The sequence below is a fragment of the Fundulus heteroclitus genome, chromosome 3, assembly GCF_011125445.2.
Source record: "Fundulus heteroclitus isolate FHET01 chromosome 3, MU-UCD_Fhet_4.1, whole genome shotgun sequence".
In the NCBI taxonomy this organism is placed as follows: domain Eukaryota; kingdom Metazoa; phylum Chordata; class Actinopteri; order Cyprinodontiformes; family Fundulidae; genus Fundulus; species Fundulus heteroclitus.
The window spans coordinates 10277418-10421596 of record NC_046363.1 but is presented as its reverse complement, the minus strand read 5'-3'; the positions used below and the strand labels follow the sequence as shown (position 1 = coordinate 10421596).

The 144179-nt window shown below is 39.0% G+C and overlaps 2 protein-coding genes across 2 annotated transcripts; one reads left to right on the top strand and one right to left on the bottom strand.

The window, feature by feature from the left end:
- The first annotated feature begins 25719 nt into the window (after positions 1-25719).
- Positions 25720-53060, top strand: LOC105933371 (galanin receptor type 1). Its single transcript, XM_012872863.3, has 3 exons — positions 25720-27334; positions 27430-27495; positions 51210-53060. The coding sequence occupies exons 1-3, from the start codon at positions 26666-26668 to the stop codon at positions 51528-51530; spliced, it is 1056 nt and encodes a 351-aa protein (XP_012728317.2). The 5' UTR covers positions 25720-26665; the 3' UTR covers positions 51531-53060.
- An 18621-nt stretch (positions 53061-71681) lies between these two features.
- depdc1b (DEP domain containing 1B) lies at positions 71682-94962 on the bottom strand. Its single transcript, XM_012872870.3, has 11 exons — positions 94801-94962; positions 91679-91944; positions 90707-90851; positions 90120-90247; positions 89900-90030; positions 89748-89795; positions 88730-88870; positions 88437-88603; positions 85732-85908; positions 76376-76558; positions 71682-75327 (listed from the first exon to the last, which is right to left on the bottom strand). Exons 1-11 carry the CDS (start codon positions 94846-94848, stop codon positions 75163-75165), a joined length of 1599 nt encoding a protein of 532 aa, XP_012728324.2. The 5' UTR covers positions 94849-94962; the 3' UTR covers positions 71682-75162.
- Positions 94963-144179: the final 49217 nt, after the last annotated feature.

Sequence of the window (144179 nt, the reverse complement as noted above, 5' to 3'; positions counted from 1 at the left end):
TCCAGCGTAACCAAAACAATGTCACAAAACAACCACCAGAGGGAGGTCTATGGATTTACAAAAAAACGTATCTAGCGTAACTTAGAAAAGGCAGAACAGTCATCTTTGCTTGTTTTATACTTCTCCTCCTCTATACTCCTACTTAATTCATTGCTTAATTTTATTTCTGTTGAGCTTTTTATTTATCTGCATTGAGCTTCAATTCTTTGAGTTTAAAAGGCCACCCTGCCATCACTCTCTTTAGCTCCCTACAGATTCTTTAAGTTACCACTCAGGCTGGGGTATTCTAAAATGCCATCATCAGCCAGAAAAAACACATTGTTCAAATATTTTATTTATAAATATTGATATATTTTACATATGAATAATATATATATATCAATATTTTTCTTTAAATCTAAATCATCCATGGGAATAAATAACATTGAGCCTGACTAATAATTTTGTTACAGTGAAATATGTGGTATATATACACCGTGCTTGAATTGTGATACTCATGCCATTGTATTTTCCCGCATGATATAGCAGGCGATCACACTGATGATACCATATTAGCTGACTTGAAAGGCTGTGCTGACAGATTATTTACTTCAACCTGTGTAGCTTCATACACCATATAAACACAAGGCTGATGATTAAAGCTATGAGGATTGAATTATTGTTGCTTCTGAGTATAGTAAATACATTTGATCAAGCAAGAAAGAAAGCAGGTTATGTTTTGTCTCATAATTAACATAATAAAGCCATTTCCTGTGAACTCTTGTGTTCATGTTACAATTATGCTGAAGGTCCATTGGGTTTTAACCTGACAACAGCCAGCTGCATGTATCGCTCCGCCTAGCTCCACTCACATACATCTGGGACCTCTCCATAGGAATTGCCTTTACTGAAGGCTGGGCCTTATCAAAACTCCTTGCATATGATTGGATAAGCCACTTGTCTGTCATCTTTATCGACGTGCTATTTCAACCACTCACACCGAAGCTAACCCGTGACGCTGATGAGACCGACGCAGGAAAAAAAAACCTTTTTTTTATTTTTTTATGTGTTTGCAGCTCTAGTGCAGGGTTTCCCGCAGCGCTATCTTGGCGAGGCGGCCGCGGAAAACGTGTCGTTCCTCCCCCCCCGCTCCGCGAGCCGGTCCGCGGAAAACGTGTCGTCCACCCCACCACCCCACCCGCCGCTCCGCGAGTCGGTCCGCCTCGCATAAGCAAATTCCTGCGGGAAACACTGTAGTGGCACACCTTTTATTGACAGTGAGCTGACAGGAAGAGGGGGGAACACAGGCGGCAAAGCGCCGCGGGTCGGAGTCGATCCCGCACCGACCGCGTCGAGGACTAAAGGCCTCCCAATATGGTTTGCGCTAACCGCTAACCGCTCCGGGGACGCGTCCGCGTTGCGCGTCCGCGGACGCGCCCCGGAAAACCAAACTTGCCAAATCCGGTCGGGAGAAGGGCGAAAACATGGTTTCCACCAACAAAAGCCTTCAGAGGCGTTCTCTGATGTTCTTTTAATGAAACAATATCAGATAGATTGGACAACACGGAAGAAATAGCAGCATCAATGCTAACGCTTGCTTCCTCGATGCGAGCCGCCATTGTTGTTGGAATCTCACGGTGGCTTCTCCACTACGTCACATCAATGAAACACCCGCCCTGCGTCCTGATTGGCCAGACCAAAAATTTGGTTGGGGAAATCACTTTCAATGAGCGATGTCCCAGATGTATGTGAGTGGAGCTAGGCGGAGCGATACATGCAGCTGGCTGTTGTCAGGTTAATTGGGTTTACCTTATTAAAAAAATCCCTATTTCTTTCACTGTTTGGATGGATGTTTTGCTTTTGCTAGCATGCCATACTCAATATGCATGAGCAAATTTGTGTGAAAGTTAAGAGAACCACATTAAGATTTAATTTATTAAAATTTACTGTATGATAAATTCTAGGTGAGGGATCATCTACTCCAGTCCTCAAGGGCTGAGGTCTTGCAGCTTTATGTCTCTGCTTCGACACACCTTACTCAACTGCATACAGCTGAGGTAATCCGGCCATTTGATTCAGGTGTGTCGAATCAGGGTCACATCTAAAGGTTCCAGGCCCTTGAGGACTGGAGTTGACGATTTTTATCCTAGGTTACAGAGAAAACATACATAGCCGACATATATAGGACTTTCTTTCAGTAATGTTTATTCATTTTACTTGAATTTTATGTATTATACAATCGATATAAAATACACACACACCTGTTATGATCCTAAGGTGTTTTAAGCTAGGTGATTTAATTTGATTGTGTTTTGATCAATTCCTTGGTTTGTTATTTAGGTCTTGCCTTATTAATAGTTAATGCTCTGTTCTGTGTTCAGTTTCTTTGGGTGCATTCACACCAGCCACATTTGGTCCGCTTTAAACTGACCAGAGTTTGTTTCCTCCCTTGTTCCAGAGCTTTTCAGCAGGTATGAATACACCTGAGCAAACCATGGTCTGGACCAACCAACCGCACCCAGAACCCACTTTTTGAGGTAATCTCAGTCCACTTCCAAATTGACTCTGGTGTGGTTTGCTTCAGAAAATATATGTGTAACAAGCCACAGTAGCAGTAACTTTGTGATGTGAGACTTAGCTTGCAGGACGTATTCTCCAATGCCATTCTAAAATCAGAATTAAAATGTGCCAAAAACCTGCGTTGAATGAGCTGCTCTCACCACTCAGTGATCTACCAGCTGTAATAATTGCACAAATATGCAAAACAGAGGTGCTGCACACGGTATTTCCATGGTCTGTGGAACGCAGTTCTTTGACATGTCCTGCCCTTGTCATCCTGTCAAATGGGACAATGATCATGAAACATGTGGCTTTATTTACAAGCTACAGTTAATTCACAAAAAAAAAATGACAAAAAAAACTATGTGAAAGCAAACATCACCAAACGCAAAAAATAAGTATGCTTTTGGTCCGGAATAAAGGACTTTCCAGGTGTGAATACACACAGGAAAGTGTGTATTCACAGTGTGTAATTAATCTTATGTGCTTTGTTCATTTTAGAATCACTCTGTTCCCTTGATTGTTTCTTTGTGTTCCTGATCACTTCATTCGCTGTTAATGGGGCATTCCTCAAATTACATCAAATTACTAAATTTGGAACCAGCTGTGTAGTCAGACAAGCTGTGCAGAGTGGTGAAGCAGACAGCTCTGTCCCGAATATTGCATCAGCAAATATAATGGTAACAACAAAACACTGCTGCTTAAGTCTCTGCTGGAGTGACTCTTGATATGGACATCAAGACCATATGAAAGGATTTTTTTTTCAATACCTTTCCTAAACCCCAAAAGAAAGCTGAGAAATGTCATTGTTGAATGAGCGTGTAAGTGTGTGTGTGTGTGTGTGTGTGTGTGGGGGGGGGGGGGGGGGGAGGGGTTACAGTTTACTACATTCTGCTACACTTCGTTGGCGGTAAGGGTCCAACAGCATAACATCCAAACCCAATACCAGCGACTGCAACATATGCTCAGGTATGTGTATTTTGCTTTTTCTGAGAGGAATAAAAAAACAAACAAACAAAAAAAACAAGAGACAATCCACACTCCCCTGCTCCTCAACAAATACACAAACAAGCAGACAGCTGTGACGGACTTAGGAAGGTGGACTTTTGGTTCCAGCTGACAGACATGCAACAATCTAATTACACAAAGCAAATATTATTTTCATGAGACATCAGCAAATGACCACAGAGCCGTTTAATTTCTGAGAACTGGTTATTGAGGGATCGATCGAGTTGAAGCAGACGTGGTTTGTCATTAGCCAAACGTCCTCAATCTGTTCAAACAAGCACAATCTGATGTGTTAAATCTTCAGTTTTAACCCACTAACTGAATGATAATGTAACAACCCTCTTCTTTTTCTCCCTAACAAAAATAAAACATCTCTGTTTTCAGGTCTCTACGTGTCAACCAACTTATCAGTGTTTCAATGCTGTGCTTCTCGATTGAAGCATGTTGAAATGAAGCTCCTGGGACATCCTCTTCTCCCAATATTACTGGTGTTGCAAATGTTGCCATTTCTCAGTTTGTAATTTGCTTGTCCGACCATTTGGAAACTGGAGTTGATTTCTGGGGGGTGGAGCTAATCGGACTCATTAGAGAAATTACTTATTAGTCAGTCTCCCCATAAACATTATATACAGTACGCAGACGCCGTATTGGACGCTGCCGGCCGCTAAGCCAATGTGCCTATAGGGCGGCCATCTTGGGTCAGACCACAGATCAGACAGCTGCTGTCAGAATGAATAGGAGGCAGCTCAGATCTCATTCTAATCATGTGTTCACAATGCTCATAACCTTTCAGTTAGATTACACATATTTATTCAGAACCAAAACAATTTAAACTGAAGTCAAACTGGATGAGACATATACACGCAGTTAGATATTTTGCAGTTACATATTAATATAATAAACACACACAAATTATACACACCTCTCTCTCTCTCTCTCTCTCTCTCTCTCTCTCTATATATATATATATATATATATATATATATATATATATATATATATATATATATATATATATATATATATATATATATATATATATATATATATATTTTTTTTTTTTTTTTTTTTTTTTTCCATAGACTGTTCATCGCAAACCCTTTTATCATAATCCAGATCCAACAGGGTAGCTCCCTACTTCATGAGTAAATACATCTACAAATGGCATTTTAAACTGTACAAAAAACAGATACTCATCAGTGACCATCTGCCACTTTTTATGAGTATGTGATGACAATAGCACTGATCTACATAGAAGAAATACTATATACAGGCAAGTGAGAGCAGAAGTGCCAATAACAGCATTGAAAAAGGATATAATACAAACCGCAATGTGGGAAAATAAATCAACAAAAAACTGAATAATGCATCTTAGAATCAAAGAGATTACTAAATCATAGCACAAATGCTATGCTAACACTGGGGCCCCTCAGGGCCACCTCTCTCCCTTCCTCTTCACCCTTTTCACCTCAGACTTCAACTACTGCATTGAGTCCTGCCACCTTCAGAAGTTTTTTGATGACTCAACAGAGCAGGGTTTACAAGTTGGGTGCACTGAAAACGTTGTAAAAGAGTGAATATAGGTCATTGGTGGGCAACTTTGTCACTTGGAGTGAGCTGAACCATCTGCAGCTCAACGTGATAAAGACTAAGGAGCTGATAGTGGATCTGAGGGGGGCAAAAACACCTGTGACCCCTGTTTCCATCCAGACGGCCCCTGTAGACACTGTGAAGGAGTATAAGTACCTGAGAGTGTACTTTAACAATAAGCTGGACTGGACTAGAAACACTGAGGCGGTCTACAAAAAGGGCCAAAGCCGACTCTTTTTCCTGAGGAGGCTGAGGTCTTTTACCATCTGTGGGATGATGCTGAGGATGTTTTATGAGTCTGTTGTTGCCAGTGCGATCTTCTTTGCGGTCACATGCTGGGGCAGTGGGCTGAGGGTTGCTGACAACAACAGACTGAACAAACTGATCAGGAGGGCCGGTGATGTTGTGGGGGAGGAACTGGACACTCTGACGACCGTGGCAGAGAGGAGGATGCTGTCCAGACTTCAGTCCATCTTGGAAAATGTCTCACATCCTCTCTACAACACACTGGCCCAGCAGAGGAGCTCCTTCAGCAGAAGACTCCTCTTACCTAGATGCACCACAGAGCGCCACAGGAAATCATTCCTGCCTGTGGTCATCAATCCCTACAATGCCTCCCTCAGAGAGTCAGGCGGCACCCCCCCTCTGTAATTCTGACTCAAAATCGTTGACATTTATTCATTCTTTTGCACTCTTTTGCACATTGTCATTATTCACTATATTTTAGATCTGTAAATATTAAAGTATTTCTCATTCTGATTCTGATTCTCTCCATGATTTACGGATGTTGGATGTTAAAGCTATAGGCCTATCACTCCCTGGTTTTGTCTCATCTTTCCCTGGTTTTCTAACTGGAATTGTCACTGCCTGTTTCCAGCTTAGTGGTGATTCCCCATGCCCCAATACTCTGTTGTACAATCCTAATAAAATATTTTAGATAATTCACTTAACATACTTAGCATTGGATAACAAACCTGATCTTTTCCTGATGATCATTTGTATTTTTTAAGTGCTTGGATCATCTCTGTCATGGTACACGGCATATTCAAGGAATCATTTGTATCTTCTGATTGCTACAATATCTCCTTGTTCTCTAAAATTGTCTTTTTCCTCCTTTTTTCCCTTTCACACAAATATCTTCAGAACTATGAATTTTAAGAAATGTATTTCTGCCTTCTCTACATTTTTCTATTGCTGTCACTTCTCCTTCATTTAGAATTGCGTACCCATAATTTCTTTTAATACCATTCATCCTATTAGTCATAGACCATACCTTAGAAATGTATTTTTCCCTCCCTACAGAAATACAAAAACTCCTCCAATAATCTCTCTTTGAATGTTTAATAGTTCTTCTTACAATTGCTTGTAGTTTCTTGTATTCAATAAAGTTCTGAACATTTTGATTTTCAATAATTTAAAAGCTTCATTTCATTTATTCATTACTTTACTATGCTCTTTTGTCTACAAACACACACTCTACCTGTCCCTGTTTCCTCTTTTCTTTCTTCCTTTCTTATAGTTTGGTTAGTTGCTTGCAAAATAGCATTAAATGCATTAAAATTAAAATCAACATTACTATTTATATCTAGTCTTTTACTTTTCATCACTAATCCATCCAAAGGTTTCACAATCTGCTGACCTAAAACACCATTTCTGAATCCTATTTCCATTATTTATTTCTCATAAATAACTCAATAACTCAATTTTGTTCAACATAGAGAAATGGTCCCTTCCTGTAGTTGTATCTTTGATTACTTGCCAAGAACAAACAGCTGCTAGCGAATCTGAAACTTATGTAAGGTCAATTGTGACAGTACCATTCTCCATAATATTGATTCTAGTTCCACTACCACCATTTAAACACACAATTTTTTTTTATTTCCAATACTTCTTCCATTACTTCCCCCATTTCTGTCATTATGATTACTCTACAAAGTACTATAGCCATTGAAGCCAAATTACCTTTCCCTCCAAAAACTTCAGAAGTTACTCTAGTAAATCTATTTAACTTTTTTTGCATGGGTTATAAAAATTTACAATTTTGAAATTACCTTTGTAAGTCCAAATTTAATTGACAATATATTCTAATTCTTTCCTTCTCATCTGCTCCACACATCCCTTGATGCACACACCTGTCATTAACCACACCTCTCCACAGTATATAGGCTCACTGGTTTTCTTAGTTCTTTGGTTTCTTTCACTGACTTAATTGCTCTCCATCCTTGCCTGCTCTTCATACCAACATTGTAACTTGTTTATTTTTTTAATTAAAAGCTGATCGCTTCACTGCGCTGCATTTGGGTGCTTCCTAAACCAAAACATGGATGGGGTTCTGTCATGATTAGATTTCAATGAACAGGAAAAATGTTTAAAGGCAACAACGCAACAACAAAAGCAAATTGCATTAGAAAATGTTGAGTGATATTAAAACACGGAAGAAGGTATCATACAACATAACACATAAATAATATAACATTCACTAGGTCAACAGAAGAAGAAAACTTATTATATAGCTCACAAAATATGAATATTACCCTCAAGATGGCATTATGTAATGCAAGTAGATTTCAGCAGTTTGTATTGGTTGCTGTGTCTGACCTTTGAATAAAACAAACTGAGATTACGTATATCGGGTCTAATATGAACACAAATCGCTGCTGAGACATGTGTGCTCTCTATTTCTCATGCTGGCTGGTCAATGTGTTTATTGTGTTTGCTGGAAAGCAAAGCACAGCGAGTGCAGAGATGCACTCGTGGGCCTTGAGAGACTGACACAAGCAGAAAGTAATGTATTATTCTGCCCTGACCCGTCCTCACCTTCATCTCTCAGCTCCACTTATTGAGCGAAGCTTGATAAAGCTGTAACTGTTCCTATTTTCAACATAGTCTGAGTCCAATGGGAAGTGAACAGAAACTTGGCATGTCAGAACAGGAGCAGAGAGGCAAATTATGGCCAGAGAGCAACACCGTGCCACTTTGGCATGGAAAGAATTGTAGTTCGCAAGAAAATATTTTTTTCAACCACGACCTCTTAATGTAAAAACATATTATTTGGAAACATATTTCAAATCCCCCTTTTTGCTGGGGAAAAAACAACAACGTTAGAACAAACCTGGTTGAAAAAAATGGTATCTGACATTCAAAGGCTGTGCAGCAATTTGTTGTGTAAGTACCCTTTCTTGGTAATTACAGTAGAGGTGTTTTGCAATATCTACCCTTGCGCTGGGCGTTTTTAAAGAAAAAATGTACTCAAAAAATCTGCAAAAAAGTTAAACACCAATTCCTGTGAGTGATTTGTTCTGAGGGTAAAACTGGATTTATAGTGTTTGCTTCAGTTAAAGGCAAGCATAAAAGGGCAATGTTTTACATTCTTGAAAGTTAAAAGGGGGAAAAAAATTCAAGTAACACAGTGCCATTTCTCAAAGCTTATAAGATTTCTCATTTCTCTAAGCTATCACAATTTATAATCTGTACTGCTCATCATTAAGCTGCCCAGCAGGCTACTTTTTATATGGTTGGTTTCAGTCTGAAAATAGCCCAAGATACATCACAAAGCTATTGAATGCTATGTAGATCTCGCTGTGAAGTTTGACTTAAACCTAAGTTTTAAAGACTTACAATCTGTTTGGGGTGAAATTGTGAATAATAATCGTACTGTGTTTTTGTATCTAAAAGCAACCAAATTGTGTCAAATTAACTAAGAAGCCCTTTAGCCATTGACCACCTTGCAGCTTGTTTTTGCTGCTTCAATGATCAAAAACTGTTTAATACAAAGTTAGTGTATGAGCTGTTTGTTACATACCAGTATTCATGTCAGTTCTGTCAGGTTTGAGCGAGATTGATCAGGACCAAAACGCAGACAAGAGCAGAGAAGCCGCATGATGAATTATGAGTATATGAAAGTGAATAAACAAGGACAACAGAAAATCAGGAACATAGGGAGGAAAACAGAACAGGAAAGGTAGACAGAGGTCCTGACAACTAGAAACGGCTAAGCGGAGACAGGAAGAGCACAGGTGAAGCAAATTACACAGGTGAAATGAGTTGAGGGCAATTAAACAGGAGAGAGAGGAGAGAAGAGAGCTATCAGGGCAGAGGGAATCTGAATCTAACAGGGAAACATGGGAATGGCTAGACATGAAGACATTTCTTAACAGAGGCAAAACAAGCAGAAAATAAGGATCTAACACATTTATTGAAATAATAAAGAATAGAAGCTAGCTACACAGGATCTGAATCTAACAGATACCAGAATACATATTAATTTATTAAACATACATATTTTGCATGTGAGTCAGTGGAAACCAGGGGTCCGTTCTTCGTTCGTCGCTAACTCAGTTAGCTGGATTTGATTGTTGACGATTTGGCATGACCTTGGATCATTTGGTTCTTCGAAAGACATCCTGCACTTGTTGTCATAGCAACATGTGCGCCAGCTTGAGCCTGCTCGAGAGCAGGCTTATTTCATGTAAACAAGATTAGATCGCAACTGTATGAGCGGAGGAGATAGGGAAGTCTGTCGTAGCCATGTCCATTTTTACGACAGCAACCTGTTGCGGAAGGTGCAAGAATAGTTTTTCGAATTAATCGCGTATTGCGCAATTGACAGGATCCTTTAGCGCAGCGCGACAGTGTAATTGTAGAGAGCTTTCTCTTGGTGGCTGTTATAAACAGACAAACACATCATTTAACAGTCGCTTTTAAAGAGGAAAACGTGGTGTTAGAGTCATAAATAGAAAATATTTAAGTTATTTGTATGATGGTTTGCTTTTTATTTTTATCATATTCAGAGATTTGTTCAGGCCATTTTATTGTGAAGTTTAGTTTTACTTTGAAAGGCTTGCTTCCTTTTGAGCCGTATATTGTATTAGAAAAAAACTATGAATGGATTATCTTGACACGGAGCAATACAGTTTTACTGTGTAAACTGTGTATGACTTGGAAAAGGAAAAACTTAATTTCTTACAGTTAAATTAATTTTTTGTTAAAATTTCCAGTTTGCACGCGTCCTTTACTTCCAGTGTCTAAGGAATGACACCGGATATTTGGATCTCTTGACATAACCAGTCCCTTTTTAAAATAAAGTATAATAATTAAAGGCTACCATTTTGTAGAATATTCTTGTACTTCACTTTTACTTGTTCCCTATGTTCTAGTGGGTCCCGTGGAGGCTCTGATATAAAAGAACAAAGTAAATATGAAATTATTAAAATGCAAAAATACATACCGTAGAAAGTGATAGAAACAACTACCATGGACAGTATTTACGCATTAATTTGTCTGCTACTTTTTGCCAGCCCTCTCTCCTGGCTTTAGCAGACTTTGAGGTGTTCCCTGTTGTTGTAATTAATGACTCAAATTCGGCATAACCTTCCATTAAAAGCTCGTGTTCTGCTTGGGAGAAAAACTGTGGGCGTTCTTTGGCCATGCTGAACAGCCAATAGCAGCGCTGCTGATCAATGTTTCTACTATCGATACATTTCCCCTTTTAAACAAACGCATGAACGCGCAGTTATCTCAGATAACTCAATCCAGCCATACTAATCATAAACAACAGGTGTGTTCGAAGAACCCAATTAGCCGGATCATGATTAGCCGGATGAAATCATCTCGGATGTCTCATTTGATCTTGGATGTTTCAAGCAACGTACCAAGAACGGACCCCTGGCAAGGCAGGTTTGTTTATTTACCACTTCTCAGTAACAAGATGATTGAAAGGGCTTTACATGAACAGAAAAACACATTACAGACATAGAAAAAGAAACATTACATTAAGAAAGGAATAAGCTAAATAAATAATTGACAATAATTTTTTCATACATTAACAAACATACAGAAATACTTGTTTCTAATCATAATAAGAAATAAGCTCAAGTATATTCTTGGGGATTTCTAAAGTAATTTTCTCGAACTTTTCTAAATCTACAAATAGAATAACTTATTTTGTTTCATTGTTTCACTGGAACGAGCTTAATCACTAAAAATTCAATTCACCTGTATTTGGCAAAACAACCAATATAAAATAGTAGGAATCCTGTATTTAACCAGGTTAAAAAAACTCATTGAGATCAAAACTTCTTTACCAAGAGTGACCTGGCCAAGCCGGCAGCATACTACACACATACTATATTGTTTGAAAATGTTCCCACTTTTTATTCATGGTTATTCAATGTCTTTCCTATTATTTATGTATCCTCAATAAAAGTTACATTACTAGAGATGCACCTTTAACCCTTCTGGCCACTTAAACAAATTAATTTCCCTCTATGGAGATGATTAAGTTTATCTTATCTACATAATAATAGCAGTTTTATTGTAAAAGTTTATGTTCTCATTTCCTCCATTGTGTAGGTGGATAAGCCAATCAGGTCTCTCTGTTTTCACCATCTTCCCTGCTTAAGATGCTCTTAGGCTCACTAAAGGTCCTCCTCACAACTACCAACCTTTTTTCACTTCAGTAGCTCTCTTAAGGCCTAGTATGCTGTGTGAATACATTTTATCTTACCAAGGTGAAATTCCAATAACAATCTTGGAATTCCTTCAATTCTAAGATTTATCCTAAAATGACATCACTATGGGGTATTTGAGTCGCAGGATTCTTTGTGAATACGGGCACAGGTGCTTGAGAAGGCCATTCAAGTACAGAAACGTTGCTGTCATCTTCAAGAAGCCAATTTAAGAGGATTTAAGCCGTGTGGCAAGGTACAGTACCCTGGAGGAGGTACTCATCAAAAGATGGGTACACTGGTCACATAAATGTACGCACATGGTCAACTTTATTTTTTCACATGATAGGTTGTAAAAAGTGGTTGAGCCACTGTTTCCATTCGCATTAAACCATTCTTCCCATTTTCCTCTGAACTCAAGCATCATCAAAGACTTTACCTTCACAAACTCTGTTCGTTCCATTTTTCAGTCCATTCTCCATTTTCTCTGTATGATGCCACGTGATTGGATGATTTACCGTCTGGATTTTTTTTTTTTTTTTATTTGTGTACTTAGTGTATGAGGCATCTAGAAAAGCAATCCATGAGTGCCATTTACTCAAAGGCACTTACCTTGATGTGGCATTGAAACGCAACGCAAATATGTAAAAATATGAAAGGGTAACAGCTTTACGTTATAGACGGTTAAAGTTAAATATTTCCCTGCTAAATAGTTAGGAGTAATATTTTTGAACTGAAGCTGAAATGATAAGTACATTTATATTGAATTAAGTAATTATTTGAAATAACATTTTTTAATGAAATCTTTAATATCAACTATGTTAGCTCTAATGTAATATATTCAACATAGTAAAGTGCTCATATGAGTTATTGATTATTGATAGTTGGACAAATTAAGTGGTTTAAGATTGTGGTTATTGGGAAACAGTGCCTGGTGTTTTTTATTTCATCATTATTGGTTCTGTTCTTTAAAAAATGATCAATCAAACAGACAAATAAAAACTAAACAAATGAGTTGTTCAAATGCTACAGTCCAAAACTGCTTTCTGTCAGCTCTTGTCAAACCGCTTGGTTTATATTGTTCCACTGAGCCTATTTGTGGAGATAAATGTTTTCAGAGTGCCATTTCAGTTTGTTTTCAGTGAACTGTGCCATGATATGCTCAGTGAAACAGTTTTCCCATCACAGTGGACAATAAGTCAATAGTGCACATATGAAGTTTTCATCAAGAGCTCAGCTTGAAGTTGAACTTTACCCTGGTACTCTGCTGGGATACTTCTTGGAGAGCTCTGGTAAAAAAAAAAAAAAACAGTCTGCATCTTCCCTGCTGTTTGTCTGGAACAGTTAGCAGGGTTTCCAGAAACATCTATAAAAAAAAATTGTTTTTTGCATGTTTTCAACAACATGATTTATAAAAAAAAAATATGGCACTGTTCAGGAAGTAACATTGGCGCTGTCTGTCATATCTCTTTATGCTGAAGCGGCAGTGGGACTTGACAGATGGTGTGTGTGTGTGTGTGTGTGTGTGTGTGTGTGTGTGTGTGTGTGTGTGTGTGTGTGTGTGTGTGTGTGTGTGTGTGTGTGTGTGAGAGAATCTGGACAAGTATGTAGAGACCTGAGGAAGTCATTGTAGCTCATTGGTAAAACACAATGTCCATCCACCAAGCTGTGTTCAGTCTCCATGATAACCATCAGGGATATAATAGAATCTCACAACAATAAAACACAGTATTTCTCATCAGTCATTATTTGCTATGGAGTGGGTTTCAGCATGTGACTTCATACATTGAAGTAAGTGTCAGCTTACAGATACAATCGGTGGAGTATTGGGGCAGAGATGAGTGGCTGAGATCTTGTGAGAGCTGTGCATAAGTAAAAATGTATATGAAATACAAAAAAAAAATAGAACAAGTCAATAATTGAAAATTAAACCAAGTAAGGTTTAAATATTAACAATTGTCTCATATGTCACAATAAAACAAACTGGACCAGGAGACCTTGACCAGCCTTGAGAGCTACCTGGAGTGTTTTGACAGCATCGTAATGGAGAAGCCGAAAAGTTCCACAACGATGAACACCATCAACAACACGCTCCCGTTTGAGTTCAACCAGCGCTGCTTCCACATCATGTCCAGACTGTAATGATCGGAGGCAGGAGACCCAGAATTCAGCCAGACCAGCAGAGGTTCAGTTCAGGTTTTTCTTTTATTAACCAAAAGTCAAACAGGGAAAAAAACAAAAAGACCTTCAAACCAAAAGACGGCACAATAATAAACAGACTCACGGGGCAGGCAACGCAGGAACAGACAGAACAGGACAGCACAGGTTTCTGGAGACAAGGTGGTCAAAATCCAAAAGCAAACCATACAGAAACTTGCAGGAGGAGGAGTTATGGATGTAAAGACTCATCCATAACTCAACAAGACGACCTGGCACTGATGTCTGGTCTCAACAGTTTATATGGAGGAGGAAGCAGGTGAAACCGGTCAGAGATGATTGCAGCAGGGGTGGAGTAAGGCAGGTGTGCAGAGTGAGTAATTAGACCAGACATCAGTGCAGAGGATCAAAACAAGAAATAAATCAGAAACCAAAGCTAAAAAGCTGACAGGACAAGTGGACAGAAACTACACCAAACTTCCTAAGAAACATAATGACCCTGAAGTACAAACCTAACACAGAAGATAAAGCTAAGACTAAAACTGATGACAAAACAGGATAAACTAACAATAAATAAGAACCCAGACAAGACAAAACTCAAAGCAACCAGAGGACCTAAGGCAGGAGAGCAAAATACCTCAAACATAAAACCAGAACAGAAACCAGAATATTATACAGACAGGAGCTACAGCAGCGTCCTTAAATCCATCGATAAGAAGCTAACTAGCGTGGATGACCGTCTCGCCTTGGTAGAAGCTCTACACTAAGAATTTCAAGCCCTGAGAGAGTCGCTGGACTACAGCCAGGAGCAGCTAGCTTCCGTCACAGCCGAGAACGAATCGCTGAGGGGGGAAGTCAGGAAGCTCACCTAGGGGATAGAAAATAGGAAGATGAAGGAATTCATTCTGGACATTCAATCACAAAGTATGACAGACAACCTCGTCTTTGCCGGCATACTGGAGCAGCAAGAGGAGGATGCCGAGGAAACGGTCTGACATATCAGATGCTGTAATACTTCCTTTTGCTGCCAGTGATCATGCTCCTGTTTCTTTAACCTTAATGAATAAAAAAGTAACCCCACAAAACAAAAGCTGGAGTACAATAATACATCATTGCTTAAGGATGAAGAATTTATCAAATATTTTAAAGAGTGGGTTTCATACTTGGAGTACAATGATTTACCAGGGATATCAGCATCTATCCTCTGGGAGGCAGGGGAAGCAGTGATGAGAGGTAAAATAATTTCATTCTCAGCTCATTACAAGAAGATAGAAAACAAAAAGATCCAGGAAATAGAGGAAAAAATGTGGTTACTAGAAACCTCCCGGGAAGAGGAAAACCTGGACAACATTTGTAAAGCAAAATTAGAATTAAACAAATACATTGAAAAGCAAAAACAATTTTTATTTCAAAGACTTCAAATAGAAATATTTGAACATGTCAATAAGTCAGGAAACTTTTTAGATAATTAGCTAAAAATAAATAAAGAAAGAATATATATTTGTGGTTACAGACAAACTGGTAATACATTATGATCCTGAAAGTATAAACAACACCCTCCGGGATTTCTACAAATCCTTATACACATCGCAGATAAACCCATTAGATAATGACATCACGTAATTTCTGGATAAAATAACACTTCCTAAACTATCAGATAGTCAATGACCCTGGATAGTCAAACAATGATCCTGGATTTACCGCTGACAACAGTCGAAATTCAGGAAGCTCTAAAAAGCAGGCCCAATAAAAGGCTCCTGGTCCAGATGGATTCCCAGCTGAGATTCCCAGCTATAGTCTCATATCCCTTAACGATGATACTAAAATAATCTGTAAAGCACTTGCAAAACAATTAGATAAAGTTACTGATCTCATATTACACCCTGATCATAATGGTTTCATTAAAGGAAGGCAGTCATCCACAAATGCACACAAATTACTTAATTTAATAGATTATTCCTATAGTAAAAATATTGAATCTATCATGTCTGTAGACGCAGAAAAAGCATTTGATAGAGTTGGACATTTTTATTTGCTACTCTACATAAATTTGGTTTTGCAACTTTTTTATAAATTGGTTGAAAATTTTATTCTGCTTCCCAACAGCATGTGTCAGGACAAATAACCAAACATCTTCCAGCTTTTGTCTCCAGAGGGGCACTAGGCAAAGATGCCTGCTTTCCCCCTCACTGTTTGTTATTTTTATTGAACCATTAGCAGCAACAATTATACAAACTAATGTTGTTAAAGGTATAAAATGCATAAAAATAGAACATAAAATTAGTGTTTATGCAGATGATGTATTACTCTATCTCCAGCACTCAAACACCTTTCTCTCTCAAGTAATTAGATTACTAGAATCTTTCTCAAAAGTCTCAGATTACTCTATAAATTAGTCTAAATCTACTGTACTGCCAATTAACTGCTCTTTACAGAACCCCCTAGATTTGCAAGTGTAGTCGGGGAGTATTAAATATTTGGGTATTACTGTGTCATCTAAATTAGACTTAGACAAACTTTATTGTCATTTTGTATGCACAGAGTTCATACAAAACGAAATTGCATTCCATACAGCTTACAACAATCTAATGAGATTGCATTTGAAATAAAATAACATTCCAATATAGAGTGCAGCAGTGATAAGAATGTGCCGTGCAGGAGGAAAGCAGTTTTTTAAAAAAAGGGTTCAGAAGAATGTAACCATATTTGCAGTGCAAAGATAATGGTGTAAAAATGCAGTAAACATTCAGTTGTGTACTTTCAAAGGTAAATTGATTAGAAAAGTTAAGTAACGTTGGCAGTGCAAAATAATGATGCGAAATGGCCATAAAATTCAGTTCTGTGCATGTGTGATGCAGAGTCTAGTTTAGAGTTCAACATTTCAACAGTCTGATGGCAACGGGGAAAAAGACCTGCAGCGGATGCTGCGAAACCTCTTCCCAGAGGGCAGCAGGGAGAACAGTCCATGGTGGGGGTGTAAGGGGTCACTGATGATGTTACGGGCGCGGGACATGCAGCACTGGGATGAAGGAAAGAGGAGCCCCGATGATCCTCTCTGCTGTCCTCACCACTCTCCTCACGTTCCTGCAGTCAGAGGCGCTGCAACCCCCACACCACAGAGACAGCTGGTCACAATGCTCTCTATGGTGCTTCTGTAGAAGGTCTTGAGGATGGCCGGGGGCAGGTGCTCTTCTCATCCTGTGCCCTCTTGACCAGTGACTTAGTGTTCACAGACCAGATGAGGTTGCACCCCCAGGAATTTAGTGCTGCTGACCACCTCCACAGCTGAGCTGTTGATGAGCAGTGGAGCTTGATGAGGTCGGTTCTTCCTCAAGTCGACGATGATCTCCTTCGTCTTCTCCACGTTCAGGATCAGGCGATTGTTTCTGCACCAGCCCACCAGCTGCTCCACCTCCTCTTTGTAGTCCCGGTCGTCGTTGTCTCTGATGAGGCCCACCACCGTCGTGTCGTCTGCAAACTTCACAATGTGATTGGTGTTGAACCTGGTGACGCAGTTGTGTGTCATCAGAGTGAACAGCAGGGGGCTCAGGACGCAGCCCTGGGGGGAGCCCGTGCTGAGGGTGATGACATCAGAGGTGTTCTGTCCGACCTGGACTGACTGAGGTCTGTTGGTGAGGAAGTCTAGCAGCCAGTTGCAAAGGGGTGTGCTGAAGCCCAGATGTTCCAGTTTTCCTACCAAATGCTGTGGGATCTATCAGCTTAAAGACGCTACAGAAGACTAAAGATAGAGGGGGACTAGATCTGCCTAACTTCTATCCCTACTACTTAGCAAATAGGCTACAATGCATATCTAAATGGATAAAACATAATCCCTTAGATGAGCCCTAGCTAGATACAGAACAGAATATTTAATAATACCAATATTTCTGATTTGCCTTTTATTGGCTCAAATATAAAATGGCATACATACTTTAAAATATCAGCATCAGCTCTTCTCTGATAGCATGGTGGGAGTTTCTTAAAATGACGGAGTCATCACATATCCCATGCAGCCGTACACCCATCTGGCATAATCCTGACATCCTACAAAATAATAATATGATAAACTTTCCATACTGGAAGAATAAAGTTATTGAATACCTGGAACATATATTTGAAGGAACTGAGTTTATCACATTTGATAAATTAAATATACAATATGGTATTAATAAAAATTAATTCTTATGATATCAACAAATTAAATCTATAATTAAAAATAAACTTAAGCATATTACAGGCGGTTTAGAAATTCCAATAAATATATTAGAGTTCCTGGATCTAAACCCCCCCAAAACTACTGTCTAAATTATACAGGACACTGTCTAAACTAGATGATTCAATATCTCTTCCTATTATAAAATGGGAAGAGGATTTATTAGCCAGCATTGAACAAAACATCTGGGCTCAGATATGTCTAAGAACTTTCAAAATGACTACAAACCCAAATTTACAACAAATACAATACAAAATCCTTCACAGAGTACACTACACAAGTCAAAGATTGTTCAAGATGGGTTTTGCACAATCTAATATCAGTTCACAGTGCACAGTTACTTGATTGTATTGTATCTGTAATTTTTTATCGGCTGGTTGTGCTGTTCTTTTTATATCTCTCTTTGCAGGTGAAGAAGCAGACTGAGGATGTTTTATCGTTCTCTCCCTTTTCTTTCCTCTTTCACCTTTTCTCCTTTATTTTCTCTTCTCCCTTCTTGTTTCAGTGCCCATTTAACATAAAACATTCCCCGCATAAATTATAATAAAGCTTTTTGCATGTATAAATCAAGTGGAGCACTATGGCGAAAAAAAAAGTAAGGGTCAGCTATTGTGAGCCCTAGATGTGAAGGTGAGTGTTTAAGACTTATGCAAAATATGAAGTAATTCACTAGTTGTGGTCATGTTGTGTTGACTCAGCTAACACAGACAATTTGTTGCGCTGGCTGAAGACACTTGGCTTCATAAGCATTAATGATGCTGTTACCAGGCTTAAACTGTTTATATTAAAGGATTGTAGGGACTAACAGCCTAACATTGGTAAAAATGCAAAAGTTTTCATTTGCTTCAGAAATACCAACTGGTGCTAAAATGAGAGATTTTTAACTACCTGGAGCAAAATCAATCATATGGATCAGCCACTGGTATTTAAAGTTATTTCAGATGAAACATGAACAAGATAATTATATGTTGAGTACCTGGATCAATCTATGAAGACACATTGGCAGTTTAATTTTTTAATTTTTAAATTTTTCTTGGAAACAGGGTAAAGTTTGTAAAATTACACAAACATATGTTCTTCAGTATGGGAATTAATAAAAAAAATAAGAATTCAACACTTGATCAGACAGCCTAAAACCCTTTTTTTTTAATTTTTGTTTTTATTTTTTCTATTGTTGGAAACATTTTTAGTTTTCTAAAAAAAAAATGGAAAGATATTGCTTTGTTCTCATGAACTGTTTATCCAATATCACCTCATCTTGTGACCTCTAATCCCCTAGAAACAGACTGACACACTGGCTCATGGATGAAAATACTCATCTGGGAACACTTATAGATTTGCTGGAGGTCTAAACAGATGTGTTCTAAGTCAAGTTTGTTTGGGGAAAATATTAAATCAAGGAGGAATCTTTGCAAAGTATTGCCAGTTCTTAGTTTCCTTAACACAGTTTGTGTTTATACAGTTTTGTTTTTTGCATTCCATATTCCTGGTATTTTGGTGTCTCTTTATTCATTTCCCTAGCAACTGCGGTTTCAAATGTTGTTTAAATGGTTACAAGGAACGAGGGTACCTTCTGCACACAGCCAAAGTCAGCAAACCTTCAATCTAATTTGAACCTGACTTCTGGGATGATATTTGCCCTATGGCAATCCTCCAAGGACATTTATTTAACAAGTATGTTATAAATAGGAAAACATATTTTCATTTATGTCTTTCAATTCAAAAATAGTGCACATTAAATATAGCAATACTGATATTATTGATGTTACAACAATAATCGCCCACTATACCTTTAAAGTTTAAATGTCTTTTATGCTGAACCGAAACAGCTATCCCCCCAAACATCCAGCGCTGGGCATGTTTGTCATGCACCGTGTGTGCATGCAGAATCCTTTTGTCAGAGTGACAGTCTTTGGTTCTTGGTTAGTGTCAGTCTTTTTGTGTTTAGCTTTTGTGATCCCCTCCCCTCCTCCAGTTGGCATGCATTACCAATAACTGATGAAGCTGTCATTTTATTCTAAAGGAATATCTGCTTCAGAACACATACCAAGAAAATCCTCAGTAAACTCACACCTCACTTCCAGTGATTTAGGTAAATGTTCACTGGCTTGCACCACCGTGCTTCTTCTCTGTTTCTGGTGTGACTGACTGTCAGTGACCATCATATGTATCCTTACACTCCTAGTTAATCATATGCTGACAGGACTAACACAGAGTGGCTGGAGGCCCTGCTCCTCACAGTACTGAGATTGGCAGGAGGGGCAGTGAGATGGATGGAAGAGGAGGACCTGAGGGAATGTGAGTGTGTGGTGACATGAAGGAGTTCTGAAAGATAAGAGGGAGTGAGGTGAAAGGAGAGGGTTCTGGTGATAATCCGAGCTGCTGCATTTTGAAGGAGTTGTAGTTTATGGATAGTTTATGTGGGCGACCATCCAGGAGCATTTTGCAGCAATCAAGATGTGAAATAACTTGACTATTGACACGAATGGCAGCTGTGTGAGGGGTATGAGGGAAGGATGAAGTCGGTTAATATTTCTGAGATGAAATAAAGCAGTATGTGATGTTAAAAATATAAGACTGGAAAGAAAGTGTACTGTCAAGGACGACACCCACGCTCTTTACCTAGAAGGACGGAAAAATTAATAAGTTAGCAATATTATTAGCAAAACTGTTGAATTTATGTATAGAATGGGTGGCAATAAGGAGGTCTTCAGTTTTATTGTCATTTAGTTTCAAGCAATTAGAGGAAAACCAGGACTTCATTTCCAGGAGACAAACGGAAAGGGAGGAGGGGTATTGGTGGTGGATGCTTGGAAAGAATATAGAGTTGGGTGTCATCAGCATAACAAATTATGTTTGTTATATTTTCTGAAAATGTGATCAAGTGCAAGGAGATTTGATAAATAAAAGGGGGCCAACTGAAGTACTGATACTTGGGGTACACCTGATGAAACAGAGGAGTGTTGGGAAGAAAATGAACCCAGATACTGAAAGCGGTTTGAAGGGTAGATGAACTAGAGAAGAGTGTTTGAAATGCCAACTGAGATTAGTCAGTCAGTGGGAATGGTGTGGAAAATGGTGTCAAAGGCTGTGCTTATGTCCAACAGGATGAGGATAGAAAAAGCCCTTTCTCAGCTGCGAGTAGGAAGTCATTTGTAATTTTCAGTACTGTGAAGAGGTCTAAGACCCTCTGCATATTCATCAAATAAGATGTTTTCAGGGCTTATAGTTGTTGTGTAGAACAGATTTGTTTCCAGATTTAAGTCCTAGTTAATCTGAGGTGCCACCCCGCTTGAGCGGCAAAGGGGAGTGCTCATAAAGCTCAATTGCTAATTCCTCTTAGAAGAAAGGTGAGAAACATAGGTTTAGAGCGCTAGTAATTCCTAAAAAGGTCAAGCCTTGCGTAAAACGCTAGTAACTCCTAAAGAGTGGTCAAGCAGGCGACTTGGAGCTTTGGATCTGGTCCGGTACAGCTCTGGGCGAGCTAACGTGCTGATACCTTCCATCCGTCTCCAGCGGCCTTAAATTCTCCTCCTAAATGCCGTGGGTGGAAAACACCTGGGGCTGGCGTCCACCTGTCGCACCCTGCTGGAGAAAGGTAAGAACAACACCACACCTCCACAGCGCAGAACCGCATACCTGACATAGCTAAATGGATTTATTTGAGGGAAACAATGGTTGAAATTACTTCCTTCCCATGTGTACCATGTCTGAAAAGGTCATCAGTGGAAAATCTCCTTTATATACAAATGTCCTTATCAGAGCTTTGGATACAACCATCTAAGGAAGCCAATGAATTATGGACTAAAACCATGAGGATGGATGAAACAGAAATATACCCAATGGCTACAGAGAACAAAAGACTGTTTGAAAAAAAAAAGGGTCAGCCTAATGAAAAGTACAGCTCTCCAACTGTCAAGCAAGGGTGTAGATCTACCTGTCGACTTGGTATTTCAGTATTTCAGGCTGTGGGGAAAGGATTCATTGAAGGATTGGATTCAATATAAGAAAACAGAACACAGTTACATAGGTAGACCTAAATAGGAGAATAAATGAGAAAGATCATTTCTGCTGAAGAAAGCTTGAACTGAAATACACAGACTGTAGACAAATCAGAAAACGGGATTCCTCGTTCATTTTCTGTATCTAATTATTTCTGTTGAGGTTTCAGCGGGGGGGTTGGGCATGTCCCGCCAGTGTGATTGTGAAAGGTACGGTTTACCATTGACAAGTCATGGGGACAAACAATGAAGAATACATGCATCCATTAAGGGTTACTCTCAACTTAGAATCACTGTATTTGGACTCTGTGAGAAAGTTGAATACCCAAGAGAAAACCCACACAGGCTGTTGGAAAACATGAAGATAGCAGACGAAAAGACCCCAGCTGAGATTCACTACAAACTCGTTCAGAGTCTGTTGTAAATTTGAATTCATGCCCCTTGAATCTTTTCATATTTTGTCATGCTACAACAACAAACTTCAAAGTATTTTATCCAGATACAATATAATCAAATAACACAAAATAGTTCACAACTCTTAAGTGGATAGAAAACAATACATGATTCTCAACATTTTTTAAAATTAAAAATCTGAAAGGTGTTGCATGCTTTTGTATTGAGCCCCTGTTAGTTAGAACGTAGTAAAAACCCCTTTCCCTACAGTTTCAGTCCATTCGGGATCTCTTTTAATCTGATATTCATAGAAAAATTGTCACCAACTGCCCTCAGAAGTCAGCTATTTATAGTGCACAGATATTCATTCATTCAAGACTTGCAGCTGTAAATGCAGTAAAAATTCTGGTTCTGAAAATACCAAAACTGGTGGACTGAATTAATGTCTTTCTTTTCTGATTTTTATTTTTTGAAATCTTCAAATTCTATATATTATTATTATTTTCTGTTTAACTCTGAGCTATCACATAAAACTCCACAATGTGAAAATGTTCTGTTGGACTGAATGCTTTTGTAAGTGAATGAGGCTATCGGGTGAGTTTGTCAGAACCTAAAATGTTTGGATGGATGAAAAAAATAAGCAATAACACCCCAAACTGAAATTGTTACTTTTTCTTATTACAGACATTTAACAGGAAATCTGTTTCTTGCCTTTAGTGGGGAAAATGTGCCAGTTTTGTATGTATTATATCTCAGGTTAAGCCCACCCAATTACAAAAAAAATAATAATTATTGAATGTTTTGAATATTTTTATGCTAAAATAATCTCTATACACTTTTGACTGTATTTCATGTATGATCAATAATTCAGCATAAGTAACATAACACCCAATGGATCAATTAGTGTATGACATACTCAACATTATATTTTCTAAAGGCACTCTATTAACCGAGTGTAGTAATAAAGAATTAAGATTTTTGTAGTTTAGATTTTTAATCCTATAAAAAGTGGTTTAAAACTATGGGCTAACTTCATAGAAAATCCTTTTAAGCAAAAATTATTTGAAATCATCTGATTGTTTTTATTTTTTTACTTAGTAAGAGATGTCTTCTTTTTTCATTAAATATATCTTTAATGATTATTTAATCTTTGTCCTATAAAAGTACAATTTATAGATCAAGCTTCTTTGTGAGTATTCTGTTTACTGAATGTTTTAAGGTGTTTTTGTTTTATACTTCGAACGCCTCCTGTTGTCAGCACCTGGAGGCCTTGCTGTTATGCAGAGCTCTCTTATGCATTTTTCATTCTTCAGATTTAATCACTCAGTTTCTGCTATATACCTGCTGGATTCCCTTTGGTGTTGCATTAAAAGTACAGCACCTTTGCATAAATGTTCGTCATACTTCGTTAACTATTTCACAGCTCTGTACTTTTATTTTGTGGAAAAGTTTTGAGATGGAATAACACAAAGTAGAACACAACTGTTAAATTGAAAAAAAAAGACATATTGTTTTTTTTTATGTGGCATTTTCTTTTATAAATAAGAGGGGGAAAAACACATGTTGTGCCTCTATTTTCAGATCTCCTAAATTTCTAGACCCCCAGATGATGCTTAGCCAATTGTCTGGTGAAATCACCTAATTGGTAAACCAAGTCCTCGTGTAATGTAATTTAATCTGCCTCAGAGATTTGTTAGTAAACGTTGGTGGACAAGAGGCATGAAGACCACTGCAATGCACACGGCAGGTCATAACAAATATCCCAGGCTTCAGGGACAGTATGGAGTGCTGTTCAATCCATCATCTGTAAATGGATAGCACTGGACAGAACCTTAACTGTTATGAATGCTCTCCTTGGCCAGTGAAACCGAAGAGGATCGGCCAAGAGACACATTGTAACTGTGGCAGAGGTACAGATATCAGCAGGAGAATCTATTGATGGGAGAACTAGTTGTGTACTCCACAAAAGTGGCCAGTGTTGGTGAGGAGCTAGAAGAAAGCCATTGTTGAAAGAAATCAATTGACACCTGTCCCCAAACTTTCAAACTTTCTGGCCCATGTGAGAAACACACTTTATGGTGAAAAACTAACAGCACACGTCCGCCTACACCAATGATCCTCACTGAGGAACATGTTGGCGCCGGCATCACGCTGTGGGGATGATTTAGGGACAAGGCAGCTGGTCAGAGTCAATGAGACTACAGACAGAACTAAATACAAAGAAATCCTTGCTGGTACATGGGCCAAAATTGTCAAGTCAAAGGAACTCAAGGGCCAAAAAAAATTAAGTTTTTTTTAAACCCAAAAAAAATTCTGTAATTTTTTTATACCTGCTCCACAAAATATAATTTTAAATAAGTCTGATTTTTTTGTAGGAAATGAATGTGTAAATTTTTGTAAATCCAAAATTAAAAAAGGGTTTTGCTCATTTGTTGTATTAAATGAAGGTTATCCAGTTTGCTAATTATTTTCAATAATTTAATTTTACTTAATACATTTTACTTGATTTTACTTTCTTTTATAAGAACAGTATTTGGATCAGTTGTTCTTTGAAAACACTTGCTGTAATTAGCTAATTTAATAAGTGAATTCAAAGCAGATTTTACTACACCAAAGTCTGCATTCCAGTAATTAAATGTCATTGTATAGATGTCACTATGAAATCAAAGAAATGCCAAAAATGTGTTTATTGAAAGATAAATACTTTGTGTTGTACTTGGAATTTTCAATTGTAGGATTTAAACTTTTCTGCAATACGTTTGCCCTAATTAAAAACTAAAATCTTCCATCTGCATCAGACACCTGTGCTGGTGGACAAAATCTTTCTTGAAATGCAATTGGTGGGGCACACAACATCAGCACAGGAACCACAAATGGCCTATGGGCCGCACTTTGGACACCCCTGCTGTAGAGGCTGCAAAAGATTCTGGACTGGGGTGAAGGTTCACCTTCCATCAGGGCAAAGACCCAAAACATTCAGTCACAGCTACAATGGAATTGCTTAGATCAGGGTATACGCATGGCCCAATCAAAGTCTAGATCTAAATCTGATTAAGGCTCTGTGGTAAGACTTAAAAAACTTATGTTCGCAGATACTCTTAATCAAACCTGTCTGAGCTTGAGCCTTATTGTAAAGACGAGTGGGTAAAAATGTCACTGTCTCAATGTGGAAACCTGTTACACTCAAAATAGTGAACCAGGACATTTGTCCCCTTCATGTTGACATTTAACTTTCAGTTAACACATGTTTGTTCGTTTAAATTGATTGTTTTCTAGTAAACATTACAATTTTTTTGTGTGTTAACTAAAAATGAAATGTTAACATGAAGTGGACAACTGAACTGGTTCACCTTTTTGAGTGTAGAGACAATTCCCAAAAGACAAGCTGCAAAAGTTTTAATTCGATGGGAGGTTGAATACACTAAATATTTCAATAAAATACATGAACTTAATTAGTTACAAAGCATGAAAAGTGTGTTAGTTTTTCTTCCACTTTAGCACATTTTAAAGTACTTTGATTAAAAAAGAATTTTTACTCAAAAAAGTGAGCCACAGTTTGTGTTAAATGATTCAGGTTAATTCACGTTGATAGCTTAATTTCCAGTAAACAGAGCATGAGTGATTTTACAAAAGCTGTGGGGCATGTTTTCTTTTCTTTTCTTCCTTTTCATTATGAAGGCAGTAAAGCTTCACTAAGTCGTTTGTGGCCCAACTTTTGAATCACATTATTGTAAAAGTTTTTTGTTTTGTTTTTTTGCGCTCAAGGCATAACATCTTCTGTGCCTCTTGCGCCTGGGTCTGCCTGAGAAAATGACAATGACCGCTGGGATCTAAATTATACACGGATTGATTCAGAAATGAGAAGAATAAATTGCATTAAAACAAGTATGTCTTCTTCTTTCTTTTCTGCCCCCTCCCCAGCGCCTGCCTAGTCCCTTCACCAGCATTTCATGGTTGGTGGTATAGGCGCTGACGCTGATGGCCCAGCCCAGCCCCCCTAATTTAAAACGAAGAGACCAGGTCCAGATGCTGGGAATCGGGAGACAGACTGAAGCGGCGCGATCGGAGCGCGCAGACGAGTCCGGTGCGCAACAGGAGACGGAGGCTCTCCAAGGTGCAGCCGGCGGCAGCAGATGGTTGATGCTGCACAGAAAACTGCTCAGCCGTGGAATATCGCTTTATTTACCTGCGACTTTTAAAGTTCTGTTCAAAAGTAAAGCGCAGGGTTTGATTTGAAGTGGAGAAACACAGCAGAAGCGCTCATGGAGACGCATCTGGAGCCGGTGGCGTGAAGGAGGGAGGGGAAAACAAAATCTATCATGAACTTGTCAGAGTCCGTGTGGCTCCCGGGAGAGCCGTGGAACCTCACCATGCTGGAAGAGGATGAGGAGAAGACGCGTTTATTCGGGATCGGCATGGATAACCTCGTCACGCTGTTGGTGTTTTTGGTGATCTTCACATTAGGCGTTGTGGGGAACTCAATGGTAATAACCGTGCTCGCCCGGAGCAAGCCCGGCAAACCGCGCAGCACCACCAACATCTTCATCCTCAACCTGAGCATCGCCGACCTCTCCTACCTGCTCTTCTGCATCCCCTTCCAGTCCACCATCTACATGATGAACACCTGGGTTCTGGGCGCCTTCATCTGCAAATTCATCCACTACTTCTTCACCGTGTCCATGCTGGTGAGCATCTTCACGCTGTCTGCCATGTCCGTGGACCGGTACATCGCCATCGTGCACTCCAGAAAGTCGTCCTCGATCCGCGTGGCGAGGCACGCTCTGATCGGCGTGGTGGTGATCTGGATCCTCTCCCTGGCCATGGCAGCGCCCATCATGCACTACCAGAACATCTTCCACGGGGGGAATAACGCAACTTTCTGCTGGGAAGTGTGGCCGGATCAGAACCAGAAGAAGGTCTACGTGGTGTGCACGTTTGTTTTTGGTTATATCTTGCCCCTGCTGCTGATTTCCTTCTGTTACGCAAAGGTAAAGAAAGCTGCTCAGGGGTCAGTCAGTTTGCATAAAAAAAACTATTGACCAACCAAAAGCAGTATATTTAGTGTCTCCTTTCTTGTTTACAGGTGATAAATCACTTGCACAAAAAACTAAGAAATATGTCCAAAAAGTCGGAGGCTTCAAAGAAAAAGGTAAGTAGCCTATTAAATGAGTTTATTTGAGTATATTTTGGGATTTATTAGCAGCCCACCTCCTCCTCCTGCTCGTTTTTGATAAGAGAGACATGGCTGTCTGCCCAGGGGGTGATACAGCCTGGGGGGTGTGGCACCATGAACATTATAAAAAGATAAGTCACTAAGTTGTTTGGACCACTTTTCAGAATCAGAATCAGACATACTTTAATAATCCCAGGGGGAAATAGTTGTTTCAGTACAATCCTGGTGCTATTTTCCTATGTCCATTTACTGAAACATCCCCCTACCCCCTAGTGTTGCTCACAGTAAAGGAAACCTAAAGGAAATATGGCAGTACAGCAATGCAGACTTTATTTTTTTTAGTGGTTAACAGAGATGGTTTGAAACACTTTAAATATTGTGAAGGTTTTGAAATCATATTGTGAAGAAACACAAAAATAACGTTCAGATGGAGGTGTCTGCCTAGGGAAGCATTCATGCAGGAACCACCACAGTCCTCCACTACAGCAAGCCGCTCCAAACAGTGAATACATTTCAGGAAACAAATTAATGAGTTTGTTACTTGGTGCTCAAAGTAATTTCTGTGCACTGGGTTAATTATAACCTCATACAGTGGCTGTTCCTGTTTTAATTGTGCCCTGGGTGAGCTCCTCCACTTATCACCCCACATACACCCACCACTATGTAGATAGATAGATAGATAGATAGATAGATAGATAGATAGATAGATAGATAGATAGATAGATAGATAGATAGATAGATAGATAGATAGATAGATAGATAGATAGATAGATAGATAGATAAGCATTTATTGACAATGAATGGACATATATTGTCTTGAAAAAGTATTCACCCTCCTTGACATTTTACCTTTTTTACATTCCAACCTGCAGATTAAATGTTTTTTTAGTCTTAGTCAATGCAAATAAAATAGTCTAAGTTGGTAAAGTGCAACGAGAGATATGCATGTTAAAAAGAAGAATGAAAAATACCTTAAAAATGGCATATGACAATTTATATCCACCTCCTTTAGTATGAAGCTCCTACAAAATTGCAACCAATTATCTTCAAAAGTCACTTAATTAATGAAGTCCACCTGTGTGCAATTACATGATCTGTCAGTATAAGCAGAACTTTTCCGAAAGTCCTCCGAGGCTGCATCACCATTAAGCAAGAGGCATCACACCATGGAGACAAAAGAAATCAAGGACAATGTTGTTGAGAAGTACAAGTCAGGGTGGGGTTGTAAAAAAAAAAAGTCTAAATCTTTGATGTTCCCCCACAGCACCATCCAATTCATCATCTTTAAATGGTGCAACAACAAACTTACCAAGAAAGGTCTGCCAAACCAGAACTCACAGACCTACACTCCATAGAGCTGGGCTTTATGGAAGAATGGCCAGAAAATAGTCATTAAATAAGAAGACATGGTTTGAGTTTGCCAAAAGGTACACAGGCTACTCCCTAAATGGATGGAGGAAGGTGTTCTGGTCAAATGAGTCTGAAATGTATCCTTTCAGCAAACAATTAAGACGCTATGTCAGATGCAAACCCAACATATTCCACCCATCACTCCAAGAGCACTATCCTCACAGTAAAACATGGTCATGGCAGCATCATGCTGGGGGGATGTTTTTCAGTAGCAGGGACTGGAAAACTGATTGGAGCTGAGGGAAGGATGGCTGGTGCTAAATGCAGGGGTATTCATGAACAAAACAGTCTGCTTGTGATTTGAGACTTGGACGGAGGTTCACTTTCCAGCAAGACAATGACCCGGAGTATACTGCTAAAGCAACGGTTTAGGGATAAACATATAAACGTCTTGGGAAGGCCAAGTCAAAGTCCAGACCTCAATCCAATTGAGAATCTGTGGTTAGATTTGAAGATCTCTGTTCACAAGCTAAAACCATCCAACGTGAAGGGGACTAGAGCAGTTTTGACTTGAGGAATGGACAAAAATCCCAGTGGAGAGATGTGGTCAGCTCAGAGAGACTGATCTGCAAGAGGTGCCTCTATAAAGTACTGCCTTTTAGGGGGGTGTATACACTGATCTCTATTATACACTGGATTGCTGATTTGCCCGAAAAACTGAAGTCACTTGCCGCCATCTTGCTACTCCCTCACATAATCCCATAGGATTTGGTTGCAACAACAAGCAGTTTTCTGGCTGTGTGAAAACGTTTCACAGGTAATTCTGCAGTCAGTGGATGTACTAACACTATCAACTACTAGGAAATTAGGTGCTGAAATATTTTACATGTTATTCATATTGAATATATATACATATGTATATATAAATATTTGTGCATGTATATATGTATATGTATATGTATATATATATATATATAAATATGTAAATATATGTTTTTGTATATTGTTATTTATATATTTAGAAATGTTATATATATATATATATATATATATATATATATATATATATATATATATATATATATATATATATAACATGCAAAATATTTCAGCACATGACTTTCTCTGTACTTGATAGTTTTAGAACATAACATAAAAGTATATGACATTTAACATTTTAAAAGTTTTAAGCCCCCCCTGAACATGAGAAAATCCTCGTTATTCGATGCTGTAGCTCACATATTCCCTAGTTACTGGGGGAAAATAGGGAGTACCAATATGGCGGCTGGTGGCTTCACAGCGACTCGCTCTAACAGTGGGCTATTAGCACTCCAGTGTATACTAGAGATCAGTGCGTGTATAGTTACTGTATGCACTCTGACGTTTTCTGTTATTTTGCCCAATGTATTGCTTGTTTCACAATAGAAATATCATATATCTTTAAAGAAGCAATAACCAGCATTGTACAACTAGGTGCTGTGTTGAGGACTGTCTGTAGACCAAAACAAGATGTGTATCAAACCACGCCTCTCTCTACCTTCACCCCAGCTGCAACCTGCCCCCCCCCCTTTCCCCTCCCCTTCTCACCCACCCCTCCATATGTGCATATTTGCAAAGTATATATATACAAAGTGAAACAACATCATCTTTCGCTAAAACATGTCTAGTGAAGAATTAAGTGACTCATAACTTTGTAATGCTGTTAGCAAGAAAATGTTTCGATCTGCTGGACGTGCTATTCACCATTTTTCCATTTTGCCATTTTTTCTTCTACGCTACGCTGCTCTGGCGGTGGGGATGGGCAGGGATGGGATAAGCCCCTTTAGTGGCAGATGGTCACACGGACGTACACGACGGATAGCTTCATAAATCTCAAATTGTGTATTAAAGATATTCTGTTAAAGATTTTCTGAGTGTAGCACAAACCAGTGTGACCAGTAAATTTGTTACATGTGAAGCTGACCCCCCCCCCTCCCTCCCCTCTCCAAATAATCAAACACAGATGCTAAGACAATGATTGAGTGGATCTTTATTAGTATTGATTATGATGAAAGAACAGGATTTAATACCAGCACATCAATCAATATCTCCACACTTCCGTGGAGATGGCTTGAATAAAAGTGGGTGTCAGAGTTAATTGCCCTGTGGAAACTGTACAGTTCTGGGCTGCCCGGCACATACTTAGAGAGCTACAGATATGTCTCTGTGAGATTCTGTAATCATTGGCAATTTTCATTTGGGATGACATGGCCTTCTACCCCAGGTGCACTGGTACAGTCTGTTGGGTGACATGTGTAATAATAATAAAAATAATAATAATAAAAAAAATGTCACTTGCACACCTAATCAGTTCATTATAGCTCCAGGTCAATTTGCTTCTTTGCCAATTTGCACTTCTATCTACCACCCATCCACTGCTTTCCGCTTCTGTTTTTTACTAGATAAAAAACCCATTTTGTACCCATGCACCTAAATGCTATTTATGGAAATAAACCTTCATAAAAAAATTACACATTTTTGTTATAATTTAAATCAATATCAGAGAATGTTCTAAAAATGTTGTCTTACATGTTATTTCCATGTGTTTTGTTGACCATCCTGGTTTGGGCTGGTTCACACATGAGAAATATGAAGCCCCGAATAAAAAAACAGAAATAACTGTGAACTCCTAAAGAATATATATAGTGTTATAACTTTATTTCCTTAATGTGGACTTTAAGTAGACTGTAGAACTGTAACTTAAAGGTATTGTGGCAATTTTCCTGAAATGTAGGTAAGAAACTGCCCATGTGCAAGACCATCTTACCAGCTCTTCTGCTTCTCAGGGGGATCATGTGAAAGAATTTCCCAAATACACTTTGGTCTTGTTTTTTTTATTATGATGCCTTCTTCTTCTTCTCATAAACTTGTAAGACAGTTTGCTTCTTGTGACTCTTGGCCATTTTCAACGTATACGTGAGAGCAGCGGAACAACAATGAACGCCTAACACAGAAGCTAACTGGTTACATAAACACTAGCTAGCAAGTGGAAACTAACAAGGAACGAGCACGCACACTGGTGTTAGGCGAGCGCATCACAATGATTGAGACAACCAATAGATAAGAGGATCCACCCAGAACTTGAAGCCAAAAAAAGTATTTCACGGTCCTCTAGATGCCTAGAAATTGATCCATTGTTTCTTCAAAACATTTGTTGCAGATTGCAATTGCATTTCGTGCCTAAAAAAGGAAAAAAAAATGAAATAAAACCACAATGGTATAAAAGGGGCAAAATGTCCAGCGCCTGTTTTCTTTAGCTTTAATTGCATGTCAAGTCCATGGGAACGAGTACCCCCTGTAGTGTGCTCAGAATAAGAATAATTGTAAGAAGATTCCATGTGCACCACACAGGTGGTTGATGATGCCAAAGATTGATTGGTGGTTGGAAGATTTGGTGCCAGAGCAAAGGAGTATTCCTGCAGATGTTTGTTAGGAGTCTGAATTGCATGCAGATGTTAAAATTGTACATACTTGTTCTAGCCATTACCCTAATCCCAACAAAAGTTTGTTGAAACACAATCAAATATTGGGGGGAGGGTTGTGTGTTTGGTTGTCATAGCAGAAGGGGCTCTCTTAAAAGCATAATATACCACGCCCGCTACTGGTAGTACTTTTACACCTCTAAACATACAATCCTGCAAAGGAAATAACTTTTTGTTTTTTTTAGAGCTCAAAAAGGGAGTATAATTGCGGATTTGCTTCCTGTTAGCTGTCCCACGCCCTCATTATTCATGGTGGAGGTCATTACTGTAGCTCCACCGAGGGTCAGTTATCTGCCATTGGCTGCTTGACTGCTGATCTATTTCTCGGATGGCCGTTCGCTTCACAGCTCTTTGGCGTAACAGCACACATCTGGTAGCCAACCAGTGCCATCAATCCGGGGTTTGCAGACTTCAAAAGTGCCTCGAGAGGGGGAGTTGATGAGAATGTAAATGTGCTTTGATATGATTGCATACTTCTTTGCAAACATGCTTTACTTGCATGAGGCTCAAAATAACAGGGAGGCGAGGTAGGAATGTCAGATATTCTTGTGATTTACGGTGCTCATTGAGTGCAGAGCAGAGAGAATGCACAGAGGGAATATTAGAAGGCTTTGAGATAAATAGTTGGCATCGGTGCATTAAAGCTCAACTGTAATAAATACATTTCTGAGATGAGATGTGGTGTTAGAGCGTTGTCTGTGTCAGCGGGGGACTGTTTCCACAAAGTATCAACAGCAGAGGATATTTATACACTGTCAAATTGGGCTGTTCCTCCTTTTAAAGCTATATTTTATGCAGTTGTAGCCTCTTCAAACAAAATGTGTCTCCCAAAATGTGCTTCTTGTTTTTGTCCTGTGTGTTATTCTAGAAGAATAATGCGCAGTAAGGCATCACAGACTCTTTGGAGAATCAATGAAAAACGAATCATGAACATGCAGGAAGCAAACAAATCAGATGTTGTCTTTTAGCCATTTGTATCATTTAAAGTGTGCCTGCAGGTGGGTTTTTTGGGGGAATCAGATATTAGTCACAGATTCGTTTCACTCTTTAAGCCTTTCCAGATAGATGTTCCTCATGGTTAGAAAGCCAACTCGCGAAAACTCCCAAGTGGCAGATTTTGTGTAAAACTGGGCAAAAAAGTGCTGCAGGGAAAACTCTTCCCAGGGAAAACAAACTGCCGTATTTATGAAGTCAAAGGTCCAGTGATGACTCAAAGTCAGATCTCACTCTAGCTAATAACCTTCACTGACTTTGTGTTGCGCCCTTCAAACAGCCAGTGGTTGAAAAAAAAAAAGGAAGTAAAGTGAGCCTTGCTTTTGACAGCAACACACTGGGGTGACTCTGGGTGAATAATCAGCATTATGGTTCATCTCCTGTGTAAATGTGATCTGATCCTTTTAGTAAGTTTTAGATATCAAAGCAGTTGGTTTGTTTCTTATTAAAATTAAACATATATCTGAAGTACAACAGGCCAAAATTGCAGTTTAATAGGATTAGTGATGATGAAGAAGAAATCCCTTTATGTAAAAGCTTTGAACACAGTTTATATCTACATATGTGTGAGCCTTCTCCCAAGTAGGCGTCTTTGGCTCAGTTTTTGGATCTTTGGTAGAGTAGTCACCTTGCAATCGGAATGTTGTAGGTTCCCCCTGTCACATGAGAATGTGCCCCTGGGCAAGGCACTTAATTCCAAGTTGCCTACTGAGCTGTGTATTAGTGTTGGTACATCCGTGAGTGCAATTTGATGAATGTGGCTATGGCATAAAATAATTCACGTATGTCAATAAACTTTGAATAAATATAATAAAAAGTTTCACTTTTGTCAAACTGTGTTTTAAACAATATGATCAGTGTAGGATTATCCATTTTAGGTTTAACTATGCTAAGTATTTTGGATTTTAAGCAAGAGATTATCAAATGCATTCCAGATTCCTTAAAATACACCTTAAAATAGCCATTTAGATTAGTGCAGAGTAGTCTAAGACACAGCTATCAATGTCACCATTATTAACCAACATTGATATTCACAATGCTTACAAAATCCCTATCACTCTAATACAGTTTTTTTTTCTTCTACTCAGCACCCAAAATGCTGCTGAACAAACAAATAGGGCCACTCAAGAACTACTGGTTCTACTTCAAAATAAAAGCCAAAAATAAACATGCAGGTTAAAGGTCTACTTTATTTCCTAGTGTTAATTCACCAGATGAAGTCACATGTTCGCAGCAACTGGATAAGTAGCCACAAGAAAGACTTTATTTTCACAAATATTGTGGTGTTTTAATATCACAAGATGTTACACCCCTAGAGGGCACTAAATCCTGCTTACTGCTACTTTATTGTACTATATGTAGGTGCTGACAGAAGATGGCTACCAGAGGAACTGTCACCTTTGCTTTTTATAGAACCAAATGAAATAGAACCCACGGAGGGCAAATGGGTATTACGGCCTATTCCACGTCATCTGCACCTTCATCCCACATGCAGATTGAGTTTTTGTGACTAAAACTGATTAGAATATACGTATGGACTTGATATTCAGTGATAATTAAAAACAATGAGCACTCTGCCCTTTATCTCTCTCCTCTGTGCTAGAAACTAAATTAACCTATCCTAACCTTTTTTTCTTTATTTGTCCTCACTTCCCAAAGTACATCCAGTATGAGCTGGATAGCTTAATAACTGAGAGGACAGGCAAAACTGTCAGAGAAAATAAATTACAATTGTTTTGGGAGAATGTTCATGCTGCTAAGCTTCTACTTTTGAGTTTTGATGTGTTTAATGTAAATCATATCGCCTCCTGTTGGAACGGTACAGGTATTACATTTGTTTTCAATGCAATCATACAGACAGATGCAGATTATTTCAAAATGGAAAAGAAAAATATTTTAAAATATGTGGAGCAATGTAGCTGCAGGAGGAAAACTATGTTGTGATTAAATATAATAAATTTACTTTTTTCACTCTCCGCTGCCATGGTGCTTGAAATATCATCATATTGTAGAGACCATGATAGGTTTAAAAAAATAATATTAAGTTATTAAGATTTAATAGCAACATTGAGCAAAAAAAGATAACTTTAGAAGCAAAATCAGATCCTGCAATCTTGTACTTCCTGCTCTTTAAAGCTTTTTCCAAAAAGAACTATTCCTTTTGTTCCAATTTTTTTTTTGTTTTATGAAAAACTCACCCTGACACAGGGTGTGTGCTGTTACTTATCCATCAGAGATGGCTTTTATGTTTTCCTTTCATCTGCTGTATTAAAGTGTGACTTTACATGTCAAAAAAGCAAAAGAATTAAATCAAAGACAAATGAAATTGTTTACATGGGAAGTTGAGGGGCGAAATAATTTAACCAATCATTTTTATGGATGGAAAAAGTCTCGTCAGCTCACGGTGAGCTCTGTGAAGCCTAATGTGAACGACAGCTGGAAAGAACAAGGTCTTTCCCAGTGCTGTTTGGATAACCACACATCAAAGAGACACAGAAATGGTGTGTTAGTGAGAGACTAAAACCCTTCCGACAGTTCAGACATAATTACCTAGGTGAACTATAATGTTTTATTGCTGTCTCTGTGTTGTATCAGAGGGCTCAACAAACAGCCGGGATCAGCAGCACTCGGTGCTTGTTTTTCAGCGACCCAGACTTCCAGATGGAGCACACAGATGGGTATGGATAATGAGGAAATTAATATTTGGCCAAGTTAGCCCGAAATTGTCTAGTAGTATCTGTAAAACGAGAGGGGGACAGCTGAGACTTCAGAGGCCATACTTCATCGCTCTCCTAAGCTGAGTGTTATTATCCCTTATGAATGTATCAAGTAGCTTCTCAGTGAATCGTAAAGTAGCTTGAAGCAGATGTTGCGGTTCAAAACAACATATGAAGCTTCAAAATAAGCTTAACACATTATGTTGCTAAACATTTCTGAAAATTCATCATTTTAATGTCATTTGCCATAATAAAACAAGCACTGGATTCAGTTTTTAACTTAAATTGTTAGAATACAATGCTGAACGCTAACAGGCTGATATATTCTACCATATGAAGATATTTCCTTCTAAGGTAAACACCTCCCTTTTTTTTGGCAGCTCGTCCTCAACTGCGCATGTGGGACACTTAGGTTGTTTGAATTCAGTTCACACAGGAGATCACATACAAATCGCAATATATTTGGCAACGTGAACGACCACGCAAAAAAAAATCAGATTTCACAAAAAAAATCAGAATTGAGCATTAAGGCCTGCAGTGTGAACGTAGTCTAAGTCACTTTTTCAACACTTTCCAGTATCAGTCAGCTGCTTTTGGCAACAGGTGAAATGCTTGTTTGTTTGTTTTTTTACTAAGGGATGACGTTATTAGCAAACTAACTCTTGGTTCCCAGAGAGCAAAGGTGAAGATAGTAATGTGTTGTAGATTATCCAAGCAAACCATGTATAAAGTTGGCAGTACTTCCTGATCTTTCAAGTTTCGGCTTCCAACCTTTTCAAATTTATTCCCATTTCAGCCTCAAACTTCAATGGAGCGTATAGAGATCTTTTGCTTCAGCCAATCACAAAGTAGCTCATAATTGTAAAGTGGAAGGAAATGATGCATTTTTAAAATAAATGAAAATCGTATGCAATGTTGTCACGTGCGTTTATATTCCGTCCTTCTGAGTCAATATCAGCTGTACACATCCAGAGACTGAATATTTTGCCAAGTTGTCTTTGGAAAATAGCTTAAAATAAGTTTGATTGGATGGACATTGTCAGACTTTTCAGTCAGACTTAGGCCTGGACTCTGACCAGGGTACGGTTTGACTTAGCCTGTGTGCGCTTTGTTCAAGCTTAGCTCTGGCAGTATGTTTACAGCTGTCGTCCTGCTGAAAGGTGGTCTCTAATCCCGGTCTTAAACCTTTTGCCGCCTTTAAACGGTTTTCTTCATCCTGTATCATGTATTTTTATAAATGATATTTTGGTTCCATCTGACCAGAGCATGTTCTTCCACAAGTGTGCAGTGTCCCCTATATAGTTTGTGGACAACAGCAAACATGACTTCTAATAGCGTTCTTGCTACCACTCTTAAATAAAGACCAGATTTGATCTACTATGTGTTCTATCAACATATTTTCCCATCTGAGCTGTGGCTCTCAGCAGCTCTGACAGAGTTATCAAGGGCCGCTTTGATCAAAGCTCTTCAATTCCGATTCATCAGTTATGATAAACTATTCCCATTTTCATGCTATGGATTGATCATCCCTCTGTGAGATCTTTGAAGCTTGTAGTTTTTTTTTTACTAACCCTGCTTTATACTCCTCAACAACTTTGTCCCTGACCTATCTAATGGATGATTTGCTAAAAAGACGAAGAACACGTAGAATTTTCCTTACAATACAAATACTTTTTCAAGACACTGTACCTGCAAATGCCTCTCTGGAAGTGAATGTTTAGATGTTTTAAAAGCTTATAAAGTGTTGTTTTGGTCTCAGCTTCTGTTTTTCAAAGATTTGTGCAAACATCTATTTTATTATAAAGATTTAATATTTGACCTGACTCAGTAAAAGGTAGACTTCACACTCAAACGCTTTCTCCTCTCCTAAGTACTGCAACCAGCTTTGACATACTTCTTGAGGGTGAACTATCTGACTCTGCCTCAGCGTGAGACCCTCTACCTTCTTCCTTCTAGTTGACCTTTACAAGAGTGCCTTCATATACTGACTTGATATAACTTGCTCATTGCAAATTCCACCCAAGACTGTGGCATTTTTGGTTAGCCTTTTTCACAATGCAATGGCGTTACTTAGATCAAGTGACACTTAGAAAATCAAATCGCCACTTCTCTGTGTTAGAAAATGCTGTGCCGAGACGATTAGAAAAACCCCACAGCGTAAAACATTGTTCTTGTACACGTTTAAAACGGTTTCAAAGAGAAGACATAGACGGAGACAACATTTTTGATCATTTATGTCAGGCTCAATACCAGCTTATTTAGATCACCAACTTCCATAGATGTTTCTTTGTCTGACTTGGTTCAACCTTTGTGCCAGAATCAGTAACATATGTTTGAAACTAAGGCTACATTCAAAATGCAGCGAAATGCAACACAAATCCGCTGTTTTTGGCCTTATGTGACCTATATCCATCTTTTTCATGCCAGTGTGAACGGCCCAATTCTGATCTTTTCACCCTCCAAAAAATCTGATCTGTGTCACTTCCATATGTGGTACTAATTTGGATACGTATCAGTGTCCGCAGTCTGAATGGCCATGTCGTATTTTATCCATCTTTCATGTCGCTCTCCTGTCTCTCACTACACGTTTACACAATTAAAAGCTGTGCTGCTTTTTTCTTACGTTATTTGGTCTTTCTATGATGTGGTCTTAATATTGTCGGCTCCCATGGCGCATTGGCTTTTTAATAATAACAAAGAGAAATGCCAGCCTGTATTTGCATCTTTTTTTCTTTTTGAGATTGTTTTTGAACCAAACTTTATTGAACACTTCCAGAAACAATTACATTCATCATTACTTCTGCAAACAGTGCGCTGCTCTGTGACTTCTCCTTCTGTTATCTGCTGCATGTGGGTCCCTTTGCGGTTTATTCAGACAGAGTTCTGATGCCGGGCGCATTTAATAATAGTATGAACGGCTACCTCAAAAAAATCAGATTTGAGCAAAAAATATGAATTGAGCATCAGGACCTGCAGTGCGAATGCAGAATATTGTTTCTGAAAGGCTTTCTGCTTTGGTATATTTTTACTCAAAAGTCAGGTTTCTTGAGTTCATATTTAAATATGCCAAAAAGTAGCCCAACAATACAAATTCTGTATCCAATCCTGCCACGAAACATATTGAAGGTTGCTGGAATAAAGATGTAAAAGTGTTATAAAGCTATGATTTTAACAATCTACAAGGCAAAGCAAGTTTATTTGTATTGCTCATTTAAGTAATAACACAATTTAAAGTGCTGTTCATGAACAGAACACAGAAAAAAAAGAGTACATTGCAGTGAAAAAGTAGTAGTAGATCAGGATAGGTTGGTCTACAAACTAATCTAATGATGTTTCAGTTTAAATTAAACATTAACATTTAAAGGCAACACTAAACAAATACGTTTTCAACCTTGATTTAAAGTAAGTCTGGGCTTCAGCACTTTTACAGTCTTCTGAGAGTTTGTTCCAGATAAGTGGAGCATAATAACTAATAATAATAATAATAATAACTAAATGCTGCTTCTCCATGTTTGGTTCTGGTTCTGGGTAAGCATAGTAGACTTGGCCAAAAGAAAAAGCTAAAATATACTAGATATTTTGAGTTATTTTACAATTTGTTACATACTTCTATATACTTTGAGTCATGTATCCTCGTAGAACGGTGTGCCCTGCATGGATAAGCAGGTATAGAAAATGGAGGATGGCTGGATGGATTAGGAGTATGTAGAAAGGAGCCTGATAAAATAATAATATGACAGCATGTTGCATGTTTCGGACATTCTCCACGAGTTTCATAAAAGTGAAAGCAACTTCAAAGACTGCTGAGCATGCGTTTAATTCACTGATTACTTCCCAAGCAGAGACATTTTATTCTGTCTGGGTAATTCTGGATGATTAAAGAGGGGTGTAAATTTTGTTTTACTATGTTACAGCACTCTGCACCGTAAAGGAACATAACAATGGTTGTTCCACCTCCACAGCATGTCTGGAACTGGTAGTAGAGTTCCTGCAAACATCCCAAGGACACAAATGTTTCTTACAGAGTTATATTGGTAAGGGAATCGGTAATTTATACATTACTCTATTTTCACAATAATCAGTGGAACATGATTGTTCTTTATAGAGCTGGTGGGTTCGGGCCTCACTGGTATGGAGGACCAAGTCTTCCAGATCTAAAAATAAATATAGAAATAAATAAATGCTCAATAAATAAATAAGCATACAATTAATTGCCACCAAATTAATAAATGTAGGTAGAAATTAAATTATACAGTGAGACATAAATGTATATATCTCTTTTAATTAGCTTATTCTTTTATTCGCCTTTGTAATAATTACCTTATTTATTTATTGTGCGTTATAATCTTCAACTTTATTTATTAATTACTTATATTTTTTAAGTATTTATTTTTGTGCATGTTATAATATTTTTGTCTGTTTTATTCTTCCATTGTATTTTTTTACCCTATATATTTCTGTGATGCTATTTATTTCTGCCTGTCGCTTTTACATTTCTGCCTGTCCTTTTTACATTTCTGTATGCATTTCTGCCTCATTATGCAAATGAGGAGGGGCTGTGTCTTAAGGGCTCAACTTCTTCCCATTGGTTGGTTAGCATTTTACTGCATCGGTCAAATCTACATGGCTTTTCCCCGCACTAAAGCATTGTTAAGTAATGTCAAACTTAGCAGTCAGACGTTCAGTGTCCGACCTCTTAAGGGAAGCTGCTAATAGACTGGAAGAGTTAGAACGCTGTACATTTGGGATTTGAATGTTTTTCTGTGGTTTCAGATTCGGTTTTTCCAGATCAGTAACTCATAGGCGGATGATTTCTTCTACAAAACAGACACCTCTCCGCAACCACAGCAAGGCAGCCACTGAGCTACAACCATAGTTTCCTCAGAACGAGTCTCCCATCGCGCTGGGTGAATTACATTGGACCCTATGCAGAGCTCGCTTGATAAGAAAATACTGTAGTTGATTATAAAAGTCCCGTTGACTCCACGGAGTCAACAGGATCTAGCTCATGGTTGATCCGGTTGAGGGGCTCCGATTTCGGCCAGCGTCTCTCAGCTGCTCCCTCCTCCCACACGCGTGGTGCATTTAGGGACCGCCAAAAAACCTTTGAACCAAGCACTCTTGAGAAACAAAAATCAATAAATTCCGTATTTTGTGACCACCTATAACAAAACTAATATAAAATCATGCCACTAAATAACATCTGTAAGGCACCCTTGTTTTTATTCCATTTTAAGCTATTTTCAATTTTTAAGATTTATTCAAAGACAATAGTTGGCTGAAGTAGTAGAACAATTTCACAAAGAATTTGAGTGAGTGGGTCACATGACCTGGAAGCTATTGAAGAAAAGTCCAAATTTTTGTCTTGAAAATTGAAAATAGCTTAAAAATTAATAAAAACAAGTGTGCCTTACAGATTTTTATCTATTGGCATCAATTTATATTACTTTATCTTAGCTGGTCACAAGATAATACATTTATTGATTTTTATTTCTCAAGAGAGCTTGGTTCAAAAGTTTTTTGACGGTCTCTAACTGCACCACCGCGTGTGGGAGGAGGGAGCAGCTGAGAGACGCTGGCCGAAGTCGGAGTCCCTCAACCGGATTAACCATGAGCTAGATCCCGCTGACTGCGCGGACCTGTAATGTCCAATATCCAAATTCAAACCAACTTCACTGCGGTGCTGGATCATGCATAAAGACGCAGCGTGAACCCCAAGTGTTGCAGCTGATGGGGAAATGTTGGATCGGCTTGATGAAACTCCGCCTCCTTCACAAATTAGACCAACATGGATAGAATAATGATAATATGTAGTGCTTTTTATTGCCTGGATGTGAATCTGATAATTCATATTGTGCCTTTTATAATCAACTACAGTATTTTCTTATCAAGCGAGCTCTGCATAGGGTCCAATGTAATTCACCCAGCGCGATGGGAGACTCGTTTTGAGGAAACTATGGTTGTAGCTCAGTGGCTGCCTTGCTGTGGTTGCGGAGAGGTGTCTGTTTTGTAAAAAAAATCATCCGCCGATGAGTTACTGATCTGGAAAAACCGAATCTGAAACCTCAGAAAAACATTCAAATCCCAAATGTACAGCGTTCTAATTCTTCCGGTCTATTAACAGCGTTCCTTAAGAGGTTGGACACTGAACGTCTGACTGCTGAGTTTGACATTACTAAACAATTCTTTAGTGCGGGGAAAAGCCATGTAGATTTGACTGACGCAGTAAAATGCTAACCAACCAATGGGAAGAAGTTGAGCCCTTAAGACACCCCCCCTCCTCATTTGCATAATGAGGCAGAAATGCATACAGAAATGTAAAAAGGACAGGCAGAAATGTAAAAGCGACAGGCAGAAATAAATAGCATCACAGAAATATATAGGGTAAAAAAATACAAAGGAAGAATAAAACAGACAAAAATATTATAACATGCACAAAAATAAATACTTAAAAAATATAAGTAATTAATAAATAAAGTTGAAGATTATAACGCACAATAAATAAATAAGGTAATTATTACAAAGGCGAATAAAAGAATAAGCTAATTAAAAGAGATATATACATTTATGTCTCACTGTATAATTTAATTTCTACCTACATTTATTAATTTGGTGGCAATTAATTGTATGCTTATTTATTTATTGAGCATTTATTTATTTCTATATTTATTTTTAGATCTGGAAGACTTGGTCCTCCATACACTGGCCCCAAATGCAGAGACGCCACAGTAACAGTGTAAAGCAGAAGGGAAAATAAAATATAATTTTAATAAAATAAGGTCTTATTAATATTTTTTGCTGTAGAAACCTTTTGAACAATTGATTCTCAATGTTGTGTTTACCCCCAGTGAATATTTTTCTTATGCGGTTACACAACCAAACAACGTTTCGGACTCACAAGATGGCCAACAAATGGACTGAGGGCCTGATGAGGTCACATCCTGTTAGGGTGCGGCTAACAAAGAATATATTAGCTTTTAGATTTACCTGGTGTAATGGATCCATGGGTTAGCATGTTTTCAGGACTGTGCAGGCATATTTTATGCAGTTTAGTGTGAACAGATGAAGGGTAAATGCAGATAACCACAGTGAGCTCACGCTACTAAGCTATCGGTGGTTAAACATTCAATTCATTTGCTACTTAAAAAGCACAACGCAAAAACAAATTGTGTAGCATGAAGGCTCAGTGGCATGGTAGAAGCCTATTAAATTAAACTCCACACAGAGCAAAACACAATAATTCAATTCAATTTCAATTCAATTTTATTTATATAGCGCCAAATCATGAAACATGTCATCTCAAGGCACTTTACAAAGTCAAGTTCAATCATATTATACAGATTGGGTCAGATTATACAGATTGGTCAAAAATTTCCTATATAAGGAAACCAGTTGATTGCATCAAAGTCCCGACAAGCAACATTCACTCCTGGGGAACCGTAGAGCCACAAAAAGAGTCATCTGCATTGTACATGGCTTTGCTGCAATCCCTCATACTGAGCAAGCATGAAGCGACAGTGGGAAGAAAAACCACCCATTAACGGGAAAAAAAAAACCTCCGGCAGAACCGGGCTCAGTATGAACAATAAATAACCAATTTTAAAATTGTTAAAATCTCAGACACAACCTAGTCTGATTTTTGGCCAAGGAGAGTCAGCGGTTACTCAGACAGCTGACTATACTTTTTTTGTGTATAGTCAAAGCAAAGAAAGAACCTTTTGTGAGACCATGACATTCTTTGCTAATGTTTCTCAACATAAGCAAAGCAATGCATATGGAGTGTATATTAACTACACAAGCAGTTTAAAATGGGAGCTATTACAGAATAGCAGGCTGAGCATAATGCTGCACCCTGTGTCGTAGTTATATGAAACTTGTGGCTGCCTGTTTCTCTGAGATATGCTTTATCTCTAGGCTGTAGGAGGTAACGAATGACGTTATTTTCATTCTCTTACATCAGACTCCCCTTTATTAAATATGATCTGCCCTTAAATCCTAAGATCCTAGCCTAAAGCTTCAACTTTTTTCAAGGCTGACATATTGGGACCCAAAATTCATGACATTCTTCATATGATGTGTCTCATGTGCTTACTTATTGGACTATTAAACCAGACATAAAAGGTTGTTTTGAACATTGCCCTAAGGTTTTTTTTCCCCCTTAAATACCAGGCTGTCTCTTGGCTTTTCATTGACATGCATTTGTTATGACATAAAAAATGAACCTTTTTAGTAGTTGTCAAGCTCTCAGAGAACTAATCAACTGTCAATTAAATCCATCTTTTTACAACTCTAGAAAAAAGAAGAGGATGCAGGTAGTGGGTAGATTTGAATTAGCATTTCTCAGTTTTAGCCTTGAGCTTTTATGACAGCCATACAACTTCTAGCATTTACCACTTGTCCTTTTAAATGAAATTGTTTATGTCTTCGTCTCCTCTAATTATGAATGTATGACGTTATTGTCGGTGCATTGAGATGTGTGTAAAAGCAACTACTAAACCTGCAAGCAGGAGACTTTAAAAACTCTCTGCATTTCTCCTTGACTTGCTTGTTGGATATTTTAGTAACTAGCTTTTGTGAATACATTAACATAAATACAGTCAGTGTGGGCTTTTGATATGGCTGATGTTGTGGCTCACCTCCCAGGGTGGCACAGTCTGTAAGAATACTCTGCAAACACCCGAGAAGGAAAAGGAACTCAGTCATTTCCTCCTGGAAAAAAGATTTATCTCGTTGCTTTGCTTGCCAGTTAAAAGAGAAATTGGCACCCCCTCAGTCTTCTGCATGGCTTCAGCACCGTGACAATATGAGGTGGTACACGACCTCTGACTACAGATGTTGCAGTTTATATCTATGTCACAGCCTCTAATTAAAGCGCTACTTTGCTGTTATTTTCAAGGAACTTGAAATATCTTTGGTAATATCCTGTTCTGAAAATACTTTGACTGGAGTTTTTTAGCTGTAGGAAAAAGAAAATAGCTTTAGTGACTCATGGGTAACACAATTTTATATATATATATATATATATATATATATATATATATATATATATATATATATATATATATATATATATATATATATATATATATATATCCATCCATCCATATCCATCCATACAATAAAAAATATCTGAAGGGTATTTAGGAAAAAAAATAAAAACCTAGCATGAACAAACTGGCAACTAAAATGTAAAAAGATAAGATAGAAAACTCCTTTAGTGTCCCGCAATAGGGACATTTGGGTGTGACAGTGGCAAAAACACATAGATGGAGTTACACACCCAATCAGTAATGAAAACCAAGCTAATCTAAAGTTAGTTCTAAAGGTACAGAGAATAAACATATCAGAGAGGTGAAAATAAAATTATAGTAAAATAAAAACAGAGGTAGTGTGGCACAATTATTGATAATATGGTATATTGAGATAAAAATGAAATATTCAAGTTAAACATAGGAAATGTAGCAGTGTTGCGTAAATACAACAGCCGATTTATAACGTTATAAGAACGATATACAATATACATCATTGTACAAGCAACATCCACAGTAACTAAAACACATGCTAATGGACATTAGCATCAGAGACAGTGTAAATGACTCATGATCTCTCATTGGTCAGAACCTGTGCAACCGTTAGTATGTTGTAAACACTTACCGAGTTTGTTGTGAGCAGCAGAGATTATAAAGCCTAACAGCATCCCAGGACAGAGCTGGCCTTCCTCCTGAGTTTATCCAGCCTCATCCTCTCAGCTACAGATAAGCTGCTGCTCCAACAGACCACACCAAAGAGGATGGCTGATGACACCACACAGAGTCAAAGAAGGTCTTCATGAGCACCCTTTGCACTTCTAAAGATTTTTAAGGAAACTGAGAAATTATGTTCAAAGTACCACCTGACTGTCAAATTAAATCGAGAAAATCAATCTTTCTTTCTGAAGAAGGTGCACGCATCGTTTTGAGTTATAAATTTATAGGCTGACTTAAAGGGATGTTTGGAGAGGAAAGACGGAGAATAAACTGTCTGGCACCTTTTTATCAGCTGAGGAACATTTGGCCTCCATGATAAGTGATAAAAGCAGCCTTATTTTTTATCTCAAATCAGACCCTGGTGTCAGATCTCTCTAGGAAACAAATTTTGACCTCAGTTGGTGCAATTGCAATAATTCTGTTTGTGACGCTGCCAGTGCCGACTATCCACATACCCAGCTGTGCATCAGGTTAAGGTCTCTGTCTTCCCTGGCACTGGCCTCTAAATATTTGGTGGGTTCTTTACTGCGACTTTGGAATGAATCCACTCTTAAGAGCCGTCTTGATGGACTTGCAGGATTGGAACACAGGTGCATAAAGCCAAAACTAACACAAAGCTTGATAGAACTGTATAGATTAGACAGTGAATAAACTAAAAAGTCATGTCGAATAAAGAAAAAACTACCAGATTTTGGTACAGGTGGCTTTGACTTCTCTTTTTTACTCTGATTGCCTCTCCTCTTGCTGTGCTGCTTCTGTGTCTCTGCATCATTCAGCCCGTCATTCTCTCTTATCTCTCTTCATTGTCTGATCCAGCGTTGGGCGCACAAAGGAGGCAGCAACCAGGGAATTTGGGGAAGCATGTCACATCACATTACATAGGCATTAAGAAATAAATGTTATTATTGTTTAGTTTTCCTGGGAGACAGCGACCCAAAATAAAGCGATAAGAAATGACGGGAAGCAGAGGCGAAGGACTGAGACATGCGCTGAAATATAAGCAAGGACAGACAATAAAAGATTTATTTCAAAAGCTTACAGAGCAAAAGAGAGGGAAAAAAACTTGTTTATCTGGCCGATTTGCTTGGTATTCATAATCACCTTTATTGTCATTGCAACTTTGTATATTCTAATGAAATGTTTGCTCTGCATTTAACTCACCCCTTAGGGAGCAGGGGGCTGCCACTGTACGTTGCCTAGGGAGCATCCTGGGGCTCAGGGACCCAGAGTGGCAGTCTGCTGGATTTTAAACGGGGAACTTGCACCCTTCCGAGGACGCAAGCGCCGTGCTCTAAATGCATTCAGCCACCACACCGCTGAGGTGGTGGCCCCCTCAATTTACTTTAAAGACTATGTTAGTCATTGAAATGCATCTAAATAAAAATATTCTTAAATATTCTAAACAGGTTTAGGCAGCTACTCACAATCTGCAGAATAAAATATTTCAGCTGAAAGTAAAGCCATGCTAAAAGGCCTAAATAGAATTAAAGGTGAAAAAACCCAGTACCCGTATAGTACTGGTAGAATGACCCGGGAACTTTATTTGGTACTCAGATGTTTGAACGTCTGTCATTTAGGCATCTAGACGGGGTGAAGATGACCTGCTTCAGCCGAGCATCAGAGTGGGGAAGAAAGCGGGTTTGAGTGACTTTGACTGCCACCATGGTTGTTGGTACCACGGGTCTAAGGCTACGTTCACACTGCAGGTCTTAACGCTCAATTCCGATTTTTTTGTGAAATCAGATGTTTTTGCGTGGTCGTTCACATTTCCAAATATATGCGACTTGTATGTGATCTCCTGTGTGAACTGAATGCGTTCAACCGAAGTGTCCCGCATGCGCACTCGAGGACGCCATGACGTCACACGTAGCAAGCGTCCTCAGTGTTTGCGGAAGTAAACATGGATTATAATGCTGCCGCACATTTTGCGATCATTCATTTATTTTTTAACCACAGCTTTCCGTCCATTGACTGCTCTCCTCATTGTAGTCCGCTATGGGTGTCGTTTTTCTTCCCGCTTCTGCATAGCAGGACGCAGAATAGTGACGTTTGTCGAGTATCGGTGACGTACAGGTCGGATAAATGCGACCCGGCCGTACAGACACAGGTCGCATTTGAAATGATCAGATACGTATCGGATTCAGGACCACATATCCAAGTGGCCTGGGTCGCATTAGAAAAAATCTGATCTGTGTTGTTCAGACTGTCATGAAAAGATCAGATCCAGGTCACGTATGGGCAAAAAAATCGGAATTGGGTCACTTCAGGCTGCAGTGTGAACGTAGCCCAAGTATTCCAAAGACTACCTGGATTTTCACACAGTTTAGAGAAAACGGTCCAAAAAACACAGAACACTGAGTGAGCCACATCTGTGTGGAGAAAAATGCCCTTTTTTATGTCAGGAGTAAAATGAAAAAGGTCAAACTGCTTTGCGATGATGGAAAGGGAATATTAGCTTGAATAACCACTTTCTAAAGCCAAGGCGAGCAGTACTGCTGCACACAAGATACCTAAACCTGACTTACACTCCTGCTACACTCATGTGGAATTATAGACCATTTTTACCATTATTTTCTCTACGCCAACAACTATGGTTTACCCCCTATTCCCCATGCAGGAGGACTGCATATCTGGATCTGCGGAAGATCACCACATCATTTACTATCAATATGATAGTAAATGATGTGGTGCTGGTCAGTGAAGAGTTAAATGATGTGTTGAAGCTGGGTGATCAGAAGAAACCCACAGAGGGGTCTGCTCCCCTGCAGCTTTAAAATCCATCTTTTATTGTTTGGCTAACTGTTACGGCTTGATTGTCCACCGGTAGCTGTGTTACGGCCTCATTACAAAGCAGCAGTGCCACAGTCACTAGCTGCTGGCATGTAGGGCAGGAAAGTTGTTTTTCTCAAAGTCTGCAGACCCAAACAGAGCTAACAAGAGAAAGAAGAAACAAAATTTAGATTCCTGCCTTTATATTGTTGCAAGGCTTTGAGGGAAAGCTGGATCGCCGGCTCTGTGCACATCAAACAAAAAAAGGGCCTTGAAGAAAACAGTTCAATACACCTGAGGAATATGATTAGAGTATTTTCTCTTGTAACTTTCCCTCTGTTGTAAATGATAATGACTACAAAGAACATATTTATGTATCCAACATCTCATCAGTCACAGTCAATATGTTATTTCTTTTATCCACCAAAAATCATTCTTGGGGTATTTTCCTTATCACTTAATTTAAAGATATATTTTTTTACAAGAATCACAATATTGATGTTTCAGTTTAAATCAAATAATTACGGCATATTTGAACTATAGAAGCAAATATGATCTTATTAGCAATCACACTGTTTTCTGTGCTTGAATACAAATATGGAACAAGACAAGACATGAAAATCTAAGGGTTAAAGTAAAATATCTCTGGAATGAACATTTCAAAAGACCAAACTAATAGCCATCCCTGGAGCAACACAATAGAACTGAAAAGAAGATTCTTCCCTTTGATCCAAAACCAAACCCTTGTGTCGAATCTTTCTTCGAGCTGTATTTGGACCTGATACCCCTCTCTCTGACTCTGCCCTGTGGGGAATATCTTGACACGCAGCTGTTGTTCAGCCCGGGAGGCCACCTACAACCTGCCCAGTGGTTCCTCTCCTGGTACCGGCTATGAACAAATTGGTGGTTTCTCTCTGGATTCTTAACTGTGTACTGTGTAATTTGTACCGTGAACAAAAATAATTAAAACAGTCAATCATTGTCCTGCTGCACAACCCGGGTGGGCTCGACCTTAATGGTCACAAACAATAAGAGAACAGAACCAATGCATTTTGTCACATCATCATCTTGAAGTAATAAAGCAGTCCCTATTGTGATGTTACTTCTCTGATATGTCGTGTTTTACACCAGCTGTAACAGGTTACACACCTTGCAATGAGTTTACGGCCTTAAAGGATCATCATGATCATTTTTTGTGGAATGTGAAACAGGTCTTTGTGTTCTTCGTGGTCAGCTGTGGCTTTGGCCTCGGAACGTTCTTATGGAGGCAGTTTTCCCCAGGATGTTCGTTTTTGTAATATAGTTGTAACATTGACTTCAACTGAAGCAACTTTGGCATGCAGTGTCTTTGCTTAGGTTCTAGTTTGTTCTGTAACCTTCTGGATGAGTTGTTGGTGTGCTCATGAAGTTACATTGGTAGGCTGGAGCAGTTCTGGGAAGGTTCAACGCTGTTACACATTTTCTCTAAGTTTGGATATCGGCTTTCCCTGAGATTTAAATAGGTCCCAAAGCCTCAGACATGCCTCTTTAAAACACTTTGCAGACTGATAAATGTCAAGGTCTTAGTATTTAATCTGTTTTAGAATTTCATCAGACCGGGTCCGGATGTGTTGCCTTTTGAGATCTTTTAGCCTCGTGTGTGTTGTCCAAAAGGTTCTGCATTAGTGATTTTGTGAATTTACAGGTCTAGCAGTGGTCAGGTCTGATTGACACCAGTAAAAATTGAAACAAATAATGTGTAACAACTGCAGAATCCTACCCATTGCATGTTTCTGCATTCTAAAGCACATCTGCATGTAGGCCTTCAATAGGCTCGGTCAGAGGAGTGCAACATGTTGAACGTATGTGAAATGTCAGATTCTCAATGGTTCATCTCAATATACTGCAGGATATTTTGAGTCTTAAAAATGTTTGTTGTTAGAGGTGGGCGATATGGTCTTTAAATTGTATCACATTATGTTGTGGTACCGTTGTGACACAGTTGTGATAACGAAAAAAGTGATGATAAAACACTATTACCAGCTTCTTGTGGTCTTTTTAGGTAACCCGGTGGCAGTGACTTCATTATAACCCCATAAATATAAATACTGTCCTTAAAGTCACACTTATTAATGTAACGTATATTAAAACAAAATTCTAAATAAGTTTCATCAGGCCGCAAGTTGCACAAAAAATATTTTTATCACTAAACTGCACACAGGAACGGCATTTAATCATGTTTTTGAATTTATTGACATTTATTGATGCTCTGAAGATACCAACAGCGTAGAAAATAACAATACCGGCAGTTTTGCCGATTTTCAGACATTACTAATTGAAATTTATCGTTGTCAAGATAAAACCACATTCTCATCATAATAAGAAATTTTCACAATAACAATAAAATGGTACGACAAAATGCCAGCCCTAGTTGTTGTATCTTACAAAAAAGTATTGGCTTGATATTGCAAAGTAGCACCAGATAACATTTTGCAACCTGTGAAAAGGCTGTTTTATTCCCAAACAGACTCTGAGCTGAAATAAAAACTGTAAATATCATTATTTACCTGAGAGCCCTTACAAATTCTCTCTCTTCTTCCTGTATGTTCTCCCAGACTGCTCAGACAGTGCTGGTGGTGGTGGTGGTGTTCTGCCTGTCCTGGCTCCCACATCACGTTGTGCATCTCTGGGTGGAGTTCGGCACCTTTCCACTGACCCAGGCCTCCTTCGTGTTCCGAGTGGCCGCACACTGTCTGGCGTACAGCAACTCCTCGGTGAATCCTGTCATCTACGCCTTCTTGTCGGAGAACTTCAGGAAGGCGTACAAGCAAGTCTTTAAATGCCAGATTGGCAGCGGTGACTGCCCGCTCAACGACATAAAGGAGATCCGCAGCAAGGCAGACACTCCACCCTCGACTAACTGCACCAATGTTTGATTGCTTGTGCCTGGTTGCATGAACACGTTTTGAGCCAAGACACCGCAACTCACTACGAGACGGATTGACTAAATCATCAGACATGAGCTGGTTTGTATTATAATCAGGGTCGGTATTGCTGATTGTTTCACAAGTGTGAGTCCTTGCACCTGGACTGAAGTGTAGCGAGCTAGAAGGATCTCAGTCTGCTCACAAGAAGAGTGTGCAATGTCTAAAACTCTAGTGATTCATCACGACAGATAATTAAATGTCACATCATGATGTATTTATATTGGTATAACATTCAACTATGAGGTTATTTAACCCTCTGACTTATTAGGTATCAATGTATCTCGTACAACTTTGCTTTACACCAACTTGAGGCATAACCACCTGCTGCTGTGGAACAAGTTTTGAGTGTCTTTATTGTGTCTGAAGAACAAATGGTCTTTTTTTTTCCTTTTGTACTTTCATGCCATTTGTAGAACTGTTATAATTTATGGTTGGAGTCTTGTTGAGTTAAAAGTTCATATGTATCATAATGGGGCAATAGAGACACTGTTCTGGAAAGCTGGTGTGCATGTTTAAGACGTCAGAATAACTCTGTTTCTTAAAAAAAAAAAAAAAAAAAAAAGGAAAAACAACAGGAATTGCAGAATTCAGGAATCTGAAATAGTAAAAGCTTCATCTGTCACAAAGAAGTTTCCATGCATGTTGTTTTCTTCAGGTTGTATATTAAATATAGTTGCTAATCGGAATCACACAGTGGCAATAACTGAATTACTGAATACTAAGATCAAGTTCATTACATCCACATTAATGTAAGGTGACATTTTCTATTAAACAGCTCTATACTTATGTTATTAAACAAAATAAGCAACTTTGGTTATATCCTACTTATACATCGGCATGCTATGCACTAGGCATGCACTAGTTATCCATCTCAAGGTATTGCACAGTTTTTCGAAATCACCAAAGATTTGCATCAAAGGTTAAACTAGGCGATTAAAGTCCCTTTAACAGAACGGCAGTGAGAATTATGCTGTGAGAGGAGTTCTCTTGGACTGTATGAAGACAGCGCTATGTCCTTACCTGTTTCAGCACACTGTCGATCACTGCTCGACATTTACTTTGTTTACAAAAAAAAGACTGCAGGTAGTTTGGAAAATTAATGCAGGAAAAAAAAAAGATAATGTTAAAGTAGCAATAAGCGAAATTTCACCACTAGGTGGGGTCTTGAGCACTGTCTGTAGACGAAAACTAGCCATGCAGCTGTCTACCTCCAAAATCTAAGCACCAGGTGTCTCATTTATAAAGCTTGCGTAAACACAGAAATGAGCTTAAAATGGGCGTACGTCACTTTCCACGCAAAAGTCTACCAAAAAACTTGATTGGAAAATGTGCAGCCCTCATGATAGCTCTGACGCTTGTGCACGTTCATTTTGGAGATAGGGTAAATTGGTGATGCAGATGGTAAAGTGGCGAACTGCAGCCAAACTGCTTGATGGTTTCTCTCAGACGTTCAATTTCACTCCATATCAGACTTTAATCACAGATCAAATCACAGATCAGAGCATTCAAAACAACAGTTTTATTCATTCCTGCTCTGATGACACTCAAGAACACATATGGGACATTTCAGATAAATAAAAAATGCCCTTAAGACATCTTAATTCTTAAATAAAAGTGCACGACATTTTCTCTGGGTTTTCTACCATCATATTCCTCTCTCCAAAGATCACCAGGGTGACGTGTACCACATATTAACAGATCATTGTCACTAGGGCTCAATCCGGATACCCTTATTGAGAAAGGACTCTTTAGCCAAAGCAGAAGTGAGCAGTCTGTAAGGAAGGAGGTAGGGAAAGTAGCCTGTATGCTCCTTCCCGCAGCTAGTTTTGCCTAGGAACCCCACAACGTCCCTTACCCCATTTAGGTATCCTGCAGTTCTTTGGGTGACATGACTTATCAGCACAGCCCCTTCATGGAAATCCAAGAAAATGTTAGGAGAGACGAGAGGGAAGGCTGTAGGCTCGGATTTGACTCGCATCTCCCATGTGCATTTCCGTCACATAATGACATCGGAGTTAACAGCTGTCCGAAATCGGCACAGCAGTCCGAAGCTCCTTTCCTCTACACAATAGAGTTCATACTGTTGACCCCATGAAACATCAAGGAACAGGAGCTAGGAGCAGGACCTGAAAGTAATTATTAAGGGTATTCGGAGAGAGCCAAGGTATGCGGCAATCACTTTAATTGCTGTAAACAGTCAAATATACTCATGCGTAATGCTGCTTGGTGGATGCATTGGCACTGTTGGAAGACCGTGCACATGGGAGAATTGAGGAAACGTGGCAAACGTTCAGGTACAGCTGTGATCTATAAAGGAAACTTGTGTGCTGGTGTGCGTGTGCATGGTTTTAGAAATCTGAATATATTTGGTGTACGCCATTTTTATTTCTTGGCATATAGTACACTTTTGGTATGGATTCCACGCAAAGTTTTATGAATGAGACCCCTCATCCGTCTCAGTTTGACATTTTTTGTAAAAAAAAAATGCCCTGAATAATCATGGTGGGCAGCTCACAAGCCCACCGAGCTGCATTAAACAATGCTAACTGTGTTAGCTGGGCTACCGGCTACTCGCCTCACAACAGTAATGCCTGGCCCACTGCATGTCAACTCCAACAATTCACCTACATGACACAGTTGTAGCATTATATTGAATCAAACTAACATAGCAACAGAAGTCTAACAAGACTAACACCAACAAAAACAAACAATGGACTTCATGCTGTTACTCACCTGTCCGGAGGAGAAAAGCTAGCTTTGAGTCAAACTGGAGCTGCTTCTGCTCGAAATGCTTTCCATCTTGGAAATGCAAAGCCTACGTTAATCCTTGTTTCACCTCTTTCCGTATGTGACGACTTCTTTACCAAAGACCTTTGTGGTAATAACGGGTCCTGTCATCTTAAGCCTGGCTTTGTAAACAAGAGACTGGTGAACAACACAGAGTGATAGTGTGTGATGTCACACTATATCCCATCTAAAAAGATACCATTTGTTCTTCACATCACTATTCTTTTTAGTTCTGTCTAAAATAATGAAATTTCGCTTATTGATCCTTTAACTCGTGACTGAAGTATAACTTAGTTTTTTATTTTCTTTAGAAAGAGCTAATTAGTCTTCTGAATCAGTGATCATTTCATTAATCAGTTAACATCTAGAAAAAATAAGTACTGAAACTAAATGTCTGAAATCCAAGCAGAAGAAAATATGCTGAATCACAGACATGTGCACCCAAGTTAAGCTATGTGGCTAATGAACAGGATTTAAGAATGCTACATTTTTAATCCATGAATCCACACTTTACTAATCTATAAAAATTAAGACCATCTTAACGCAGGTAACATCAGTGTAAATCCTCAGAGCACAATGTGTCGTTACAGTGGCACAGAGCTCTAAAGGCTCATCCCAGAAGAGAAAATTGTTGCCAGGAAAGTGGAAGTGCACCATCTTACCTAACGTGCCACTGTGCTGATCCAGAAGAATCAACATGGAGGTTTTATGTTTTTCTGTGTTTTTAAAAGGCACATAGGCACAGTGCTTGTAACTGCAAAGTATTTGTACAGATATTGTTGAAAAAAATCTGGTTGTACATATTTGAAACACTGAATATGATATTTATATATTTGCAAATGTCCTGACTTGTACTTTGCTTTGCTGCTATTTGGTCAGTTTTCAGGCTGTGTTGCCCGAGAAGCTCCTCTGGACAAACCACACCTCTTGTTTTGCACCTTTCCTGGTATCACTGTCAAAACACAAAAACAGATTTTTGTCGAGACAAAACTAATGTCTCCTTTGACCAAGGCTTTAAAAGGATATAGTTTTACCTCATTGCAGTAAAACAACAGACTGCATAACATGACCTTGTTGAGTGAAAACCGCAGTATACCACAATGTTGGATGTTTCCATCCTTTATAATGATATCTTTAAACATTATTAAAGTGTGACCCAAAAAAGATCCAAAGTGTTGGTATAAATGTTCAGACAGAGGTTACACAGATTTTGTTTTTCACGGCAGTGGATTTGAAAACGGCTAAAAAATTAAATCTGCATCCTATTCATCCCTGATGGAGTCAAAGGTTGTTTCCCAGAGAGCAGAGGAGATGTTGTTGAGGACAATGCTTTATGTAGAGCTGACTCTGCAGATGTCACGGCTGTAGACACAAGGAGTTTTTTATTTATTTTTTATTGAACCTGTAACTGACAATAAAATCCTCGAGGGCTGTGCTTTGGGGGTTGTGTTGTTGGCACATATATTTATTTGAACTGAGGCTAACTCAATGACTGCATTTAAATTATGCATTACAGCAACATCAATTTTCTTTCAAACCTGCAGACAGACACAACACATTTCACAAATTGGTTCTTGGAGTGTGAAAAATAATATTGATAAAATGTAATTGAGGATCAACAATAGGATGTTAAAACAGTTAACAACTTAATTGTTGGAAAACCATGTTGCAACCATTTCAATGCATTGTATTGAGAGTTTATATTGATAGACAAACACATTCAAGCTTAATCAGTGGAGAAGTAGAATGAAAAAGATTTTAAAAAAAATTCAACTAAAGCACTTTGTGGCAGGAAACCAACACTGCACATCATCCAAACAGACCATCCGCTAGGTAAAGCATAGTGGTGGCACCGTCAGGCTGTGGGGATGCTGTTCTTCAAGGACAAGGAAGCTGATCTAAATAATGGGAGGATGCTAAATACTGTCCCAAAAGAAAACCATTTGGCATCTGCAAAAGATTTTAGACTGGTGGCATAGGTGCACCTTCCAGCTGGAAAACAGCCCTAAACAACGCTACAATGAAATGCTTTAGATCAAAGCATATTCAAGTGTTAGAATGGGTTAAAATCCAGACTTAAACCCAGCTGTGAGTCTCCCGCAACACTTAAAAATTGTTGTTCAGAGATTCTTCATCTAATATGACTGAGCTATTTGTTTGCAGAGAATGGTAAACCATAATTCCTGTACCTGTGATGTGCGAAGCGCGTGTTGTATGATCTATTGACTCGGGAAGTTGAATACGAATGAATGCTGCACTTTTCAGACTTGTATTTGTAAGAAGTTGGAAAATGGTGTGTCATTAGTTTTGGTCTATCAGATAAAATTCCAATAGTTTGGTAGTAATGTGAGAAAATGTGAAAGAGTGACCTGTAGCAAAGCACTGCTTGCCTTCAGAACTCACTCAACATACACTTCTTTGAAGACAGACAATTGGTGTTCTGCTTTGATTTCATGCAAGGTACAGATTTAACACTTTTGATTTATTCATTTTTGACACAATAATGCCAATCTGTTCAGTGCTTTTGGTTTACGGAGCTTGTTGTGGTGTGATTTTAACTGTTCTGCTGTGATGTAAAAAGATAAACAAGAATATGGAAAAAAATACATTTTCTTGTCGTCTTTCAATCTTTTTTTTTTTCCTGCTGGACTGTGATTCAATGCTTTTGCCTGGATTATGTTTCATGTAGTGGCATATTATGAAATGATATTAAACTGTATTTACCTCAAGAGATCTATCCATTTCATGAAGAAAAATGTTTTTTATTGCATTTTCTAAATTCTTGTGTGTTGTCACAAATGTTATTCTCACGCCTTGCTACGGTTTTTGCTTCTATAAAAAGAGCTTCCCCACAACCTCATTTTTACCACAAATCAACCATCACTTATTTCACTGCCAAAAGAAAGAACGGATCTGTTTTGGTTCCCACCATGCCTCAATGTTTTATTTTTTTTTATTTCCTGAAAAGATATGAGGGGCCTGAAAACATTTATTGCCAGTCGGATCAAAACAGTGATTGTAGATAAAGTCCAAGTTGAAGATTAAAGCCTTATTTAGTTGCACGTCCATCATCATTGTCTACATATTTTGGGTAAGGAGAGAAACATTACACTAGATGTAACCGCTGGTTGAAAACATGTTTTTTTTTAATACACTGAAAGTATGTCATACTGGAATCGTTGGTTTTAACAATGTTAGTTGATCCCAACAGACGTATTGCAATTAACACATAAACGGCTGTTTCAGAGGAGAAGGGCTGTGAGTGTGCTATGATTGAAGAGCTGGAATAAAGTGCTACCTTCCTGCTCCAGGGACCAGGGCTCGGATCTAATCGTTCCTTTCTTGTTAGAGTTTAAGAGCAAGGTCAAGGATGAAAGAGAGAAGCATTCACACAACGTAATCTTCTGATGAATGTCAGTATAGAAGTCATAAAGAGTTCAGGTAAGGCCAAATAACTAATTTCTATCAGATATATGACGACATCTGTTTTGTCTGGTAGGACAAAATGTGAGAAGGACACTTACAGAGGTCTTTATAGTGTAAAACAGCTTACAGGGAAATGTTCTTTAGTGCCAAAGGTATTAGAATGCTTGCCTTTACATGCACATGAATGTCACTGACATATTGTGAGGATTAAGAGTGAGTTTACGGGAATGTTTGCCATTTTTTTTCCTGGAGGGCATTTGCTAGGTCAGGTGGTGATGTTGATGGCCTGTCTTGAGGTGTCTCCTCTAACTCATCCCAAAGGTCCTCTGCTGGGTCATTGTCAGGATGCTCCATACAGAGTTCACTCATCCATTACCTCACTGAGATTGCTTTTTGTACTTTAGTACAACCATGTTGAAGCTGGCAGAGGAACTACCAAACTCACTCGACAGAAGCCAAAAAGGGCAGTTGTTATAGAGTTATGTTACCATTTCCTTTCAGTTAGCAAATCAAAAATGGTGTTTGTTGGGTTAAATAAAAAAATCTTCTGGTAAACATTACATCATTGTTAACATAAAGTGGACAACTGCCCTGGTTCATGGGCTGTTTCTGAATAAAGATTGTCCCAAATGTTTTTATTTACTGCAGCTCATTTCACTAGAACTAAAGGGTCAAGTTCAACACCTGAACAAACACTCTCACAGCATTATCCAATCAGTACAATGAAACCATGTTCTCCAGGTAACTTTAAAACCCTGATTTGTAATCTTATCCAACAGTCTCATAAATAAAACCAAGCCGATATTAATTACTGAGGATTATTTATTGCCGTTTGTGTTTGGGTGGGAATTTACCATCTGGTATTTGTTTGGGCAGGTGACAGTGATAGTGATGCAGTGCAGAAACAGTTTGTCACTAAATGTTTAATCAACTTTTTTTTTCAAAAAAGAAAAAAAGCTACAATTAGGATGCCAAACCTTTTCTAGTTAGTGTTTTAAGGAATAGGCTTCCTTGATTCTTCTGCTACGAGTTGTTAAGCTACGTTCACATCGAACACGATCAAGGCAAATGGAGTTAGTGATTAATATGTTATTTCTACGTTAAGACACGTTCAGGAGCAAATTAACAGTCCGTGATGCAAACGAGGCATTTTGGCCAATGCAAATGGCATGAATCTGGTGAACAGAGCAAAATAAAACTGCCAGTAAAGCAAAGCTAAAATTTTGATTGAGTTAAAAAATCAGAACTTTTCTGTCAATTTGCGTTGTGTCAAGGGTGCTCTTTGTCCATTTATTGAAGCACAAAAATGTTCCTTATGTGTTACATATTTAGACAGTACAGTAACGCTGCATTTCTATTGAGCAATGATGGATTTACTGACCGAAGATGCCTGTAGTTCGTGTCGCAGAGGGATCTGTCCCCTGATGCAGGGCAGCAGCTCCTCATACTGGGCCCTGGACAGACGAAAGCACCACTGGAAGCGACCATCATCCAGGTTCAGCTATAGGGGGTGGTACTCGCCTAACTGAGAGAATCTCTGGAGGATCTGTTGGACCCAGGGGCGCCGACACTGTTGTTCAGCTTTCCACATAAAACACAGCACCGTGACTCACTTGGTAAAGTCCATCTCCGCCACAGTAAGTTGAACAGACAAGAGGAACTTGCAAGCGGATAGACAGTCCTCCTTTTGGATGACACGGCGAAGCAAGCTTGGGGAAACCTGACACCGTACTGACACTGCGGATTGTTTTTGAGAAAGAGGCGAAATGTCAAGCAACCAACGGCGTAGGCGAACATTTGTCTTGTTAGTGCTTGGTGTCAAAATACCATTCAACACAGGCAGTAGTTTACTCTTAAATACAAAAACTGCTACATCTCAAACAGAGGTATAAATGCCAAATCCTCTAATGTCTACTGCCAAGCAAAGGCATAAACGGGTGAAGATGGAGGATGCAGAACGTAAAGCCAGAGAGAAGAGAGACAGAATGAAGGCACCCGGTGTGAAGATGGAGTAGTTGGTCATTTGGTAAGTGGCAACATTAGTGAAACAGGGAGGCAGGCAGGGGCTGTGGGAAAACAACAAGGGCTAAACATTTTAGTCAGCATCATCAAAATGCCAACTCTAAACCCACATAGTGAGTAGCACATAGAAATAATGTGTAATGAACATACCAAATACCATTTGTTGAAACCAAAATGAATAGTACATTTTTCCTCCCTTTGGAAAATGTATATACAGGTTCCCAAATGTGTATAGAAGCAGTCTGCATGCCTAGACCTGAATCCAACGACTTGGAGAGGTGTCTCAACACTTAACAAAATAAAATGTCTAAAATAAAGGTTTTTACTGTAATGCCTTAGGCGAAATACCTCACAGTAATAATTTCACAGTTTTAAAATCCCTTTTATGACACAGTGTTTACGGTCACCAGAGTAGAAGAACAAAACCATTTTTTTATTAAGGCTGAGCTGTATACAATGCAATATATTAAAGTATAATGAGACAGGGAACATTAGGTTATTAGTACAGTATGATAACATGTTCAAGAACATAAAGGAATCATTGCTCTGACAATTTACGCATTGAAGAATCTCGACATAGATTTGTATGTTACTGCCTTATTATGCTTTTTTTCCATGTCACTTGTAGTTGACATGGAAAAAAACAAAACACCTACAAGAAGATTCAGAAGATTTTGCAGTTTTCCCAGTGAAGTCATCTGCAGATGCCAGGCTTTAGCATGCTCAAAACCTTTTGCAGATCTTCCTAAATTCCACATATAAGTTTGAATCAAACAAGGACTCTGTGGAGGGAGCCAACGATTAGGGTGATGGCAGCCTAAAAGATTCAGAGCTTATCACCAAAGATAAATAATCAAAACACCAGTAGAAACATCCAAAAGTAAATATAATGGAAGCAATTATGAGAAGGGTTTGATTGCTGTTATGCCGCTAAAGATTTTTCAAATATCTAAATCGTTTTTGACATGCCATGGTTTATTAAAATCTATTTGAAAAGCTGAGAAGTATTTTTCAATTAATTAACTATGTCTGATTATCTTCTGAGATATTTCCCGGTTTTATTTTTAAAAAAATTAAATAAACTTTATAGTTATATGAAAATAATTTTAAATCTAAATCTGCCAGGGGCATGATTTATTTTGGATTTAACTGCACGTCTCCCAAGCCATCCGCACATACATAGGAGACTGACAACATCATACATAAGAAGATTGATCCAATTAATTACAATTAAACTAGGGTCTATGACCTAGCAAATAGTTTTCCTTTCCTCTTCATTTCTGCATTTCACTTTTTAAATACATGTGTCACATGACCATAAGATGTCAGATTTTGTCAGTCTTAAACATGCTTTGTCATCTGCGGTACAAAAGCATAAAAAGGAAAAGGCACCAGAAAGACTTCAGCCAAGGGTCATACACTGACATTCAGCCAATCGTGTTTTCAGCTGCAAAGCACGGTATCGTCAGTCTGCATTCTTGTTCACAACAAAGGCTGCACACTCTGTAGTAAACTGATAGTGTTTGTTGTCAAAAAGGAAAGAAACATCACATTGTTTTGGCTATGCTGCAAAGCATTACAAGGTGGCTGCCAAGAAAGAAAAAGATCTAAGCTGCTGCATTATGGAGGAAAAAGCGGACAAGGAGAACTGAGGACGTCTGTCTGCAGCAGATTTATGAGCAGTCTGTACTCCGACAGGTAAATAAAGTTTTGCCAGACTTATCACTAATCCATTAACCTGAGTATGACCACTTACCTTCTGGCAGAAGATGCACCTTTTACAAAATGCTAATTAAACAGTTCTAAATTTCATTTCTCCCCTCTAAATCTGTCTCCAGGATGCACCCCCGACCGGCCCTTGTTGCACCCAACATTAAAACACCGTCTAACTCTGCAACCTTGAGTTGGGCCATCTTTTCTGTTGTCTGTGCATGTCTTTTTGTTGCTCCTCCTGAAGGAAGTTATCAAGACAGTGCTTGGTATGAAAATAAACTTCCCTGAGATGAAAAGGTATATTCCATCCCATGGCACTATATCATATGGTATTCTGTAATGTTCTAGCATTATCCTGAAGTTGAGCTTCTAAAGTTTGAGCAGTGATGATAACGCTTTACGGTGTGCCATAAAGAGACCTAAAGTTTATTGGTGTCATTTTCAAGACCTCCACAGTTCTCCCCAGCATATTTAGTTTATGAGTGCGAGTGGAAGTTTTAACAATCATAAATAATTTATGAGTTTACTTGCTTTTAAAGGACTGACAACTTTAAATTATGAGGAAGCCCACAACCTTGGATGAGAGGCGATCAAACATGAGTTTTCTCTGCACGCTTCACCATGACTCAGAACTCATGCTCACCTTCCCTTTTCCCAGTGGCGGCTGGTGGTGATAATTGTAGGGTGGGCTAACAGATAATTATTTATATGTAATAAAATGCTGCAGGCAGGATTCCAGCAACAGAAGTCTAAGCGTTATGCTGACGGCCATGACAGCAAAACGCCATGACAACCTTTTTGTTTAGAGTTGCCTCTGAAAGTTAATTTTCTATTTAAACTGTTGTGGTGAGCTGGAACATCACCACGTTAAGTTTGTAGTCCAACTTATCTTGACCTACTGCTATTATTCCACTTCAATGTGCTTTAGTCTGTGTGTTGTCTTTCATGTTCTCTTCACGCCACGGACCGCGGAACCGGTAGGGCCGGTACTTTTGATGATCAAACATGTAAAATAATATATATAAATAAATTAAATTATTCAATAGCTATTTTTTCAAATGCACAGTAGTCTATGGCAGCAGCATCATTCTCCAATGAGAAAGCAATAAATCATCCCATCTAAAAATGTATTGGCTGATTGTGTCATGTGATGTAAACAAAAGTTTTCCCACACAATTGCAAGCCACCTCTGCGCTGCTTATGACTGCCGCTACTTCGTTTGCTTGGTTAGCTTAGTTAGCTTCGTTAGCTTAGTTAACTGTGTCCACTACAAGTGCTGAGAGGTGTTTCTCGTCCCTCCGTCGTATCAAGAACTATCTGAGATCTACAATGACCCAGAAAAGACTAAATAGCTTGATGTGCACACACACGGGGATCTTTTGACCACAGTGGATGCTTTGAGGATAGCCAGGGACTTCATCCAGCATAATGACAGACGGAGACACTTTTTCTGGAATATTTAGAGCGGGGGTGAGTTTGACTTTTCTTTTTAATGTATTTTTATTCTGTAAATATTGTGTTAGCTGTAATATAATGATTGTAAGTGGAAATAAATCCGGGGCGTGTGTGCTGGAACGTCAGAAAAAAAGTTCAATAAAGATTCGGTGCTGATTTTAATTATAACATGGCAGACACTTTTATCATGCTCAGGGACCACAGCCTATGAGAAAGCAATAAATTCTGGTGTCTAAAAATGGATTGGCTTGTCTTGTGTCATGTGACGCAAATCAGTTGCGTGATTAAGAGGATGCTGATGTTTTATGTGTATGCGGGCGCGTGCGTATGTGATGGGTAGTGGTATTGTGAGTATTGCCTGATGGGTCCGACCAATTTGAAATGCGTTCCGCGGTTCATGCTTCACGCTCAGCACTTTGAATTTTCTCGTTACTCAAATGTGCTATACAAATCCACATGCCTTGCCTTCCTGTTTTTTAATGATGCAGTGAGCATTTAGATTTAACGGAATAATGCTTTATAATCCAAACCTGCTTTAAAGTTACCCACGACTTTTTCCCTGCTCTTCTAGCTGAGTCTCGGGTTCTTAATGATGCTGTTTGTTTGCTACTGTTGTCTAACAAATCTCTTAGGACATTGCAGTGTGGTTTCTCTCCGGCGTCCTGCCAAACTCCAAAAACATGCGTGCTGGGTCAACAGCCCTTTAAGTTGAGTGTGTGAATACGTTTTTGTTCGTCCCTTGTGTCTCTGTGTTGCCCTGTGTGGCGAATCTCGCCTCTCGTCCAGTGACGGCGGTGGATGGGGATAATATCAACGGATTGGATACGCATGCCGTCTGGATGCGGGAGAATGCTATATGAAAATCGGACCATACTAGGTTTGTCCTACATCACCTGCAGACATCACAGGGATTATGACAGGCTGAGAAGCTTTCTGCGAATGCTGCGAGTTATTCCTCAGTGCTGTGTACCCCAGTGGAAGAAAACCGCTTCAGACAGCTAAGTAAGCCTAGGTTTGCTGCCTGAGCACATGGGCGAATGTCATTATTATACCAGCTTAAGTGTAACAGACACAAGGGTGAGTGAAATACACCTCTTACAAAACAAAAAAGTCTATGATTTGAAAAAGCTTCTAGGCAGCTATGACAGCTCTGGTGCACTTCTGAGATAAAAAAAAAATACATAGTGAGAAGATAATGTAAATGATTCAGAAGTATCCTTTCATGAAAACTAATAAACTGCCTTTACCAGAAAGAGACACTCACCAAGGAATACATAAAGTACACATCCACTGCATAATACCCCATTTTTTTTCTTGCTGAGGGAAAAAAAAAAATTATTTCTAATTTTACAATGACACCTTGAGCTCAGCAAAGGCTTCATCCACTTCATCTCACAAGAGGAGAGAGCAAAAAAAAAAGAAAGAAAGAAAGGAAAAAAGAACCACTCTCAGTGCAAGTGGCAGAAAAAACACAGCACTCTTTCACTGGCTTACCAAAAAACAAAGATGTTGCTCAATCTGCCGAGGTACAGACAGTGCAGCCCCATTTTCCCTAAATTGGCTGTTACCTAATTGACGTTAATGGGGGGGGGGGGGGGGGGGGGTGAGGTTGTTCCAGAGAGAATGAACAGCGGTGCAGCCTGCAGAGGAAATGTTAAAACAGGGAGCCAGACTGAAAATGTTGCTCTTTAGGATAAAGCGGGATCGCAGTGGTTTGTCTAATCTCTGAATATATAAGTATCATCATAGTTGCTTCCTTTAACACTTTTAGATTTCTACAGAAGTACTTCTGGACCATTGAGTGTAAATGTCTGAGTCAGGCTTAAATGATTAGTGTAAATTAATTTCAGAATGAAGATAAATGAATAAAAACGCCATGGCGGCAGAACACGAGTGAGGTGATGAGTGGGTGAGTCAGGCAGGTACACGAAGGCAGGTGAACAGAGGTGACCAGAGGTGACTGTAATTACCGGCAGCAGCTGATCTGGCGGGAGACTGAGGTGTGGACAGAGCCGATTGGGCGGTGGCAGGGGACTGATGGCTGAGGGGAGTGGAAACTAATTAGTCCAGAACAAAGCAAACAAAAGCCAAAATCACGACAGAGAGGATGTTGTTTGATCGGCCTACAATGCAACCACCTGATTAGGGTGAAAAGAGAAATGTTAAGATAATAAAATGATGCTGTATTTCACTGGTAATGTTTGTGGGTCAAAGTAATGGCTTCAATCTTAGAGTGTGTTCACTGAGGATAGTTAGCACAAGGTAATGCTTCATATGCTCAACATTCACACTATGACCAAATTTATGATAAAGTCAGTATGACAGTCTATACAGAGGATTTAATTAGTCAGTTAAAGCCCATTTTAAAGATGAAAAAATGTTTCATTTATGATGATTTTAGATGCTGGATCAAACTAACATTCATTGAGAGTAGTACAATGAAGCACTTAATAACAGTGTTGCATTACATCAGGAAGGTCCTGGGATCACATGCTGGCCTGGGCCTTACTTTCTACAATTTTCCCTTGCATGTGTTGCCCTGATTTGGGTACTCTACCTTCCTCCCACTATCTGAAACCATGCATGGTGGGAATCATTTATACGGTCTCTCAGATGTAAATTATTTTTTTTGCTACTATGGGTTTTGCTTGTACAATCATGCATATTGCATATTTTTCTCCCTTCGTTGTGCAAATTGGCTGCTGTATTTTTTTTCTTCGGTTTAACGGAATATTGAATTTCTTATCTGATTATCATTAGTCTTTCAGATGCAAAGGTACACTTGCACATGCCTTGGCTACTCCGAGACGCTGTTGTACAATCATGCATATTGCATATTTTTCTCACGTCGTTGTGCAAATCAGCTGCTGTGTTTTTTTCCCCCTCTCTCTTTAACGGAATATAGAATTTCTCACCTGATTATCATTAGTCTCTCAGATTCCACGGTATACTTTTACACACCTTGACTACTCCGGGATGTGGCTGTACAATCGCTCATATTGCATTTTCATTTTTCTCACACCATTGTGTAAATTAGCTCCTGTCTAACTTGAATATTTATTATTTTTTGACCTGAACATGCCATGTTATTATATTATCAATAATTGTGCGATACTTACTTTGGTTTTATTTTTTTCTTTACTTTTATTTTAGCCCTTTTAATCAGTTCATTCTCTGTTGCTTTATATTTAAATTTAGACTAGATTAGCTGGTTTTTCATCACTGATTTAGTATGTAACTGTGTGTTTTTACCACTGTCACACGTGAATGTCCCGATTGTGGGACAACAAAGTAGTCTCCTATTCTTATTCTTATAATATTTGCATTTCTGTCCTACGTGTCGGTGTTGCTTGACACAGGCATTCTTCGGAGACCTTTGGATAAATTTTACTCTTTAATATCGGTAAAATAATGTTGACACAGACAAATAATGTCATAGTGCAAACTGCTGACACTGTTATTTTATTTATTTTGATACAAGAAGGTGCCTTATTGATCTGTATGACCGACCCTGAAACTTTTCCTAATATCTTTAAAACGACCGCGGCACAAATTGAAATGTTTTAATACTGAACAACCCAGCCTACACATGTGAATCCACTCTCTTGTGGCCCACTGACTGATGGGGCCCCCTGTGACCCTGCAAAGACAAAGTAAGCAAAGTGGATGGATGAAGAAAAAACATTATCCTAAATGACACCTCTTTTCCACTATAATTACAAATAAAAAATGACACGTTATTCACTTGATGTCATTCTTGGGGTTGAAAACCTAACCCAGTGTGCCGAGTCAAACCGGCAACCCAACCCAGTTGTGTTAATTCAATCCAGGCATGAATCAGTTAAACAGGGCTGGGTCAGCATCCTAGCCCAAACTCAGTATTTTTTTTTTTACCAAATTATTAGAGTTTAGTTATGATTGCATGCATGATGGGTTGTTCTTTATCTTTGTTGGGCATCTTTGTAGTGAACCAGCGAACCAGTGTAGCCTGCCCTTCGTCTGGCCTCAAATAAAGGCACCAGCTCCTGCCATGACACTGACCAACATTGTGTGGGTATAGAAATGCAAATGTACCAATTTTCATTTGCATTTCTTAAATCCAAATGTTTTGAGACAAAAGGATTGCAAGATTCAAAAGATAACCCTTGAGCTGTAAAAGTGTGTTTCTGCTGTGGGCGCCCTAGTTCAGGAGAGAAAGTCTAAGAAAACAACCTTGGTAAAGATGTGGTACTTTAAAGATGACCATAAACCATCAGGGCATATTCATGCACAGCATAAAACTATTTCCTTTTATGATGTTCCAAAAAATCTTTTGAACTACATTGTGTCAGTTTTACATTCCTTAAGCATAGTTTGTCTTTTCTTTGTTGTGTCTTGATTAACCTTGGAAGAATTGTCAAAGTTACTGTAGTTCTGTTTATAACAGGGGGCACATTCGTATTCGGTAGATATGTAAAACCGTGCGCTCATGCACCACTCTGGTTGACGCACACATGATTAACGGCAACACCAGGTTCGCTGCGTCTTTACAAAACAGGTTAACACCATGCTGGGAATGTTTGTGCTCTGGTAATTATGAGGGATACAGGAGGAGTTAAGACAGAGGTAGCACACAGTGGGTCAAAATCAGAATCAATTAGAACGAGTGCTTTCCTTGATTCAGGAAAAATGTTCAGGTCACAGCAGGTCAGTTCTGGCTTTTTGCAGGAGAGTCAGTTAACGAGCTGTACTCTCTGTGGGGAAGAGCGAGGATTTATTATTTATGTGTGGGGTAATGTCCTTACATTATACCGATAATTTGTCATATTTTTGTGGGTTCATTTTGGATTTCTTTTTTTTTGTTTTTCTTTTAAAAGTCAATATAAATGATTTTGAGAAAAAATATTTTTACCCTAACAGATTTCTTCTGGTTTTTCTTTTTTTAATCATAATATTAATATATGCCAATCAGGCGTTTTACATTGAGGCACGACAGTACATTTGGTGGGTTAGGCTCTTCTGGGGAGGTTTGCTGCTGTTTTGTCCTCACAAGTCTAAAAGTACAGTGACGGCCATGATAGTCAGCTGATGACATACTCAACGTTAATCAAGACCAGCGTTCAATAGGCTACATCTATGAGGTGAAACATAAAGCTGAGATATGCAGGAACTGATTTAGTGAGCAGATGGAGCTCATTTTAAGGCAATAAAACTAAAACGCCAATATCATAAATTATTCCAGAGATCATTCCAGGACACAGTCTGAAATATTGCTCTATAAAGATACACATAATAAGACGCTGGATATAATTTGGAGTTGAGTATGAGTATCATACACAAGTATTATAAAACCTTTCTCTCTTTAGCTTTCATTTCAGTGAATGCACCCTTTTCACTTTTTAACTATCTAATCTAAGAGTTTATTTTTGAAAAGGACAAGATCATCAGCTTCTCTTTCTATTGGGGTCCTGCAGGAATCCAACTGGCATGTAAAGGAAAAGCTTCTGGCCAAAGCATGAGAGCTAGAGTTGGACACAAAACCTGTCTTGATTCTGCCCATTGTTGGGTTCCCAGTAATCTGCCTTCTGGGATGCACTCACTCACACAGTTTTATTTAAAAGTAAGAAAGGTGCTGGAATACAGCTATTGTTGCATCTAGTGGTGGTGGCAAATCCATCAACCTAATCTACCGTATTAGCCTCAGCCATGAAATATTTCTGCACTTGACAAAAGGATAACTTATACATATTTTTTTTTTCCTTTCACTTTCCTGTGTTGACTTCGAGGTCGCTGTGATCTAGCAAGATGCAGGCTAGGCAGAGACCTAGCGGAGTGAAAAACCAATTACCACCACAACACATCTGTTCCCAGAAAAGCATTAGGGTAACAGCATGGTCTTTCCCAACTGGAGAGCGTGGTCTGAGTCACAGAAGCATTCTACCTAAAAATGTTTCCTGGGTACATGCAACCTTCGTAGCTTTATAACACATCTGAGTGCAGAGGAGAAAGAAATCATTTAAATTTATTTTTCTCTCCTCATGCAATGAAAAAAAAAAAAAAAAATCATTCCCCGGTGGGACTCCAGTGGTAACTGAGAGTGAAAGATGCAAAAGAGAGAGGAAAAGCATACTTAAGCATTACTGCAAATAGTGGGGCAAGCTGTCTCTAAAAAAATGCAATTATTCAGTAATGTCTAGTAAAATTGCATTCCCAAATAGGGGAATGCATTAAAAAAAGGACTGATATCATGAATGTCAGCGGTTTAAAAGGTCTCATTCGTCTCAGCATCCAAGGCAGCTTCTCGAGTATGTTCGAGTGAGTTTGCAAAAGATTGCCTCCCAGTACCGTTTAGGAAACAAATGTGTTGAGTGGCTCTGAATACAATTCTGGGCAGGAACTGAGGCCGGTATTACAGTCTTGATATTTGAAAGCAAATCGCCTGATTTGTATTCGGGTCAGGCTTTGCAGTCATGGCTACAAAGGCTAAAGAGGTCCCTGATGATGGAGTTAATTCCCACTCCTTCACTCCGCTGCTGAGAAATCAACTAATTCCCATCACCCTGAATGGAGCACTTACAGTACTATCTGTGGACAAATATCCAAGATATTAATGCACTGATGAAGCCTGAGGTGTAATAAAGACTACAGACCATGTACCGCTATTCATTAGCTATGGTTTCAAAAGCATCTCTTTAGAATGACTTCCAGAGTCATTAGTCTCCAATATTGCCTCTTTAACTGCAAGCACCCACCATTACCCCAAAATGTAGGTAATCCAAGGTCCTTTTGCTTATTAGGTATGGGAAGTGTGTGCTGCTTTTGCTATTTGTCAATTTTTTATTATTATTTTGCAAGGAGGTGGCTAATAAACTGTTAGAGGTTCTTCCAGGTCCTCGGATGGGATCGTCTGTACACACTGCATTAGACGCATACCTGACCGCGGCATATGATGCTGAGGAGTGATGCGTTTCTTAATGGAAATAAACACGGGGTTCATCGGTGAGCACGCTCTCCTTCAGAGGAGCTGAAAGCTTTCTAATCAATACCCGAAGCACATTTCTCAACAATCCCTTTTGATTGACTCGTGCTCACAGTGAGGCATGCAAATTTGCCAAGATGATTGTTATATCTCGCATGGACACGGGGAAGGCACATCAACACTATGGAGAACTAAATCTAGTTTTCAGTAGCCACTAACTCTAAATGAAACTATTCAGTTGGAGTCAGTCATATATTGCTTACAGTATTACCTTTCGTACAAAAATAATCCATCTGAAAACCCTAAGGTGTTGATCCGCTGATCTGCAATGCCTACAAGGAAGCTCAAATAGAGACAAATATTTTCTCATAAAAAATGAAAATCAATATCCACAGAGCTAGCTTAACTGGGTCACAGCCAGCCTGAATGGTGCCTTGTATTTGTGAAATCTTGTGCTTTGGAGATACGTGGATAGAATAAAGCCGAGTTCTTTCATTTGGATTTCTTTCCGTCTCACAACTAAAAGTTAAAAGTTTACTGCTTGCTATGTTAGAACTTTCAAGAACCTTTAACTTAGCCAAGTGACGACTTAAGCTATGAGAGCCCTCAAACCATGTCCAGTCTGTTTTCGAAACAGGGGTTTAAATCCAGTCTGCCACAAGGAAAGATGAATGACTGGCTGACCATCTAGGGATGAAAGTTCAATACGCTTCAGTCTGGAGTGCCTGAGTGAAGAAGAAGCACATTTTAACCCAACATGCACACACACACACACACACACACACACACACACACACACACACCCACACAGTTCATGGCAAGTCTCCTTGTCTCTATACAAGCTGACTTGTTCTGGTCTGCTGAGGCTGCTGTGCCATTTAGGGCAAGTAAATATACAGGATGCCTCATCGCTGTTAGCAGTACGCACCGTACAAACATACATACACACATTACTGCATGTAGGTATGGGTTTCAAAGACTTAACTTAAAAGTCAAGGTTTGAAACTTTGGATTTTGCTTTTATTATTAGATATTATTAAATACTAGAATTTGCTCATATGTTTCTAGCTTTGTCTGCCTGAATAGATTTCTAAAAATAACATCCAATACCAGACATTCGAACTGCCACTCAGTAATTGATTTTTTTCCCCCTCTTAATATTTTGATGGCTGTTATTTCCTCCTAGCCAAGTGTTATTATTTTTGACTTAACTCTACTCTTACTTGAGTAGTGTTTGGAAACGATTGAATCATTTGAGGAGCCCTTGTGCAAAATTCGTAGCAGTGCAGCAGACGGCGTCATGTAAGATGTCTCTAGTCCGAGTGTCGGCTTTCAAACATGTTCAAACAAAATGTGGTGGCAGCTTGCCGATACTGAAGCATCACTACGTACACCATTAAAACAAAAAGCCAATTACCAACACCATGAAGTATTTCTCCCACTAATATTCCCAGCTAGCGACCCACATTTTATTAAACTTTAAAAGATGTTTAGGAATTGCCGGTGTAGAATGAAGAGATTAAATAAAATTGTACATTGCTGTGACCCCCATTTCCATTAAATGTTTCACAATATCGTTAAATCTTTCACCGTCTACCCATTAGTACAAATGTATCCTGTGCATCAGTGACAAATTAGCTGAGCTAATCAGAACAGTAATAGATCAGACGTTGTCCTGGTGGTAGAGTTTGTATCATCCATCAAAATTAACAATTACATTCAAAATAAAGACAGTGCTGTAATATAAAAGAATTGCATTTTATTAGGAAAATTAGCAATGCAAATCATTTTGATCCAGTGGGTTTTTTATCACGCTGAGCAGCAATTCAAGTGTAACAGTTAATCCAGCATTAAAGAGTATTAATGAAAACACATACTAACATTTATAAAAACATTTCAAGTCTGAAATTAAGTGAAGGACAGCAGATAGATTAAAACAGTAACTGCATTTAAGATCGCGTGAAAAATAATATAAAGTATTTGACGCTGAAATACGTACCATTCAAGGAACTAACACTTATATACAGAACAAAACCATCAGGTTAAAACATGAAATGAGGTCTCTACAGTGCAGTTATACAAAAACTTTTTAAAAAAAGAAGAAATGTCAATTAATGATATGCAAACTACACATGCGCATCTAGACAGTGTAAGTCTATTCCACAGCCACACAGTATCAGTCAACATTTAATCCAATGATGGTTGTGCAGGGATGTCCTGATACTGCCTTCCCTTTCTCCAGAACCGTTTGATATGTTCATTTACATACACAAGGTAAAGAATTACAGCATTGAAAATTAGTACTCAATTAAGCTGCCTAAATTCAAACATTGCTATTATTACAACAAAACTCTTACATAAAAAACATTTCTGCCTTATCTTGAGTCGTGCTCATTAAAAGCAGAGCCCAATTAAATCCACTTAATTAAAAATGCATCAGAATATCTGACATGTAACAGAAAATCATCTTCGTGAAGCTTTAGGTCCTCACGTGCTTAATATTCATTTAGGTGCTATAATCAACTCCTAATAACCTTTTAATACATTTAAAATGTCTCTCAATAAGCAGTTATATTGATGCATCTTTTTTGATCTAGAAGACTGACATATTTGCATATTTTTATACAATGTATTCATTTTAAGGTTACTAGTTACTCTTTAGGGCTATTAGATCAGTTTACCAAGACTTCCAAGATTCTTAAAAGGCAAACAAACTTTCATGTTTTTTTCTTTAAGATTTTAATGTAAGATAACCTTTAAAGTATATGGAAGTATCAAATGTATGCCCAACAGTCTTTCCTTCGTTTTTCCAAGCAGGTAAGTCATTTTAAGTAACTTAGCCTTGGAGGCTGTTGCCAAACGTGGCTGCCGTTCAACAACAGAGACACACAGTGTGACTTTCTATTGATGTGACTCTCAACTGAATTGACCTTTCCTTAGATAGGAAATTTTGTTGACCAATCTGTCTGGATGATTTGATTTAATTTGACTTCGTAATGTGACTTAAGATGACATGTGTTATGAACTGGTGCTATATAAATAACATTGAACTAAATTGATGGGAATATATCAAATGGATGTGTGGATGTCTTGTTGGCAACACAGAAAATATTGAGAGAGAACTCCCCAAATAATAAAAAAGGGGAATCGTGGCTTTAAAGGAAGCTGAAGAACAAGAACACATCTCAGTGTCGTGCCCCAATGAGGCGACCGTGGGTGTTGTTTGAAGGCAGGAAGTTTCTCCGGTTAGTAAATGTGTTGTTTTTCTGTGGCTTTTACTCATCTCCTTTGAGTGCAAAACATCTCCTACAGGTCTCTGTTAACTCAATCATTAACCTTTCTCTCTAAATGTTCCTCTTTTTTTCCCATGTTAATCAGCTTCAGTGACTTTTTTTTTTCTTCCCCTCAGTTGATTCCAACAGATTGTACATCAGCTTTTTGACTCCTGTTTCAACCATCACAAGTGTAACATTGGCTTCAAGTCAATCTTAAGAGCTAAACAACATTTCATGCAAAATCTAACTGTAGACTAACCTTGCATGCAAGCTGAATTCTCTCAGTATATTTGTGTTCACTAACGCGAGAATCCATCTTGTTCCGCTCCCACCTCAACGGTTTGAAACTGTCCCAAAACGGGTCAACTAATAACACGTTAACAGTAGTTAACAGTTAGGGATGCAACTAACGATTATTTATAGTCGACTAATTTATCTTTTTTTCCGATTAGTCGATTAATCATGCTTTTTTTGTTGATCTTTATTATCACTTCAGTTCCATGTAAAAATATTTTGACTCACCTGTTCTTGTCTACACACCTTTGAACGTCTCTTTATTGCCTCTTGTTACCACTATCCTTTATTAGCTTTATAAATGATCCTACAGAAATGATTGGTTTTAAATTTAAATGACTTAGTTTATTTTTCAATATATCTATATTTCGATGCATGAATTTTTGCGTTGACAATCTTTCATTATCGACATTGTGGATAAAGTCGACTAATCGTCAACTAAGCTGAACCAACATAAACATGGCAGCGCAGGAGGACGCACGTGTAGCTGCTGCTACCACATCTGTTTTGTAAGAATCCTAAATTGGCATGAGTGTCACTATCCAAATAAGCGTGCCTTGACCAGAGTAATTTATGGTTTCTCATGACGCTTGCTGCTTACGACATTTTCATTTGATACCGTGAATGGCTAAAGCCAACCTTTGGTAGGCAGGTAACTAGGTGTTGCTTCACCCGATCGCATCAGAAGGTTCTCCTAAATGTCCCGCCTTTCCCTAAACAGATTCCATGGCAGAAGCCTCAGATTGATAGTGTGCAGAACGTAGAGTGCTACACATTATCAATCTGACTGGCTAGGTTAACTGTAAATGTCTTACGGAAGACTATCTCCAGTGGTCATTGGGCGAGATGCATGGTACACCCTGGACAGGTCACCACTCCACCACAGGGCAGCTTAGTAATAATGAAGTACTGAAAAATAACCAGCAAATACATGAATGCTGCTAACATTTCTACAGTAAAAGCGAATGAAGGCTGACCGGCTACTTCTAAATCCTAGAGTAGGTTGCTGGTGTGTTAGGTCTCAAAGCCATTGATTTAAGGCAATCTCCTGACTTCCTCCTCTTAACTCGACAAATATCGATAGAAATCTTCCTTTTATGAACATCAAAGCTTAAGAGTTTACCATCACTACTTTTGTTTTCGGTAGCTTGTGTGATATACATCAATGCCTGGGTTTCACATTTCATATGCAATGTCATCACTCTTGGGTAACTTTTGATGCTCAGCGCTCCCTTTCCATCATTTTACATACCTTGACATAAAAATCTGAATATGACCACCAAGAGCTGCAGCATTGAGCAGGAAGGTAAAGGTTGTAAATAATTATGATATATGCCCTTAAAAAAAGATCTGTTCGCCCATCCATATGAGCTACATTAAGTGTTCATAGAAAAGTTCAATAAGTGCCAGTGTTCATCTGCTAATTTAGATTAAGTGGACGCTGAGGGTCCCTTATGATTATTTAACTGTAATTAAATCATTGAACATATTTGCCCTTAAGTTCAACAGAACCACAGAAACAGACCTGTTCTGTAAAATGAAACTATAGTGGTTAATACAGTGTCTAAACTGTGGCCAGTCCACCATTAGACCTCTGTTAGTGCTTGCCTTGTGACTGAATGAAGTGGAGATGTGTTTCAGCAGTGGCAGCTCATGCCCTAAAACTCCAGCTTCTCTGAAAAGGTTGCAATGGCTTCTTTAGGTTGAAAAACATCAGATGAGGTTTGAGCCGCGGGGTTTTCTCAGGAATGACAGCAGCTCTGCTTTCCTCAGTAGGAAATCTGTTCTGGTACACCTCTGGGTAAGACTTCTGGAACTGCAATGGTAAGAAATTATTTGTTATTAGGTAAAATGTGTGCAGCTAAGACTCTTTAGAAATCCTTGAGTCACAAACAAACAGTCTATGCAGAATGTTGTGTAGTTATTAGATTCACTGACAACAATTTAAAGTTTTAGAACAAAACAAATCTGTATCTAGAGAGATTCAGAGCTTCGATAGCGCTTACAGTCCCTTTAACCACTGATGCAAGAAAGTTCCCTTGGTTTTATAAATTGGTGGAAAGAACAAAAACACTACTTTCTGTTGGAAACTAATGCTGAGGTTCAGGATAAATTTGTATTCAAATTTGGAAGAATGTAGTCACAATGGCCTGAGACCACCTTGGAATGTAGATCTAAATGCGTACTTAATCCATCTTAATGTATTCACCCTTGTTTTCAGCACCATCCATTTATTACTCTTATCGCCAGAACAAATGTTAGCACCAGGTGTGAACAGAGCCAGGGACGCTCTGTCATGTTTGTCGACTAGTTCCCTTAATCAAGGTTTCCTGGAACAGCCTTTTGCAGCCCCCTTATTACATCCTCCATCCACCGGCAATTAATATTACTTTCAATTAAACCTGAAAAAAGTCTAAGAATTGTTGGACTACATGCAGAACAAATGAAGGGGTGGAAATCTTACACAACGTTGTGAAGGTCTTGCTATGCAAACTCATGCAAATGATTTATTATAGTTTCCCTTCAGGCTTTATTGCTGTAAGATCATCCAACAACAATGCAAACCACGCACATACATTAATATTGCAGGTAACCACAACTTGCACTGCCGTTTCCCATTATTATTTCAGGCCACTGTCTTGAGCCTACTTTAGAGATACAGCCACTTGAGGCTTTTTGAAAAAACACAGAATTAATCAACCATTGTGTTTTCTCCAGAAGAAATAGTGCCACAAAATATATGTAGTGGTTTCTATCATATACGTACATGCAGAAGTGATACACATTCCTAAACAGAAAGCTTTAGAAAATCCTTCCAGCCCATCATCAGACATTCATTTCCAACAATTTCTCTGTGTGCGTACCTGCTTGAGTCTCTTTCTCTTATCTTTAACTGGGAGTTCTTCGTCTGCGATCAGGCCTTCCAGCAGTTGCTGCAGGGGGATCTGTGTACCAATTACCTTCTGCTCCTCACAGTCCACCTTCTTGATCTGTTTACAAAAAGCCGGGGATGCACTGAAATCTGTATCCGAGCCCGCGTATTTGATCTGATGGGAGAGAGAAAAGAAGTAGACCATGAAATTCCCCAGGTAAAAAAATAAGTTTTGTTTGGACTTGTTAAGCATGTCCAAAACTCTGTGAGCAGACCCAAACCATGGATATAAAAACTCTCCGCAGCCATGGTAAAATGGCAGGTTTTTGTCATGTCAACTCGTGTGGCAAAGATGAATAATTTCACAACCTATTTTACTGGGTTCCTGAAAGCATTCCTTAGCTTATTTGGGCCTTTGCTCTGGGTTGTCGTTGCGCTGACAGATAAATTTGCTCTCCGTCTTTGTAGCAGAAGCTTAAGGTTTTCTGCCAACATTTACAGGGGTTTCAAAATTCTCTCCATCCTGACTAAGACCCCGTTCTAACTGAGGAAAATAGCCCCAAAGCATCACGCTGCCAACACCATGCTTACCTGTGTTTATGCTGTTCTTTTGGTGATGCATTGTCATTTTGCACCACACATACCCTTTAAAATGATAATATTTCATTGATTAATTTCAAACATTTAGCCAGGATTGGAAGTTTTATTCATAAAAAAGCCTTTCGCCTTGCCGCCCTACCCTTCAGGTGTCTTTAAGGCCCAGAGACATGTAGAAAATAGAAGATCGTTCTTGCTAGAAATTGTGTCCCCTATTTTATTGGTTTAGTGGGCCTTTGTCGAAAATAGCACCTTGACCAGTTTTCTTTTTGTCTTTCCATCAGTTTTGAAGGAATATCCAGTTTTTGGCAATGTCACTGCAGCAAGAGGAGATCTTTGTTCACAACGTTACAGCGTTAGACATAAACCAACAGACTTTGTTCCAGATGCCAAAGTAAAGCTGTCATGTTCTTTTTTAGGAGGATGAGGTTTTCATCTGTCAACTCCTTCAAACATGCCAAACTTACAATATAGCTTCTTGTAAGTATAATACTGTTTCTAAAGTCTGAGCTGTAATTCATCTAACATTTGAACAGCAGCACTGGGCTCTTAATAAAACTACTGATTCCAATGAAAGCACTGAAGTTCTGAGTAGTTTTCACATTATGGCAAATAAAGGCAAGTCATAGCGCGCCAGATATTGTGGCTGATAGAAAATTTTGTTTACCCAATTTAAAGACATTATCAAGCTGAGACGATGCTTTAATTGGGCAGATAATTACAACATTAGACAGGCTTCTTCACTTCCTGTTTATAAATCTCTCAAAAACACATCTGTGAGTTGTTTTTGATATTTCATTGCTCTGTGTCCTATGTTTAGTTCTCCTTTAATGTTTTTAGACTAACTTGTTTTAATGTACTGTCATCTCTGCTTTTGCCTTTTATTGCTCAGCAATTTGGTAACAACATAAATTTGACTTTTGAACCTTGTCCTGTATTTGCAAATTTCACAGTCATGCTCAAAATGTAGTCTCCAAATAGTTTGATGAGCTGATTGCCAGACAGTGACTGGTGATGAATGGTGACAGTGAAAGCAGCTGCTTCGGTGTTCTGAACGTCAGCAGGTGTTGATGTTTTTGGAAGCTAGTGGGAAGAGGGGCAGTGTGTCCTGCTGAGCTTCTGTGTGAAGTTGTCTAAACTGGAACTGACGTAAACAACACTGTTGGTACCAATTAAGGATGAAGCGATTACTGGGTTTAATGGTTAGAAAGATTACATTTCTAACGATTAGTAACACTGCTATAACCATATTACTGCTTTTTGTCATTAAAACTGGGTATCATTACTTGCTATTAAAAACTATTAAAACCTTTTTTTTTTATTGCCCATCAAACACAGCATCTCAGATGCTGCACTGCAGACACAAGCAGGAGGCAGTGAAATTAAAGCTGGGTTATTTTACTCACCAAAGAGTACCAAGCCTTATAGTTCAATCAATTTTAGGACTAATCCACACATAGCCGGGTATTTGGGTAAACGGATACATTTTTATGCTGTTATGTCTTTCCTCCACACATAAACGGTGTTTTACATCCCTAAAAACGGATGATTATTTCTGAAAACTTCGACCAAAGTGGAGATTTGTAAAAAATGTGTTTTTGAGCCTACGTGTGCACATGACAAGATGGAGTTTTAGGGTCCGCCAGATCACGGCGCTGACATCACATACGTGCAGCCATTGTTATAGACTTGGCCATACAGTATATCCTCCACCCAAATTACCAGGTGGTAATTTGGTCAATACGTTAGGAGTAAGAGGGACAGCAAGGTTCCTGCAGGTCAGCAACTAGGGCCATGTCATCAGCATACTTAATAAGACAGAGGTCTTTCCTGTTAAGTTGCAACTCATTTGTGCACAGGGAGATTAGGAGAGGTGATAACACACACCTCTGTGGAACTCCGGTGTTCAAGACAAGACTGTCGGAAAGGAATTTCTTAACACAGATACGGTCTTTCTCAAAAACTCCCTAATCCACAAGATGAATTTGCTGCAGACTTTCAGGTCACATAAGCGTCTCAGAAGAAGATGGGGCTGGACCGTATTAAACGCGGAGGACAAAGTCCATATAAAAGGCACATAAACATAAGTTTTAGTTGGGTTATTTAAGTGATAGAATATTTTATCCAAAAGAGTAAGAGTGACATTTTCCACACCTCCACTGGCTCTATATGTGAATTGCATGGAGTCCATGAGCTTTGCTGTTTGCATTGCGAGTTCCCTGCTCACTAGACGCTCCATGCATTTGCTTAACAGACAAGTGAGGGCTATTGGTCTAAAATCATTTAGTGACTTTGCATGAGCTGTTTTAGGTACTGGGATAACGGTTGCCATTTTCCAGGCTTGGGGGACAAAACTGATGTTGAGGAACATCTGGAACAGTTGGATGAATGGGGGTCCTAACTCGATGGCACATTCTTCCAGGACCCTTCCCTCGAGCCCACCAGGCCCAGGGGCTTTGTGAGGTTTGACCTGCTGGAAAATTGGGACTACATCCTGTTCCTTCAATATGACAGGGACAGGTGTCAACCCTGCAGATAGAGAGTCACATTCATCACTGAAGTTGTATTTGTCAAATTTGGAATAAAAAAACATTCAACTCATTTGCCAGTTTGACAAGGTCATCATTCTGAGGGGGGTATGCTTTTTGTTCCCTTCCCACCATTGTCTTCAGCCCCTTCCAAGCATCCCTTGTATTCCACAATTTCTCTTCAACTCTGTCCTTATAGTCCGGTTTCGCCTTCCTGGTCATGCACTTTAGTTCTTGCTCTAGATCTCGGACCTTTTGTCTGTCATCTCCTTGATTATTTTGCTGCTGCAAAAAAAGTAATCATAAGCTAATTTCTGTTGGAACTCAGAATAGTGACCTTATGAATCAGTAAAAAAATCTAAAGATTGCTCTACGGATTCTCCAAAGACCCCCGGACTGCAATGCAGCTGCTGGACCATTTTATTGAGTGTGACTGCTTGCTATGCAATTAGGTTTTGCTCCACTTAATATCTTATGCAGCTAAAACTCCCCTGACAAACAGTGCGACGGTGTTCAGAGGCAAACTTTCTCGGTTCATTAGCTACATAAACTACTTTAAGGGGCTTAAAGTTTGGTTCTACTTTCTGTATCCAAAAACGAAGAAGAAAATGGTGTGAAACCTGCTGATTTAAGGTTTGTTTTAATAACACCTATAAGAATAAAATATTTTTACACATAATGTGTAGATAACTCTCAGCAAAGATCTCAAGAAATACAATTCCTGCCAATCCATTCAGACTGCAGTGTCTAAACCAATTTATCAACGTTAACGGATAAAAATCAACCTTAAACACAGGCCATCAATTCACTGCCTTCTTTGTTTACCAGTGGGGCCACAAAAACATTAAGAATATATTAATGTGAAGAGGAATTTAAAAAAAAAAAACCTTAGAGGAGAACCCTTTCATTTACTGAAGCGAGGAAAGGAACGAGGAAGGGAGGGTAGCCTACCGTTTTACGTTTAAATGCTGCATAAAGCTTTTCATCCCCCTACATTTAAGAGTTCTGTAATTGCAATAATCTTCCCAAATATTAACAAAGATTCCTTTTCACAAGCACTTGGAAAACCTGAACAGGAAGTATGAATGGGTCTTATACTGACAGCATATAATCTAAATGGATAAAAACAACCTTGAATTAGTTGGAGTATTGAAGAAAACACTGGGCACTTTGTCCGTAAAAAAATGTATAAAGTGTGCCGTGACATCATGGTTGAATGTTCCACATTTAAAAACATTAGGATGCATCAGCAGTGTTACCATGAATTTAATCAATTTTAATAAACATGTCTTTCCACCACCGCGATAAAATCACAGACTTTTATTAGATAGTGCTGCCAGTTTGCGGTTCAGTAATGCTGCTGCTGTCGCAGTGCAGGCTCTCTGAAAAGCAGCAACGTGTCAGATAAAAGAGCCCCAACCAGAAACCAAGACCTATGGCCGATGTGGAAATGTGAAAAATAAAAATAGTGCCTTTTGGCTGTTCCTTTCAATTATATAGGTGAGTTGGTGTTGATAAGAAAAATGATGTCATAATCATCTAAACTATCTGTTAAAGTTAGAAAACCCCTCACATTATTGTAAATATGTTATCATATATTATGAAGATACGATACTTTGATACAATGTAAAGTAGTCAGAGTTCAGATTGTATAATTGAGCAAATTTGCTGTCACCTCAGAATACCTCGACACACAGCCATTAATGTCTACACTGTCAGCAACAAAAGTGAGTACACCCCTAAGTGACGATGTCCAAATTGTGCAAAAAATCAGCCATTTTCCTTCCTGGGTGTCGTGTGACACATTAGTGTTACAAGGTCTCAGGTGTGGATGGGGAGCGGGTGGATTAAATAGTAAAGAATATCTTCAGTGTTGTCCCATGACAAAATATAATAAAATATTTAGTGTGAGGGGTGTACTCACTGTACTTTACTGTTAGATTCAGTTAATGGCTTTATTTTTCTTTTAACTGCTCTTGTACTGCAGGGCCATCTTTTTGCTTACTAGCTCCCATGCATACCGTAAATTTATATTACTGTCTGAATCTCATTTAAACAGTAATAAAACTAAAACTGAATGTATAGTGCTCCCAGGTCGTGCCTACGGGTGTGTAAACCGTGTAATGCCATTAACTTGGAGCCCTTAACCAACTTGTAGAACTCAACTAAAATGTATTTCTACAGCTTTTTAAAATACAACAGAGTTGGCCAAGGTGCTGTACATGCTAAATAGCTAAAAATTCTAAATATAACAAATAACAATTTAGGCTCCCTGGGCCCCCTCCCTGGGCTGCCACCTTACCGTGGTGGAGGGGTTTGAGTGTCCCAATGATCCTAGGAGCTATGCTGTCAGGGGCTTTAAGCCCCTAGTAGGGTCACCCAAGGCAGACAGGTCCTAGGTGAGGGACCAGACAAAGTGCAGCCCAAAATGCCCCTTATGATGAATACAATTATTGGACCTCGTGTTCCCTCGACCGGACGCGGGTCACCGGGGCCCCACTCTGGAGCCAGGCCTGGAGGTGGGGCACGTTGGCGAGCGTCTGGTGGCCGGGCTTTTGCCCATGGAGCCCGGCCGGGCTCAGCCCGAAGAGGCGACATGGGTCCCCCTTCCGATGGGCTCACCACCTGTTGGAGGGGCCAAAGGGGTCGGGTGCAATGTGTAACGGGTAGCAGTGGAGGGCGGGGACCTTGGCGTTCCGATCCTCGGCTGCAGAAGCTGGCTCTTGGGACGTGGAATGTCACCTCTCTGGTGGGGAAGGAGCCTGAGCTTGTGCGCGAGGTTGAGAGGTTCCGACTAGAGATAGTCGGACTCACCTCGACGCACCGCTCTGGCTCCGGAACCAGTCTCCTTGAGAGGGGCTGGACATTCTTCCACTCTGGAGTTGCCCATGGTGAGAGGCGCCGAGCTGGGGTTGGCATACTTGTTGCCCCCCATCTCGGTGCCTGCACGTTGGGGTTTTCCCCGGTGAACGAGAGGGTGGCCTCCCTCCGCATTTGTGTGGGGGGACGGGTTCTGACTGTTGTTTGCGCTTATGCGCCAAACAGCAGTTCAGATTACCCACCCTTTTTGGAGTCCTTGGAAGGGGTACTGGAGAGTGCCCCTCCTGGGGACTCCCTCGTTTTGCTGGGGGACTTCAACGCTCACGTGGGCAATGACAGTGGGACCTGGAGGGGCGTGGTTGGGAGGAATGGCCCACCTGATCTGAACTCGAGTGGTGTTTTGTTGTTGGACTTCTGTGCTCGTCATGGATTGTCCATCACAAACACCATGTTCAAGCATAAGGGTGTCCATATGTGCTCTTGGCACCAGGACACCCTAGGTCGCAGTTCAATGATCGACTTTGTTGTCGTTTCATCTGACCTGCGGCCGCATGTCTTGGACACTCGGGTGAAGAGAGGGGCGGAGCTCTCCACCGACCACTACCTGGTGGTGAGTTGGCTCCGATGGCGGGGGAGGAAGCCGGTCCGACCGGGCAGGCCCAAACGCACTGTGAGGGTTTGCTGGGAACGTCTGGCGGAGTCCCCTGTGAGGCGGAGCTTTAACTCCCACCTCCGGGAGAACTTTAAACACGTCCCGAGGGAGGCGGGGGACATTGAGTCTGAATGGACCATGTTCCACGCCTCTATTGCTGAGGCGGCTAGTCGGAGCTGTGGCCGCAAGGTTGTCGGTGCATGTCGTGGCGGCAACCCTCGAACCCGCTGGTGGACACCAGCGGTGAGGGAAGCCGTCAAGCTGAAGAAGGAGTCCTATCGGGCTTTTTTGGCCTGTGGGACTCCGGAAGCAGCTGATGTGTACCGGCAGTCGAAGCGGCAGGCGGCTCGGCTGGTCGCCGAGGCAAAAACTCAGGCGTGGGAAGAGTTCGGAGAGGCCATGGAGAAAGACTTCCGTACGGCTTCGAAGCGATTCTGGTCCACCATCCGGCGTCTCAGGAGGGGGAAGCAGTGCAGTACCAACACTGTTTACAGTGGGGGTGGTGTGCTGCTGACCTCGACTCGGGACGTCGTGAGTCGGTGGGCGGAATACTTCGAAGACCTCCTTAATCCCACCAACACGTCTTCCATTGAGGAAGCAGAGCCTGAGGACTCTGGGTCGGGTTCTCCCATCTCTGGGGCTGAGGTTGCCGAGGTTGTTAAAAAGCTCCTCGGTGGCAAGGCTCCGGGGGTGGATGAGATTCGCCCTGAGTACCTTAAGGCTCTGGATGTTGTGGGGCTGTGTTGGTTAACGCGGCTCTGCAACATTGCGTGGACATCGGGGGCAGTTCCCCTGGATTGGCAGACTGGGGTGGTGGTCCCCCTATTTAAAAAGGGGGACCGGAGGGTGTGTTCCAACTACAGAGGAATCACACTCTTAAGCCTCCCTGGTAAGGTCTATTCAGGGGTTCTGGAAAGGAGGGTCCGTCGGATAGTCGAATCTCGGATTCAGGAAGAGCAGTGTGGTTTTCGTCCTGGCCGTGGAACACTGGATCAGCTCTACACCCTCAGCAGGATTCTTGAGGGGGCATGGGAGTTTGCCCAACCAGTCTACATGTGCTTTGTGGATCTGGAGAAGGCATTCGACCGTGTCCCCCGGGGGATCCTGTGGGGGGTACTCCGGGAGTATGGAGTACCGGACCCTTTAATAAGGGCTGTCAGGTCTCTGTACGACCGGTGTCAGAGTCTGGTCCGCATTGCCGGCAGTAAGTCGGACTCGTTTCCGGTGAGAGTTGGACTCCGCCAAGGCTGCCCTTTGTCACCGATTCTGTTCATAACTTTTATGGACAGAATTTCTAGGCGCAGCCAAGGTGTTGAGGGGATCCGCTTCGGTGGCCTTAGGATTGCGTCTCTGCTATTCGCGGATGACGTGGTCCTATTGGCTTCATCAGGGCATGATCTACAGCTCTCACTGGAGCGGTTCGCAGCCGAGTGCGAAGCGGCCGGGATGAAAATCAGTGCCTCCAAATCCGAGACCATGGTCTTGAACCGGAAAAGGGTAGAGTGCCTTCTCCGGGTTGGGGAGGATGTGCTGCCCCTAGTGGAGGAGTTCAAGTATCTTGGGGTCTTGTTCACGAATGAGGGGAGGATGGAGCGGGAGATCGACAGGCGGATTGGTGCAGCGTCTGCTGTGAAGCGGGCGCTGTACCGATCCGTTGTGGTGAAGAGAGAGCTGAGCCAAAAGGCGAAGCTCTCGATTTACCGGTCGATCTACGTTCCTACCCTCATCTATGGTCACGAGCTTTGGGTCGTGACCGAAAGAACGAGATCCCGGATACAAGCGGCTGAAATGAGTTTTCTCCGTAGTGTGTCTGGGCTCTCCCTTAGAGATAGGGTGAGGAGCTCAGTCATCCGGGGAGGACTCAGAGTAGAGCCGCTGCTCCTCCACGTCGAGAGGAGCCAGTTGAGGTGGCTCGGGCATCTGGTCAGGATGCCTCCTGGACGCCTCCCTGGAGAGGTGTTCCGGGCACGTCCCACCGGGAGGAGGCCCAGGGGAAGACCCAGGACACGCTGGAGGGACTATGTCTCCCGGCTGGCCTGGGAACGCCTTGGGATTCCTCCTGAGGAGCTGGCCCAAGTGGCTGGGGAGAGGGACGTCTGGGCCTCCCTACTGAAGCTGCTACCCCCGCGACCCGACCCCGGATAAGCGGAAGACAACGGACGGACGGACAATTTAGGCAAAAAAATAAAAAATAAAAATAAAAAGCGAGAGAAAAAAACCTGCCTTATAAGATTTAAAACAGAAAGAACCTGCCTTCCTGATATGTAAAGGCCATTTGTGTTTTGGAACGACTAGAAATGGAGGAGTCTCAAACTCAAATCTGCACAAGTAAAATAGGAACGATTGAAAGAAGGATCTTATTCAAGGCTTTGTTGCCAAGTTTGGTAGTTGAAGAGGAAGGCTTACACAAAGGGGGAAACATCAGAAATCAATGTGTACGTAATAACATGCAGAAGATGCTGGTCTGGCTGCGAAAAACCTGATAAGGAAACAATGTGTGGCTTATCTCGACATTTATTTTTAAATAAATTACTAATGAAGGTGTTTCATAACTTTAACAAAAAGTAAATTAACCTGTAAAAAAATGAATTATAAAAATAAATAAAAGCTCAGTCAGCTAACCCGGCACTATGAGTGTGCAGGAACTTTAATGGAAAAAGCAGCAGACCGCAGATAATGGAAGTTTTTTATGCCCAGTTTGCAACTTCACCTTAGACCTTGTTGTATTGTAGCTATTTCAGCAGAACTGACCTGAGCTCTTTTTAAGTGTGACAGATGCTCCTCAACCTGGCAGCGCAGCTTGGTATTCACTTGGAAGATGGCGTTGTGGTGCTCCATCATGAAGGTCACCAGTTTGGTGGCGAGCAACTCGTCCAAGTCCATGTCGTCAGGAGAACCCAGGACGCAGTGAGAGAACATCTGCACCATCTGTGGATGGAGCAGGAAACTAACTTCATTATCAACACAATTACTCTAGCATAGTTAATGTAATGAGAACTGATCAAATGATATAGATTTATTTTGTCTACAAGCAGTGTTTGGAGGGTGCCAATACTCTTACCCTAATTGCAAACTAAGATGCACACAGTACAGGGATAGAAATCCCTAATTAACAGCAAGATTAGATTTCTTATATACAATGCAATTATAAATGTAAGTTCTATCATTGTTAACAGCGCTGCTTTTAAAGACAAATTCACTCTAGTTCTACTTTTAAGAAGCTTCCCAGAGCCTTTGAAGACAGATGGAAGTCAAATCCTCACAATTTTTATCCTCGGATTGAAATCACATTGTTGCATCTCATAGCTCTAGAAACATAATTTATGCTCCAAATGCAAAGAAAATCACTTTAGTAATAATATGCCCATTTCTACTACACAGTTTCCAATAAGTGGGTAGCGCTGTTGCCATGCAGCAAGAAAGTCATTGGTTCAAGTCCTACCCTACTTTCTGCATGGAGTTTGCATGTTCTCTCCGTACTCCGGCTTCCTCCCAGTTAGGTTAATTGGTCTCTCTAAATTCTCCTTAGGTGCGAGTTTATGTGAGAATGGCTGTTTGTCTCTGTGATGCTGTGCGATGGACTGGCGACCTGTCCAGGGTGAACACGGCCTCTCGCCCATTGACAGCTGGAGATAGGCACCAGCACCCCTCGCGACCCCACAAGGGATAGACGTGTTAGAAAATGAATAGAAGTTTCCAATGAGGATAAGCTTTTCTTGGTACAGATATTATGTTTGGGCAAAAAAAAGAAAAGCACTATGAGTTTACCTGGAATATTTAAAAGTTGCTAGCGAGCAATTATCCCAAGTTTTTAAATGACTTTAGCAGCGGCTTCCTTTTTTGCTGAAGTGAAACTTTTGACAAGAGAATTTTGTGATGTGTCACAAGACTTTAGAGAAGAAATCTGGAGTTGTTATGGCAGGAAAGTCTGTCGTGAAAAGGTAAAGTTTAGCCCTTGTTGAATACATTATGGTCGATTTTCATGAATAATGTGTTCCTTCATGAGTAGGGTACGAAATGTGTTCAGGTGGACAGAACTATACAATACTAGGGATGCAGACCCAAAACTGGAAAATGTTTGCTGAACTTCCATTTAACTTCTTGATTTGTGTAGACATGTATACAGTCTCCACAAGTAAACACAAACGTACACCGACTAGCTTTCCTTTCACCCACAAACTTTCTAAATATAGAGGAAATCCTCACATACTAATAGCTCTATCTCTCCTTGAGGAAGTTCATATTTGTTATTTGGATATAGAACCTCACTGACAGACAGGTTTCTGGACTTGTAATTAACCTCAGCTAAGCTGCTAAATCATACCTGAAAAGTAGAATTTGTAAAATGTACAACGGAACATTGGAGACATATTTAATGGTTGCATCATAAGATCATAAGATGGGACCTTTTAATTATGAATAAGAACATAAAAACAAATGTGTCAGGAGGGAACAGTGATACATTTGGGTAAAAAAAAGGCTGAATTGAAAAAAAAAAAAAGTTTAATTTTAGTCAATGCGGTTTTAGAGGAGGGTGTTGTCCAAATTCAGCATCATGCAAATTCTCAGTTATCTGGGTCATCACAACAGCAAACAGGCAACTGCTTAGACTTTCACTTATTTTCTCTGATTCAGCATGTTCCAGTTACACTCAGAGGTTTACATACGCTCATTATGAGTGAACATCTTTGAATTTCGTCTTTTAAAAAGTCTCCCACACAATTTTAATGAGAAAATACCGTACTTTAAATTGTTATAAAGCAAAGTAAAACCTGTATGTTCATTAAGCATCAGTAGACTTTTGTCCGTTCCAACTAAATCTTTCTGTTTTTCCTATTTAACTAGACCTGGAAAGAAATCCCCCCTTTTTCCAGACTTTTCAAAGCCGGTACATCATCCAGTCAGAATAATGCCAGAAGCATGTTGAAGGCAGCAAACAATGGGCTGCTTCTCTGCAACCTGTTTAGCACAACTTCAAAATATTAATATGTTTAGGAGACTGGATGTAAAATATTGGCCCTGTATGAATTGCCATAAATTCTTGTCCTCCCAGTTCTTGTTTTTAAAGTGGATTGAAGATGTATGCAGTATTATGTGTCTATAGTGATTAAAAACAGCTCAACTAAATGATTAAAAAAAACAGAATTATAGTAAAAAAATATTTTGGCTCAATGTACATTTCTGACTGGAACTGCAAAAATATAAACATTATGTTTGATTAAACTAGGTTATTGAAAGGTCCAAATCTTAACTGTTTGCAGGCTAAATACGCAACTTATTGTTGCAAGCTTTTCCAAAATAAAAAACACAAGTTCTGCAACTGTGAGGGCAGAGAATTAGTTTTTAGGAGTCAATGCCCTTATGGGATGACACTGGCTTGTAGGCCGTGTCCTGAGCTCAGTAAAACGGAAAATAAGCACTACTTTATGTAATGAATACAATGCGGGAAGGAGTACCAGCGTGCGAGTAGCAATAGTGTCATTAAGTGGTGGCAGGCGGGGATTGTGGCAGACACGAGCCATGAGGCGCAATAAGAGCTGGAGCCGTCTCCGGTTGGGCGGGGGCAGCAGCAGGCAGCTGACTTGAAGAGCCTCGGTGGCTTTATCCTGCTCCTGTAGCAAGCCTGCAATGATTTAAAGAGAGAAGAGTCCTGCTCTCTGAGGCGGACAAACACTAAATTAACATGATCAAATGTTTATCTCTCACTGTGGCCAAATATTGCAGAGGGCCCACAATGTGAAGTACTCACTGAGGATGTTGACAAAGACCTCATAAAGACGGAAGGTCAGCAATGGCTCTGTTAGTCTCTGATAATAATCTGCTACTGTCCTCAGAACGTCTCTCTCAAAACCTGGGTACAGTGGCTGTTTGGCATCGTTGCCGTCAGGCCCTGATGGAAAAGGTCAAAGGAAGATTTTAATCACAAAGAATATCTAATGATATACATAAGCAGGGAAACGCATGAATTGTTAAATATTAGCAAATAAATACATATCCAGAAACATGCATATCCCAGGGAACTCCAGCAACTGGTACTTGAGGCTTTTATTATGAGACGCAACTCTTATAAATCAAAGCTGTTGTTTTAGGATAACAAAGAAATCTTCACAAATTGCATTTTATTTATTTTAGTTACTGTGTAAATCTTGAATCAGGGTTCGTACACCTAGTCATTCAACTCAGTTATCTAAATTCTTTACTTTAGTTTCTCTGACATTGAAACTTTAATTTGAGTACAAAATAGTTACCTACTTTACTTTTTCATGCTATGTTTCACAAACCATAAAACACTTTGCTGAAGTCGGGCACTGACCGGTAATTTCATTTTATTTTTTTTTTTAAATCCCTTTTTGAGGGCTTAAAGAGTAACTAAGATCAGCTCAATTTCAAAACCCAAAACACCAATATTGCCTGATCTGGACTGGATTATCCTAGACCACATAAAGATTATTCAACACTTTTAATCTGTAGAAATGAAAGTTGCCAATGTGGTAATTTTAATAAAGAGAGATGCCATGAAAATAGAAATCCTTGTGGAAAAAAGAGAGTTTTTACAATGTAGAATTTTTTATAGTCCAGATAATAAAAGAAGGATATCAGGAAACTAAACACTTTTCCATACTTGGTTGAGAGGTTGAAAAATGATCAAAGTTCCTTTCATGTCTCCCTGATTTATCAATACTGCGCAGGAGCGCTGACAAATCCAGTCCTGCACCTAAAAGACGTTGAACCAGTTCTCCTAAGGCAGATCATTTATTTATACTTACAGTTTGCGAGGCATTTCATTGCTGAGATCACCCAATATGGCATGTCCTCTGGAAATGCAAAAAAATATGACAATAAGATAAAACATTTAGGGCTTTGACAAACAAAACATAAAACTGTAATCAGATTAAAAGGGAACTGCCTAGCACCATACCAGCTTTTTTCTCCAGTACAACCACGCCTGTTTTATTAACAATGAAGACATTGTGAACAATGTGCGCGCCATTCACATGAACTGGGTTCAAAATTCCATCCAAAGTCTTCAGGCCCAGAACTCTCTGCAAACTAAAAACAGACTAAAGTTAGCATTAAACAGACTACAACAAACAAGAATGACTGAACCGTTTTCCAAGTCGCGTGACATAAAAACATACTGTGTGATGGTCATTGACTTCCAGATGTGGTCCACCTGCTTAGACGTCACTTCCCTCCTGCGTATGAGCTTGCACTCGTGCACATCTCCAATGGCGACACTGTGCCTTTTATTCCACAAGTCTGACGTCTTGTTAAATTCATACAGCAAAAGAAAAGAAGATTAACGCCAAATGTGACAGTAATTCAGCGAAACAGTCTCAAGAAGATTAACTATTGACACAAGATAGCTCATCTTTGCTTTAATTCACATTTTTAAATGGGAGAGAGAGAGAGAACAAATGAATATGCCCTTTTACAGAAATCTATTAAAATGAAAATAAAAACTTCTCAGCCGTTTTCCCACTCCATATCTGTGGTGACAAAATAAACAGAGACGACCTTCAACATGATACGGTCAGTCAGGACACAGATGAAGCCTTAATGAGAGGAATTCAAGCAGTAAAGCTTGAAATCCTTTTATTTTAGCCTCTGTATCCCTCAAATGCTAACCCTAAACCTTTTTTTTCTGTGTGTACAGGATATTGAACCGATAACAAGTTGATTCACTTTCCTTATAAATCTCCTTGTTCTGTGGCCTTTTCTTTACCAGTTCTGCAGACTTCTGAGGTGCTACATTTTCTTTCTGAGGCAGTTCCTCGTAGTCATCCCAGCGGATTAGTCTGGGCAGGTCGCTGCAGTCCCTCCACGAAGGCCTTGTTGGAAGAGACTTGAGTGGAGACATTGTGGGGAACCTGAAGAGAAAGACGGCAGCACTTCAGCAGAATGAAGGAAGCAAAACAACAGTAACAGCTAAGCCGTACAGACGGAGCAGAGACCTCTTCTGTATGAAATAACAAAAGGCAAAAAAAAGAAACACACACACATACACACCCTCCCCATCACTGCCATTTAAAAGTTTGAATCATGAGAAGAGATCCATAGAACACCAAAAGAAGATTTGCATCAAATTAGATGATCATAGGGCTGATAGCATATCGACACAATAGAAATCATATTGATTGATATCGATAATTATCAACAAATTCAAAACATATATTTTAAGTGCAGCTCTGACCATTTTATGCTGTTGCTTAGTTATCTATTTTTAGATACAAACATGGAATTCAAACCCAACCCTTTATTCAACCAACTTTTTACTAAAACTGTATGTTTTTTTATAAAAAGAAAAAGAACACGTGCTCTCTGAACTCTTTGAAGGGGGCGGAGCGTTTGTGATTGGTTGGGAGGATTAATGCCTGTAATATTAACCTACATGGCTAGAATGTAAAAGGAATGAAAACTTATTCTATTTAACCTTTTTTATTGACCCTTTTTTCTATCATCAATACACGTCTATCGATCAATATATTGCTATTGAATTACTGTCCAGCCCTAGATTATCATCGACAAAAATGATCTATATTAGCTTTACTAATTAAAATGAATTGCTGAAATGATTGAACTTTTTGATGATCTTCTAAGTTATTAGGTTCCACCTGTAAGTGCAACATTGTTGATTAGTTATCCAGTAAAACAAATAAAAATCAACTGTATTGTTACATTTCGAGTCCCCGGTTACCTGTACAGGTGACCGTTGTCGTCAAAGTGCTCTGTCCCGTGGCGTCCTTTGATGTCTTCGATCACATGGGCCTTAAAGAACTTCCTGAGCAGCTGCACAGTCTGGTAGCGGGTTACCTCAGGCCCAAAGTTGTAGTTGCTTCTGAGCAGCTCATGAAGAAAGTCCACAGCCTCTGAACCCGTGAAAGTGCCGTCGTAGTAGCGGAAGCTCGCCCAATGCCTCCGTAGTGGCATGCCTCCACGAAAAAGTTTAATAGTCTCATTCCACTGCATTAGACAGACAGAGAAGGTGTTAAAACCCATATCTATATAGATATATATCTATATATACACAGGGTTCTCCCCAGAGGATGGAATAAGGTGCAGCACCGCTATACTCATCGTTCAGCTCTAAAGATCTAATATTCTGTCATAAGAAATACTTTCATAAAAAGAATGAGATTTCCGTATTTCCAGGAAAGCTTCAAATGCTGGATCTTTTCTCCGTGGAGCACCGAATCATTTAATTAGTTATAAAGCAAGGTTGCTATATTTTCACTCTTTGATCGGTGGATCAAACATTACAATGATGTTGGAAATATTCTGGGAAATACAGATACTTTGAATGCGTACAGCTGTTTTAAACCTCCCTAGCTACTCAAATAAACCCCATTTCAGGACAGGAAGAAGCCGCTATGAATCAAAACATTCCTATATTACATTTTTGAATGACGCAGATATTTCAGTCCCGCAACACTTGACTGAGTTAATTGAAAGGGTGAGAAAAAAAAAAAAAAAAGAACAAAGTCAAGCAGAGCAGACAGAAAGAGCTGGATAAACCAGCCAAGGTCAGTGTAGCCCAAGAAGTTGCAAATGTTTTAAAATTTAATAATAATGATTAAAAAAAACCACTATAGACTGAATCAAAAGAATAGCTGAGAGAAAATCCATAACAGTGGCCTTGAGAGGATTGGGAAAGTTACCAGGATCGTTGGAAAAAAAAGCAATAAAGGTAAAAAATGTAGATCTGTGTGCAAGTCCTATTGCTGTACAGCAGGGAAAACTACTGGTGTTACTGCAGTGGCTTCTTTCTAAAGAGATGCAGGATGGGCTGGGAGATCGTCACGACAGAATCTCTTCATTTACCAAAATGTGTAATGCTTGAAATAAGTGTTCTCTATGAAATAATAACAAAAAAGATAACAAGAAACACAATTTTCCAGCTTGTGTTTCACTTCTCTTGTGTTTTCAGGGGGCATACATTTGGAGGACTGAATGGAATCAGAACATATTTTTATCTTGGTGTACTAACAAGCATAGCATTTAATATAGAGTGGCACAAGATAATTACAATTAACATCAATCCTCATGAAGAGTGAAACTGGTCCATTTCCAGAGTGGATGGATTTACAACATCCACATTTTTCTTTTTAAGCAAGAACTGGTTGCATGTTTTTTAGATTTACTCAGAATTTTAAAGTGAAATCTTGAGTAATTTATTTATTTTTTAAATAATCAATACATGTTCAAAACTATAGGTATACATGGATTTATGGAGTGAATTTTGTTTCATTATTGTTGCAAGCAAAGAACATGTTTTGTAAATGGAAATAAAAAAAAATGCTATCCTGAAATAAACTTTGAAAAACTTCTTAATGAAAAAAAAAAGGTTTTTAGAGTATCTGCTGTTTTCTCAGATTTTATTTTAAAAATTAAATTAATTTGTTTTTACAGAAATTCTTCTTTTCTCCTCCAAACGTCTCTGTTTCAGATGGAGTTTTACTAATTGCAATGTTTTCAAATTGCATTTTACAGATCACATTCTCTTCACTTAAGGGGTGGGCTTTCCTCTGGAGTGAGGAGCGAAGATGCGCTTGTGTTGGTTCTGCATGGACGTTAGCAACAACAATTTTATTGGTCGATGTGCGAGAAATGAAGAGAATGTGACCTGTAAAAACGCGATTTGAAAAGAATGCAATTTGTAACACTCAATCTGAAAAAGAGACATTTGAAAATATAAAATCCGCAAAAATAAATTGAAAAAATAACCTGTGGGGAAAATCAGAGGAAACGGCAAAGTTACACTCAAACCCTTTTTAGCTCAAGAAGTTTTTCAAAGTTTAATTTGCTGGATTGCATTTTTTTTCCTCTCCAAATTTCCATTTACAAAACGTGTTCTTTGCTTGCAACAATGGAACAAAATTCACACCTTAGATATCTATATCACATGAAATCCAATATCAACTTATTGTATAGCTACCATGAATTTATGCCAGTCATATATTTGGCCTGCTGTATTTTGTTCAATTACTGCAGCAGAGATGTGTTATAGCTAGATCAACAGGTTTTGAACACAGAGCACAAAATGAGCCTCTCTTGCTCTCTCTTTGCAAATAAATGAGCTCCAGTTTCTGATAAGAGTGGCCAAATAACCATCTACAAATATATTATTATTCACAGCATATGTATTTGAGCCTGTATGTATAATTTCAAGAGAATCTACATTTTTTTTTCAACCAAGCTCTTTATTGAAATGCTTGTATGTTAAAAAACAACAACAAATGGATATAGAGCCCACGTGACATGTGGCATTAATGCTGATTATGAGTACATGTCAACTGTTTACCAAAAATGATACTGTTTATTATTAGTAGCTACTTAAGTTCAAGAGGATTCAGGTTCAAAGCCTCAGAGTGAATAAATGACTGCTTAGATTTACTATAGTAGTTTAGTTGCTGTAGCAGGATTCAAGGATTCGCTAATAAAGTGCATATTACACAGTACAGACAATCACGGGGAAAAAAGATAAATATCCAATAGGTGTCTTACAATAATGTGTGTGGTAGGCTGTAGCCAGTCATTTTTTAGGTAATGAAGAAATATGCATTTCACCGCATTTCGTGAGAGCTATACGTTGACTAGCTTGAAACTCCTGTATGTAATAAAAAGAATCACAGACTGTTGCTGCTATTCTAACTAGTTCTAAAAATACAAGAGTAATGGGCATTCAGAGCTTTAGGACACAGCACTTTATCGTTACGCTCAGTTTTGTTTACCATTCACGCAGGAACGTAACCATTAACGGTTGACGTAAAGCCAAATACATTTCCCACGTCACGTTCCTCAAACGAGCAAGAGACTCACCAGCTTCGTGGCCCGGTATGGCCCTGCTCCGATAACCTCTCCTTCCATGCGCTTAAAGGCCCCGAAGACTGCCTTCACACGAGCGAAAACATTCAGCTAAAAGCTCTTAAATGTTAAAACTAAAGCGACCGAAAGGACCGACCGACCGAGGGCAACCTAGACGAAGGCGTTGCTTGGTGCCAACTTTGAATCTGCTGCGTCAGAGCAATTCGGCGACGTGATTCGACGGCGAACAGATCACGTGACCTGCTCTGCACAGGCCAAGGGGACAGCGCGTATTGGTTAATAATAACCAGAAATACAGTTAGGAAATTAAAATAAGTTGCTCCATTTAAAGTTTTAACGAATACATTTTCCGAGGTTCTGGAAGTTGAATGTAATGTGCCTTAAGTGGTCAGTATGACTTGGAACAGTTTTACAAAAATTCCCTCCATTTATCATGTAGCCTACTACAGATTAATTATGCTGGTGGAGATTCTAAGTCATCCAGGTCATGATCATTCTGAAAAAAAGGGGGAAAAAAGCCCAGTTGTTTTGTTTTTTAACTTTTTTTTGGAATACCGATTAATTAGTTTAATCAGCATCCTTTGCAATGATTACTGATTGGTTGGGATTTTTAAACAGTAATACTCTGTGAATATCAACAACACATTTAATAGTGCACACTATAAACAAACATTTGTGTGCAAATTCACAAATTATGAAAGTACCTCTTCTCAACTTTGACATTGAATACTATTATATCATTGCGAGCGGCGGATAACATTTGGTCATGGCCACGTTGAGCTTTCTTAAGAAATCATAGTAGGTATTTTCAAGGGATGAAAAATGTGTGAGTAATTGTAGAGGTGACCTGCAAATCTGAAGTGGACCCCTCGAGCAAATAAGCCAAAGCTAAACAGAAGATTGTCCGAGGAGCTGTTGGAGGCAGCTTCACAAAAGGGAACCCTTGGGCCAGCGGGAGAGCTGTGTTCTTTACGAGTTGTTGTTTTTTTTGTTTTTATAGAATACCATATGCAGAATCTTTTGTTTACTCCGGGTGAAACTCAGGTGCCCACATGGGCTTAAATATCTCTATTAATTTCCTTTTTTTTTATTGCTCTGCTGAAAACAAATAATCTTTGACAATTAGGTTATACATGTAATACAGTTAATAACAATGACATGATATAGAAAAGCTAATAGGCTACATCATCACCCTAAACAGTTTGATTTTTGTTTTATTCTGATTTCACAGATCAAAGGTCATGCTAAAATTTGCCTGGGAATGATATTGCTAATGTTACATTAACACTTCATTGTAGACTTTGTCCTTTTTCATCTAAAATAAATATGATGGATTCCTGACACTTCAAATGGCCAGTTAGATTATACAGTCATGGACAAAGTTGTTGGCACCCCGCTATTAATCAAAATAACCTGAACTGACAAGAGTAATAATAAATAAAAAATATAGAAAATTAACCAATGAAAATTAGACATTGCATTAAAAAATAATATTTTGAATCTTTTTTAGGGGTGCCACAATATTTGTCCAGGTCTGTTTCTTTTTGTTTTCTTTTTGATGATTATGTTAGACCACAATTCAAAAGTATTTTGGATTTTCATTGGTTGATTTTCAGTACATTTTCAGTACAATTTTATTTGTTTGATTGTGTCCCACTTTTGATGACAGTATCTTGTTTGTTTTTCTTGTCAAAGGATTCAATAATTCTCTGAGAATAAAATTTTATTGTTTTATTCGTGCCTCCAAGTTATCGGCTAACGGTTTAGAAAATGTAATCATAGTAAATCCTGCCATGAGTTTCAGTTTTTGTTCAAGCACCCAGCATCTCTAGGTGATTAGAACATATACAAAGCACAGCATGAGATTAAATAATGTTAATATAATTCAGTCTCTCCTGCAATATTTAAGTTGCAGTTGCGTTCATGCTGTGGCAGTGGTGCATGGACAGTTTACATAACGTGAGAGAGCTGCTAAGACTCAAAAATTGTTCAACATGTCCAAAAAAATGTATGGCAGCCTGGCTCGTGTTGATGAAATTGTGTCTGCCACAGGGTTAAATATGTAATAAGTATAAGGCGATGTGGGCAAATTATTTTCCTTTGGGGTCATGTCTTTTAATGCCATTGAAGCAACAAGCTTATACGCAGTAGTTAGACACGGGTGTTAGATTTTTCTATCTTTATTTTTCTAATAAATATTAGATAGAAATGTCCCTATTCAGGATCCTACTTGTTAAAAACTCCATGCAAAGGTAACGTTTAATTCGTGCTACGGATAAAAGGATATTTTACAAGGAAGTTGATAGAGCTGTCTGAGTTTGAGCTGCGGAAACTAAATTGTAGAGACTGACAGTTCCCCAGGTTAAGAAAAACACTTTTTATATTCCTTTAACATCTGCTGAACTGTATTGCTCAGGGCACCCTAATCATATTCCCAGGTCTGGCGATGCTAAAGTTGTGACAAAAAGGTTGGGTAGTTTTATCTACCAGGGTGTGATTGCAGTCCTGTCTGATTCTTTGGGCTGTAATATTGAGTCATAAAAAGACATGTCTGATCAGTAGGGCCAATGCAGAGCTGCTCATAAAGAAAACCCTCATGTCAGAACAGTTGAAACAGATAGCTTTGTGACACCTTGAAATGAAGTCAGACAGTAAAAATGCTCCATAAATATTTAGGAGAGACACCATTATTAGTAATAATCTCTGACTCTCAAAGAAAGTGAACAATTGCAAATATGATAAAGTGGATAAAGAAAGCTACCGGGAGGATAAGTGATTTCAGTTTTATTCATCAAACTAGAACGTACTAATATGAAATGCTCTCTTTTATTCTCATAAATCATTAAAAACAGGCAAAGCTGGAGATATGGGTGACATAAACTCAGGTGTGTGAGTGTATCTGACAACTAAAACTGAGCAAAGAGTTTTATTTGTAGCTGTCCTTGCCATCAGCAAGATTAGGAAATTGGGCATAATGTTCTGCCTCTTGCTTTAATTCAATTCAATTCAATTTTATTTATATAGCGCCAATTCATGAAACATGTCATCTCGAGGCACTTTACAAAGTCAAATGAATCATATTATACCGATTGGTCAAACATTTCCTATATAAGGGAACCAGTTGATTGCTTCAAAGTCCCGACAAGCAGCATTCACTCCTGGATAAGCTACAGGGAGAGTTGTCTGCATTGTCCATGGCTTTGCAGAAGTCCCTCATACTGAACAAGCATGAAGCCACAGTGTAAAGAAAAACTCCCCATTAACGGGAAGGAAAAACCTCCAGCAGAACCAGGCTCAGTATGAAGCCCCAGTCTGCCTCGACCGACTGGGGGTTAGAGAAGACAGAGCAGAGACACAACAAGAGAGACAAAAAAGCACAGAAGCACACATTGATCCAGTAATCTGTTCTACATTAGATTGTAATAGTGGGTGATCTGTCTTCCCTGGATGATGGCAGTTAACAGAACGTCAGATCAGCTGTACCTACTACGAAGAAAAAGAGAGAGAGAGCAAAAAGTTAAAAGCTGAAATGACGACAGTCATTTCAATGTAATGCAATGCAAAACTGGACAACAGTAGACTGGAGAACAGCAGAAATCAGTAGAGTGAGAAAAATAGGCCCTGATGTCCTCCAGTAGCCTAAGCCTATAGCAGCATAACTATAGAGATAGCTCAGGGTAACATGAGCTACTCTAACTATAAGCTTTGTCAAAAAGGAAAGTTTTAAGATTATTCTTAAAAGTAGACAGGGTGTCTGCCTCACGGACCAAAACAGGGAGTTGGTTCCACAGGAGAGGAGCCTGATAGCTAAAGGATCTGCCTCCCATTCTACTTTTAGAGACTCTAGGAACCACCAGCAGACCTGCAGTCTGAGAGCGAAGTGCTCTGTTAGGAACATACGGGGTAATCAGAGCTCTGATATATGATGGAGCTTGATTATTAAGGGCTTTATATGTTAGAAGAAGAATTTTAAATTATATTCTTGATTTAACAGGAAGCCAATTAAGGGAAGCTAAAATTGGAGAAATATGATCCCTCTTGTTGATTTTCATCAGAACTCTTGCTGCAGCATTTTGAATCAGCTGAAGACTTTGAACTGCATTTTGTGGACTTCCTGATAGTAAAGAATTACAATAGTCCAGCCTTGAGGTAACAAATGCATGGACTAGTTTTTCAGCATCACCCCTGGACAGAATGTTTCTAATTTTGGCGATATTCCTGAGGTGAAAAAAAGAAACTCTGGAAACCTGTTTAATATGGGATTTAAATTACATGTCTTGATCGAAAATAACACCAAGATTTTTACTTTATTACCAGAGGCCTACTTGGGCTGTAATATTGAGTCATAAAAAGACAAAAGTCATAAAAAGGCATGTCTGATGTAATCTTGATGTAATGCCATCCAGACTAAGGGATTGATTAAGAAGTTCATTTTATTTTTTGAGGACTCTGGTCCAAAGATTACAACTTCGGTCTTGTCAGAATTTAAGTGCAGGAAATTTAAAGTCATCCAGCTTTTGATGTCATCAAGACATGACTGCAGTTGAAGTAATTGATTGGATTCATCAGGATTTATGGATAAATATATCTGACTGTCATCACCATAATAGTTGAAATTAATCCCATGCTGTCTGATAATTTTGCAGATCGGAAGCATATATGCAGTAAAGAGAATTGGTCCAAGGACTGAACCCTGTGGTACTCCACAGGTGACCCTAGAGTTTGAGGAAGATTTATTATTAACATGAACAAACTGGAATCTGTCCGTCAGATAAGATTTAAACCAACCTAATGCTTTCCCCTTAATCCCTACAGTATGCTTAAGTCTTTGTAGGAGAATATTGTGATCAACTGCATCAAATGCAGCACTGAGATCTAACAGGCCAAGTATAGACAAGTCCATTATCTTAGGCCATGATAATATCATTGGTGACCTTCAACAGAGCTGTTTCAGTGCTATGATGAGCTCTGATGCCTGACAGAAACTCCTGAAGTAGGTCATTACTTTGTAAATGTTCACATAGTTGATTAGCAACTACTTTCTCAAGAATTTTAGATAAGAAAAGAAGATTACATATAGGTCTGTAATTTACTAACTCATCTTGATCAAGAGATGGTTTCTTAAGTAAAGGTTTAATAACAGCTACTTTAAAAGCCTGTGGTACATATCCATTTAGCAAGGCTAGATTAATCATGTCTAAAATAGTGCCACTGATCAGAGGGAATAGCTCTTTAAACAACTTGGTTGGGATCGGGTCTAACATATAGGTAGACTTTAGATCTCTATAACACTGAAAGGAGAAGGTCTGAAGTGTCAAAAACCACAGCCTACTTGCAGTGCCTTAATTAAATGAGATGGAATCTTTTAAAGCAAGCTGACATGATAGGGTGACTGGTCTGACTGCAGCGTGTTGTACATTCTAACCATGCCATTTGACAAATGTGCCTTTTAACAATATGTCGCTTGACATACCGACTGCAATGCTGCAATGAAAGGAAGCAGGAAATAATGAGAAGAGGTATACTTAAGACACTGACACATTTGCTAACAAGTCAGAGAACTGAGACAGCAATCAGTGGAAACAGCCAAGGCTGGTTGCCTCTTACTTTTAATTTAAAGATCCTAAAAAGCAATTACATTTTGGATCGAGATCAAGAATGCACTAATTAATGCTTGCATTTGTAGTTTCTCAACTCAGCGGATCCTACTTTTAAAATACTATAGCAACAGTAGCTCTGGCATGCATGGAAAATATGATACAGAGCTTCACTAAAAAATGCTAAATCTTTGTGGAAATGCACAAAATGTAGGCAAATTAATGTTAGACAGGAATTATATGCACTGAATACCTAAGTGCTTCAAAAATGATTTGCCTCGTTATTGTTTTTTTCTGCTTCTTTTGACACACTACATGTTTAGGATCATTAAACACATTTTTATATCAGGCAAAAACAAACAAAAACTGTAAAAAAAGAATGATTTCAAACAATGTTTTCTTTTATCAGGAGCGAACCAAACTAAACCATCACAATTGACAAATAACTTAAATAAAACCAGTCTGACAACATGAAGTAGGAAAATAGAACAACACATCACAAAATGATCTAAAGAAATTCGAGAAAATATAGGAAACAAAGTATTAACATCTGTCAATTTGTTAAGTTTACAAAGCCGTTTCCAACGCTGCTCCACAGTGAGAGTCATATAGAAGAATAGACAAAACATGGAACAGCGGTGAGGCCTGCCCAGGAGTGACTAATCTACCAAAGTCCCTGCGGGACCGCGTTGACAGCACATGCTGTAGGTCCCAAAGGAACTCAATGCAAAACCTGCAGCGCTGTAGGCCTCACGTCACTCAATAATGGTCAGTCCTCAAAACTCAACAATGGTAATGACTTTGTAACAAACAGAATTAGAGGACCCAGAATTCAACCAGACAACAAGTAGTGTTTAAAGACAGTTTATAAAAGGGCAGGCAATAGGTTAGAAGTGGAATGACAGAGGCAGACAGGATGATGAAGGGGATAAGCAGAGTCCGTAGTCCGAAAGCCAGTCCAGAGTCAAGCCAGGTGATCAGAAATCCAGGGATTGTCCAGAGCAGAAGCTGGGAGCAGAGTCAGGATGCAGAAGCAGGTCCGGTAACCGGCAGGCAATCAGATCCGACAGGGGCAAGGCAAGCTCAGAAAGAACAGGAGACAGAAACGGATCGGATCACGGGCAGGCAGGCAGACAGAAAATGCTGGATATGACTCACCGTAGGTTCATAATAATCTGGCACTAGTGACTGGTCTGAGGGCTGGTTATATAGTGAGAGGTGCAGATGGCTCTGATGAGAGTTGATGAGAGTGGGGCAGAGCTGCACAGGTGTGTCAGGTGGAGAATCAGACCAGCACTAGCAGGCGCGCTGGAAGCTGTTTCAAGCGAGGGGGGCTGATGGCTGTGTTGGAAAACACATGACGTCATTATGTTGAGGGCTGTGGCTGACGTTTTTAACATAATATTGTAGGCCTACATTTGTCGCCAAAAACTGCCATTTAAAATGCATCGGAACAAAGCATGAAAATTTTAAACTTTATTTCATATCTTTCAATCATTCAAAACAACAGCTCCTAATCAACAGGATCAGGAATACTTGAATGAAACATGGCCTAAATATAGCCTAAACTGAGCATTGAACGTCTTGAAAGTCCATTCGACTATGGATATGGGGAATGATTTCATATCTGAACCAAAAAACACACAAAAAAAAGCAATTAACTAATTTCATCTTTATCACTAAATAACTTAATACAGACATAATATTTAGTGATATGCAGCCTTATTCTAGCGCAGACTTCTTCAGTCACAGGACTACGACGAATAGGCACAGCATATATAAATAAATAAGTAATAAGTAACGCTAAATAAATGATCAGCGGCAGTATAGGGGAATTAAAACCATTTCTTACCTCGATTTAAAGTGCACCAAACGTAGCCTTGCGTTCTGGTGTGTTGCAGATGAAGCTCCGAACAAGAGATGGTATATCCAGCCTGTCCAGAATGTCACTATGTATGTGCATTAGAACCAGTTTTACAAAAAAGTTGCATTTCTTCATTTAGTCCGGACAGGTTTTGGTTGGCAGCTTCGATAAGAGTCGTTTCTCTGTGTGCAGCCACTTTCATTCCATTTTGATCAAATCTTCTTTTAACCTCAGTTTTGATTAAGTCTACCGCTTCAAAGAACTGACGTTGCCACTGTGCTTCTCCAGATCTGCACACCAGAGCCTCTGCCTCTGGCTCTGAAGTGTTGCGGATTCAAGCAGGGGTTTTGCTCAATCTGGAGGGATTTGGCATTTTCAAATTGTTGCATCTTGCAGCGGTGTTAACCATCTCCATCAGCTCTTTGAAAGAGTCATCCCCCCGAAGTCTCTGCATATGTTGCTGGAGGATTGTGACACACTCCAGGGTTTGAGCGTGCAGTTGATGTTTCACTCTGCAGACTTCGGGCCACTGCCTCAGAAGGCCCAAAAAGTGCCGGTGAGGTGCCGAGGGACGATCCAGGAAGGAGTCGGGTCACAGTTTCAGGTTCGATACACAGAGCAGCAGACAGGCTGGACTAGGGCAGGCAGGCTCGGTAGTCAGGAAACAAATCCGGTCGGAACACAACGGGCAGAGATCAGGCAGGTAGTCAGGTAATGCAGAAGTCGGAAGACAGGTCAGGCAAACAGAATCAGACGGGCAGGCTCAGAAGTTGAGAGGCAGACAGATCAGGATCAGGTAATCAAAACAAAGAATGCTGGAATAAGTCTCACCAATGGCTTGAAATAATCTGGCACTGATGACTGGTCTAAAAGCAAGTTATATACTGACATATGCAGGTGGATCAGGTGAGGGGTAATGAGAACTGGGCGGAGCTAAGCAGGTGCGTGCAATGGGTGATCAGACCAGGCATCAGTGCCGAGATCATGACAGATGCTTGAGCGCCTGGAGAGTGGTGAGGAGATTGTACAATGACAAAAAAGAGGTGTTAGGAAAATGTGGGTTCATAATAACTGAGCTGTAGTATCACAATTAAATATTTCCTGCATTTGTTTTATCCTCTTTCAAATTACTGGTAATGGACTGAACAGTGTGCTGTGAGATGTTCAAAGCTTGGGATTACACACAAATGGACACTGACCTAATAATCAGGTGGCATCTGATGGAAATTGGCTGCCATTTTATTTTTATTTATTTAGAGAGATCAAAGTGCAACCGTTTCCAGAGATTTATTAGTGAAAAAATAAAATAAAAATGAAAAATGACTTCTGCAAGGGTCTGTATATTGGTTTTGATTTGCATTCAAATTTCTCTCCCTAAATGCTTGTATGGTGGGAAACAAGGTTATTAGATCAGACAGACTCCCCTAATATGGCAAGACAAAACACCTCTTATTTTCATTATTTATCTGGTCCTACAGTTTTACAGTTGTCTTTGTACACTGGTTGATGTAATCTTGGGCCCATTAGAGAGGAGTAAAGCTGTTTTCTCCTTCCAGAGATCAAATAATCTTCAGCCAGTTTTAAGACAGTGGGTGTTCTCTAAATTTGATAAAGTGGTTCTGCGTTGAGTGTTTCTCAGTGTTTTATCAGTGTGTGTGTTTAGAGCTGAATCCTTCATGTGCCGCTGCTTGGAGACAGGAGTTTGTTTTCTGAAGATGACTCCTGCTGAGTTATTGTTTCATTATTCTTTAACACGGTGTTCCAAACTGACCCCATCGTTTTCATCCATAGTCGATGCATGCGTAATTAAATTGGTTCAGATACACAGATTGCCTCCAATTAACACATTCTTAGCCCCCTTATATGTTAGAGATGATTTAATGAAACCTGCTTGTCGGTTTTCTCTCGGAAATTAGAAGCAAAGATGAGTGCAATGTTGTAAATGTCAAGAAGTAGGCAGCAGCAGCAGACAGTTCTGCTAAAAAGCATTTGGATAAAGGGGGAGAAGAGGAGCCCGGTTATTTCAGAAGATGACAGTAATCGTGTTAGTATCCATATACCTGTATGCTGTAATGGTCTTAGCTTTTTCCAACCTCAAGCTTTTTACATGCCATCACTAAGATAAACAGCTGCTTGATGCGAGACACTGATGCCTTTGAAGTTTTCCTGTTTTTTTCCCCCCACAATATCGTTAAATGGAAAAAGAAAAACAGAAATGAGGAAACTCATTGAGGATGCGATTCTTGATGGTTTGAAAATATAAAATGTACAGTGGGGAGTTTGAACAGCTTCCTTGTGTTTTTAAGCTTGGGACACTGGGGACAGCCCATTTGAAATTCCACAGGTCAAAGTGAAAGCTCGTCCTGAGGACGGCACGTTGGGACATGAAGAAAACCCTGTCGTTTGATCTCCTGCTGTGTTGTGACAGAAGACCCACCGCGGACCCGATGACTTGTTAAACAAACTGTACACGTGGGCACAGCTCGTGCAGAGGTAGCCAGGAAAGTTTGTGAGTGTTCAGATAACATGGATAATGGCTAAAAAAAACAAACTACCTCTGATCATTGTGGGAACTCCATATCGGAGGCAACAAAGAAATCCAGAGGTGGTGTAATGTGGGACAAGCAAACTTTGGATGTCACGGTGATCATATACGGTGCCTTGCAAAAGTATTCAAACCTCTAAACTTTTCTATGCTTTGTCACATAACAACCACAAATTTTGGTGTATTTCATTAGGATTTTATTGGACTGACCAATAGAAAGTGAGGCATAGTGAAGTGGGAAAGAAATTAAACATTGCTTTAACTTGTGTATTCAGCCCCGTTTACTCTGGTACTCCTGAATACAATTTAGTGATAGCCTTCATAGATCCCATAGTTAGTAAACAGATACCCCCTGTGTATTATTAATCTCAGAATAAATACAGGTGTTCGGTGAAAGCCTCAGAGGATTGTTAAAAACATTAGTGAACAAACAGGTCAGGAAAAGGAAGCATTAATCAGAGAAGCTGCCAAGAGGCACATGGTAACTCTGGAGTAGCTGCAGTTGCACCGCTCAAGAGGAAGGGCTTGCTGCTAACTCTAAATCTGCACTTTATGGAATTAAAGAGGCATAGGAAGTCCTGTTCAAGGTTTACACCAAACCAGCAGAACCAGAACATATGTGGAACAAATTGCTCTGATCAGTGGAGACCAGAATATAACTGCTTGGCCTTCGCTATACTGCGTATGGCAAAAAACTAACAATATATTAGCAATACCAAGATACACTTTCATGTCCCCCTACAGGGAAAATTAGTTTTGCATCACACAGAGAGCAAATGTGTCCGTGGTTGGAATGGCCCAGTCAAAGTCCAGATCTAAATCCACCGAGAATCTTTGATTAAAGTAAACAACTGCTGTTCAAAGGTGCTCTCCAGTCTGACTGAGGCTGACATCTTTTGCAAATATAAGTATTAAAAATTACTCAGTCTCTACAAGACTATGACATAAAATCCCAATAAAATAGAATAATTTTACAAATTCTAATCTGCATTTATGGATATTTTCCACTAAATTATTTGCAATTACAAAGTTGTTTACTTCAGGACCCTCTCTTATTGTTATATCTGGTTCTACTCTCAGCAATTGCTTTTGTCTGTTTCTAGGGAAATTCAACCACTCTGGGAAAGTATTTATGTTTGTTCTGTGGTCTTGATCTCTATAATTCCAGGGGGTAGGGAACAAAAATCAAGGCCATCCAGAGCCAAGAATGCTGAATTTAATATAGCTAATCATAATTTAGTTAAAATGATAGCCTGCTTCTTTAAATACTTATTATTCCGGCACTGGGGTACAACTTCTCTTTTTTTTCCTCCCAAATTTTTTATTCCATTTTTTTTTGCATTCAATAAAGTTATTTGCTTCATTTATTTATTTTTTTATTGTTTTTTTTTTTTCTCAGGAAGATAGCAGTTATGTAGAGCTTCTTATTTTTTAAACATTTTTGATTTAATTTCTGGCATGACATAAAGTCAGTGAAATGACCAATTTGATCAACCATTTAAATAAACATTCAGTGGGATTCTGTTTTTATGAGACATAGCACAATAAGCAGAAATAAACAAGCATTTCCATTAGTTAAAAATAAAACAAAACATGTAAGCACACCAAAATGTACTTTCCATTGTGTCAGCAGTTAAGAAATTTGACCTCTGAGTGTATTTGCGTTGTATGTATTATTGAGAAGTCGAAGCAGATTCTTGTGTTTCTAATAAGATTTATATCTTGTGAGTTTGGAATCTGGGTCAATGTCTTGGGATCTTGATTATATTTCTGTTCCCAAAGGTTCCTGCTGTTGGAGGGGCAGATTGTGCAATGACCTGCCAAAGGAAATCATTTTATGATGTAAATAAGTGTGGGGTTGTTTGGTCTCCAACAACAGTGAGATCGTTCATGTCACAACGATTCATAATTCATCCATAAGATACTAAACTAGACTTGCCAACAGAGGTCAGACCTAGGATATCATAAAACTTAAGTCCAGAAGCAGAACTCCTAAATTCCTGAGGCTTTATCCAAACCATTAACAGATTGTAAGATTTTACTATGTCCATTATAAAATGTCTTTCTTTTATTTATTTATTTATTTATTTTTGCTGAAGCCCTGAAAACTAAAAAGTGAAGACAAGGAAAAGTTTCATCAAGGATTGGTAAATATGAAACATTGTGAAATATTAATTGAGCAACATTTCCTATGAAATAAAACTAATACCACTTCGTTTTAAGCTAAAAACAACACTGGAATTAAACATTTTTATGTATGTTTTATAAATATATATTGATCAGTGTTTTTACCAAAGCACAACTCTCCTTGGCACAATTAAACTGCGCCATAATTGTCGATAAGTGCTCTACAGTCATCTTGCAGCAAGAAGGTCTTGGATTTGAATGGATTGTATTCCCTGTGCATGACTGGGTTCTCTCTGGGTTTTCTGGCTTCCTTCTGCAGTCCAAAAATATACATGTTAGGTTAATTAGTTGCTCTACATGTCCCTTAGGTATGAGTGTGTACTTGCATGGTTATTCGTCCTCTGTGTCTCTATGTCAGTAGAGACAGTAATCAAAGCAGCCAGTATGCATCCTGTTATGTCAGGATGGCACCGCTAGCCAACCCCAGGACCAGAGGAATTAAAATTATTGAGAACTCCAAAAACTCTGCCTTCCACTTGCTGATCACAGGCAAATGATTTCAGAGCCTGATGACCAAAACTTAGCGAATAATTAGGAGTTTCTTTCTACAGAAACAAAAAAACCCACACCCTAAATCTTATCATATCTTATCCATTATTACACACACACACACACACACACACACACACACACACACACACACACACACACACACACACACGCATCACACACGCACGCACGCATGTGCACACACACGATTTATCTATATAATTTATTTTGCTTATGTTTTCTTGGAGTTATCCTTAAACATGTTTATATTGTCAAATAATTGTTACAGAATATTGATAATTGCACAGATTTTGTTTTATGATTTTTCTCTTAATTTTAGACAGCTGACATTATTCTAAAAGCTGCATCAAATAACTTGAAAAAGCAGCATGTTTCTGTCACAATCACCCTGTCCCTTTTTTTTTTCTCGAGTTTCGTGTGTTAGACACTCACAGCTCATGGCCTTTTGAGAGTCATTTTTAATTACCTGAAGCAGACACAGTCTGACATAGTTCAACAACACTGTCTGAGGAATCTGAGGGAGTTTTCTGTAGATATTGTGTGTGGGTATGACAATAGGTGAGAATTCTTATTTTGTAGGTAGGGTTTCTAATAAAATCCACATGGAATGATGCTTGAAACACCAAACTGATTCTTCAGTCTAGAAAAATGGCTGATCAAAACAATATCTTATTGACATGTTGGTTATTAGTTGAATATTTCTTTGTTGTAACAATACTTCTTGGACATAAATGATATACTGATGGAGTTTGGTCACACATATCTTGTGTGTTTACATCTTGGAGGATGGAGTTTAGTTGATAACAGTGAAGATATGGGATTGGAGCTGGCTGCAGAATCTCATCTCCATATCTCTATCTATTAAGATTGTGTCCATTTATGACAGCCATTGTTTTTCCAGTGAGGGAGATGCTGCCCCACATCATCACACCGGCACTATATACTCAACCTTGCTGCTCAGCATTTTACTTAAATATGTTGTACCATTTAAAAGGCAATGCTTTTACAAATGGATTATGATTTTATGCCAAGCAGCAGTTACAAAAAAGAAATAAAGAAATGCAATTTTATTTATGACTATTTCCTTTTTGGAGGGGAAATAGCTGTCTAAGCAAACCTGGCTTCATACACAAAAATGTAATTCTAAACTTGTTAAATCATAAACATCATGCCTGTATTATTTGTGTCAGATCTGTAGCAAATAAGCTTGATTACGGCCTGATTTAAAGAATCAATATTTGGTTTAAACAACCAGAACTCGCGGCTACAACTTGCAATGATCTAAAGAAATGCAACAACAGGGAAAAAAGTGCCGGACGTCTATTAGCCTGACAGAGTTACAAAGAAATCTCTAAGGCTTTTGGATTCCAGCAAATCACACTGGAAGCCTTTTATTACTTATTACGACACATCTAGGAGTTCACAAAGCAACCAAGACTAACAACTAAAGTGCTGCATGCATCACTTGTCTTAGTTAGGGTCATTGCTCACAATTCAGCAAAAAGACCACCATTTGATGTTAAATGCATCCCACCTGGTTTATTAGGAGGAATGCAAACTTAGTGTTTTATTATATTCCATTATACATATAAATGTGTGGGGTTTCAGAAAACTACTGACACTTTAATTTAAACTGTGTGCTTCAGCAAATATGGTTGAACATCTTGTGCCTGTTATGGAGGATGATGGATAAGCATTGGGTCTTTTGACACATAGTAGCCAAGGTAGCCAAGACCCTAAATCAACCTTCCTCCATGATCATCATCCTCCTGAGAACTAAATTCCTCAGTTGAGGTTTGTATGTTTGTCTGATTCTAAGGTCGGTTCTACTGTCAAAATAGGCAATAAAAATGTTACACGTTTTGCAATTTCCAAAAATGGAATTGAGATTTTCAAATGCTCTTTTTTTAATTTCTGTTTACAGTAGAATTACCTGATTCTGTTATGATCGGTGTTACTATTTGAAATTTAAACCAGACACAAGCAAGTCCCGTCCGAACCCCCTGACAAACTGAGGAACAGTCCTCAAATTTAGTGCTGATAGGAAGATGGAGAATTAAATTCCACCTTTTATTGTAATTAATGGCTCACCGTTGCAGTAATCTTACAGTTAATCGCTCACTCTGTCCTTTAATCTGTTTTGATTACTGGTCCTTTTATCCTCTTTTAATTTCTCTATGTTTTATATATACGTAATTTCTGTATGCTGTGAGCATATGAAAACGAAAGTCAAATTATTTGTGTGCACAACCTTGGTCAAAAACGATGATTCTGACTCTGATTCGGTCACCATTTCTTTTTTCTTCAGAGTATCCAAGATGCTACCCCAGGAATAATTTAAAGTGGGTGGAGGAATCTTCAAGGCTGAGGAACAGTGTTGTGAGCCAATTTAACAACCACTTTCTTTCTTGCTTAAAAAAAAACAGTCTTAAACATTAAAAGGGTGCATGTTGGGTGTTCAGCATAAACCTACTTTACAAGACAATGTCATGCTGACAGCAACTATAAACCGCTTTGTAAGACAAACTTCACTTTGATGATAAATGGAGACAGATATCTTACACCCCTGTTTAAGAGCTATCTTGCTTGTACCGTCCCCTTAATGCAATAAATAAAGCTACGTTCAAAGCCTTTCAGTGTGCAGGGCTTTTTTTCTCGGTATTGTTTTCTGTATAAAAGACAACTAAACCCTCATTCAGCCGAAGAAGCTGGATTGTACTAAAGCCTCTGAAACAAATCCAGGAAAATTATGAGTTCTGTGCCATTATCAGCATCCAACATTCATCTTAGGCAGGTATTCTGCTTAAGATGAATGAGCCTCTTGATTCCTACACAAAGGCTGGCAAAAACCTTCCAGGCATAAAAACAAGTTTCACCCATAAGCTAAGGTCGATCAGAACCTTTTGTCTGAGAGACCTGCATTTTATACATATACACACACACATATATATATATATATATATATATATATATATATATATACATATATATATATATATATATATATATATATATATATATATATATATATATATATATATATATATATATATATATATATATATATATATATATATATATATATATATATATATATATATCAAGAATCAAGAAAATTTTATTGTCACCATGTGTTACCATGGTGAAATTACCTTTGAGACGGACCCTGCTTGGGATGTACAGAAGAAATACAAAAATAGTAACATGACAGTCATGCACAGCAGAATTGGTATTTGCAGGTTCTTTTTCTTCACATTAGAGCAATCAAAAGATAAACTAATGAGGTAGTTTTTGTGCAGTGATTTTGAGGCTTCATTAACATAAAAGTGCAGTTTGATATTCCTGAGAATAAGAGTGTGCAAATAGGCAATAACAGTAGTGTGATTGTAGCATTTGATTGACAAGTTAACATATTTAACATATGATGGATTGTAACATGATGGACATATGATGACAACACCGTGGCAATGACTAGATTAATTGTAAAATAACAAATGATGAACCATGAACTTCTCAGCAGGGGACTTCAGCCCTTACAAAGTTGTTCCTTAGTTAATTAGTTCTGGATATGATGCTTCTGAAGCGTTTACCTGATGGGAGAGGGGCAAACAGGGCATTGCTCGCGTGGGTGGGATCTGTGTAGATGCATCTGGCCCTTCTTTGGACTCGTTTTGCATAAATTGAGTCCAGTCATTACAGACAGTATCCCACAATTCCCTGTGCTGGGTGAAGTGGGGTGAAGAGAGCATGGCTGAGGATACATCCCTGCGGCATGCCAGTGCTTAGGATCAGTGGGGCAGATGTGCGTTTCCCAAACCTCACCACCTGGGGCCTGTTGGAGAGGCAGTCACTGATCCAGGAGCAGAGCGACGTAGATAATCCCAGGTTGTGGAGCTTCAGAGCCAACATGTCTGGGAGCACAGTGTTGAAGGCTGAGCTGAAGTCCATGAATAGCACCCTGGCGTAGTTGTTGGGGTGCTGCAGATAAATCAAAGCTGTGTGAAGTGCTAACGAGACAGCATCCTCCGTAGATTGAGTCTCCCTGTAGGCAAACTGCTGGCTGTCCAGGCCAGCAGGGATGGCGTCCTTGATGCGTTTGCAGGAGGATCCTCTCGAAGCTCTTCATGATGACGGGGGTCAGAGCAACAGGACGATAATCGTTGAGGCAGGTGATGGTGAGTTTTTTGGGGACAGGCACAATGATGGATGATTTCAGACAGACAGGAACCATGGAGAGCTGAAGGAGAGGTTGAAAATGTCCAGAAAGATCCAAAGATGCAAAGAGGCAGTTCACTTCCCGCCCCCCTCCAGGCTGCAGAGTGGTCCACTCCACCCCACTGACCATTTTTTGTTGTATGTTGGCTGGGGGACGGTGTGATTTTGAGTTAATCCAATAATAAATAATAAATTCAACATTTTCACTTACCCACCTTAGGCTGGGCATTCTTGAGCTTGGACTACAAAATGATGGAAAATAAATAATAAAAAATTGCAGCTTTGCAAAATTGGTTGTCCAAATGTTTATGACCTTGTTTAGCAGCTCCGCAGCAAATACTGAGACATTATTGTTCAACGTAATAGAGAAAGAATAGAGAAAGCTGAAGAGGTTGAAAAATATGAGCCAAACAAAATATGAAGATATCTACATAGCACCTGGACAGACTGCATCCAATATTTCTGCACTCTTAGAGACTCCATGCACACAACAAAATGTGTCTAATGAATAAGAAAATGGATTTTGCATCCCCTTTAAGTAATTTGAAGCTATTCTTGTTAGAGTCTGGTCAAAAAAGCAATCAGGTTAAAAATCGGGATTCTCAGCTCTAAACAAGTAAGGATAACGTATTAAAAGGAATACTATTTCATAGGTAAATCCGAAAGAAAAGTAATCAAGCTCAACTTTTTAAACTTTTAATAATATAAGTGAGAAAATTCTACTTATAAGGAGAAAGAATCTCCTGAGAATCACTATGCTGTTTAAAAAGAACTCTGGAAAACAAGAGGCTTTTATAGGTTTTGCAATGAAATCTTCATGGCTATCAGACAGATTTTGGGTGAGACTTTTCCAATGAACTTAACCATCTGTTGTAGGCTTTATGGGAAGCTATTGTCATGTGTGCTTGATTAAAGCCTCAAAGGGTAGCGAGGAGAAGTGGAAGAAACAGGGGACACATAATCAAGTATCCTTCTTAAGTACACACACAATCTTCTGTCTCACGTAAGCGACTGACAACATCAGGTTTGACTGCACAGAGTGAGAACACGAAACAGATGAAAACTGATTCATTTAAAAATAAAAAAGGTTTTGCCACCATATTAAAAACTGTTTTCCTTAAAGCTATAAAATTTTAATCTTACCCAACTGTTTAATTTTTGCTTCTGGAAAACTTAAAATTATTCATTTTTTTAGTTAACTTAAAAACTCTTGAGAATTTGTGTTTGCTGTTCACGCTCAGTAATTCTCACCATCATTGTTCAGAAATATTTACTCAGTTCCTCCTTTTGAGTCTTTTGTTTACTCCTTTCTAATGTCTCCTTTAATATTTTTCCCATTACTGTAATGCATGATGTACTCTTTCTGCCATCCCACACACAACGGACACACACAGTTCCCTGATGGCACACAAGTGGCGTCTCTGGCATAATAAGTTAAGTGGGGCACAAAAACTCAACACTTATAGCAGCAACTCATATTTTTTTGTGATGCAGACAACCAGACTTTGATCCATTTTCAATTAGCATAAACCAACACACTAGATATATATATATATAGAGAGAGAGAGAGAGAGAGCCGTATTTGTATTTGTGCCCCACATAGGTCTACTGGGGGAGCGCGGTGGACATGCGCACTGCGATTTCAGATGTTCATTATTTAAACAAACGTTGGTGGGCCGGCCGCAATATCAAGGTGCCTCAAGAGGATTTAGCATTCTGAGCTTGTCAGCTTTCTGGCAGACTTAGATATACAGTAAGGTTCATAACGGAATTTTATTGGTAAGGGATTCGGTCTTATTTGAAATATCACTCTATAAATAACGATCCTGTCCCATTGATTATTGCGAAACTAGAGCTCCACAGCGACATCTGGTGGGGCCAGGCCTCAATGGCCCCAAATGCAGAGACGCCACAGGACCAAAATCAAAACCTGTTAAAAAAAAAAAAAAAAAAAAAAACATTGCACTGCAAATACCGTTACCTGAAATGGTCTCACAAATTGTCAAGTATGTTTAAATGGATCTGTAATTGGTCTAGAATAATTAAGTAAAGTGTTTGCCTGCATGCCTTTTACAGTTGTCAAAGATAAAGATGGACCTAAGAAGAACCCAAGAGCTGGAGATGCTAGCCTTTGTCTTCGCACAATAGTATTCAACAGCTTCAGTTACACACACACATCTATCTATCTATCTATCTATCTATCTATCTATCTATCTATCTATCTATCTATCTATATATATATATATATATATATATATATATATATATATATATATATATATATATATATATATATATATTACAGTCAGGAGCTTTTAGTTCTCGTTGCTTATAAGCCAAAAGTGACCAGACCAGAAACTAATGCGTACCTGAGGAAATAGAATATTTTAGAGCTACAATACTGTCTTCTCGGAACCTTGACACCTATTATGAGGCTGTGCTCATGTGTCATCTCCTGACACATTTATGCTCTATTAAAACCATTAAGTAGAATTAGGTCCTTTTAATTGGAACCCTTTTCTTCTTTCTTGTGGATGCTTGTTGTCATGGAGACAAAGCAGGTTTAGTGGAGCAACATCTGGTTCAGAGTAAAATTATGTTTAATCAGTTTGTCCTGCCTCACTGTCAGCCTGCAGTTCCTTTCCCTGTCTTTCTGCTGCAAAACAGTCTCTGATCATCATTCCAAAGCCCCACCAAAGTAATTAATGTAAGTAACTAATGAGCAGAGTAATATTGACTCCTTTGATTAACAACCAATTTGGCATTATTAAAGCGCTGTATTTACGCTGATTTAACTACATTTCTTGGCTTTTTGTGATTTATTTGTGTTTGTCATAAGCCTGAGTTTGGAACACTTGATTATTACGTTAAACAAGAGAAGAAATAAATACAGTTACACTTTATTTTCTTGATTTTATTTAATTGTTTACTGCAGACAATAAAGCAAAGTTATGCTAAGATGTCCTCTTAAAACAACTGCAAATGTGTCAGTTTGTTGACACAATAGACTTTCTTTTACAGTGTTCTGGGGACCTCTGCTGGTTAAACGTGTATAACCTTGTATAAATCAAAGGACCATTTTAAAAGCATGTTGGCAATGAAAAAGTTATTTATTCTAATGAAAGCAAAAAAATCCCAACCGACCAAAGTAAAAATAATAATAATAAAAAATACACACCAAACAAATACTATGCAATCGGTATAATAGGGTTTTATGACATAAAACCCGGTTATGCAGAAATACATAAGTATATTAAAGTGATTTAACTAATAGCTCAAAAGATTTGAATTAATTGCAATGTTTGAATGGTAAATGGTATACTGCCACAAATACCATAGCATCTGAGTAAGAGAAGTGATGCATTCAAAAATGACTGCATCACTTCTGTCTTATGCCTTCCCTTGGAGGGATTTCAGCTGGCAACACAAAATAGGACTTGGTTAATTTGGCAAGAGAGCTAATGCACATCTAAGAGACATAATATTACCATAGGCTACATGATTAGAACTGTTAATCTTCCACATGTGGTGACAAAATATTTTCTTGTTTGCTGGAATATTGGGATTTGATTATTGGACCTAGATAATGTCAAAACGTCATTGGGAACAATGCTATAAACTTCCATTGCCATGGGGATTTTCATGGTTTCCTGGGAATCCTCCGTTTTATTCAGTGTAAATGAAAAATACAAAGCATAATTGTCCTGACACAGTATGTGGGTGTTAGCTGTAGCTGTATCATTTCATCCCTCTGTTTCCTTATTTTCCTGTTTATTTGTTGGTTGTTGCCTCATTAGTTCATTCCTTGTGCACTTTATTCTAAACTCATATTCTGTTAGATTGCTGCTCTGTGTTCCCCTCCCTGTCTGCCCTTGTTAAATATTCCTGCATCTCCTCATTTAGCTCATAGCCTGCGCCTGTTTCTGTCTCCATTTAAGTCCTAAGTTTGTCTCTGGCTCCATCCGAATACCAATAATAATAGCTCCTTCTCTTAACTCCCGTAACCTTTCACGGGGTCATCATCAGTAACAACTCCATCGAGGGGAGGAAAGGAGCTTCTGAATGCTGTGCCGATTTCGGACAGCCTTTAACTCTGACGTCATTGACGGAAACGGACATTGATGATGCGAGTCAAATCCAGGCCTACAGCCTTCCGAAAATAAACAACAAAGTGTGCTGTCTTCTCTCCGAACATTTTTGTTGATTTCTGTGAGGGGGCTGTGCTAATAACTCATATCACAAAAAGGGTTGTGGGATACCTCAAGGCTTCTTAGCGCCGGTAATAGATGCCAAGGGGTTCCTTGGCAAAATTAGCCACGAGAGGAAGCTTACAGTCTTCTTTTCCTACCTCCTTCCTTTCTGACTGCACTATGGGGCATTCCTGAAATGACGTCAAATTACTAAATTTAGAACCAGCAGTGCGCCTGCATCCCGGCCATCTTGTGGTCAGACAAGCTGTGCAGAGTGGTGAATGAACCTTTTCTTTTTCTCCCTAACAAAAATAAAACATCTCTGTTTTCACGTGTAGATGGTTGGAAATGAGACGAAACGGACTGGATTTGCTCTCCTGACATGGGACACACAGATTCTGGAGGGGAGAACCAGTATGGTGAATCCATGGAGCTGATTAATGTTAGGTGGAATGTTTATGTTTATATATTTGTTCGGTAGAACACTGCAAACGGCTTGGCTAGGCCTAGCTCACATAATGCTGGAACGTGTTAGCTACCACACAGCCCAACCGTACTTCTAGCAAAAGAAAACCTTACCTTTCCACTAATACAGCTTTTTTTCCACCAACTTTCAAACCTCTACATGTCAACCAACGTCTCAGTTGTTCAACGCTGTGCTTTTCGATTGAAGCATGTTGAAATGAAGCTCCTGGGACATCCTCATCTCCCAATATTATTGGTGTTGCGAACGTTGCCATTTTCATGCCAGTTTGTAATTTGCTTGTCTGACCGTCTGGGGAACTGGAGTTAATTTCTGGGGGGTGGAGGTAATCGGATTCATTTGAGAAATGCCCTATTCAGACAGCACTTATCATGGCGCCCGCTGACGCACTTCCGCTTTCGCTAAAGAGTGCTTACTCAAAAAGGGTATTCGGATGAAGCCTTAATTAGACCGCAAAGGTCTAATTGGTAAGGACTTCTCAGCCAAAATGGAAGTGCATCAGCGTTCGCCTTTTTTCCCCCAGCCACTGGGTTCTTTTGTTGGCTACCTGTTTCCATGCTTGGTTTTTGTGGTTCATGCATTGCTCTCCTCACCCTCTTTCTGTAAGTTTTCTGGCATGTTCACAAAAATGTTCACATTTTTAATGCTGTTCCCAAGCATGACCAAAACACAAAGTAAACATTCTGAGGTAGATAAAAATAAATATTGTTAAAATACAGCCACTATTGAAAGCTTCCAGTTGATTATTTTTCGTCTATCACCTTTATGTAGATGTCTTGTTTTACTCCCATCTGGCAAGGAAATCTAAAAAAGCTGCACCTAAAATTGTTTCACTCCAGCCATCATCAGCAACACAGAATATCTGTGAAAAGGGAAATTTTAAGAATTGTGAGAGGCTTTAATTTTTCATTAACTGTGATATTTACTATTGGATGTTCCAAATATTTCTATTGGAAAACGGAAATAAAATTACATTACAGACTGTGCAAAGCTTTAGCTCCAAATGAAAGATTTTCTGTTTTACTCTGTCTCATCCCGACCAAAAGCATCAGATGCTAGTTGTGTGTCAACACATTCACAGTACTCTCACTCATTAAGCAATAGGCAGTTGCAGATTATTGTATTATTGATGGGTGTTGAAGATAGCGCTGCAAAATATGTTCAATTACTTGAATTAACATCAAACTATTTAGTTTATTCTCTCACGGTCTGCAGAAAGTCTTAAAATAAACTGTCAAACACTGTTTATACACAGTCTCTTCTTTTCAAGAGCCCCCAATGTTTGGGAAAATTGGCTTCACAAGTGATTGATCAGTCTATGTTTCATTAGTGCAGGGAGAAAATTATCCAGGCAGTTATTTTATGTGATTTCTCCTTTTGTGATAGTTGGATAGTTTATTATTTTTCTTCCACAACCTTTTAAGTTGCAGTGGTACTGTATTATCATCTATGCTAGGTGTTGGTTAGACTTTCAACACCTCAGAACCCCCAGGGGAGATCACAACAAGATACTGGACAAGCTGAGAGTCATGCTGTGGCGTGAAATGTAGAAGCACCACAGGATGTGCTCCGGTGCCATTGTGTTGTTGGCCTTAAGCGCTTGCCATAACCCTGAGAGAGTCCAATCACTCACACCCTGTTCATACTTATGTTTAGCATAGCCTAGCAACCATTTTTCACATAGAGACATACAGTTAGCACCACGGTCTCTTTGGGCGTGACAACACACTTATTAATACACCAACTACTCAAAAGAGGAGAAGAAGAAAAGAAGCTATAATGAGTCAAATTACAAACACCGAAATTGTTCAATGTCCACATATTCATACTTCAGTTTCTGTGTTCCTGTTTTGGAGTGGAGTGGTGCCACAACAGACACAGGGTGATGAAGCTTGTTCTAGTGTAATTAAAGAAGTCTGGTCAAGGACTTACTTAGTTGATTCTTATTACAATGAAACAAAATAAGTTACTTCCTGTTGTAGCTTTAGAACTGTTGGACAAAATAATTTTAGATCAGAAACCCCCAAGGATTTGTCTAGTTTATTTCTTATTTTGAATAGAAACAATTAAGTACTGCAATTTTATGCTTTCTCTATGTTTGCTAGTATGAATACAAACAATTAACTGTTGAATGTTAGTGATGACGCTTGTTACAGTGAAACTGAAGATGTCTTGTCAAGGATTTACTTAGTTTATTCCTTTGTTAATGTGATGTTTTTCTTTTCCTATGTAATATTTATCTCTGTAATCTTGTTCTGTTCGTATACTGCACTCTGAATCGTCTTGTACTGAAAAGTGCTATATAAATAAACTTGCCTTGCCAAAAGGTGTTATTCATAAATGGAAAGCAAAAGTTAAATCACTAAGCAAATATGATTTCATTTTTTCTCCACTATTGCCACTGAAAGGTGGGGACTAGATTTTAAAGGACTCCAGTGAATCTTAAAGGGTTAATATCATGCTGAACGCAACTGACAGAATTGAGAAATCAAGAATCTTCAATGTCATCTAACCATAATGAAATGTTGGTGAGACACCGGCTCATAATTCACAAATAACACACACAGACACAAATCAAGACATAATGTTCAAGTTGAACACACCAACATCCCCTCCTGAAAAGCTAAAAAGAGTGCAAATAGTCCTTAGCATCTGATACGATTTAAATGCTCAAATCAAAAAAAAAAAAGAAGAAAAGAGTCACTTTACAGAACAATTTAAGTTACTGTGCAGTCACATGAATGCATCAGACAAAACATGTTAAGAAGATAAAAAAGTTAAAAGTGTGCAAACAGTCATTAACAAAAGTTGAGGTGTTGAAGTTAATAGATGTTGAAGTAAAAAAGACAGGTAGCAGTCAGTTTACAGGATTATGTAAAATACTATACAACTGTGCAAATATATTAGACAAACATTCCTGGAGACGTTAAAAGTGTGCAAATAATCATTAGCATGTGAGAGACTGTAAATAATTGCCAATGGGATCGAGAACCTTTGGGACCAATAGTATGTTTGTAAACATGTAACAAACTAGAAATAGGTCTAGTGGTTTTTTGAATCTTAGCAGTGGTCGATAGCCCTTGCTGCTTTGGAAAAGGAGCCATTAACCCTTAAGTCTCTTAGTTTTTTTATTTAATTTTTCTGACTCCTTTACCTCATGAATGTTGGAAAAATTGTTGCATTGCCTGGTTGGCTGGGATCTGCAGCAACATGTCTGGGCCTTTCTAGACTCTTGTAGTATAAACTGTGTCTAGATCTTGTGCTGACCTCACCACCCATGCTAAATTCTTCCTCCTGTACCATGCAGCACTTCAACAGAAAAAAAATGTATGTTAGGACTAAAAAGTGAATTTGGCATTACATGTCCCCTTTAAATGTACTATACTTGATCCTGCAGAAATTCAAGCTGTGAGGAGAACAGTTTAGTTTAAACTGTGAGCTCCGTCCCGGTGACAAACCCTCCTTCCCCCTATTCTTGTCTCCTCTTAGTCGACATGCACGAGACTAAACACGAGCATCATGCTCGTGCACAATCCTCCAGTGGAAACAGAGCTTCATCGAGGGACTTTTCTTCATTTGCTTTGACATAGGTGCCTGCGTCACAGGCAAATTTTATATTTTTATCTGAATGGTCAATACTTACACTATCGTTCAAAAGTTTGGGGTCACCCTAACAATTTTGTGTTTTCCATTAAAATTCACACTTATTCACCACCATACGTTGTGAAATGAATAGAAAATAGAGTCAAGACATTGACAAGGTTAGAAATAATGATTTGTATTAGAAATAAGATTTTTTTTTTTACATCAAATGCGTTCGTCAAAGAATCCTCCGTTTGCAGCAATTACAGCATTGCAGACCTTTGGCATTCTAGCTGTTAATTGGTTGAGGTAATCTGGAGAAATTGCACCCCACGCTTCCAGAAGCGGCTCCCACAAGTTGGATTGGTTGGATGGGCACTTCTTGCGTACCATACGGTCAAGCTGCTCCCACAACAGCTCAGTGGGGTTCAGATCTGGTGACTGCGCTGGCCACTCCATTACCGATAGAATACCAGCTGCCTGCTTCTGCTCTAAATAGTTCTTGCACAATTTGGAGGTGTGTTTAGGGTCGTTGTCCTGTTGTAGGATGAAATTGGCTCCAATCAAGCGCTGTCCACTGGGTATGGTATGGCGTTGCAAAATGGAGTGATAGCCTTCCTTATTCAGAATCCCTTTTACCCTGTACAAATCTCCCACCTTACCAGCACCAAAGCAACCCCAGACCATCACATTACCTCCACCATGCTTAACAGATGGCGTCAGGCATTCTTCCAGCATCTTTTCATTTGTTCTGCGTCTCACAAGCATTCTTCTTTGTGATCCAAACACCTCAAACTCGGATTCATCCGTCAACAACACTTTTTTCCAGTCTTCCTCTGTCCAATGTCTGTTATTTTGCCCATCTTAATCTTTTTCTTTAATTGACCAGTCTCAGATATGGCTTTTTCTTTGCCACTCTGCCCTGAAGCCCAGAATCCCGCAGCCGCCTCTTCACTGTAGATGTTGACACTGGTGTTTTGCGGGTACTGTTTAATGAAGATGCCAGTTGGGAACCTATGAGGCGTCTGTTTCTCAAACTAGAGACTCTAATGTACTTATCTTCTTGCTCAGTTGTGCAACGCGGCCTCCCACTTCTTTTTCTACTCTGGTTAGAGCCTGTTTGTGCTGTCCTCTGAAGTGAGTAGCACACACCGTTGTAGGGAATCTTCAATTTCTTAGCAATTTCTTGTATGGAATAGCCTTCATGTCTAAGAACAAAAATAGACTGTTGAGTGTCAGATGAAAGTTCTCTTTTTTCTGGCCATTTTGAGCATTTAATTGACCCCACAAATGTGATGCTCCAGAAACTCAATCTTTTCAAAGGAAGGTCAGTTTTGTAGCTTCTGTAACGAGCTAAACTGTTTTCAGATGTGTGAACATGATTGCACATGGGTTTTCTAATCATCATTAGCCTTCTGAGCCAATGAGCAAACACATTGTACCATTAGAACACTGGAGTGATAGTTGCTGGAAATGGGCCACCTATGTAGATATTGCACCAAAAACCAGACATTTGCAGCTAGAATAGTCATTTACCACATTAGCAATGTATAGAGTGTATTTCTTTAAAGTTAAGACTAGTTTAAAGTTATCTTCATTGAGAAGTACAGTGCTTTTCCTTAAAAAATAAGGACATTTCAATGTGACCCCAAACTTTTGAACGGTAGTGTACATGCATGCCATGCTGTTCTGTTTACACACCTTGACGAACACATGCTGGAAGAGCTGCTGCCTAGCAACAGTTCCGCACCTCTTTATGTCATTGGCGGAGAAATGTTGTCCTGGGTTGTCCCCAGTCTGCTGTTTATTTCTACTAAAAAAAGCATGGACTCACTCAACCGTGTTATTGTGCAATTACATGCTTTTAAGTTATTTAAAGTTTATCAAATAACTCTTAGTCTGTGAGGTATTTTTAGGTGAATACCAGCCCAATTTGCTTTGGTATTAGGACAATAGTTGAAAAAGTGATACGACTACTGGCATTCCTCTAACAGCAAAAACTGCACACATATGGAATAAAGGAGTGACAACTTCCCTTCAAGTATAATCATTTATCAACAGAAATAAATGCACATCCAAGGAAGACTGTTATATAATGTTTTTCACCAGAATTAACAAAATAGTTCAATCTACAAATCAACTCTACTAGGCTAGTGAAAACTAAAACTACTAAGTGTGCAATCAGCCATTGGGAAAAATCAGACTTTAAGTTGAAAGCCACATGAAATTGTAATGATTTTGCAGGAGAGGAGAACCCGGTATTCAGCCAGACACTTAGGTAAAGTTTAACAGGATTTATTTTAAGTGATGAGGGGGTGGGTCCGGCAGGCAAAAAACAATCCAAGCTGGGTACAGAGCAGAACATCCAAGCATAAAACCAAAAAACTAACAGGAACTGGGCATGCTCAAAAAAAGCAAACAGGTCAGAAACAAAGAATGCAAAAATGCTGGAGAGCTCTTACCACAGGGAGATGTGACATGAAAACATGGGGAAATGAGACGAGACATTCTGGCAGGGAGCAGAGAACTGAGGCAGGTATAAATAGGCAGGAGAACAAAGGAGAGAGGGAGAGCTAATTAAACAGAACAGGTGGAAGTAATCAGAAGGAGAAGTGGCTGAAAGACTGACAGGACAAGTGGCAGGAAACGGGATAGAACTGAACTAGACAAAATACTTAACTAAAGTAACCATACAAACTAATCCAAGACAGGAAGGCTAACTTTAACCAAAATAAATAACATATACCAGAACAGAACATTACAGAAATTTGATATTTTTACCGTCCCCCATGGGACTGCCCATCACAGCAGGGGGTGCCAACACTGCTATGTACCAAGCCCTCTTAGATTCATCTCCTTCTTTATCTGTGACCTATGCAAGCATTCACACCGGAGAAGACCAGCAAACATGGGTGCAGTCCAGAATTGCAGCTAAGTACAGCATCCTGTTCAATGTTGGAACCTAACCAGCCCACTGCTATGGAAACAGGCTGCTTGTAATTTTTCCTCAGCTTTTGCAGGAGAAAAGATCTGAGAATCGCCCTTTCAAGCTGTGCTGGGAGCCTACGAACCCAGCCACGCCAGGAAACACCCCCCCCCCCCCCAACTCACAGGCCGAATGCAGACCACAGGAGAACCAACCATTCTTGTTAAATCAAGAATAGAATTTAAAATTCTCCTTCTAACGTATAAAGCCCTTAATAATCAAGCTCCATCATATATCAGAGCTCTGATTACCCCGTATGTTCCTAACAGAGCACTTCGCTCTCAGACCGCAGGTCTGCTGGTGGTTCCTAGAGTCTCTAAAAGTAGAATGGGAGGCAGATCCTTTAGCTATCAGGCTCCTCTCCTGTGGAACCAACTCCCAGTTTTGGTCCGTGAGGCAGACACCCTGTCTACTTTTAAGACTAATGTTAAAACTTTCCTTTTTGACAAAGCTTATAGTTAGAGTGGCTCATACCCTGAGCTATCTCTATAGTTGTGCTGTGATAGGCCTAGGCTGCTGGAGGACATCACGGTCTAATTTTCTCACTCTACTGATTTCTACTGTTCTTCACTCTACTGTTCTCCAGTTTTGCATTGTATTACATTGAAATGACTGTCGTCATTTCAGCTTTTAACTTTTTGCTCTCTCTCTTTTTCTTCATAGTAGGTACACCTGGTCTGGCGTTCTGTTAACTGTGACATCATCCAGAGAAGACGGCTCACCCGCTACTACCATCTAATGTAGAACAGATTACTAGATCAATGTGTGCTTCTGTGCTTTTTGTCTCTCTTGTTGTGTCTCTGCTCTGTCTTCTGTAACCCCAGTCGGTCGAGGCAGATGACCGTTCATACTGAGCCCGGTTGTGATGGAAGTTTTCCTTCCCGTTAATGGGGAGTTTTTCTTCCCACTGTCGCTTCATGCTTGCTCAGTATGAGGGATTGCAGCAAAGCCATGTACAATGCAGATGACTCTTCCTGTGGCTCTACGGTTCTCCAGGAGTGAATGCTGCTTGTCGGGACTTTGATGCAATCAACTGGTTTCCTTATATAGGAATTTTTTGACCAATCTGTATAATCTGACCCAATCTGGATAATATGATTGAACTTGATTTTTTAAAATGCCTTGAGATGACATGTTTCATGATTTGGCGCTATATAAATAAAATTGAATTGAATTGAATTGAACCAACCATGGAAGCTTTATCCCAGGCAAGTTTCCCAAGGAGTGAGTGCCGCTTGCTCACTGCTCAAACAACCAGCCTTCACCCTGGTCCAACTTCTTCTAACTAAACTTCTAACTAACTTCCCAAAAGTCAATTGAACAGACACAAAGGCAGAGGTTTGGCAGGGAAAGTTTAAAATGGTTTTTAATGTGTTTAAAGGTTTGACCGTGCTAACAGGCTATCGCTAGCTTTCTTGAAACCATGCTATGTTATTTGGTTTAAGAGCATAGCTCTCAACTCTCACGCATTGACCGTGTGACACACGCATTACATCAATTGCACACGCTCACACGCATTACTTTGAAAATCTCAATCTTACAATGAAAATCTCACTCTTGAAACGCACGCGTACGGACGCTTAGCGTCACGGCGGAACCAAATTGCGGTGCAATGGTTTCCGCACGTCCAGTAGTCGAGGTAACACAGCTGCAAGGACCGCCGCCGCGCAAACAAGTTTCCCTCATCCAAAGTGAAACACTTGTACGGTCCGCGTCGTGTGCGAATTAAATGGTAAGTCTGCATGTGTTATTACAAACTGTAACATGAAAGCGAAGTCCGTCTGAAATAGTGACCGTCATGAATGGAACAACAGCGCCCCCCCCCCCCCCCCCCCCCCCCCCCCCCGTCAACAATGGACCAACAGCACCCCCCCCCCCCCCCCCCCCCCCCCCCCCCCGGTCAACAATCGACCAACCCCCCCCCCCCCGTCAACAATCTCACTCCCAACAGTCGTCAAAAGTTGAGAGGTATGTTTAAGAGTATTTTACAGTTATAACAAACTTTATTTTCATAAGGGATCTATATACCAATGGGATGTTAATGTTTGTGTTGTCTGAAAAGAGATATTCAGTCTTTGCTGAATTATTTTCTGTTTTGTATTTTCACTGATTGTTTTTATTTTGTAACCGCATTCAAAATTAACGTGTTGTTAAAGGTTTGGGAAATTTTACTTGATTTACCAAAATGAGAGATAGTTGAAATTTGAGAAACCTAACTCTTGAAACAACTATAGGTTAAAAACAAAATAGAACATTTCATTTAGGAAAGATTCAAATAGAAATTCAAAGTAAAACTTAAGGAAATAAAATAGGACTCAACTTAGGAGTACAAGTTAAAACTTAGTTTTTATTATAATAGATTTACAGTAATGACTTAAACCTAATAGTGATAGAAGCCAGAAAGAAAATAGAAAAACAAACCTAGATTGAAAAACTGAAATATTTTATTTACCTAAGCATCCATCCATCCATTTTCTGACCCGCTTAATCCCTCATGGGGTCGCGGGGGTTGCTGGTGCCTATCTCCAGCGTTCACTGGGCGAGAGGCGGGGTTTGCCTAAGCATACGTTTTAAAATTAAAAGGTATTGATAACAAAAATATTAAAAGAAACAGGAAACTGTTTGTTTTGTATTGCACTTTACGTCAGTTGTGTGTGTTGTCTGTTGTATTCATTTCTGTCCATTTCAACTAATAATAAACCGCCAGTTAAACTTAATTTCTTGGTCTGTGGTCATTAATACACTCGCAATCATTTCTGATCCTGCAGCCGACCCTAGCACTGGTCCAGAATGTCTCTAGTTTATTCTAGTTACTGTAGCCACCTCATAAGTGTTACTGTCGATATATGGCAGCCTTGCTTCTGTCAGTTTGCCCCGGCACAGCTGTGGCTCCTTGTAGCCCTGCCATCTTGAGCCTCTTAGCTTAGCAGCTCAAAGCTCACTGTGTCATGATTTGTTACATGAACCCGAATACAACCACACAAAGAGCTTAGTTTGATTGTTTTATTGAAGGTTGGTTGGATAGTGGAGCAAGAAACCAAGAGTCTGTACCGGGCTGGAGCAGTAGAGTGGTGATGGCAGGAACTGACAAGCAAGATGGAGCTGGAGGAGGCAGGCTTGGATTAACACTCCATTGGAGATGTATTTCAGAGGGAGGAGCCTTATCAAAAATCCTTGTATATGACTGGATCAACCACTTGTATGTCATCTTTACTGATGCAAGAGCTGCAAGCTCTTGCCAAAGCCAGGCGGGAGAAGGGCTAAAACATTGTTTCCACTAACAAAAGCCTTCAAAGCCGTTCTCTGGTGTTCTTTAAATAATTCATATTCGGTAGATTGGACAACACTGATGAAGTAGCAGCATCAATGTTACCACTTGCTTCCTCGCTGGCATTGTCATCTGAATCCAAACAGTCGTGTCTCTGATGCGTCACATCTACAAAAATCCCGCCCGCCGATCCTGATTGGCTCGTCCATTTTATGTGGTTTTGAAATCCCTCCCAATGGCAGCGATTCCAGATGGATGTGTGGAGCCGTGTGGAACTACATCCATCTGGGGAAGTCAGGTTTCAAATATACAAAGAGACATTTTTTCCTTTGTTTGTGGTAAGTGATTCCAATTGCAATTATAAATTGAAGCTATTAACTTTTACTAGTGGCTAGCCTAACCCAGTTTCACAGCTGGTTAAACACCCATCTTTTATGGTAAATAAGGGTAATAATTGCTCATTTATATTACAATTGCTAGTTATAATCATTAAAGGCTGGTCGCCCTTAACCCTTGTGTGGTGTTCATACTGTTGTTACTCAGCCAATGTTTGTGGTCTGGTGGACCCGTTGCATTTTGTGCTTTTTAATGCCTCACAATCAAACACTTTTATGTAAAAATACTCAAAAGATGTTTCTTCATCCCAATTTCAAGTTGTATAAACAAAATATTTTGTTATTTAAAACATAATAAAGCAAATTAATCATAATAAAATCATGATATGAGTGGAAACAAATTTCCACGTGAAGCAAGGTTTTTCCAAAACTACTGACTTTTAGTTATTTGAACTCAGAAATTTAACCCATTCAGGTGCACAACAGAAGCTATATGAACACAGAGTATACCTGTCAGTCAAGACAACACATCAGCCCCATGACCTTTAGCCAATGGCCTGTACAACACATGAGGGGTAGAGTTTTACTGTGTGTGTTGCAGATATACTTTTTGCACTTGATGCATCTATATTGTGTTTTTCTGTCCATCTTCCACACTTCGCACTGATTCTTCTTGTTGCCAAACATGTACTGGAACAGCATCACACGCTTACTTGAGGCTCTGCAGATTCTGGTTCTGTAGGTTGGCAGAACCAACCTACAGAACCAGCATTCTTTTCCTGAATCCTCCCCATTTGGCACATAGGATACCAGGGTTATATACCACCCATGTATGCAAACTTGGAGGGCTTGACTTTCGACCCAATAACTCCAGGAAGGATAAGAACACAGAAGTAGGCCTGTAAATGGGTTTGGCCCATTTCCTTCCACCTCTCTCCAAAAACACGTCTTCATTCTAAATTAGTGCAGTCAAGACTAATTTTCTGGATGGAATCTGGGATGAAAAGCTCAAAAGAAGACTTCATGTCCTGTGTGTGAGTAACTGCCATTTGTGTTGTCCTGGTTGCATCCTTATCACATTGGCAGCCTTGCAGGGTGGATCTTTTCTTGGGCAAGAAGACCATTCAATTTAAAAAAATTTGACTTCCATATTTCCTCACTTTCTCAATGCTAACTGTCTTGTTCTTGTTCTTGATCTATCTTGTTTTTGGCCCAGTGGCTGGCTGCTGACGGCCTGGTCTGCTGACTTGTCTTCTCAACCTTCTCAACATTCTTCAGGTCACTGTCAGACTTTGAATTTTCAGAAAATGGGTTTCTCATATTCTGAACCCTCTTCTTCTGAATCCTATCCCTCTACTTTATCATCAAAAACTTCTCTCTCTTCCAAAATCAATTTCCAGGGCCCTCTACGCATAGTATCTCTTGAACATCTTGATCGGTTGATATAAGAAACTGGCAAAGCTATATTTATACTCTATCAACTCCATTTGTGGCAGAACTATTGTGAGAAACTAAAGATTACCAAAAAAACAGAGAGTCAAATGTGTCCAGACAGGAGGAGGAAAGAGTGTTGGTACACAGAACATCAGTTTTCACACTTTAATTAGCCCCGGGTCCAGTGGACCCGGACATCTTATATTAAATATAAATGTGTGTGTGTGTGTGTGTGTGTGTGTGTGTGTGTGTGTGGGGGGGGGGGGGGGGGGGGGCACTATTCATATTGTCTTACACTTAACTTTTCTGTACATATAAAATTTATTTTGGGTTTGTAGCTACATTCCTGACAAATGTCAAAATATTTTGTATTTGTTTCTGTTTGTTTTATGTATTATCTGCACCATCATCTATTTATTGTTGCAATACATCCTGCTGCTATAAATACTTGCACTACTGATATGGTCTTACACATAACGTTTCTGTACATATAACGTCTTTTTTGTTTGGCTTCTACATCAGTGACAAATGGACAAGTTCTTATTTTTACAGTGTTTCTTTTTTGTGCTTTGTTTTTACTTGGAGCCTTGCAATGACATTTTGTTCACATGTGAATGTGCAGTTGAATGACAATGAAGTCTGTCCATGTCTGTAAGTCTAGTACTGAGTATGGTAGAGTGTGGATATACTGTAATCCGATGTAGTTAGACTGTAAGACATTGTCAGCCTTTTAAGATTAAAGCCTAACAAATATTTTGATAGCAGACAATATGGCAGGTTTAATGAATAAGATTACTTATAGAGCTGCAACTACCCTTTGCATGAAAAAACAAACAAAAAAACATTCAATGTAATGTGTATGTGCCTACACTTGATGGCAGCATTGTGACACTGAAAAAAGTCAACTTTCAACTTGGATGTCAAAAATAACTTGAAACTGAGAAAGTGACCAATTTACGGACAGTCACAGTACGCTTCATTTAACTTTTGTAGTTATTTTGTTATGCATTAAAGTCTGCCAATTACATAAAAATACAACAGGCAAGGTTATGTATTAACTTATATATTCAGTATACATTTTATTTACACACTATATAATGCTTGTTCATTTATTTAATTTGTTTCAGGATGTTAATAGTCAGCTCATGATTATTGTATATCATACATAAAATGAATTCAGATGTCTTCTGTACCTGCCCTTGAAAGTTTAGCATATTAGCTTATTTGGATTCTCAATTTCAGCATTTCCGAGCTGTGAAACAAAACAAACATCTTCAGGAAATATGTATCTCCCCATCTCCACTTTCGCCTTGTTCTATTTACCTCTCAGGGAAAACTTTGGACCTGGGAACAAAACATCAAACTTGACTTAATCATGCTCCAAGTTTTACATTTCAGACCAGTGGAACAAGAGGTCTGTTGTGATCAAAAACATCAGAAGTGCAAATACAATTTATAAATATATATATAACCCTATTATTAATTGTTCTTACTTAAAACCTGAAAATGTAAACTTCTGAGGAAAGAAAGGATGCAAAATTGATTCCCAGCCTTCAACCATCAAACTTGTACCACTTTCAAAGCCAAAACACAGAAAAACAGAAACAGCTGAACCGTTTTTTTTTTGCTATAGCTCTTCCGATGTCTGCCAGATATATTGTAAGTCCAACTCTTGTCAGTGGTGAGGAATGTCAGTGCTTGTTCTAATCCCTAAGAAGTACTCATTCTGTTCTTTCATGCTGAGTTGTTTTTGAAGAGAGTTCTTCTCAGAGACTGAAACGTATTGCAGAAACATGTATCCGATGGGGTGTAATATCTAAAAAATAAAAGCAGCCCTGTCCTGTCTCCAGCAGGTCTGACTTATTCACAGCCAGGAGTCAAGTTGCTCTGCACCAGCGCTTTTTTAAATCAACATTTCCCTCATAGACCGGCTTTGTTTTCCTACACGTTTTGCTCGGGCTAAATTTGATGAGTCCCTCTCTGCTGCCACTCTCCTGGTGGATGGACCCCTCAGGGCAGAAGAGGGTCACGGACTGCTGCACCACCACATCCTGATGTCTGTTGTCCCCTCAACCCTGCAGCGCTGCTTTGCAGAGGCAGATTATTCTTGATGACTTCATCTTAATCACATTGCTTCATTTTCTTTTATCAGTGAAGCAGTCATGCTACACTGGCTGCAAAATATTTCACAAGTGGGTTCACACAAGCCTCTAATGCATTCACAGCCATTTAAATTACTTTTAAATGCTTGTGACTTTGAACATTTGTTAACGACAGAGAATTTGTTTTTTAATGTTGGAGCAAAACATAACAATGAAAATTTTAAAAAGTGTTGACTATTTTTGTCATCTCATTTTCTCTAGTCTTTGTTTTCTAGATATTCTTGCGTTTGCAATAATTGAAAAGTTTTGTTTCGCATGATCTGATTAGAGACATGTTTATGTTGTTACGCTCATACAAATGTTTGTTTTGATTAACAGATATAATTTAAAAGGCTGATCTTGATTGCCATGAGAGATTTGTATTAGGACCTCAACACAGGCAGAATGGTGAAAAAAGAATATATGCAAGAAACTTGGGAGGACTACTGGGAAGACTGATGACTGGAATCAGGGCATGGGGGGGGGGGATTAATGACTGAGTGGTAACTGGTAAGACACACCCAGGATGCTGAACAAAGTTAGGAAAGCTGATTTGGGTGAATGAATGAAACACAAGATAACTAAAAGGAAATACAGTTACGAGGCTAACTACAACTAAATGGAATATAAGCACAGGAGTGACTTAGAAACACAATACTATGGTCAGAAAAAAACAATTACTTATTGTTCTCTCTAAATGTATGGAGAAGGTTGCTGTGGTCAGATGAGACTAAAGTTGAACCTTTCAGCCACCAAGGAATGTCTGCCGCAAACCCAACACATCCCATCACCCAATAACACTATCCCTACAGTGAAACATGGTGGTGGCAGTATCATGCTATGGGGTTTGTTTTTCAGCAGCAGGGACTGGGAAACTGGTACAAGTGGGACAAAACATGAAAAAGACAAAAGGGGTGAATACTTACTGTACAATACCTTCAACATCCATCCATCCATCCATTTTCTAGCCCCCTTAGTCCCTCATGGGGTCTAAGTGGGCTGACATCCTGGACAGGTCACCAGTCTGTCGCAGGGCTACCTTCAACATATACATTAAAATTTAAAACAGAAATGTGTACCATTATCTACTTGCATTAATAGAAACAATAATAGTATTGACTAGTGTGCAACCCTATTGTGATTATTTCGATTAGGTGTATTAAAGCAGGGATGCTTGTAAAAGCTCCAAGACACAAGCCCTGGAGGACTGCAGTCTCACCCCTGTTTTAAAAGGCACGTCATTTGAGGCTGCCAGCTGTATCAATCCTCCTGATCAGCTGTGACTCTTCAGTTCACTCTAACCGCCAAAAGTGGAGAAAACTCCTGGACCCGGCAACCCTGTAAGGATAGGCTGGTATAGAAAAGGGATGAATGGGTGGATGGGTGGATGTATAATATAGAACTGTATCACGTGGAAAGGAGCATTTGCAGTTTGAGTTCTTTTAAATTGCTAAATGAACTAAAACAGAGCTCCGTGTGACTAGCTGTTATTGCTTTTTAAAAAACCCACACTGAAATGAAGTCTACTACAGGTAAGGAAACTGATTCTAAATACCTTCACAGAATATCACTTCAAAAGAGCCAAACTACCTATTAGTTTCTCCATTCATTAGTCCTCAAAAGCTGTCCTTGTTTTCAGTGAATGGACCTATTTTCAGACAGCTCAATTTGTTTGTCTTGTAGGAAAGTGAACAGCAGACTTTTAATGATGGTGGAGCGTATTTAAACTCGGTTCTGTCTGTGCTCTCCGTGGCGTTTTGTTTTATTTTTTATTTACTACCTTTTACAAGCCGTGTAGTGAAACATACGATTATACATTTTAGTTCCCCTCATAAACACAGTGACCCATTTTGGACAAGTCTACGTTTAAAAGCACCCTTGATCCATCTGGTACACGTGCCGGACCAAAATACCCATACAGAACATATTCAGTACTAATTCATGTACTGTTATGCTGTTTATTTTATAACTTTATTTCTATTATTGTGAAAGATTATTGTAAGATGTCAAACCTGTGTGGTACTTTTCTTCATAAATATGATACAACAAATGACTTGGTGAAAAGAATCTAGTGGTTGTCCAAATCATTAGTTTTGTTACATGTATTTGACTATATTTGTAATTATTATTAGTATAATAAGTAAATTACATAATAATAATATAAAAATGTATTAGTATAAAATACCAACAGTAACTAAAGTTTTTTTTGCAGGATTTTATTTTAAGCTTATTGTGAAAAAGTAGTGCATCGTTGAAAACAGAGTTTTTTTTATTTTTTTTATGCAAAGTTTCTTAAATAAAATTGTTAAATTGTTTGTCTTAAATAAAAACAAATACTGTTTTTTGTTAACTCAGTACTCATTTTATATTGTTTCATTATCTTTTGAGAGATGGCTGACTTCTGACTTCTAAATAAGAAACACGATTCATCGTGAATGAAATAAATTTGAAATCTAGATCTGCAAGGGGTATCAATAGTTTTTTGGATGTCTACTGTTTTTTTATGTATTGTAAATAAGTTTTGGAATCTACAATCTGCATCCCAAATCCCTGCGATGTCGGAAAACACGCGGTTGTCAAACGGCTGACGTGCCTGGAACGCACAGCGGCCCTGCAGCACTTCACCGGTCCTTCAACACTTTTGACCTTGCTCTAACTTCAGACACACACTCACAGAAACATGGGTTTCTTGGACATGGCAGGACGCCAAAATAAATAACCTGCCCTCAGAGTGTCGGCAGAACCGCAAGAAATCCAAAACCAGGTCCCGGCCCAGCGGCACTCACTCACAGGGCTATCAGCGAATGACTTGCTGAAATTTTAATTGTCCGAATGCATCATGTGGTTTGGAAACAAAATCAAATCAGGACGGATCATCCTTCCTCTCTGACGCCCATCCAAAAGGAGAGTAGCATTTTTGATTAGGGTTTCATTTATTTATTTTAGCCGGCTCTGATTTCAAGGTCGGGTTACACCAACTTCGGGGACAAACAGATGACATTGTATGGAAAGGTAATTCAAGAGTCCGCATGCTTTGATCCTCACAGATAAGAAGGAGATAAGAGACAGGTGTCTTGTAGAATAGAGGACATCCATCCAGAAATTCAATCGCCAAAGCTCGCTCAAAAATGGTTCCCATGGAATAAAGAGATTGATATCCATTCCTTCCCCCTCAATTAAGAAGATCAGAATTCCATACATGCTGACGCTCCTTGAATGGCTGCTTTTTCAGCCACTTTTAATTTCAACCACTTCTTTTTGATAATGCACAGTTTGGCCAATGAGTTTTTTTCTATATAAAATACGAGCCTTGTCCTTACCACACATCAGTATCACTTGTCTGAACCTGCAGGTATCACAGCTGTGATTAAAGTGATGCTACCTGTAGGCAGCGGCCGGCAGTTCACTGGAAATAACCTCCATGCGTAAGGAAATATGACTAGCAATGAAATTTACAAGGTTTTGAACAGTTGCTGTTTTTCTCACACAAAATTGTGGTAATTAGTCAAAACTTTGTTTTAATATTTGGAATCAGAACTCCATAAAGGCACGATAGTCTTATGATGACGAGGGTCTCCATCCTCTTTTTTCACCTCCTCGAAGTGTTCACCCATGCCATGAATCGCTGAAGGTGCATCTTTGCACACTGGAAAACCTGAAGCGGGAGGAGAATAGCCCGATGCTGAGCAGATGTTGGAGGAAAACGGCAACGAGTGTCTCTGATGTCCGAGGTAAGAACAAGGAGAAACAAAATAAATCCAAAAGAAAAAACAAAACAATCAATGATCCTCTATTCAGCCACTGACAGGGGGGCAAATGATGGATTTTTCTAAAGCTTAATCATCACAAACTGCTGTCATATGCAAATGTAAATACACTGTGGCAATAAAGCTCATATTATAAAAATAAATACTAAGTTAACATAATACCTACCAATCTGTTTATAGCTTCCTTGAGCAAAAACAGTGCGGTGCCCTTGAATGTGCCATCTTTGCTGGTTATTTATTGTTCAAGCTGTTAATAATCCTGCAGTAAATATTCATTACAAGCCTGCATATTATCACATAAAGGCCATGTCTGGCAGATTAAAAATGCATAAGGAGTAATGGGACTTGAATACCTTAGCAGATGCCGTTTAAATGTCTCGACATAGTAAGAAGCAAAAGAAAAGATAATACTGTATGACACTTTGAGCACAAAACATCAACAGTCAAGAGAAAACATTTATGACAACTCATTTTACCTTCAGCGCTTTACTAAAGGATATTTATTAATCAAGGGGTTTAATTGAAATAATTTAATTACACTCAACAAATCAACAAAAATTATAAATGTTAACCCATTGGGACAATGTTAACTCAATAAGGGACAAACAAAAAATTGTTTTTCAAGCTAAGGAAATAGAACCCCCACCTCTAACAGCCAGTGTTGCATCCTTTGGCTAACGTAACTTCAGTGGGAAATCTCTTGTAACCACAGACATAGATCTGAAGGAAAGTTCACCCCACTGCTTACTTTCAGCTGTGATATGTTTGAGTTTTTTTATTATTATTATTCATGTCCAGCTAGTTTCAAATCACCCCACAATATCTCAATGAGGCTTCGACTGAGCCCTGAACTCTCCGCTTCTCAATTCTCAGCCGTTCCTCAGTGGCTTGTCTGGCGTGTTTTGGTTCACTGTCATGTTGCAGTTCTTTAGTTCTGCTTCAACAACTTTAATCTTTTTACAGATAGCTGCATTTTCCTCAAGCACCTTCTCTGATGCATGGTAGAATCCATGGAGGATGGTTAGTGGCCCAAGTCCTGCTGCAGCGAAGAACCACCAAACCATGACACCTCCGGTTTTATTCTTGACCAACATATCTGTTGGCGTCCAAATAATTCTGTTTTAGACTCCTGTCAAAAGAAGATTATTCCAGAAGTCCTGCTCATCATTGTTCTCCCTGGCAAACTGATGTGTCCTCAGTTTGCCAGGGAGGATGTGTCCTCCTTGCATGTGTCCTCCTTGTAAACATCCTATGAAGGTTAGACCTGTGCAGTCTCTGCCTGATAGTACAGATGTGCACTTTCATATCAACATTAGCAAGAGCCCGGTGACCTATAATGACATTTTAGATGTCTTTTAGCATCTTACTTTCTGATTTCTTGTTTATTTTTTTTGCTGGATGCATAGTGTTTTTTAATATACCTTATTTGTAGACTATCTCCTTCATTACTCCATTTTTAATATTTTCCCTCTCTTCAATAGTGAGTGGAACAGCCAACAAAACGGTTCGAAGTTTAAACAAGACAAATTTCTTTAAAATGCTACAGAATAATCTAATGTACTTTTAGCTTGCTTAAGTGGGAAGAAATTTGGGGATGCCAAAATGTATTGCTCACTATAAATTTGGATTTTTCAGCACATTTTACAAAATGTTTCAACCTATATTTTCTTCAGTCTGAAGACTTTAGTGATACTACTTAGATTTCTCAGTATCTTAAAAATGGCTAAAATATGTAATCTTAAATTTTTCACATGGCAAATATTATAGGAAATTTCCGGTTGCCTCCGATTTAAGCCTGTTTGATGTTGCAATGACTCGGATAACTGAGAATTCGTACAGGCATTATAGGAAATGGGAGTCTGAATTTGTTAATGTGCAAAACTATTAATACAAATGATCCCAGGGCAGGGTTTTAAAAGTTCATTAACAGCAATGAGTAGCTTTTGCAACTGTCTTGTTGAAAGCAAGAGCAATATTTGTTGCAATCGCAGATTGTCAAAACAAGAGTACCGTAGATGACCAGCAGGTGTCACCTTTGCATAAGACAAGATGTCCTGTGCTGCCAACTCTCCTGAAAACTCCCACCACTGCGTATTCAGCCTAATTTTCCCTCAGGTTACCTGGAATGTCAAACTCCATTTACATACTTTTTGATATTAAAGGTTGGCATTTCCCCAGTATTGCACATTGTCTCACAATATAACTGCACAAATGTATTGTGCAGAATGAACTCTATTAGGAATTCAAGTGAGACCAACATAAAGTGGCATGAAATTGTGAAATCTTAAGTCTTTAACATGTTTTCCTTTGGATATTGCAGCATATTTAATGTCTTCCCATCAACAGAGACCTCTTTCTCTTGCTGAAGAAAAGCATCCCCCACAGCACGACAATGCCATCAACATCAGTCACTGTGTAGTTTTGCGCCACACATGGGCAGAAAGCTATATTTTGGTCTCATCTGACCAGCCAATCTTCTTTCACACCTTCACCCCCAACAGGACATTGAGGCAAAGTTTAATTGGGACCTCTTCTGGCTGTCTTTTAGCATGGGGTTTCTTTTTGCAACTCTTTCATAAAAGTCTGGATTATGTAGTTTATGAGCAATTGTTGTAGTCAGCAACTTCTCACGTAGTTTTGTATGCTTTTGTATGAGCACATGGTTTAATTTTGACAGTGCTGGGTGTGGGTCCAGCCTCACAATCATCTACCTTTAGCTCATGTGAAATAAAAATCCTAACTAAAACATGTATTAATTAAATGTAATCAAATGGCATTTGTTGCATCCGTTTGTAGAATGATCATAGGACAAGCACTGTTTGGTGGCAGCAAAGTCCTATTTTCCCCCACACCCTCAACTGTCATGTACACATGTTCCTCAGCAACAATGGCTTCCCTTCCTGTTATTCTGAAAGGCATTGCCATGGCCACCTTGACTTGAGGTCTATCACTGATGCATGGAGTACAAATAACAGCAACCCAGTTTTATAAAGCATCCATTAGTTTATGCTTTAAATGCTTTAATCTGTCTTTCTTTAGATATCAGCAGCTTCAGTTTAATTCAGTTTTATTTTCATAGTGCCAATTCACAACACGTGTCATCTCAAGGCACTTTACAAAGTCAGATTCAGTCAAATCAAACAGATAGATTGGTCAAACATTTCCTATCTAAAGAAACCCACCACATTGCATCGAGTCTTGACAAGCAGCATTCACTCCTCCTGAAAGAGCGCAGAGCCACAGCGGACAGTTGTCTGCATTTTTGATGGCTTTGCAGCAATCCCTCATACTGAGAAAGCATGAAGTAACGGTGGAGACGAAGAGCAATATTTGAATACATTGTACTAATACCTTGGTAAATGTAGCAGATTGGTTGATGAACAGGAAGAAAAAAGTTGGCCAGTTTACCAGTGAGATTGCGGTATAATTTTTTTTTTTTTTTACCAATGTTTCAGATCTTTGTTGGTGGTTTTAAAGATGTACTACTGAGGGAATAAAGCGACTTAAAAAAAATCCATATACAGCAGCCTTCCCATGTTAAAACACATTTTAAATTCAATTGGGAAAAGAACCCACATTTTTTTAATCTCCGAGAGTTGCTTTAAAATAAACATTTGAGCATTTACAGTCATATTCAATACATTTGAATATTATTAAAAAAGTAACTAAATTTCCTAAGGAAAGCACATTGTATAGATTTATTTCGCACAGACTGGTATTTTCAAGCCTTTAATTCTGGTAATTATGAAGATTTTCTGCTTAAAGCTAACAGATATTTATTTGTCATTGCAATTGTAAATTCCAACAAAATTTGCCTTCTTCATTTAACCCATCCCTTAGGGTGCAGTGGGAAGTTTTTACAGTACCCGGGGAGCAATCTGGGGCTAAGGATCTTGCTCAGGAACCCATGGCAGTCTGCAGGGTTGGAACCGGGTACTTGCAGCCTTGTCAGAACACAAGTACGCTGCTCTCACCCACTAGGCCACTACTACCCACTAGAACACAACCTCTAAGATAAGAAAACAATAACAATGTAAGATTAATGAAAATTATGTTTAATACCGGTTTACAAAAGCTACTTTTAAGATGAAAAATGAGCCTCACTAGAACATATATTTATATATATATATATATATATATATATATATATATATATATATATGGAATATGACCGTACTTAAATTAATAGGAATGTCAAGAGATATTTATTGACTTTTAAAAACTTCCTGCTTCCATCGGGTATAAATATGTGATAAAGAGGCCCGATTCATTTTGCCACTTCAAAATGGCAAAGACAAGAGAGTATCCCATTCTTGTCAGGCAGATGTTTGACTTCATAAGTCAATAAATGCAAACAACATTTTAGTAGGTTTAAAAAAATGCCTAAGCCATCCTACTGAACATGTTTTATTTGTATATATGTTTGAACATGGTTCAAAGACTGAATGATTCACAGACTCTTAGGCCAAATCTGGTACATATTTGGTTAAAAAGTAAAAGTTTTTCTTGGTCTAGAATTGCTTTCAGATGTTTATCAGAAGATCTACTAGTGGAAAAGGAATGAAAAGAAAAACGCAGCAGCAACCAGCATTGATATCAGGACCTATGGATTAATAAATCACTGCTTTACGAACCAAGTTATCCTCTGAATACCTTTCCATGCACAAACACTGTATGAGTCAAGGAGCAAAATTCATGTAGCAAAAACACGATTATTTTCAACTCAGATTATCCCCTGTCCATCATCCCCTGAGCGCTGCATCCTCTCTGTGTTACAAACTTAATGACAGAGGAGGTTCTGGTTAGAATTTAAATTATTGCTGCACAACTGATATTCCTTTTTATGGCAACAAACAGAACTCACTCTGATGATATTGACGAAGTATCTTAATGTCAGTACACATCCTGTAGAACCTGACTGTTCAACAAGACTTAATATTGAAATGCGTTTCTATCCAGTCAACAAAGCACAAGTTAGCACTGTAAAATTAAAATATATCATCAGGTTTGCCATGACTCTCTTGAATATTCTTGCATATTTATATTAAGACCACATTATTTCAACTAAAAAAAATGCTAAATTCCTATCCAATACTGAATAAAATAAGATGTGTTTGCATTTCAATGTATGCCTTCTGGTATTTTTACATTGCTTGCAGACTTTTTGGAGAACCTCATGAACTTTTTATTCAAGTCTATGCTTAGAGAACTTTTAGACAAGGCCTGTTTGCAAGGAGCAAACCCAGACAAAATACATCGTAAATCACAGCTGGGAATTTTACTGAATCATGACTAAATTGGGTCTATATATAGCTTTCATGTTGAAATCAGGTTCATTGTTTAAATATAAATTGTTCATAGCGAAGGCTGACATTGGCATATATTTGATCTGATATAAATGGTTTTTAAATGTCTAAATTACATTTTTGAGTTTTTTTTGCGGCTGTCTGAATTAGATGTTTAAAAAACAAACAAACAAATAAACAGCAGCGTAAAATGTAAATTACAAACTGCATCTGTTATTAATTTACATTTTATTTAAGAAAATTTGGATCCATTATTAAGGACGGTAACCATTCCAGACATACAGCCACTTTATGAAAGTACAACTATTCTGGTAGGATGTAATGATTCATGCTAACCCTAACACTAACTGCTTTTTTGACTGAAGATTAGTGGAACTCCAAAATAAAGCAAAAGAGAGGCTTTGTCCACACCATGATTTTATTATTCATTTCTTTATTTAGTCTTTATTTATATAGGCAATACCTTCTTGAGTGTAAAAACCTATTTTTCAGCATAACATAATAACACAACTGACAAAGTTACACAATTATAGCACAAAATAAAAACATTTCCATTGAAATAAACCTGATATACTGAAACAACACAACAAATGGAATCATTTTAAATAGTTTTGATTTGGATTTAAAAACATTAAATGACGTTACCAACTTCAGTGTGTACTTACAGAGCTCAAAGCACCAACTTGACCTGATATTGAAAACAATAAGGACTTGTACTTTGAAGCAGGGTGACCAGTTTTCCTGGGACAATCCCTGTTTTCGACGACCTCTCCTTGGCAAAAGCTGTCCCCGGAAACGTCTCAGATTTGTGTGTATCATGATGGAGTAAAAAAAATTAATGCAGCACGAGGTATTTACCTGGTACTGCTGCTGTCCCAACGTAGTAGAAGAGCTGAGCCGAACGCGCCTTCCTCGCCCCGTTGGCATTGCAGATCAGGAAAAACAAACCAACCTCCAGACAGAGATTCCCCGGCATCGTCATCACCTTCTCATGGGTGATGACCAAGCCAAACTGTGTCAGATCTGCATCTTATCATCCTACAATACTGCTTATAACGGCGCTTCATCAACAAATTCTCCTGTTCTCCTGCTGGGCTTCGATTGAGCTTCAGCTGAGCTTCCAGTGTGTAAGCGTATCTCCTGGCTCTGGTTCGCACTCTTTCCATCTTGCACCCTCACCGTTCCTCCTGTTTGCCAACTCTTTCGTGCTCTCCTCCTCCATGTGGTGTTAACTTTGAAATTGTTTTGTCCCAAGGGTGTTTTGTTTTTTGTTTTGATTGTTTCTGAGTTGTTTATTGTAATTTTTTTTTAGGGATTTCCATATTAAATTAGTTTCTCTTTTTGCTCATTATTGTTAGTGTGTTCTCATATCCTTGATTTCTTTGTGTTTAGTTTTGTACTTATTTTTTGTATTCTGTCCTCTGTGTCATTTATTTTATCCAAAAATCCTCTTTGGATTTTAGATCCTTTTGTCTCTAAGTTAAAGTCCCTGTGTGTAATCTGTGTTTATCAGTCTCCTTCTCTCAGCTCCCCTGCTCAGTCCTCTCTGCCGGCAGTTCAACATTCCACTGAATAGACCCACCAGGTTCCCATGACATTGATCACATCTCCTCTGTATTTAAGATCCCTGGTTTTCACTGCTGCTGATTTCTTATGTTCCGGCTCTTTGTTACCATTATAATCCCTTTTACCCAACATGCCACTTTGGTCCAGCCACAAAGTTAACAAACCATGATATAAATCAAACATATCTCTCTGTGGGAAGAGTTACTCGACTGCATGTTCCCATATCCACAGTCAAAGTGCCTACAGCTAAGTCAATTTTAGGAATGGAATGTTATCATTATTTTTGTCAACACAATGTGTTGTTTTTAATGTGTAAAGAAGCTAACTTGTGACAAGAGGCATATCATCATCTGTGTAATTTATTACGATCAGGTTGAGATTCAAGATTCAAAAGCATTCAGTTTATCTGTGCTGGCTGAAAACCTTCAACAAATCATAAACAGGTGCAGAAACCTATAATCACCATCCACCCATTGGTTTCTTTGAATTAATTTCAGACAAAGGCTCTCTTTCAAAAAATAGATAAAATAAACACAAGCATCTGAGGTTTCAGCACAGATGTTGTATCTGTGCTCCACATAGCCATGGAGCCCTGGAGCGAAGCCTCTCACATATCACTTGACTGTGTGTCAGGACGATTACTGGATAAAGATCACAATATGACACTTTTCCTTTTTTGTGCTGGCTCAGTGAACAGAAAGAAAGCTGCTGCAGCTCAGCACAGCCCTGTCCAGGTTATTGATCACGGATCACACATCTCAGACCTCCCGAGCTTACAGGGAAATACTGTCGGCTTTCTATTTCACTGAAGACACTGCGTCAATGTTCGCAGCCATAATACAATCACCCTGTTCTGAAGATTACCACTGAACTACCGCTGTTTTCAAACTATAATGTTGATACTGTTGATGGACTTTTTATTTCAGAAAAATTACTTGCAAATCAATAAAAAAATAAAACAGGAAATGTAACACCTGTATTTAACAGATTTGCATGCAGCAAAAGTAGTTGGAACAAGTTTACTTTTGTTAAATAATACCCCCAATTAGAACCAATCTTTATGACATCATCAACCAATATACCTAAATGCAAGCACAAAAATAAAGCAAGCTATATATATATATATATATATATATATATATATATATATATATATATATATATATATATATATTAGGGCTGGGCAAGTTAACGCGTTAATTTCGCGTTAATTCATTAGACTATTAACGGCGATATTTATTTTATCGCACATTAACGCATGTTGCTCACATGCTTTCAGTCAGTGTCAGTCAGCAGGTAGCACGGTAGCACTCTCCCGCTCCCCCTCCCCTCTCGTACATGGCTCAGCGGCGCCAGCCAATCAGCACGCAGGCTCAGCCTGGCCCGCCCACTCAGCTCTCACACAAACTTAATACACAAGTTTTTGTGCTGAGAGAGACCACAGCAGCGAAAAAACATGAACAGAGGAAGTAGCACCGTTTGGCTTTATTTTAATACCGTAAATGAAATCAAGCTGTATGTTTTGTAAAAAGCCGGTTCATTTCAGTGGAAACACAACAAATTTATCTAAGCACGTGAAAAAACATGAAAACGTCGAGCCACAGAAACGGAGAGAGGAGACGAAACTTCTCTCACTGCCCCGACAGACCCACAGACTGACGTCTCTGACTGAGGCGTTTCAGTCCTCCAGGGAACATCCAGGTAGATCAGTGGATGGATGGATGGATGGATGGATGGATGGATGGATGGATGGATGGATGGATGGATGGATGTTACTGGAGCCCACACATAACATGTAATTAACACCTTGAAAGAACCCAGTACATATATTAAAAAGTGTTATTTAAGATAAGATAACATTAGCTAATCCTTTTTTTATCCCACGACGGGGAAATTTATAGGAGACAAAATTACATAAGGATTGAAATATATAAGAGGTGGATTAGCGAAAAAACACTGAACATAACATTATTATTATTATTATTATTATTATTTAATTGTAATAATAAAATAAAAACCACAAAACCCAAAAGGTCAACAGTTTCATGATACATCAAGCTTAGGGACTGGCTAATATACAGCAAGTCAAAAAAGACCATATTTTGGCTGCAGTGCTTGCTGTTCTCTTATGAAGAAAAGATCAACTAGTGCACTAAATTCAATAGATGGGTTGAAAATATCCAGTATAAAATAAGTGCTACAAATGTTACAACACTTTTGTTCATATGGCAGCAGAACATTAAAATAAAAGTGCTCTTTACACTACTTTTGAATTCATTCTTGGAGTTTGTAAATACAATGCGATTAATCGCGATTAATCGCGATTAATCAGGGCGATTAATCGCGATTAAATATTTTAATCGTTGCCCAGCCCTAATATATATATATATATATATATATATATATATATATATATATATATATATATATATATCATATAGCTATATGTATATCACAGCTATATATATATATATATATATATATATATATATATATATATATATATATATATATATATATATATCATATAGCTGTTATATACTGATTTTTTTCTGTTTCACGTCAGGTGGACAATAAAGTTGATCTTTTTTCTAACTCAGTACAAAATGTTTTATTTTTCATTACTTTTTTTAGACTATTTTATGACATCCCCACATTACTCAATTATTAAGGTGTATTTATTTACATGATGTGCTATGATTTGGCTTGGAAAAATTACAACACGATTCAACAAATAGAGCCAGAAGTAGTTAGAGAACAGCAGACTAAAAATAAAAATGTTTACATGGATAACTTAGGTTGGTTACCTGGTCATCTGCTGCTCCCTGTGTGTTCTCTCTCTCTCTCTCTCTCTCTCTCTCTCTCTCTCTCTCTCTCTCTCTCTCTCTCTCTCTCTCTCTCTCTCTCTCTCTTCAATCCAATGTAAAAAAAATAGATCAGTTCATCAAGTGCCTTTTTACAAGGCATTTTTTTGCAAGCAATTTGCAAACCCTTTTTGCAAATACCTTGCATTCTTACCATGCCCTTAATAGAAGTTTGTGGTGTTTTTCATCAGCAGAGACGGGGAAGCTTGTCACAGTTCAAGGGAAGCTGGCTTCCAGAATTAGGCCAAAAAAAACCCAAAAAAACAATACTGGGAGAAATACCGTCAGACGCAACAAAAGCATTGAGACCATGGTGGAGATTCAGCTTCCAGCAGGACATTAGCTCAGAGGTACAACAGTATGAGTTAGATCAAATCATATTAATTTGTTAAAAAGGCCCAGTGAAATTCCAATACCTGAAAATTAATGTTCAGAGACGTTTAATCCAATTTGATTGAACTTGAGCTATTTTGTAAAGCAGCATAAGCATGAATTGCAGCCTCAGACATACACCCAAAGATTTGCAGCTGTG

Coding starts and splice junctions, on each gene's coding strand:
- LOC105933371 (XM_012872863.3), top strand. CDS start 26,666: ATGAACTTGTCAGAGTCCGTGTGGCTCCCGGGAGAGCCGTGGAACCTC. Junction 27,335..27,429: donor TTTCCTTCTGTTACGCAAAG/GTAAAGAAAGCT, acceptor TCTTGTTTACAG/GTGATAAATCACTTGCACAA. Junction 27,496..51,209: donor CGGAGGCTTCAAAGAAAAAG/GTAAGTAGCCTA, acceptor ATGTTCTCCCAG/ACTGCTCAGACAGTGCTGGT.
- depdc1b (XM_012872870.3), bottom strand. CDS start 94,848: ATGGAAGGAGAGGTTATCGGAGCAGGGCCATACCGGGCCACGAAGCTG. Junction 90,248..90,706: donor CTCAGAAGTCTGCAGAACTG/GTAAAGAAAAGG, acceptor GAATTTAACAAG/ACGTCAGACTTGTGGAATAA. Junction 88,604..88,729: donor GGTCTTTGTCAACATCCTCA/GTGAGTACTTCA, acceptor AAATCATTGCAG/GCTTGCTACAGGAGCAGGAT.